This window comes from Natator depressus, chromosome 21 (assembly GCF_965152275.1).
Source record: "Natator depressus isolate rNatDep1 chromosome 21, rNatDep2.hap1, whole genome shotgun sequence".
Classification (NCBI taxonomy): Eukaryota; Metazoa; Chordata; order Testudines; family Cheloniidae; genus Natator; species Natator depressus.
Genome location: NC_134254.1, coordinates 14,726,470 through 14,848,365, shown reverse-complemented (window position 1 = coordinate 14,848,365; position 121,896 = coordinate 14,726,470). Strand labels below are relative to the sequence as shown.

At 53.6% G+C, this 121,896-nt stretch overlaps 3 protein-coding genes across 3 annotated transcripts; 1 reads left to right on the top strand and 2 right to left on the bottom strand.

The window, feature by feature from the left end:
• The first annotated feature begins 8,746 nt into the window (after nt 1-8,746).
• Nucleotides 8,747-24,032, top strand: GPR37L1 (G protein-coupled receptor 37 like 1). Its single transcript, XM_074936158.1, has 2 exons — nt 8,747-9,726; nt 22,700-24,032. The coding sequence occupies exons 1-2, from the start codon at nt 8,968-8,970 to the stop codon at nt 23,513-23,515; spliced, it is 1,575 nt and encodes a 524-aa protein (XP_074792259.1). The 5' UTR covers nt 8,747-8,967; the 3' UTR covers nt 23,516-24,032.
• An 8,170-nt stretch (nt 24,033-32,202) lies between these two features.
• ARL8A (ARF like GTPase 8A) lies at nt 32,203-69,831 on the bottom strand. Its single transcript, XM_074935855.1, has 7 exons — nt 69,650-69,831; nt 41,830-41,910; nt 40,730-40,803; nt 38,252-38,345; nt 35,474-35,541; nt 33,106-33,176; nt 32,203-32,692 (listed from the first exon to the last, which is right to left on the bottom strand). Exons 1-7 carry the CDS (start codon nt 69,770-69,772, stop codon nt 32,643-32,645), a joined length of 561 nt encoding a protein of 186 aa, XP_074791956.1. The 5' UTR covers nt 69,773-69,831; the 3' UTR covers nt 32,203-32,642.
• A 12,640-nt stretch (nt 69,832-82,471) lies between these two features.
• On the bottom strand, nt 82,472-99,909 carry PTPN7 (protein tyrosine phosphatase non-receptor type 7). The gene is made up of 10 exons (XM_074936001.1): nt 99,782-99,909; nt 95,739-95,973; nt 94,776-94,959; nt 93,972-94,056; nt 93,545-93,621; nt 88,381-88,518; nt 87,098-87,208; nt 85,913-86,070; nt 84,726-84,839; nt 82,472-83,113 (listed from the first exon to the last, which is right to left on the bottom strand). Exons 2-10 carry the CDS (start codon nt 95,867-95,869, stop codon nt 83,020-83,022), a joined length of 1,092 nt encoding a protein of 363 aa, XP_074792102.1. The 5' UTR covers nt 95,870-95,973; nt 99,782-99,909; the 3' UTR covers nt 82,472-83,019.
• Between the last annotated feature and the right edge of the window lie 21,987 nt (nt 99,910-121,896).

Here is a 121,896-nt window from a genome sequence, read left to right as displayed (position 1 = left end):
GGCGGCCAAGGCCAGAGAGGTGGGGGAATTAAAATACTACTTAACTCTCCTGCAAGATACAGCTGTAACCTGAATAACCAGAATTCGCCATGGAGCCACATGATACTATTTAAGGTTTAATTAAATTACGAACAAACGAAAAGCCAGACAACTTTAGTTCTAAACCTCAGAACTGCATTTTATTTTTGCATTTCGTGTATTGTCCTTCACTTGCATTTATCATTTTACTGCGTACGCTCCACGATGAATATGGACCTGTAACTTGCCATTCAGTAACCTTGCAATCAAATCGTCCTTGTTAATGGCTAATGCGTATTTTAACAATTGTCACCCTAAGCTGTATGGATCCTTGGGAAAAGGCATCAGCAAAATAAATAATAGTAACAAGAAACAACTTTGCAGGGAGGTAAATGTGTCCCCATGGAAGTGCTACCGTATAAAATGATTTTTTTTCTAATGTTTTATAAAAAATCAAAGTCTGGATATGTTTAGAAAACCTACCAAACCCCAGCACCAGGCTGTAGCAGATCGAAGCAATACGGTGTCAATTAAGGGAAAAAATGCAAATGTCACGCAATTTTGATCGCGCGATCATCTAGGGTCGCAGTGGAGATCGAGGCAGGCGTCCGACCTGATCTCACAGTGCGCCTAGTCCTTGAGCAGTATGAGCGTGTTTTCCCACCGTGCATATGCGCCTTTTGTTGAAAAGTGGGAGGGGGCCACGGTCCCCTGCTCCATCCCCGGGTTTTGGCACCTCTGTGGCTCATTTTGTGACTCATCGGCACCTGGCATATCTGCAGCCTGCCCGTTATCGGCCAGCCCCAGCGAAATAACCTGGCCCTGCGCCCTGGGTCTCAGAGGTTAGTGGGACCCACCTGAAGCAAGCACCTACAACCCTTGCCTGTGAGAGGCGATACCCCTGACCCACGGCTGGCACCTAGGGGCTTGGGGTGGGGAGGAACCCTGATAATCACACCAGGGTTTGTGAGACACGGCCCATGGCTGGCAGTTCTCAAGGCAGAGCTGCGAGGGGTCAAGCAGGACTGGGCTTTCTGTGAGCCTCGTGGGTCTGCTGGCAGGTGGGCACCGAGCTGGGCTCGGTGACTGTGCTGGGGTGGCAACGGCTGGACTGCCCGGGCGGTGGGGTGCGGCAGCTAAGTGGATGGTCATGTGGCAGCTGAGTCTGAATGGGAGGATGGCCCAGTGGTGAGGCCACTGACCTGGGAGAGCAGGTCCCTGCTCCGCCACAGGCTTCATTTGTGACCTTGGGCAAGTCCCCTACCTCTGTGCTTCATTTTCCCATCTGTACAATGTGGCTAACAGGACTATCCTGCCACCTGGTGCAAGCGATGAATGCTTCTTCTCCGTTAGCCCCAGCGCCTCCTGTTGGCAGAGCCTGGCCCTGCAGAGTCAACACTCAAATACAAAGAAGCACTGCATTTCTCGGAGTCCTGGATCGCAGGGGCACTGCCCCCCCCCCCCAGCGGGGTGGTACCTGGGCAGGACTGGGCTTGAATGTGTGCATGCGAGCGGCGCTTGGCCATGCCCTCGTTAGCTCGTATGTTTGGAACGGTCCCAGTTCAGGAAGAGTTCAGCCAATCCTTGGCTGTTCCTGCCGGGCAGGCGGCCCCCGCGGGCTGGTGAATGAACCGAGAGGCACAAAGGCCGTTCGGTAGCTTGCTTGCCAGAGGGGGCATTGTTCGGGAGAGAGGGCACAGCGACTCAGGGCTGTGCCCCCATGCACTCAAGGAACCCCAGTCCCTGCCAGGGGCCGTCTCCAGCTTCCACTCCGAGTTTCGTGGACCGTGTCCTTGAATCCAGCGGGTAACAAGCGAGGGGGCCACGGGTAGAAGCCCCTTCTGAGCTGGGAGCCTGCAGGCTCAGATTCGCCCCGAGCACATCAGCCGAAGGGCTTGCCTGCTCCATGGCTCCTCCCGGGGCGGGCTCACGACCACACTCAGGGTGGTAACCATGGTGTTAACCACAGGCCTGGCTGGCACAGGGCTCGTGTGGCAGGTTCAACCAGTCCTCCTGCCTCCCAGTTCTCTGGGCAGGAGGCCACCCCAGAGTGCATTGCTCCAGAGTGGAGCCTGTCCGGTGCTGAGGCAGTCTGGGATAGCTACCCGCTATTTCCCCAGCGTGCACTGGGCCGAACAAGGTTAGACAGCGGGGTGCACACCGTGGGGGCACAAGGGGGCAGGGCTGTGAGAAATGCAGCTGAGTGGCCACAGCTCCACCCCGCTTGCTGTAACAGGAGCAGATGAGCATCAGTCGGGTTACCGAAGCGTGGGCGTTTCGTGTAGGCAAGAGAGCGGCCTTCCACATGTGTGAGAAAGGCACAGGCCATTCTCAGCCCCTGCCCCGGGCAGCCACGCCATGCCATGAGCGGCTGCTCCAGCAAGAAGAGTGGCTCAGGACCAGCGGCTGGAGAGGAAAGCGTCCACAGGAGCGCAGCAGTCAGAGGAGAGGGAGAGCCAGTCTGACCCGCCATCTCTGCCTGGCCCGCCACCAGGTGTGTCAGAGGAAGGTGGTACAGCAGCAGGCTGGGAAATTGCATGCATGGCTCCCCCCGCCTCCGACACCGCTGAGCCAACGGGGGCTGCTCCCCTGGCTGAGCGTTCCCAGACTCAGTTCCTTTCTGAAGGCACCCCTTAGCCTTGGCCAGGCGCGCTACGGAGCCAGCTCTGATCTGAAGCCTCCTCTTCTGCAGGCCTTGGTGACCATCCCCGCCACCGGCGGACCATCCAGACAGCGAGCTGTGAAGCTGCAGTGCCGTATTGCAGTGGTTCTGTACGGGACTGAGCCAGGGCATGGGAGGATGGGATCATTTTCTACAGGGGCCCACGGCAGCAGCTGCCAGCTGTGGTCTCACGTTTCATGAGGAGCAGGTTACCATTGCCCCCTGGCCGAGAGAGAACACAGGCCAGCATGCTGAGAATGAACCAGACACCATGCTGAAACCCCGAGGGGGTGGCTCTAGAGCAGCACAAAGTGCCTTACCACGGTCAGCAAGTTAAATCTCCCAGCCCCAGGCCCCTTCCTCCCCCGGCCCTCGATGGTAAGTCTCATCATCCCCCGTTTATGGGGGGAAACTGAGGCACAGAGCGGGTCAGTGACTTGTCCTAAGAAGTCGGTGGCTGAGCCAAGAGTCAAATGCAAATCTTTGGCCTCTTCGGCCTGTGCTTTAACTCACCAGCCCCTTCCTCTCCCACATTACAGGCGGCTCAAGAAAATAATGTCAGGAGCACGTAGGTGAGGAGGTTTGATTTTGACCCGATGTGTGGCTCCACAGGAAAGGAGTTTTAGTGCCCAGCACCACGGAGCCTATATAGGGGGCTGCTCACATCCGGGGGCTGTGGAAGATTCAAACACAGGGGAATGTGATCCGCTGTGACCTACAGCAACTGCTCCAAAGAAGATCTAAGTAATAATGGGAGAGCGTATTGGGATTCAGGCAACCTGAGTTCTAGTCCCAGCGTGACCAATGGTCTGCTGGGTGACCTAGGGCACGTCGCTGCCTCGATCTGTGCCTCAGTTTCCCCATCTGTAAAAGCAGATAATGCTACTGGCTTCCCTTGTAAAGCGCTTTGCGATCTACTGATGCAGCATGCTATAGCAGAGCTAGGGCCCATTCAGTGACAGACCTGACGTCCCATCAAACATTGCAAGACCTGAGGGCAATACTGTAGCAAAAAAAACCCCAATATACCTGGGAACACATAAGGGCTCATTCTGAATAGGACAGGTGGGAACACAATAACCAAAAAGCCAGTGCTAGAAACTCACAAGGACCCCGGTGTGACTAGCTCATCTCTGACTTTATTACTGATCCCCTGATCAGTGACATCCATTGACGATGGAATTTCGGGCCGGAGCTGGGACCAGTAATGCTGAGCCACCGAAATGTCACCTGCCCCCAGCCAGCCCTGCCGTGCGGTGGGCTGTTGTTATTTTCAGAGAAATTCCATGACACGACAAGCTGTTGTGTAACCACGTGACATGAGGCTAAAAATAGCCCTCTCGCTTACAGGAAATTACCTTGGCAGAGTTACACAATTTCTGGGTCACAGTCCGGTGAGCTAGTCCCACGAGCAACGAGGGTCACTTGGAGCGGCTGGGAGAGCTCCCGGGGCCCCCTCAAAGTATTCGAGGTCACGGAGAGGCCGGCGTGGATTCTTGGGCTGTGACTCACCTCCGTCCCCAGCACCGATGCCCATGGCCCTGCTCCGCTGTGAATGCTGCCATGTATTTAACCCAGCCCCTCTCTGTGTCCTGCTGTGTTTGGCCTTTCGCAGGCAGCATCAGGATGCTCTCCAGCCGTGCTTGTGCCAAAGCCCCTCTTGTGCCACACCTCCCACGGGCACACCTGGGGCAGCCGGGCTCAGCACCGTGGCAGCTTCTGCCAGGGAATCCTTCCCCCTGGCAGAGCCAAGACAGGTGGGGAATACAGGATAGGGCAGTTGGCCCTCCTGGGACTGCTGTTCCTGGTTCAGTTTCAGCTCAGACAAGGGTCTGGCAGCTGGCACGTCTGCCCCTCACCCCACCCGGCGGGCAGGCCTGAGAGGAGGCAAAGGGGTTCTTGGTGCCGCCCCGCAACTTATTAAAGGCACCGAGTCCTGTTCAAAGGATACATTGGTTTCAATTTTCCTTCCCACAACGCAGCACTCTTGGAACAATGAGTCACCCGAACGCTTCACTGGACAGGAACTACAGCACTGAGCGCCCTTCAGCCACGGAGCCCAAAGCCCAACGCCAAGGGACGGCGGCATCCTGATCCCCCTTTCATGGGGAGAAGGGACTTTCCCTGGGGCACCCCAGGAGTCAACGGCAGAGCCAGGACTAGAACCCTGGTCTAGCTCCTAGGAGAGGAAGGATAGCCCAGTGGTGAGGACTTGCTCCTAAGGTCTGGGAGACCCACCTAGGATTCTCTGCCCCGCCCCAGACTCTGTGAGTGACTTTTTGCAAAGTGCTGTTGTACTAAGCGGGGCCCAGCAGGCCGACCAGTTGTGAGCCTAACTGGTGGTGCGTGGGTAAAGGTTCCTGAATTGTCGTGATGACCCGCTGTAGGACATGGCCTTGGGAGAGTTTTAAGCTGGAGCCAGGCTGAGTTAATCTAACCGGAGGGCTCACTGGTACCGCCCGAGGCCCAGCGGTAGGATGATGACAGGTGAACAAGAGGAATAGAGGACTCCTGTCAGTGGACCAAAATTGGTGCTTTGGAAATTAGCCCTAACTGGTGGACAGAATAATGAGGGGAGAGGCTCGTCTGCCCATCCCCCCTTTCGGGGGCTCTTACAAAGAGATGTGGGAGTGGGAGGAAGAGGAACTACCACCACCCCTGCGGTCGCCACAGAGACACCCAGACTGTCACACGCCAGCGGGGACGCCTGACCATCATGGCTGCACCAGCAAGGACCCCAGCCTGATTCATGGGAGATCCTGCTCTGTCATCCCCTCCCGCAGGGGTCCCTTTCCATCTTCTTCCTGTCCTCTCTCTCGTTTGGGGAGGGCAGAGAGTCTGGGGGTATGGGGTGGTGGAGTTGAGTGTAGAAAGGGGGTGGGATCAGTGGGGCAGAGAGAACAATGGGGTCTGGGAGGGGCGATGCCATGGAGAGCTTTGCAAGCCTAGCAGGTAGTTCTGAATGGCCTCTCAGATCATGACTCAATGGGGTGCAGTGAGGAAGCCGGTGCTGGTGCTGAAGGACGTGGGGTGCATCTGAGGTAGGGGGGATACAGACTGGTCCCGCGCAGCCCTGAGCGCAGTCAGCACCGAACCCCTCTGTTAGGTCGAAGGGCACATACAGAGCAGTGAGTCAAAACCAGAAATTGCCTGGCTGGAAGGTTGCAGCATCACACGACTTTATTTGCCAGACTCCAAATTGATAACACACAAGGACAGAAAACCAGAGAGCAACAAAGCAGGCTGCTCCCCAGGGCAGAGAGGCCCAGCTCGCCCACCCGGCTCCAGGCTGGCTCTGCAGCGCAGACTGATTCCAATCCCGCGGCGCCCCCTAGCTTGCATGCGGGAGAGCCCTGACATTTAAAGTGACAGCTTGTAATTGTAACACAGCGTTCAATACACCACACCCTACCAGCGCCGCCTGGCTGAGAGCGTGGGGCTGGGGGCTGGGTGGAGAGCTCAGACCTGGGTGTGGGGCAGGAGGAGGGAGGGTGTCGGGCTGGGTGCAGGGCAGTGGAGGGGGCGTGTGGGAGGCTGGATGGAGAGCAGTGGGGAGGAGTAGCTGGGGAGTGGGGCGGGGGGCTGGATGCAGGGCAGCAGCGGGTGGGCTCTGGGCCCCTCCTTAGGAAAATTCTGGTTCTGCTCCTGCCCTCCAGCCCGGGACAGTGTGTCCCTGAATCTCTGTGCAGCAGGCTCTGTGCCAGGCCCGGCTCCCTCTGCTGGGGAGGTTGCAGTGGTGCAGGGCAGTGGGCATTATAGAGCATCAGAGAGTCTGATGCCGGGGAGCCCACAAGCTGGCTGCACCCCAGCACTCTCCCTGCAGAAAAGGACCTGGGGGTTACAGTGGACGAGAAGCTGGATAGGAGTCAGCAGTGTGCCCTGGTTGCCAAGAAGGCCAGCGGCATATTGGGCTGCATCAGTTGGAGCATTGCCAGCAGATCGAGGGAAGTGATTCTTCCCCTCTATTCGGCACTGGTGAGGCCACATCTGGAGTGTTGCGTCAGATCCCCCCCACAGAAGGGATGTGGACAAATAGGAGAGAGTCCAGTGGAGGGCAACGAGAATGATCAGGGGTCTGGGGCACATGACTTATGAGGAGAGGCTGTGGGAACTGGGCCTCTTTAGTCTGCAGAAGAGAAGAGTGAGGGAGGATTTAATAGCAGCCTTCTACTACCTGAAGGGGGGTTCCAAAGAAGATGGAGCTGGGCTGGTCTCAGTGGTGGCAGATGACAGACCAAGGAGCAATGGTCTCAAGTTGCAGTGGCGGAGGTCTAGGTTGGATATTAGGAAACACTATTTCATTAGGAGGGTGATGAAGCACTGGAATGGGTTATCTAGGGAGGTGGTGGAATCTCCATCCTATGACGTTTTTAAGGCCTGGCTGGGATGATTTAGTTGGTGTTGGTCCTGCTTTGAGCAGGGGGTTGGACTAGATGACCTCCTGAGGTCCCTTCCAACCCTGATATTCTATGATTCTGTGACTTTCCAGACAGAAAGGCCCGCTCGCTTTGATATGCAAGCATGCGGTCGCTGGGAGGTGGGGCGGAGCACGCGGCCCATTCACACTGGCATGGGCAACCTGCAGGAACAAACTGCCCCTTCTCCTTGGATCCCTTGGACTTGCAGCCACTCAGCTTTGTCGGAGATTCAGGGTGTCACCGTAGCGTCTTCTGATCCAGTAGCTGCACTAGGCTGAGATCAGGGCCCCACTGCACCCACAGTAACGGCCAGGCCCTGACCCGAGGAGCAGACAAGCCAAGTGAATGAGGTATGGAGGGAGAACAGAAACAGAGAGGACCCGTGATGTGCCCAAGGTCACCCAGGGTGCCAGTGGCAGAGATGGGGATAGACCCCAGGTGTCCTGAGTCCCCATCCCGCATCTGTCAGGAATGAGGGCTTGCAGCTGCACCTTCCCCCGCTCCGGGCAGCCTTTGAGCACAGCAAAGCCACAGCAGGGCCGCCCGATTGGCCAAGGAAGTGCCCGAGTCTATCTGCAGCTGGGACCGTCTCTCCTGTGCCTGCCCTGCTCCTGCCTTGTTCCCAGCCTGGCTCCAGCCCTGCTCGGGTCCTGATTCCAGCTCCGCCCCATAGGCCGTGCTGCCAGTGACACCATCCACTGGAGCACACAGGTCTCCTTCCATCAGCTATCCGTTTTATTATTTAACATTTCTATTGTGGTAGCACCTAGACACCAACCAGGTCAAGGCCCTGTTGTGCCAGGAGCTGCACAACCCTGCGCTGGCAGTCCTGGCCCCCAAAAGCTGACAGCGTCAGAGGCAAACAAACAGCGAGGGGGAGGCGCCACCCTGTGGGCAGGCAGGAATAGGCCTGGGGCCAGGTAGCAGCATGCGCAGAACCAAAAACTACCCTCCCAAAACAAACGACGGCATGCACAGCGCTCCCCCTGGGAAGAGGATGAGAGAGACGCAGCCATGTGGGCCAGCCAGGAGCCATGTCACGTCACTGTCTGCAGGGGCTCAGATACCCCCGGGGATGAGGGTCGGAGAAGAACCGGGAGACACGAGACGAGAGCAGGGAGCTGGGAGAGCGACAGGCGCAGGGCGGTCGAGTCGCGTCTTAGCCTTGTCTGCACGGCCATGGGTGCCTCAGGGGTCTCGACATCCCTCGTGAGCCACTCTGGCACCCTGCTCTGCTTCGCCTCTGAATAGCAGCCCCGTCCCCTGGGCACCTGCCAGCTGTCCCAACCCTTGGGAGTGGGCCTTGGCCTTCTGCTCAGTTTTTTAGGTTTTTCCTTCTTCCTCCCCACGTCGCTCCCTTAGAGGGGCTGTAGCGTTACCTGCATTTTAATCCCGAGTGGGGCAACACTGCAGGCGGCTGGATGGCAGCTTGGCCCGGGACTCTGCACCTGCCTGGGCAATGGGCAGTGTTCTGGATGGAGAGCGCACTCGGCATGGGCCTGGCTCCCCCCGCCCCGGTCCCCACAGCTACAGCCCCCTGTGATCCCAGAGCCCCCCTCTCGGTGGGGCAGGTCGGGGGGTTGGTCGGTTGCTCTGGTGAGTTGCATTGCGGCCACCAGAGGGCCCGGGGCTCTGGCAAGGGCCGGTTTGGCTGCGGGAAACTCTTATTATTCTGGCCAGAGCTCTGCGGAGAACCCAGAGCGGCGGTCGGGGCTGGGAGAGCAGCCTGCAGCCTCTCTTGCCTCCCGGCTCACCCCACGCGGCTCCTCCACTCCTCCTTCAAGTTGGGGAATTTTCCGTCTCTCCGCAGCCCCGGGATTGGGGTCACCTCTGCTTTGCAGGCGTGGTGGAGCTGGTGCCAAGGGAGCGATGCCTTTGCCGTGGTCTCTCGTGCTTTCACTGCTAGTGCTGCAGACCTCAGGGGCCATGGCGAAGTTGGGCACTGCCCCGCTGATCCGGGGACGCCGTGCACATCCCAGGCAGGAGCACGGGGACGGAGGAGGTGGTCTGGGGCCTGACCTACCAGACGATGTTCTGTTGGGGTCACCTGGGAAGGTGTGGCACCCACGGGACGGTCACCGGGTCCCGCCAGCCTCAGAACGGCTGACGGGGGAGCGGCTGCGCAGAGGGACCAAGGACGAGGACTCCAAGTCAGTCCAGCAGTACATGCCGGGGATAAGGGTGGAGTTCCCCCGGCCCATCAACCCAGCCAGTCTACAGCCAACCAAGCCCCTGGTGCCGTCCAGCACAGACCCTGCTGAGCACCGAGACGGGACCCACACAGACCTGCAAGGCACAGACCCCCGTGGCAACCTCCCCACAGCGCCGGACAGGCGTCTGCAGATCCAGAACCCCCTGTACCCGGTGACGGAGAACTCTTACAGCGCCTACGCTGTGATGTTCCTCTCCCTCATCGTCTTCGCCGTGGGCATCATTGGCAACCTGTCGGTCATGTGCATCGTCTGGCACAGCTACTACCTGAAGAGTGCCTGGAACTCCATCCTGGCCAGCCTGGCTCTCTGGGACTTCCTCGTCCTCTTCTTCTGCCTCCCCATGGTCATCTTCAACGAGATCACCAAGAAGAGGCTTCTGGGGGACATCTCCTGCCGCATCGTGCCCTTCATGGAGGTAAGGGGCTGGCGGGGGCTCCGGCAGATGGTGTATGCCCGCTCCAGCAGTGCCATTCGCCCGGTGCAGGGACCCAGCACAACCCCTCTGAGTGCCACTTCACCCCTCCGGGCTTGTGCTGGTGTAGGTCCCCCGTATGGCCCAGCACTTTAAGCCTCGCCTGGGGCCCAGGCATCTGGGTTCAGACAGCGAGTGTGGGACAGGCCCTGTATGGAGCAACCACAACCCCAGTCCCCTTGTAGGGTGACCAGATGTCCTGATTTTATAGGGACAGTCCCAATATTCGGGGCTTTGTTTTATATAGACACTTATTACCCTCCACCCCCTGTCCCAATTTTTTACACTTGCTGTCTGGTCACCACACCCCCTCAGGCTGTAGTCTGGGGCTCCCAGAGCCACACGGGCTGTGTAGGGTGAGAAAAGGGACTGTAAAATCCTCCCTCATTCCCGCCCAGAGGTCTGCTTTTGCTAACGGACCAGAGACACAGCAGAGACCTCCTCGCTCTTGGGCCCCTAACAGTTGGCACCTAAATAAGTGGCCTGGTCCCCAGTGGTGCGGGGCATCCACACCAGCCCTCTGGAAATCAGGCACCCTGATCTGGGCACCCAAAGCGAGGGGCCTGGCTCTCAGCACCCCAGCTGCGGGATTGTAGGCAGTGGCTTGGACTGCTGCCAGCCCTGCCAGCTAGGGACGAGTGGACCCCCATTCTACCCCCCACGCTCGCAGCCTGCTAGTGCCAGGCCCTGTGTCGCGGCGGGTGTGCGGGTGGCTAGCCAGAGGGCAGGCGGAGTTGTCGCTCATGGAGGGCAGGCTGAGCCAGGGGTGTAGTACAGTGATGTGGGCCAGATCACTTGTGTTCAGAATAAACAGACACACTGAGGTGCCATTTTCACAGAGTCACGTCTCTCCCCGTCCGCGCTCGCCCAATACGCAGGAAAACGGGCTGGACTGAAAGAGCTGGAGCCGCAGCGCCTCTGTCCCAGCTTCCACGCGGTCAGGAGAGCTGGATTCAGGGCTGGGGTGGGGGCCGTGTCCTTGCTGGGGGAGACAGAAGCTGACGCAGGGTCGGGCCATAGACAGACCCGAGCTAGCATCGATCTAGCTAGAGAAATGACCCACGGCAGGGAAGCTGCAGCACCATGGGCTGCAGCCAGGGCTGCACAGAGGTTTTGGGGGGGCAGAGGCAAAATCTGAAACCCAGGCCTCCCCAACCCTTCCAAAAAACTTATGACTGGGGGGGGGTTGCAGCCTCACACTCACCCCACAGCAGCTGCTTGCATCCTGCGAGGCTGGGCCCAGCTCCCTGCTCCAGGTGTTACAACCTGGCAGCCTCAGGTGTGTCCCAGCCCAGCCATCCCGCCATCACCCCGGAGGGGCAGCCAGGCCAAACCTGAGTGGCCCTGTGACCCGGCACACTAGGTCACAATGCCACTCGGCCTAGGCGCCCTCTCAAACAGGGGGCCCAGGGCAACCTGCCCCTTCCCCAGCCTCCGGGGGCCTGGTACCAGCCCACCCAGGACCCTGGGAAATTATTCAGCCTGCAGCTGCCCTATTGACAGTACACAGCTAGGTCACCGCTGTGTCTGCACGTGCTGCAATCACGCCTCGGCAGTGCAGACCCCACAGCCTCAGGGTACCTGGTCCTGGTAGGGCTGCTCAAGGGCTGGGGGCTTGTGCCTCTGGCTAGTTCAAAGAGTCAAGCTGAGCCGCCGGTAGTGTCTTTCCTGGGCCACCCCAGGGACGAAGGCGGGAGGGTGGGGAGAGGGGCATTGTGAGGGAGGTTACCCTGGAGAACCCGTGCATGCGAGCCGAGGAAAACCCATCCCCGACTCAGCCTCTCCTTGCCCCTGCCAGCCGCACTGAGATCATGGGGGAGGGGGGGCTCGAAAGTGAGTCTGGGGGCCGGGAGCTTGGCGCTGGACCTGCCGCAGCCGGGGAGTCCGAGTCTCCCCTCCCTCACCCTGATAGCATCGCTGGCGTCACGCTAGCATAGAGCTGGTGCCAGTGAGAACAGAGAACCCCACTCCCTAGTGTCACAGGAGGGACCCTGCAGCCAGCCTGCATGCAGCTGCTGCACATGGGGGGCCAGATCCTTCCTGACTGCCCCCCTAGGGCCCCTGCCTCATGCCATCGGCCAGAGCTCCACTGGAGTCAACGGGCCGGATCCCCACCTGACGTGGGTCGATCGTCGCCGCCCTGGTGTCAGTGGAGCTCTGGTGCTGTGCACCAGCCGGAGATCTGTCCCGAGGAGTCAGTTCGGGACTGGCCGCAGGCTGCTGGATGTGCCTGGTGCATGGCAGGCCGGGAAGTTGGTCACATTCCCCAGAGCTCTCTGAAGCTCTTCGCTGTGAAATCCGCTGGTCTCAGCCTCACCGAAAGGCAGCCTCCAAAAACGTCCCTGTTCAGGAGAGTCCAGCACTTCGCTGCCATGGTGGGAGACATCTCAGCGCTGCCTCGGCAGTGCCAGAGGCACAGAAGGGTTAGACTGGAGTCAGGAAACGTCTGCAACCATCTGTTTCCTCTTCCATCGAAAACCAGTCTTTTCCTGTTCATCATCAGCGTTTACCGAGACGGCAAGTGAAGGCAGCCGGTAGGTAGCCACCCGACGCCCCCTCCTCCGGTCAGCCGGGCGAGGAAATTAATGCTCTGGTGTAGCATGCCTTCCCTCCTGAAGCCACCCGGCACCTGGATCTCCGCAACTGCTGCAGGTTGCCAATCCCTTCGACTGACCCGCACGTGGCAGGGCCTGGCGTCGGGCGCTGCGTCTGTCCAGCCCTCACAGTGCGGCCCTGGACACGCGCGGCTGGAACGCAGTAGAATTCATAATGGCTAACGAACCAGCAGCTATTCGGCTCCGCGGGGCCAAGGCGGGGGGTGGTCTTTGTAGTTTCTGCCTCGTGCAATAACGTGCTGCAAGGCAACGCGGGTGTCACGGAGTCCCCGGGCGACGCTCCGGGACTGCTCCCCATGAAGCCAGGCAGGACTCTGGAGAAGTCTCCTTCCTGTGAGCGGCCTGTCTGCAGGGCACAGCTCACCCAGCTTCCACCTTCCTGGGTCTGACCTCGGAGCATTCAGCATCCTCTGCCCCTCTGTGAGCTTCCCACAGCGAGTCCGCCCAGGCAGGGTCCTGGGGAAACCAGAGGGTCCTGCCCCCCAACTCCGCAGTCAGACGTGACTCTCAGCCAGCCAGTAACACAGAAGGTTTATTAGACGACAGGCACATGGTCTAAAACAGAGCTTGTATGTGCAGAGAACGGGACCCCTCAGCTGGGTCCATTCTGGGGGGCAGTGAGCCAGACAACCCCGTCTGCCCTTCACTCCATGTCCCAGCCAGCCCCAAACTGAAACTCCCTCCAGCCCCCCCTCCTCTGGGCTTTGTCCCTTTCCCGGGCCAGGAGGTCACCTGATTCCTTTGTTCTCCAACCCTTTAGCTCTCACCTTGCAGGGGGGAAGGGCCCAGGCCATCAGTTGCCAGGAAACAGGGTGTTGGCCATTCTCTGTGTCCAGACCCCTGCACACACCTGCCCTCTAGGGCTCTGCAATGATCATACACCCTTACCCCACCCCCTAGATACTTAAGAACTGCCTAGGGGAAACTGAGGCACCCCCACACTATTCAGACGAAACATTAAGAACAGTCCCACTTCGTCACAGCGGGAAATACCTGGAAATACACCCAGTGCAGGGGCCGGTGCGAGGCTCCCCCGGGGCTTGGGCGGGCCTGGGTGTTATGCTGGGCCCACTGCCCTGGGCGGACACCTCATACTGTACGTCCCGGGCTGAGGGCTGGAGGCTGCTCCAGGAGGGCGGGGAGCGGCCCTGGTGGTGCGCCCAGCTGCAAGTGATGCAGCCGGCACAGCCCCCTGCGGCCAGGCTGCTGTAAGGGCGCATTCAGTGGAGGAGGTAGCCGGGATAATGGGCCTCGGTGTTGGGCAGTGTCAGTCTGACGGGGGGCGTAGTATACGCTCAGCCAGGCGCTGCTGCGTTGGTCACCATTTGCTCTCTCTGGGGGGATCTAGGCTGGGCGCTGGGGCTGTGTCCATGGGCCATGTCTTAACAACGTACTGCTGGGGCTCCCCCGCCGCCGGCCCTCGAGAGCTGCAGCTGGCCAGGTTCACTGGTTGGCCTCCAGATTGCTCCTAGGTCATCCTAGCACCTGGGTGGGCAAACTTTTTGGCCCGAGAGCAGCACTGGGTTTCAGAAATTGTATGGAGGGCCGGTTAGGGCAGGCTGTGCCTCTCCAAACAGCCAGGCGAGGCCCGGCCCCCGCCTCCTATCCAACCCCCCCTTTTTCTCGCCCCCTGACAGCCACCCTGGGACTACTGCCCCATCCAACCACCACTGTTCCCTGACGGCGTCCCCGGGACCTCTGCCCCATCCACCCCCCCTTGCTCTCTGTCCCCTGACTGCCCCCGGACCTCCCACCCCTAACTGCTCCCCACCACCCTATCCAACCCCTCCCTCCTTCCTGACTGCCCCCCCTGGCCCATCCAACCACCCCTTCTCCCTGACCGACCCCAGAACCCCCACCCCTGACTGCCCCCTGCCACCCCATCCAACTCCTCCTCCCCTTCCTGACTGCCCCCCCCCCGGGACCCCTGCCCCATCCAACCACCCCTTCTCCCTGACTGCCCCCGGAACCCCTGCCCCCATTCAACCCCCCCATTCCCCGGCCCCTGCCCCACCCCCCGAACTTCCCTGCCCTCTATCCAACCCCCGTTCCCTGCTCCCTGCCCCCTTACTGTGCTGCCTGGAGCACCGGTGGCTGGGGGGCGGCTGCACCAGGACAGACAGCCGCGCCGCCCGGCTGGAGCCAGACACGCACCGCGCGGCACAGAGCACAGGGTCAGGCCGGGCTCTGCAGCTGCGTTGCCCGGCAAGAGCTCACAGTCCCCCCCCCCCGCCCAGATCTGAGGCTGCGGGGGAGGGGGAAGAGCGTGGAGGGGCCGGGGGCGAGCCTCCTGGGGCAGGAGCTCAGGGGCCGGGCAGAACGGTCCCACGGGCCGGATGTGGCCCGTGGGCCGTAGTTTGCCCACTTCTGTGCTAGAAGTTCAGAGGGGTGCAGGGTTCAGAGCCTGGGGAGGGGGGCGTAGCTCAGTCCCTGGCCAGTGTTGGTCCTTTCGGGGGTTGGGGGGGCCCGCAGGAGGCGCGGTGGTTGCTGGGTTTGGAAGCAAATGGCTCGGTAGTGTGCTAGGCTTAGTGAGGCAGCTAGAGCGGGCTCAACCCAGCTCCTCCTCTAGCCTTCAGAAGCCCAGAGCCCAGGAACGTGCTGCAGTGGGTCCCGCGCCGGGAGGCTGGGTCCTGGCTGCTGCATGTCCTGCCCCGCAGAGACTCTGGGTCCGTCCACGTTGCAGCCAGCGGAGTGACTGCACCACGGTTGGCATCCCCGAGCTAGCGCCAATAAGAGTAGCCGCGAGGCCACGGCAGCATGGGCTGGACGAGTCCGTCCGGACCCTGGGTCTGTACTCGGGTGGCTGGGTTACCGGCGCTAGCTAGCTCAAAGCCAGCTGGCGTCTGTCTACACAAGGTGCAGCCACCCTTGGACTGGAGTGCTGAATGGCCACCTTCAGGAGCTGCCCTCCTGCCTCCTGGCTTGAGGAAGGGTCAGGCCCTGGCAATGGGAGGGGTAGGGCATGTTGGGGGTGCAGGCCAGGCCAGGGGGGCTCCCACAGTCCCAGCAGCCACGAACCTCTTCCTCTCCCTAGCGTAGTGCTCCGTAGCGGGCTTTCTTGGGGCGAAGGCTTTGTCTGCAGAAGGAAGTGGCCCCGCTGTGACTACATCAGTTCTGATGCCGATACAGCCCCCCGGGGGTGGGTGCTCTTATTCCAGTTTAAGAATGTCCACATGGGGGGCTGCACTGATGTACCCTACTCCAGTTTCACACTGATTTAGCCCAGCTGGGGCCATTCTTTCCTGCAGCCGAGTTCCAAGAGCTGGGCTGCATCCCTGGAGATTGGTCCGGTCCCTAAAGGTACATCTGCCCAGCTCGGGTAAACGTCCAGATGCACCAGCTCCGCTTAAGCTAGCACCTAAAACTAGCCGCATGCCACTTGGTCAGCCATCCAAATCCAATCCTGCCTGACCCCCGGGGACGTACCTGGCAGCTACTGTGAGCTACCGTGGTTGCATGGCTCCACCTAGCACAGGTCTTTCTTCCCACACTGCGTAGCGCCCTCCCAGCTGCTGAATAGCGGGGCCCTTAATTTCTCGGTGCCCCATAGCTTAGAACCGCCCATCCTTTCTCTTGTCCAGTTAGACCAGAGGGGGCAGAACTGGGGGGGGGGTGGCAGGCTGAGGGGAAGCACCCGCAAGTGGAAATATTGTGATCTGTGTTCTGCCCCCATGCCCGGAGTGACTGGAGCATGTGGGATCAGGCCGGGCAGCAGGAAGGAATTGGGGTGGTGGAACCGGGGCTGGCAGCAGCTGTCCCCGGTGAGAAAGACACCCTGACCTCCCCTTCTGTACCACTGCCCCTGATGCTCCACCCCCCCCATTCAAAGTGAGCTCCCACGGCATCAGAGTTCAACTGCGATCTCTCCCTGTCTGTGTGTGTGCAGCGCCTGGTGCAACGGGGCCATGAGCTGGTGTGGACAGCACTGGAATACCGATAGCAACAGCTGAGGGACCCAGGCAGGGGTCCCAGGGGACGCGCTGGGATCAGGGTGAGGGGACGCTGATGTAAGCAGGCAGGGAGGCGGGCGGAGGTGAGAGCGCTGGGCAGGAAGGGACTGCTGCAGAAGGAACGTCCTTGTGTCTCTGCTGATGATGCAACAGCCAGTGCGGGGCTGGTGAGCACACCGGAGGCACTGCTTAGACGGATAGTGTGGACATGCTGGAGTGAGGGCTGAGTACAGGATGGCGGTGGGCAGCACCCTGCCATCCCCAGAAGGGCCTGTGCCAGCATCCCCAGGGGAGTAACTTTTTTTAAATGTTAAAAGTTGGTTTAAAAAAAAAAAGGGACCAATGTCAGATATTTGCTGAGCACTGAGAACTTCCCGTGCAGAGGTCAGAAAGGGCCACGTGTGCTTGCCAGGGGGTTGCCCACTGCTGGTTTACAGTGTCCAGTTCTGGTGTCTGCAGGATTTTGCTGTTGAAGGATGTTGATAAATTGGAGAGGGTTCAGAGAGAGCTATGAGAGGGATTAGAAAACCTGCCCTATAGGGAGAGACGCAAGGAGCTCCAGCTATTTAGCTTAACAAAGAGAAGGTTGAAGGGTGACTTGAGCTGTAAAAAGAAAAGGAGCACTTGTGGCACCTTATATGGGGAACAAGGAGTTGATCATGGGCTCTTTAGCCTAGCAGCTAAAGGTCTAACACAGTCCAATGGCTGGAGGTTGAAGCTAGACCTATGCAGCCTGGAAATAAAGACTGTAATTTTTTAACTGGGAGGATAATTAACCATTGGAACAAATTACCAAGGGCTGTGGTGGATTCTTCCCTGGCAAATTTTAAATCAAGACAGGACGCTGTTCGAAAAGATCTGTTCTAGCCCCACGAGCAGTTAGTTCGGGGACGGGCTCTGCGCTGTACAGGGGTCAGACTAGCTGCTCCCAGTGGTCCCTTGGGATCTAGGACTCTGGGGCCCGGTGGAGCCCAGCGAGCGCACGTGTGTGTGAACAGCTGTGCACGGACAGTGACCATTTCTTTAGCACAAGGGCTGTGGGATTGGGGTTGCGAGTGAGTGGGCAGTGCTGGCGCGGTGGCTGCAGAGTGGCTGATGGTGTTTATTTTCTCTCTGAACCCTCCCAGAACTTGGCATTTTTTCCAACCAATTGTGTCCTCTTCCTTTGGCAGAGGGAGACGTTTTTCCTGGGTTTCTCAATGCAGCGGAAATGCCAAAGGGCTGATTTTGGACAACAACAGCTTGGGCTTGTTCAGCACACGGGGGAGCGGATAACGAGGGACGGGAAGGCCTGCAAGGAGCCTGGTGGTGGTCCGAAGGCATGCGGCCACTCGTGAGCCTGGGTCTCCCCCTTGTTTTCAGCTGCTGCGTTGCCTTAATCATAGAATCATAGAATATCAGGGTTGGAAGGGACCTCAGTAGGTCATCAAATCCAACCCCCTGCTCAAAGCAGGACCGATCCCCAATTAAATCATCCCAGCCAGGGCTTTGTCAAGCCTGACCTTAAAAACTTCTAAGGAAGGAGATTCCACCACCTCCCTAGGTAACGCATTCCAGTGTTTCACCACCCTCATAGTGAAACAGTTTTTCCTAATATCCAACCTAAATCTCCCCCACTGCAACCTGAGACCATTACTCCTCGTTCTGTCATCTGCTACCACTGAGAACAGTCTAGAGCCATCCTCTTTGGAATCCCCTTTCAGGTAGTTGAAAGCAGCTATCAAATCCCCCTCCTTCTTCTCTTCGGTAGACTAAACATCCCCAGTTCCCTCAGCCTCTCCTCATAACTCATGTGTTCCAGTCCTCTAATCATTTTTGTTGCCCTCCGCTGGACTCTTTCCAATTTTTCCACATCCTTCTTGTACTGTGGGGCCCAAAACTGGACACAGTACTCCAGATAAGGCCTCACCAATGTCGAATAGAGGGGAACGATCACGTCCCTCGATCTGCTGGCAATGCCCCTACGTATACATCCCAAAATGCCATTGGCCTTCTTGGCAACAAGGGCACACTGTTGACTCATATCCAGCTTCTCGTCCACTGTAACCCCTAGGTCCTTCTCTGCAGAACTGCTGCCGAGCCATTCGGTCCCTAGTCTGTAGCGGTGCATGGGATTCTTCCATCCTAAGTGCAGGAGTCTGCACTTGTCCTTGTTGAACCTCATCAGATTTCTTTTGGCCCAATCCTCCAATTTGTCTAGGGCCCTCTGTATCCTATCCCTACCCTCCAGCGTATTTACCTCTCCTCCCAGTTTAGTGTCATCTGCAAACTTGCTGAGGGTGCAATCCACACCATCCTCCAGATCATTTATGAAGATATTGAACAAAACCGGCCCCAGGACCGACCCTTGGGGCACTCCACTTGATACCGGCTGCCAACTAGACATGGAGCCATTGAGCACTACTCGTTGAGCCCGACAATCTAGCCAACTTTCTCTCCACCTTATAGTCCATTCATCCAGCCCATACTTCTTTAACTTGCTGGCAAGAATACTGTGGGAGACGGTGTCAAAAACTTTGCAAAAGTCAAGAAACAACATGTCCACTGCTTTCCCTTCATCCACAGAATCAGTTATCTTGTCATAGAAGGCAATTAGATTAGTCAGGCATGACTTGCCCTTGGTGAATCCATGCTGACTGTTCCTGATCACTTTCCTCTCCTCCAAATGCTTCAGAATTGATTCCTTGAGGACCCGCTCCATGATTTTTCCAGGGACTGAGGTGAGGCTGACTGGCCTGTAGTTCTCAGGATCCTCCTTCTTCCCTTTTTTAAAGATGGGCACTACATTAGCCTTTTTCCAGTCATCCGGGACCTCCCCCGATCGCCATGAGTTTTCAAAGATAATGGCCAATGGCTCTGCAATCACATCCGCCAACTCCTTTAGCACTCCTGGATGCAACGCATCCAGCCCCATGGACTTGTGCACGTCCAGCTTTTCTAAATAGTCCCAAATCACTTCTTTCTCCACAGAGGGCTGGTCGCCTCCTCCCCATGCTGTGCTGCCCAGTGCAGTAGTCTGGGAGCTGAACTTGTTCGTGAAGACAGAGGCAAAAAAAGCATTGAGTACATTAGCTTTTTCCACATCCTCTGTCACTAGGTTGTCTCCCTCATTCAGTAAGGGGCCCACACTTTCCTTGACTTTCTTCTTGTTGCTAACATACCTGAAGAAACCCTTGTTGTTACTCTTAACATCTCTTGCTAGCTGCAACTCCAGGTGTGATTTGGCCTTCCTGATTTCACTCCTGCAAGCCCGAGCAATATTTTTATACTCTTCCCTGGTCATTTGTCCAATCTTCCACTTCTTGTAAGCTTCTTTTTTGTATTTAAGATCAGCAAGGATTTCACTGTTAAGCCAAGCCAGTCGCCTGCCATATTTACTATTCTTTCTACACATCGGGATGGTTTGTCCCTGTAACCTCAATAAGGATTCTTTAAAATACAGCCAGCTCTCCTGGACTCCTTTCCCCCTCATGTTATTCTCCTAGGGGATCTTGCCCATCAGCTCCCTGAGGGAGTCAAAGTCTGTTTTTCTGAAGTCCAAGGTCTGTATTCTGCTGCTTTCCTTTCTTCCTTGTGTCAGGATCCTGAACTTGACCATCTCATGGTCACTGCCTCCCAGGTTCCCATCCACTTTTGCTTCCCCTACTAATTCTTCCCGGTTTGTGAGCAGCAGGTCAAGAAGAGCTCTGCCCCTAGTTGGCTCCTCCAGCACTTGCACCGGGAAATTGTCCCCTACATTTTCCAAAAACTTCCTGGATTGTCTGTGCACCGCTGTATTGCTCTCCCAGCAGATATCAGGGTGATTGAAGTCTCCCATGAGAACCAGGGCCTGCGATCTAGTAACTTCTGCGAGTTGCCAGAAGAAAGCCTTGTCCACCTCATCCCCCTGCTCCGGTGGTCTATAGCAGACTCCCACCATGACATCACCCTTGTTGCTCGCACTTCTAAACTTAATCCTGAGACACTCAGGTTTTTCTGCAGTTTCATACCGGAGCTCTGAGCAGTCATACTGCTCTCTTACAAACAGTGCAACTCCCCCACCTTTTCCGCCCTGCCTGTCCTTCCTGAACAGTTTACATCCATCCATGACAGTACTCCAGTCATGTGAGTTATCCCACCAAGTCTCTGTTGTTCCAATCACATCATAATTCCTTGACTGTGCCAGGACTTCCAGTTCTCCCTGCTTGTTTCCCAGGCTTCGTGCATTTGTGTATAGGCACTTGAGATAACTCGCTGATCGCCCCTCTTTCTCAGTATGAGGCGGGAGCCCTCCCCTCTCACGCACTCCTGCTCATGCTTCCTCCTGGTATCCCACTTCCCCACTTACCTCAGGGCTTTGGTCTCCTTCCCTCGGTGAACCTAGTTTAAAGCCCTCCTCACTAGGTTAGCCAGCCTGCTTGTGAAGATGCTCTTCCCTATCTTCGTTAGGTGGAGCCCGTCTCTGCCTAGCACTCCTCCTTCTTGGAACACCATCCCATGGTCAAAGAATCCAAAGCCTTCTCTCCGACACCACCTGTGTAGCCATTCGTTGACTTCCACGATTCGACGGTCTCTACCCAGGCCTTTTCCTTCCACGGGGAGGATGGACGAGAACACCCTTGCACCTCAAACTCCTTTATCCTTCTTCCCAGAGCCATGTAGTCTGCAGTGATCTGCTCAAGGTCATTCTTGGCAGTATCATTGGTGCCCACGTGGAGAAGCAGGAAGGGGTAGCGATCCGAGGGCTTGATGAGTCTCGGCAGCCTCTCTGTCACATCGCGAATCTTAGCTCCTGGCAAGCAGCAGACTTCTCAGTTTTCCCGGTCGGGGCGGCAGATAGATGACTCAGTCCCCCTGAGGAGAGAGTCCCCGACCACCACCACCTGCCTCCTCCTCTTGAGAGTGGTGATCGTGGAACCCCCATCCCTAGGACAGTGCATCTCATGCCTTCCAATCGGTGGAGTCTCCTTCTGCTCCCTTCCCTCAGAGGTATCATCTGGTCCACTCTCCGCCTTAGTACCTGTGGAGAGAACATGAAAACGGTTACTTATCTGTACTGGCATTGCTGGTACATAGACATTCCCCTTTTTCTTCTGGAGGTCACAGGATGCGAAATTTCTTCACCGTCCTCCTGTCCCTGCTGTGCAGCCTGCTCTGAATCTTCAGAACTTGTGTCCGTAGAAGCATATTCTGATGTCCGTCCAGGAAATCTTCAGTTTCTCTTATGCAACGCAGGGTCGATACCTGTTGCTCCAGACCTTGAACCTTCTTTTCCAGTATGGAGACCGGCTTGCACTTTGTACAGACAAAGTCGCTTCTGTCCTGTGGAAGAAAGACAAACATGGCACATCCAGTGCAGGTCACAACAGCTGAACACCCCCCATCCATATTACCTTCCTTCTACGAGCTTCCTCAGGAGTTGTAGTAACTACTCAGAGAATCCGGCAAGGTGTAAGCCTAAGCAGGCTCTCCCGAGGCCAACTCCTTCTGTTAGCTGCTGTGCTGTTCGCTGCTCAGCTGGTTCGCAGCTGACTGGCTTTTTATACAGTCAGGCCCACTTAAGGCTCACCTGGAACAAAGCACTCCCAGTTCCCGCCCTTTTCAAACAACCAATCAAGCACACGCTTAAGTGAGCTTCCAACCCCTCATCCGCGCTCTTTGGAGCTGTTATGGGAGGGGCGCGCGGGACAGGCATTCTAGTCAAGCGGGTGAAAAAGGAGGAGAGCCCTGGCCTGGAGGGATGAGCACAGGGGCTCAAACCCTCCTGGCTCTGCCGCTGGACTCCCTGGGCAGCCTCAGGCAAGTCACGGAATCCCTCTGCCTCAGTTTACTTCCTGGGGGCAGCTCGAGCTCCCTCCCAGGTGCGGTGAGGCTCCATGTAATGTCCGTGCCGTGCGCTGAAGGTGCAGTTATGTCTCCGGCTGCAGGCACCTCTTAGGCACTTGCATTGCACAGTCACTCACAGGAATGTGTGTGTAAACTGGGTTTGTAGCTGTACTTTCACCTCCCCTGGAGCCCTTGATCCTGCCCTCAGAGTGCTCCCCACTGCTGCAGAAGAAGCAGGAAATGGTGTTCTTGGTCCCTTAACAAACAGGCGGGTGGCTGGGAACTGTTGTTAATTCCTCGGTGGCTGCTTTAGAAATGCAGGGCTTTGGAATCTGGGAAATGGTCAAACTTTGGCAGGTAGGTCAGATCTGGGGCACAAGCCCTGGGAACCTCCTTAAACTCTGGCTCAGCAGCGTTCTCACTGACCAGCAAAGAGCCGCCTTGCAAACTTCCATCTCACCAGCTGTAAAGGCCTGATGTGTCTCTGGCCAATGCAACCCTGTGCCACACAGTGACCCCAGCCTGTCTCTTCTTCCATGTCCCCAGGTGTCTTCCTTAGGTGTCACCACCTTCAGCCTTTGTGCCCTGGGCATCGACAGGTTCCACGCAGCGACCAGCCCTCAGCTCAAGATGCGGCCCATAGAGCAGTGCCAGTCTATCATTGCCAAGCTGGCGGTCATCTGGGTGGGCTCCATGACCCTCTCTGTGCCGGAGATTCTCCTCTGGCAGCTGACGCAGGACACGTCGCCAGTCTCCGGTGTGGTGACCGAGTACTGCACCATGAAGCCTTCACTGGAGCTGCCGGAGTCTGTCTACTCCCTGGTCCTCACCTACCAAAACGCCAGGATGTGGTGGTATTTTGGCTGCTACTTCTGCCTGCCCATCCTCTTCACCGTGAGCTGCCAGCTGGTGACCCGAAGGATCAGCAGCACCGAGAAGAAGGCGGAGTGCCGGGGGTCCAAACACAGCCAGTGCGAGAGGCAGCTCAACTGCACCGTCATAGGCCTGACGGTGATCTATGGCCTGTGCACCATCCCCGAGAACATCTGCAACGTCGTGGTGGCCTACCTGTCCCCGGATATGTCCAAGCAGACCTTGGACCTGCTCAGCCTCATCAACCAGTTCTTCTTGTTCTTCAAGTGCTCCGTCACCCCCGTGCTGCTTCTCTGCCTCTGCAAGCCGCTGGGGCAGGCCTTCATGGACTGCTGCTGCTGCTGCTGTGAGGAGTGTAGCCAGGACGCAGCCTCCAGCGAGGGCAGCAGCTCAGACAGCAAGCTGAAGACGGAGATGTCCTCCTCCATCTTCTTCGACAAGCCCAGGGAGTCGCCTCCCCCGATCGTGGCCCTGGGCACGCCTTGCTAAGCTCCACCAGCCCCGAGGGAAGCAGTAGAGATTGTTCCTTTGGCGTCTCCCAAGACCAAATGTTGTTACTTTAGTCTGTGTCTGCACATGAGATGGAGAGGGGCATCTTCATGCCTGCCATGGGCTTGTTTGATACCCAGCAAGGACGTTAGTGCTGTGGCCGGCCGATGTGGCTTCTTAGGGAGCTCTCCTGCCTTTGCTGGAGAGTCACCAAGGCCACGGGCACCTTCCAGTCGCAGTTCCCTGGCACGGCTCCAAGGAGTTGCTGGCCTGGGTGAGGGGATGTCTCGGAAAGGTCCCATCTGCAGCACTTCAAGGACTGAGAGTTGCCATAGTGTCTCCTAGAGGACGTAGTGACTATTAACCTGTCCGACGTACCCTGGGTTCTCACCATCCTCCTTCGCCCCCAGCCCGTCCTCCAAACCGGGAGGCAGCTGCAGTGAAAAGACTCCTGTAGGATCTAAACTCTCCCCTTGTACGAGTACCCTGTCCTCAATAAATCACTAACTAGACAGAACGAAGGGCCTCCAGCTAGGCGGGTTCTTTGATGCAGTATCACAGGGCAGCAGGCTGGGTTCGCTGAGCTGCCCATCGTGTATCCAACGGCCTGGGGCTGCCAGCCCAGCTCCTTCGGATTTAGATCAGTGTCTTCCCACGCAGTGCTTCCCTCCACTCCAGGCATGGGGAGGCGGCGGCCCATCCTGGGGGGCTGGACGCTGGGAAGGGCTGGTCATTTAGATCAGTGTCATCGCCCTGTATAACTGGAGACAATCCAACTGAGCCTGCTGGGCCGGGTGCTGGGGCCCAGGGGAGCCGTGCACAGGCAGGCAGGGGACAGGTAACGAAGTCGCCTGTCTGCTCCCACGTTCCTGGGGCTGCTCTAAGTTACGCTGGCAGGAATCAGCCCCTCGGGATAGTTCTCCCAGTGGTGGATGGCTGGAGTGCAAGGTGCTGCTCCTCCCTGGGCCTTCACCTTGACCCATCCCTGACACCAGAGGGGCAGGGAGCAGGTGGTGCCCTGCTGGCTATACCCCAGGCTGGCTCCACGCCAGCGGGAGATGCCCCTGTAGCTGAGGCACTGCATTGGTAGCGTTGCTTTCTGGCTGCGGGGCACAGCCCTGGTGGCACAAAGCAGCCCGAAGAGGCCCAAGGATCAGGCTCCCACCTTAGCAGAAACCATGTTAGCGTGGGGCATTTAGCTCCGGGCTGAGCGCCAGCTAATCCTGAGTCCTAATCCCAGCGCGCGGGCGAGTCCCTTACCCCTCCGAAGCCCAAGGACAAGAGCTGGCCTTCGGGGTGGGGCTGCTGGAGCAGTCTCGCCCCTGAAGATCCCCAGAGAGGCACAGTGAGCTTGGGGCAAAGCGCAGCCCCCCAGCCCAGCTCCTCCTCTGCAGCTGCAGGCTAGGCTGGAGTCCTGGAGAGCCCCGGCCTTACCCGGAAGGCTGCTGCCAGTGGGGGTGGGGAGGGGAGTAGGGCACAAGCTCAGGGTCTCAGCCTGTCGGGGAGCCTGGCACCGCTCCCCCCTCGGCACCGACACAGAGAGCCTGTTTCTGCTGGCTGCTGCCTTCACATGGCACCTGGGCCTTTTGTGAAGCAGAAAGGAGCCAACAGGAGCCGGGGCCCAGCGCATGTGCCCACAAAGCAGGCTTTCTGTGCACCCAGCAGCCGGAGGAGGAGGCAAACAACCCAGCTCTGGGTCCACCAGCTCCCTGGCAGCTTAGAAGAACCAATGTGCAAAGAAACTCCTCTGAATATCCCTAAATGGGCAAGAATCCATCTCCGTGCCCAGGCAGGGGAGAGAAACTGTGACCCCGAAAGTCATTCTTTGCTGGCATCCCCCTCATGCCCATGCTTTCTGATCCCGCTGGCCAGGCCCGGGCAAGCCCCCCCCAATGCACACCAGCAAGGTAATGCCCCCAGGTTAATAGTGACGCCCAGCTCAGCCCCGAGCAGCGTGGCACATGGCACAGGGCCACGGTTCCCTCGCCCCTGGTTCTGAATCCCTACGGCACCACCCTTTGCAGAACTGTCCCCAGGGCGGGGCTCCCAGGTTTGCACCACTGGCTTCCCAGGCGAGGAGAGTTTGGGCCTTTTACCCGGCACTGGCAGGGAAACCGGGTCAGCTGCACGGAGAACCAGCCTAAAACCTCACCCCCCGCTCACCCTGAGCTCAGGCGCTGGGAGCTCTGGAAGAGGGCAGCAAACTGCTGCGTCAACGTCATGCTGCCCAGCCCCACATGCCCCCCCTGGTTTCCAGCAGGACAGATATGGCCACATGGAGTGAGGCTGTTCTCTTGGCACTTCTGAACCAGGGTGTGTCAGAAATCAGCCCGTCCCAGGAGAAGTCCAGTGCAGAGCGGGTCGGGGGCTGGCATGATGGAGCCCCATCCGCCTTGCAGCTTACCCAGCGCTTTGAGATCTCAGGCCGAGAACGCGCCGAGTGCAAAGGGCTCATTACCCGACGGCTGCCCGAGTGTTTTACAGCCATCACCCCCGACCCTGCGGCGTCCCCAGCCCCGGCTTTGGGATGGGCCAGCGCCGTGAAGCTTGCGCCAGTCACTGGTAGCACGGGCCACTTCGCTGAGGCAGCTCGGGGAACACCTCCTCCACGGCCCCCGCTTTCGCTCTGCCCCAGGATCCTGTTGTGTGTGAGAGGCTGTCTCTGATCACACCCTTCAGCGGCCAGGAAAGCCTGCCAGGGCCGGGGCAGGCCGGAGAAATCTCAGCTCAGGTGGCGTGAACGAGAAACTGATGGGCTAGAAAACTGGCCTCTGTTGCCACATGGCACATCTGTGCCCAGGCCAGCTGACGGAGGCCGTGGTCCCGTGACCTGCTTGGCTCTAGACAGCAGCTGAGTCGCCGGGAGGCCCGGCTGAACCGGGGCAAGCAGCAGGTGAATGGGTCCAGCTGGTCTTTCCTGGTGGCTCGGCGGCAACGACTGGGGACGCAGGCCCATAGCCCGGGCCGAGCCGGCTGGCTCGGCTTTGCTGCCCACCCCCACCTCAGCCTGCTGGCCCCCGGTTGCTCAGGGATGTTAAAGCTCCTTGTTCTTGCGCTTCGGCAGCCACCCCCAGCCCGGTGAAATGCCACGGGGCGAGGGAGGCGGTTGCTAAGCACCAGGAGCTCAGCGAGGGCTTTGTCCAGGGAATGACACCCACCGGTTTCCCTTGGGCCTGTCGCCATGGAGACAAAAGCCCCTGTCTTTGTTTTGGGAGCATGAAGGCTGCCCCCCCAGCCCCCCACTCCGTAAAGGCACCAGGTCCCGCTGGCAGCCGTGCATGCCCGCTAGCTCCCAAGGAGACCAGCGCTCGCGGGCGGGCTGGGCCGCTCGCTCCTTTCGCTGTGCAGGCAGGGGGCAGCCCTGGCATTCGAGGGGCCATCAATCAGCCCAGCAACCCCTCATCGCCCCAAGGGTGTGCATGTGTGGGGGGGAGATGATGGAGGCTTCAGGCCCTGGCCTCTGCAACCAGCTCCAGCTCGGTATTAAAACGTGACTCTAGGGGAAGCAGCGGGAGTGGGGGCGGCCAGGGAAATGGGGGGCCACGGGGGTGTGATGAGCGCAGGGTAAATGCCTACATGGATAGATGGGGGGGCGGGGGGGGGAAGTGTCCACGTGCGGAGCCAAGCTGCAGCTGCCTGGACGTACATGCCGTACGCCCAGCGCCTCGCTAGCCAAGCATCCCAGCCCTTGCATGGCATGTGCTGGGAGGTGATGGAAGCCGGGGGGGGGGGGGGTAGGGGCGGGGGCCTGCCCTTCTGCAGCCCCCTCACTCCCTTCCAAGTGCCACCCTGCCCTGGTGGCGTGCTGGAGGAGTAGGTCCCACAGGGCTGGTGCCCGGGAGCGATGGTGCGGGAGAAGTGGAGCCGCTGGACCGGACAGTCCTTCCTGCACGCCATGGCCGGGTGCGTTCCCGGTGGGGGGGCGGGGGGCTGAGCCAGCTGGCTGGGGGCTGCTGTGACTCGCATGCAGGACGAGGGCTGCAGGGCGGGGGGGAGCTGCCTTCGTGTGGCTCATTCTGTGCTGGTTTGTCCTGAGCTGGGGCCAGGGGGAACAATGCAGGGCTTGTTCCAGAGCCTGGCAAGCTGGCTGGGGGGAGAGGCTGAGAAAAGCGAGCTGGGGAGGGGCAGCCGGAGGCGGGGATGGCTGCCAGTGTGCAAACAGGGTTGAAAGTAGCGTATGGGGCCTGCAGCGCAGGGGGGCACCTGCCCCAGCCCACCAACAGCCCCAGGGGTAGAACGGAGACCAGAAAGGGGCCAAAACCAGCGCGGCAGGAGGGGAGACAGGCTCCTTCACACTGCGGTAATGAGCTGCCAGGGGAAGTGCCCCTGCCCCTGAGCAAGGGGCCCCACACCCCACAGGGGACGGGATCTCTGGCCCTGGCTTTGCCTGTCTCTAGGAGGGGGCTGGAGTATGAAACTCAGCAGCATTGGCATCCCATGCCCATCCCGGGTAGGGCAGTCAGGGGTCACCCTATTAGGAGGAGGGGGAGTCTTATGCTCCACGTCCCCCCTTCGCTCCACCAGCCTCTCAGGCCCACGTCCACTCAACACGCTCGCTCTCTCCCATAGCAGGGAGGCCCTGGTCTTGCCTCATCGGAGGGTCTCCCTCCATGGCACAGTCTCAGTGCCCTTGGAGGGGGCCCCGGGTGCCAACCTCTCTGCATGCAAATGCCCAAGAACCTGTAGTACTCCCCCCCCCAGCAAAAAAGTGACACCCCCCCACACACACCCACATTAGCAGCAGGGGGAGCTGCCCTGTTTTGGTTACCAGGTAGGATGGGGGGCATTTGCCCCAGCAGGGCTTCTATCAGCAACCCCCCTCCCCGCCTAGGCCCTGAGCCCACACCTGAGAGCGGGGCATAAGGCTGCACCCGGCCCTGGCCAACTGGAAGGAGGCAACTGCGTGGAGAGGTGGGTACGAGTGGGGAGCAGCCAGGTGCCTGGAGAGGCCACAGCTCAGAGCAAGAGGGGGAAGGAGCCTGCAGCAGATACATTCCCAGCACAGTAGGCGGGGGCCATGCTGGCCCTGCACCCTCACAGCTCGGGGCAGCTCCCCCCCGGTGATCTGCCCCCCAGGCCAACACCTGCTGCTGAAATTCCAGGTGTGCAACAGGGCAGGTGCAGGAGGCCCTGCTGTCGTGCAGAGAGTCAGGTACATAAGGGCATGGGTGGGCTCTGGGCATGCACAGCAGAGGAGCACACAGCCCCAGCCCGGCCTTTCAACGGTGGGAAAAGCTTCCCCGAGTGCTGGCTGGGGCTTGAGTGCTGCGTTCGGCACCCCCCAAGACTTGCTGGCGTGGCTGGCACTGGCGCCCAGCCTGCTCTGCCCCTCGAGGTGCCTTCACTGTGCTAATCCAGGATGGGATATGCTGAAAGGGGGCCCGCCGGAGCTTGTTTGAGTTTCTCCCAGCAGCACTAGGCACCTCGCCAACACTTACTCAGAGCCCAGGAAGGCCAGCAGTGCAGGGAAAGGAGCACGGGAGGAGGGGCACGAGGGCACAGGCAGCCCGGGGCTGGTTGGCTGGCAGAGAGCCTGCTTTTAAGGGAGCATATCCCTCTCCCGCTGCTGGGGGCCAGGCCTGGCCTGGCCTGTAGGGCTTACCCTGAACAGACAGGGAAGACATAGTGCAAAGCAAGTGCTGGGTCCTCAGAAGTCTGCAAAGGGCAAGGAGTTGTCCTTTGTGCGGAGGGTGAGGAGAGCAGGGGGAGGGAGCTGGAGGTAGAGGTGTTCCACCCACCACAGCCCAGACCCATAGCAGGGCATGGCCCAGTGTCAACAAGGCTAAGGCAAGGGAGCCGCCCTAAGCTGAGGGCTTTGTGTCACCATCCCAGAAGCAGCCATCTAAATCTTCGACCCAGCTAAATGCCCTTTCCCAGGCACAAAAAGCAAGATTTGTGCCTGCTGCATCGACCGCCACGTTGACAGCCTGAGCCCCATGCAGCGAGACCAGGCTAGACTGAGGAGTATGGCGCGGAGCCGCTGGAGAGCAGCGTTGGGGGGTGACGAGCGCTACCCCCCTCCAGCTCCACCTTGCCGGTCAAGGACACGAGGCCCTGGGAGACTTCTCTCCCCCCCACCTTCTCCGTCATCTCTACCACAGCAGGAAGAGCTGACGCTGCTGCCCAGCTGATGCTTCGGCTGCCAACCTAGTTACGTGCCTGAAGGGGTTAAGTCGAGTGGGCTATGAGAGGGTGAACATGGGGGATGAGCCCCACTGCCAGCCTCTGCCCCTGCTCAGAATGACAAGCCCCAGCCCTGACAGCAAGCCCCAGCTGCTCTCGCCCTCGGGCAATAGGGCAGTGCCCAAGAGAGCCCTGGTTTAACTGTGCAAGGCTGCGAGTCGTCCCTGGCAGATGGACCATGTGCCAAGACCCCTGCCAGGCTGGTGACATGAGGAGAGGAAACAAGACCACAGCAAACACGCCCCCCAACACAAAACTGTTAATTTATTATGATTAGGAGGCCAAAAAAAATCGTACAGTTACAAGAATCGTTTCCCAACAGAGAAGGTCAATATGAGCCAAAAAATCTCTCCTAAAAAAGGAATAAATGACACCACTTTACAATTCATTAAATAAACCATGGAAATGGCTCCTTGTGCAATTCTGCGAAAACGAGAAAAGAGAAGAACAAAGCAGGCTGGACGCCTCCGCCCCCCGGAGCTGCTCTGTGCAGAGTGGGGGGCCGGGGAAGGAGCCCAGGGCTCTTGGCCGCCCCGAGCTGACACACTGGACGGGGGGGATGCGGCTGGGCCTGGATTACAGGCAGCTGCCCTCAGCCGGACAGAGGCAGGCTGTGCGCAGCAGCTGCCTCATGGCCCTTCCCCGGATCCTGCCGCTTCGCCCCCAGCCGGCTCTGGGCCACCTCCAGTGCACGGAGAGCAGGCTCCAGCACAGACAGAAGTCACATGGGCTGGAGCACACTGGTGCTCCTTTCCCCTCCTTCCAGGCCTGGCTGCCACTTCCCCTCCCTGCCGCTGGCTGGCTGGAGACCAGACCTACTAGCCGGGGCTGTAGAGGGCAAGGAATTCCACCTTGACATCACACAGGGCCCACCAGCCCCGCCGTTCCATGGAGACAGGCCTTTCCTCTGGCCCCTGCGTACTGGGAGAGAGGCCAACACGCCCTCGACGTGCCCTTGTGCCAGCACTCCCAGCTGTGCCCCCCTCTGGGGCTGCGACAGACCTGGGGGCAGCAGTGTGACACAGCCGGCCGGCTTGTTTCTAGTCCACGAGAGCCCTGAGTGAACAGCCCTGGGATGGGAACAGAGTCCCGGGGAGCTTTGCACAGCAGCCCTGGCACCTTCCAGAGCAGCTCTGCTGTGCTGGGACTGTGGGCAGCCAGACATGCCCCATCCTGCTGCAAACACCTTCCCCCCCCGCCCCCCCTCCAACAAGGGCCAGCCCTCCTCCCAACATGCACATCACTGGAATGGAAGGGAGCAGCTTAGAGGGGGAAGCACATCAAGCAAGGGGGAGCCCACACCCAGCACTGCAGGGGGTGGACGTAGGGCAGCCCCACTGCCAGAACTTGGAGCACAGGGAAGCCCGCCTCACTTCCGGGGGGGGGGGGGGGGTGGTTGGGAAGAGGGCAGAGATATCTAAAGCTCCTGGACTCATACGGTGTGGGGTGGGGTCTCTGGCTGCCAGCCTTCAACACACAGACCCTCCTGGGGAAGGGAGAGCCATGCCCCTAGACCCAGAAGCCAAGGTGGAGAGCCCCACCGCAGGGCACAATCTCTCTCCATGGGTCTAGGGCGGGACGAGGCCGGAAGGGGTTTTCCCATCTCTGGCTCACCAGAGCCTGAGCCCCTGATCTCCCAGGTATGAGGTGGGTACATGAGCTGGGGCAGACACCCCCTCCTGGGCTGCAGCATGAGGGGAACCCTGCTCCCAGAGGCTGGAGCATGGGGGGAGGGGAAAGGCCTTCCTCAGAGCTTTGTCCTTGACTTCAGTCCTACAGCAATTGCAACAGCGCTGAGCCCTCCCCTGAGCGAAGGGGGGCCTAGCCCCACGGCAGAGCCAATGACAGGTCACGAGAGCACAGGTGAGTGCGTGCTGCACACCACCCCTCTGCACGGGCCTCGGCAGGACCTGGGTCAGCAGGTGCCACGGCTCCCTCCACAGCTCTGGGCACAGAGAGCATTCCCAAGGCGCTGGTCGCTGGCCCGCAGGTACCAGCTCACCCTGACCCCCATGCTGCACAGCTCGCCCCACCCAGAGAGTGTCTAAGGAGCTGGAGACCTCCCCAAAGCAACCTGGGGGAATGGCAGAGTGCCTCCACCTTCCTCCACAGCCAGGGAAGGGGGCAGAAGTGAGTCACTTGCGGAGACTTTGGGGCCTGGGTTGCAGGAAGGGAAGCGGAGAGGGAGGGAGAGAGGGAGTTGCCCCTGCCAGCCAGTGCCCAATCCCTGCCTAAGCATGGGATCGAAAGGCCGAATGCCTGGGGAAGGGGCAGAGGTCTAGGAGCAGGAGGGGTGGCTCTGCAGACAGGCACTGACTCCCCACAGCCTGGTCAAGACTGCTGACCTCAAACGCCCCCATTGCCCTGCCCCCCAGGGCCATGTCCACATGCAGCACAGAGAGCGGGGGTGGGCATGGGGAGCTTGAAAGGCTTTTTTTGGGGGGGGGGGGGGGAGGAGGAGAGAGCCAGACCTAGTGAAGATACCAGAGGGGCCCACGGGCCTCAGGGTTGGAGGGATGCCCCCATGGGGGCCTGCATTCAGCATGGAATGGTCCAGCCAAGCCGCTCCGCTCCCACGACACCCTCCCAATACTGCCTTGGGGGCTCAACCACCTCCAGCACTTCTACAGGTCACAGAGCCCAGTTTAGTAACAGCGTAATTGCTTAAATTAAAATAGATATATACATATATATACTGTGTACACATCGACCACAACAGAACAGTGCCAAAACGAGGGGGGGGGGGGGAGAGAGAGAGAGAGAGAGAGAGGAGTCCGACAGCTTCTTTACAATAAAAACAGGAGCTCCGTCTCAGCAGGAGCAGAGCCTGGGGTCCCCTAAAAATACCCATCTAGAGAGAGAAAGGGACAGAGAGCAGGGGACAGAGAGAAGGGGGGCTTGGACAATGGCATCTTCCTCGCTCCGAGGCGTGGTCTCAGGGCTCTCAGCTTCTCCTGGACTTTGAGTGCTGAATAAGCCACTGTAGGGTGATGTCTGCAAAGGCAACGCACAGAGTTAGCGCCCGCAAAGGGCAGGGTGCCCCCTCCAGCACGGGGCTCATGGGAAGGGGTCGGCGGGGCATTAGAGACTGGCACCTTCTCTAACACAGCTGTTCACTGCTGCATTTCAGCCACTACTCTGAAGCAGTGTCCCCCACAGCCTGGAAACCGTGGGCCCAGCTCCTGGGGCACTGCCCACAGCCTGCCTTTGGGATGGGGAGTGTAGGCCACTCACAGCTGAGAAGTGACACTTCTGCCCCATTTTGCCTCGTCATGAGCTTGATGGGCTTAGGAGCCAGAATACCAGGGGCTGAATTCACTGCACAACCTGAAACTGCAGGTGTTTCCCAAAGGAGCCCAGACTGTCCCCTCCCTCCGGCTCCCTGCAGACCACGGCCTAGCACTCACCAATGTTGTCCTTTTCTTTGCAGGAGATGGAATAGCAACAAATCTCTCGATCTTGGATGGCAGACAGGTTCCTGTGAAGAGATGGAGCCGTGAAAGCACAGACTGCTTAGTGCAGACTCCAGCTGCTCTAGTCAACTTGTGTAAAGGGATCGGGGAGCAGAGTCCCTTCCGTTAGGGGGCACCCCACCCTCCCTCGGAGGTCCCTGCTATAACCTTCTGGTGCTGCTGGCTCAGGATGGGGCCAGTCAACAGTCTTTCAGCAATGAAAGAACTGAAAAGAAAAGCTTCCTGACAAATGGAACAAGGCCCCCAACCATGAGCACACAGGGCGAGCTGTGTATTACCCAGCTCGTTCCACAACCATACAGGAAACAAGAATCAGGGTCCTACCCGTGGCACCAAGCCAGACTCAGCCAGCACTTCCCCTCTCTGCCTTAGCTTCCCACTGGAAAAGGGACAAGAGCGACCCACTGTTATCAAATGCTTAAGATCCTCCAAAACCAAACCAGGACTAGAAGTATCACTGCCACGGCAGTGGGCCCAGGAGGGCTCTGTGCCATGGCCCGGGCTCCGTGCCATGGCCCGGGCTCCAGCCCCACCGACAGAGCAGCAGAGCCTTCGAAGGACTTTGTTGGCCATTTGCAAAGAGCTCCTTGGCTGTGCTGTGTCCCGAGGTGAGAGCCTGTGGAAACGCTCTCCTACCACTCGGGCTGCAGGACCCGGGCTCCAGCCAGATGCAGGAGTCTAAGGGTATGTCTTCACTTCAGTTAACCCAGGCTCTTAGCTGAATTTACAGGTAAGAGAAGATACATATTCTCTTACCTGTAAACTCCCCCCATTCACTCAAACACCTTGGACCCGGATTTGAATGTGCCTTAAGCCCAGGCTAGCTGACCCGGTTGGGGGGCAGGGTTAGAGCCCAGGATGCGCTTTACCTCGGGCTGGAACTTGCCCATTTTGCAGTGAGGATGCAGGCAAAAACCACTTACGTGCTGCGTGACCTCCAGTGTCCATCCCACAACTCCTCCTGCAATGGACTGGGAAGGAACCCTCGAGCAGCTCAGCACGGGGGAGTGCAGACACAGTGAAGTGGGTAGGGCTTTGCCCGGCTAACCTGGGGGCTCAGACCCAGGTGTCAATCACCCAGGCTTACTGTGCAGTGTAGACATACCCTTGAGATGAAGCACTGCAGTAAGAGCAAGCTGCGGCTCTGGCGCCACCATGTGGCCGAAGCTGAGAAAAGCTCAAGCAAAATGGCCATCTTCACCCTGATCTAGCAACTTTCAGCCAAGGGCCCCTCAGCTCCACACAGCCTGGAGACTAGCCCCATTCTACAGCTGAGGCCCTGCCCACGGTCACACAGCGACGGTGTGGCCAAGGCAGGACAGAACCCAGGGCCCGCGGCTCCCCTTTCCCACTGCTGGCACTGGGTAACGAGGCCTCCCCAGGTCTGTGGCGCGTGGAGAAGTGTAGATCCAAAAGAAAAACCAGTCTGATGTAATAGCAAAAAAGCTACTGTAGAGGAGCAAAGCAGAGCACCTAGAACATATTTCCCCAAACCAGCTGCCTCGCTGGTCACCGTCTGGGCTGCCAACTCCCCCCTCCCAGCCCCCGCAGCACGAGCCTTTGCACAGCCTGCCCCAATGCCTGGGGTGTCACAAATGGGATGTGAGGACTTCACAGCAGGACCCAGGCTGGGGAGGCTCGGCACAGCTCTGTTATCATGAAGGGATCGTGGAGATGAACAAACCTTCTCTGCTCAAAAGGCTTCCAGGCCCTGACCCATGTAAAGGGGCAGCACCCAGCACTGCTGGATTGCAGAAGCATCCCTGGGCAGCGCAGGAAACCCATGCTCCTTTTCACAATGGCGCCTCCTGCTGACAGGCCATCGCAGAGCAACTCCCCAGCGGTGAACTAGCAGGAAGGGACCAGGACTCTGCACATGCTAGAGAGGGTTACAGCAGTCGTCTCCCCTCCCCCGCCAATGGCCATGCTGTGGGGTGGGAGCTGGTGGAGGGGGAATGTCTTTAGGGAGTGGGACAGAGAAGCCGAGGGGCTGGGGGCATTTTGGGGAGCAAGGCTTGCTGCACTCCATGGTGGGGGATCCCTCTCCGCTGTTGCTCTGGGAAGGCCTCTCCAGCATCCTGGGAGAAGCTCCCGCAAACCCATGCACCAGGCACCTTCGTTAACCCCTTAGCAGCCACCTGGATCAGACCCCCGAGACCCCTATTCAGCAATACACAGAAACACGGCATCCCCAAAGCAACCTCTGCTACAGTCCCACCCCAACCTTTGCTGAGAGGTACAGGCAGCCGGAGTCAGACTGACAACGCCTGCCACCAGAATGGGGGAAGTGAGCCGTACTTACATCTTCTCAATAAGCTCTTTCTCATCCAAGGCACCAGCAAGATCTCGCTTGTTCCCGAGCACTAGAACCTGGAGAGGGGAAAAGACAGTGTCAGAACTCTCAGTCCCAGACCCACACCGAGCCAGCTTTGACTGTGCCCAGGCCGGGGGAGGGACGGGGAGTCCGGCAACCTAACTACAGTTTTGGCAACAGAAAATTCATTGGTGTGAAGGAATCAAAACTTCCCCGCCTCCTAGGGAATTCCTGACAGCCTGTGAATTCCAGCTCTACTCCACCTGCCCAAGCGCTCCTCTCCCAGGATATGCTGGGATGGAGGAGTTGCTGGGGAAACTGAGGCAAGGCCCACACATCCCTATACCCCATGGGGCTGCTGGACATAGTTTAGGGGAGTACTTTAATCTGCAACCAGGGCTGAATTGGCTGAGAAGCATCTGGGGGCTGCCAAGAGCTGAGGGTGTTCAGGAACAGCTTTGGTTTTGTTACGAATTACACCTGAGAGGACACGCACACAACTGCTGCGAATTATACCTTGTAGGACACGCACACAAATGCTACGAATTACACGTGGTAGGACACGCACACAAATGCTACGAATTATACCTGATAGGTCACGCACAGTTCGAATCTAGGCTGAGGCACATAAACAAAGTCCACAACTGCAGAGTTCCCAAAAGACACTAAGTTTATTACGCTCGAGTGTGGTGCCCCCCTGCTAGCCAGGAGGGGACCCTGAATACAGATTATACAAAGGTTATATACTTTTTAGCAAAGCATGTTGCCCTCGTGCATCGGAAACCTTAGCCAATAAACAAACCTTTGTCTTATCTACCACCTATCCCTGCTTAGTGCATTCCTCGTGCTATACCAGTATGTTAATTACACAGCATGGTCCTAAAGCCATGCATCAGTAAATGCTAACTTTTCCTTAACAGTTCGCAGGAGGAGACATCAGGGGCAGGGTGGGCACAAAGAAGAGTGGGTAATGGGAGCAGCGTGGGTCTGTTCTTCATTCCGCAGTCTCAGGTTATAGCTAGCTAAGGAATTAAGAAAACAATGAGGAGTCCGGTGGCACCTTAAAGACCAACAGATTTCTTTGGGCATAAGCTTTTGTGGGTAAAAAACCCATTAAGAAGTGGGTTTTTCACCCACAAAAGCTTATGCCCAAAGAAATCTGTTGGTCTTTAAGGTGCCAACGGACTGCTTGTTGTTTTTGTGGATACAGGTTAACATGGCTACCCCTCTGATAAGGAATTAAGAAAATTCAATCTAGAAACCATCACAAAGGTGGAGTTAGGGCTGAACCACTGATGTGTGCCTGCAAGGGCATATTCCCCTAGAATAAACCCCTCAGATGTCAGCAAGTCAGAAATGCTGAGGTCAGGTTGCATGTTTCAAGCAAAGCAATGACCTACACTTAAAGGAGCAGCACCACCTTAACTCTGCCCTCGGAGAGACCGAGACAAGGGGTCACAGGTGCAGACAGGTCTATCAGAATTCCACTCCACCTGCGGACTGGTCAGCAGCAGGCTCAAGTAGAGGAGCTGTAGCACAACCAAGGTGGGTGTCATATTCCTTCACTATGCAGCCTGTTTACCACACCCATATTGTCATTGTGGACAAAGGAAAATGGATGGTCCCTGCCCCAAAGAGATTATAAATTAAAAACATTCACACCCTTGACATACAGATCGGACTAAAACTAAAGAAAGGAAATATTTAATGGCAACTTTCATTTTTAAAGTCATTTTCTAGTCATTCATGGAGAAAGCAAGAGAGGATGGAGTCTTTCTTCTGCTCATGTCAACGACAGAAAATAATATTGGACAATATTTTCTGCTTCCTTTGGAGAATGCGTCATAGCTGTTGCTAGACAAGGGCAGAATTAGGGTTGTGGAGGTCCTCGGAGTGAGGCAGAGCCTTGTTTAACGGTAACCCTAACTCTGCACTTCCTGCTTTGCTAACTTGAGTGCTTTTTCTTCCTAAATTAATATTCTTGAAAGATTACGTGCACTCAAGGCCACTGATCAGTGGCTACAAGTGTTTTGTGTAGGAACAGACACTTGGTTTGGTTTAAACTAAAGCTCAGAATTTGCAGAAGGCAGCAAAAGTCACACAGATCCTCCAGAATAGCCGAATCTGTGATGTTCTCCTGCCCCAGCTAAGGCAGTTTTTGGGATGAGATCACGTGCTTTGTGTGCTGTGTGGAGCTGCACCCCCCTCTGCATTTCTGAAGCATCAATCCCCATGTCAGGGTGAAGATATTACAATTTGCTTCCTGCAGACTGCCCCAGCAGCACCCCTAAGTCCTACTGGCCAGTCAAAACCTTACTGCGAGCTCACAAACAAGACTTGCGTTCCAAATGGCAGCTCTCCCTCTTGAGCACGCTCAGTGGGTGCGTCAATCACTTATAATCCCCACTCAATCCCTCCGCCCCATAGGCCATGGACAGGTCATTATCTACACTCATCGCCTCCAGTCTAGCAACTTCGGAGCTTCTGGTGGGCCCACCAATGGGACCAGGGGGTTTGATGGCTTGTAGGGTTATGGGAAGCTGCGTCACGATCTTCCTCAAATTTTCCCAAAAAGTCACCTTCCAGCCCAGCCCCAGCCTGGAGATCATAACCTTACAAAGCTACTTCTACAGATGAACGAGTGAGACGCCATCACAGAACCTGCTTTGCACGTGTGACCAAGCAACCCTAATGACTGGGGACCAGCCAATGAGATCTGTCTGCTCCCCACTGTCTTCCACTGCCCCTGGACTGGAGAGTGCTTACAGGGATGCCCTGGAGCTGCGGCTTGTCAAGCAGGTTGTGAAGTTCGTTCTTTGAGGCCTCAATCTTCTCCTGGTCTGCAGCATCCACCATATACCTGGAATGGGGAGGGAACATTATCACTGAGCCTAGGCCACTGGAAGAGGAAGATCGAATGAATCCCACCTGAGGAGCGCGAAACAACCAGTGTCCCGACCACCGCTCTCCATTACCAAGTGCTCAGGCCTCCTTAGAGAGCTGCTACTCTCCACTGGGACAGCTTCCTGACCCATCAGTATAAATCTATGCTATGAAGCAAATCAGAGTCACCGCTCTCTCTCTGAAGCACTTCAGATTAGTCCACTGGTACTCGCCGCGTGTCAACGACCCACACCCTTCCCTTCCCACCTCTGGGCTCTTAGCACCCTTGGCAAAGCCCCGATGGGTCCTTGTAGGGGCCAAGCCACATCCATCCCTCAAGACTGCAAAGCCAGTCATTAACCCTTCCCCTGCTGAGAGCCAGGAGTCCTCATGGGCATAGCAACAACTTCAACCTCACCCGGCACCTTCTGCTCAGCCTTGCCAGTGGGCGTGGGAACAGCGCACTGCATTTGGGTGCCCTACAAAACGTGACTCTTGCTGTTTTAGATTCTTATCACCATTGCTACAGCATCTAACACCCTTGTGGCTGGGGGCACTTCACTGTGCTTTTCCCCAGAAAAGCAGCACACACCGTGTTCCATAACCGCATCCAGATAGCTGACTGCAGAGGTGGGGAAGCCCAGACAGTGGGCTGAATGCCAGAGAGTCTACAGCCAGGAGACATAAATGACAGCTGTCAAGTTCTAACCGTGGTCAGGCTGGGCTCAGTCATATCTCCAGAGGGAGAGCCTGCTGGGACAAACAACTGCTGTCCCGTTCCTGCCAAAACCCATCTGGGGTTGCAGAGCACAGGAAGGGTGGTGTCTGAGTGGCCTTCGATATTGGTCCCAGACAGCGCGTGCTGCAGTAATCCAGCCTAGAAGTAGCAATGCACTGATGATAGGTGGAGGTTCTATCAGAGAGGGAATGGCATAATCGCAGGCAGACGTAAATGACAGAGGGCATTTCTGACTCCAGCTGCAAACCAAGCAACAACTAACAAGACACTTTCAGTTAAGGGAAAAACTAAATTTCCTCAGATCCTCAAGGTACTTCTCTGTGCCAGTCAGTATCACCTCTGCCTTATCTGGTCTGAGTCTAAATCTGCTAAACTCTGGCTTTCATCCAGGCCTCAGTCTCAGCCAGACAGCAGAAGAACAAAGAGTCTATTCCATCCCTGTCTGATGAAACGAGGTGGAGCTGAACGTCATCCGCATATTTATGACACCATAGCTCACGTCACCAAACTCTTCAGAGCAGCCACACGTAAATGATGATACCGAACGCGGTAAGATTAGGGGACTTGAGTTGGGCAAATAATGGATGTCCTCGCATTTAGTGAACACCTCTTTCTGCTTACAGACATCTTACGTGGACTGAGATTCTCAACAGTATTTGTTACAGTCTGTGAATAGCTCCTGTTTGTAGCTTGCTGGTGTACAGTTTGCATGTATTGGATATGAAACATCTGTGTAGATTTGACTGGACACATTTTTCAGGAGTGCTCACCATGAATAGTCTGCGTGCCTGTTGTTTCCACAGACATTGCTACCAGTAAACTCAATCCCCAATATGTTCACAAGCAGGACCACAAAATGGGCGTAGACTCAGGCAAAGGGAATTTGTTTACAACCGTGAATGAAGATCGACTGAAGGCTGCTGCTTCTCATAAATACAGAATTTGCCAAGCAGTACAAGAGGCCTTGGGAAGGAAGAGCAACTGCCTATAGCTGTCCCCTGGGACCACCCTACAGAATGAGCTGAGCCACCCAAGGCTAGTCGATCCACCTTCAAATGAGCGAATAGCACCTCAGGAACAAAAGGATCCAGTAGCATCAGCAAAGACAACCACTCTTCAGTCAGGAGCACAAGAGCCTGTTATTCGGGACATCATCAAGCCGAAGAGTAATTCTGCTACCTAGGGCACCAGTCCGTGGTGGGTTGGGGAGACTGGTAAACCACCAGAACACTCGGATTCCTTCACTAAGCAGACACATTCACAGGACTTCCTGTCCCCAGGACGAGAACCTCTTACACCAGACGCTGGGTACCAAAAGCACAGCAACAGCGCTTCCCAGGGCTCCGGCTGCACTGGGTAAGCTGCTGGGAAGAGCTAATTCACTGCTAGGGGCCTGATTCCCAGCAGAGGATCTCTGCACCCTAGGATTACCAAATTACTCAACCTGGGAGAGCACAAAACCCACTGGACACAGCCCCAAAGGTCCTGCCAAACCTCAACCAAGAGACTCTGTTTGAGAGCCTACCCTCTAATACTTTCCCATGCTGTATTAAAGGATCTCCAGGGCTCAGCAGCCCTGGAACGTCCGTGATGGACAGCGCGCACAGCTGGGGGGTACTTACACAATGGCACTGACTCCGCGGCAGTATCGCTCCCACATGCTACGGAAACGAGGCTGACCGCCGATGTCCCAGAGCTGTGGGAAAGAGAGGCAGAGTCAGGAAGCACATCGACCAGGGAAGGCAGCATATCAAAAAGCAGAAGTGGATCTTGGAGCCAAGCTGAAAGAGAGACTTTGCACACTGCTACTGAAACTCTTACCCCTTCTCCCCTTGCTGTTGAGCCCTACAAAAAGGTGTCCCCTTGCTCCATGGCGGGCAGGTTTGTGGAATTCATAAGCACAGTTGGGTGCAGAGCTTTGTTCATTTGTACGCAGTTACCCAGAATGTTCTGCCCACTCACAGCTACTTCCTGCAAGGGCTGGAGTCTAAGACCCAGTGTCCCAGGGAGCCTGCAGGAGTTCTCTCTGTGCTCGCCATGCTAGGATGATGGAAGAATTTCCCCCTCACTGAAGAGTTCACATGTTTTGAGGACCATATTTTGTCCCCAAAACGCATGAGCGGCAACCAAAGGCACAACCTGGGCCAGAATCTTTATAGTGAAGGAGTGATGGGAAGTACTGACTAACTCAAGATTATTTTTCTGGTTTTCCATCCAGGTGGATCTGGAGGAGTGGAGGGCTAAAGCGTGTGCTATTTGTCTCACTGCCGAGACACACATGCTATGAATCATGGACTGTAGCCCCACAGCTCCAATGGGCTCCTACCCTCAGGACCTGCAGCCTCTCCCTTCCCTTCTCAGCAAACTACCTTTCCAGCCTCTGTCAGGGACAAAGTTAACCGCCCGTGCTAGCCTGGGGGAAAATACCAAGAGCAGGATGAATGCCATCAGGAAATCCCACATTACTGCAGCCTGGCCAGCAGCCCTTTCCTGCTGGAGCCTGGAATAACCTGCATCCCAATACACCTGACCCCCCCTTTAGGGGAGCTGCAGCAATCTAAAACCTTCCAGACTGAACTAGTGTGGAGGCAGGTCTATTTTTAAGTCTCCTGACTGAAGCATTAGTCAGTATTATTTGCAGCCCAATAACCTGCTGCACGAGAACATGTGAATCTCTAGATTTTCCCCACCCCATCTCCCCATCCAACAGCCTGCATCTTACCTTTATGGTGACATTTCCCTTGGTGATCTTCCTCATGTTGAAGCCCACCGTTGGGATCATGTCTTCATTGAACTGCCCCGACTGCAAGGAGCAAACCACACTGAATCAGCCATATCACGGGGCTGGGGACCTGCAAACCCTCAGGCCGGCACAAAGCATCTAAACTTCCCAGCCTGATGACACTGGGCAGACTGTGGTGGAACAAGACTTAACTGTAGCTATTATTAAGTCCTAGCTGGAGGTGAACCAAGATGCTCTGCAAAGACTGTCCTATAATATTCTACCCCCTCTGGTCACACCCCTGGTCATGGCTAATGCCAGCAGCAAAACCAGCGCAAATCAGAACCAGGTATCCTACAGGGAACAAATACTGCCCAACGGCTAGGAGTAGGATGCACACTTCTGGGCCCACATGAGGAACTCCACTCATAACAGGACAAGGCCATTACTGCCAATAAGCACTAGTTTATAGCTATAGAATCATAGAAATGTCGGGCTGGAAGGAACCTTGAGAGGTCATCAAGTCCAGCCCCATGTGCTGAGGCAGAACCAGGTAAACCTAGCCCACCCTGATAAGTGTGTGTCCAACCTTTCTGAAAAACCTCCAGTGATAGGGATTCTATAACCTCCCTTGGAAGCCTGTTCCAGAGCATAACTCCCCTCAGAGTTAGAAAGTTTTCCCTACTATTTAATCTAAATCTCCCTTGCTGCAGATTAAATGTATTACTTCTTGTCCTGCCTTCAGTGGACATGGAGAACAATTGATCACAGTCTGCTTTATAACAGCCCCTCACATGTTTGTAAACTGGTTACCTCTCAATTTTCTTTTCTCAAGACTAAACATGCCTGTTTTTTTAAACCTTTCCTCACAGGTCAAGTTTTCTAAAACTTTTATGATTTTTGATGGTCTCCTCTAGACTCTCTCCAATATGTCCACATCTTTCTTAACGTGTGACACCCAGAACTGGACATAGTTCTCCAGCTCAATGAGCTATTAACTCTGAAGCTTAGGGAAGAATATTCAGATGTAACCACTGTTAGACTATTTCACTTTTGACTAAAGCACATAAAAGGAGAAGTGCAGATCTTCATAACCTGATCTACTGTGAATGGCCACTGATTTTGGCATCAGAAGTGGGAGAATTGTGGGAGAATATCCTCATCTATTTTCCTCCAGTCTAACCCCTGGTGTTGGGGCTCCAACTGGGTTGAAAGGGTCTATAAAAATTCAAGATCTTCCTATAATTAAATCATGCCTACTTGTTATGTTTCCAGCAACACAGAAAAACAGAGGTTTCTGGCTTAAGTTATGCTGCGCTAACTCATTTTAGGGAGTTGCAGGGTGGATTAAAAATCAATATTTAAAAAAAACAAATACAATTTAAAAAAAACCCACCTACTTGAAACTATTACAACCGAAGTTAAGACCTAAATTTATTACAATCTATTCAAATAGTTTAAATAAAAAACATGCAAGCAGTATGCATTTCTGCTGAAGCTTTAAAGGAAGTTAAACCGCTCATCTAGGGGAAGTCACTGGGTAAGTCCTTGAAACCAGTTTGCGCTGAAGTGCTAAATCAGCTTTTGACAGCAGTAACCTCTTCTGCAGATGCCGAGAGAGTATCATCTTCATTTCAGTTTATTCAACTAGTTCAGTTCAATGACTAGTTTGTTCAAAGTTAAGAAACCAACTGAGAGTTGAAAAAGCAGGAAAGCATGTTTTCCTCTTCCAATCTAAGAATAAAATGAGGTGCAAGAGGACGAGATCTACTAGTTCTAAGGCTGAAAGATGCGATGACCAGAAACTTTCTGTTCAGTTCACTAGTACTTCCTTTGTTTAATAAATCAGTTAATTGTAAATACAAAACATGTTTTGATATGCATCCAGCACATTTAAGGTTGTTTTGCTGAACTACTGAAAACAATTTTAAAATGCTAGTTTTCTCAATTTTCAATTGAATTCCAATTTCCATCTAAGTACAGCTTGATGCAAATCATGAATAAAAAATTAATCTATTAAATAATAAATGCATCATTCACCAATTCCTAACATAAAACATGTAAAAATTAAGAATCTGAATAAATGTTATGTTAAGCTATACAATTACACTAAATCTATCTGTATTTAAGTATCTGCCTGGTTAGCAAAAAGAAGCACCAAATTTAGTGTAAAGGCTATATTTAATTGCCAATTGACATGTTTTAATGGCTGCCAAGCAATGAGAATCAACATCAACCATTCTTTAGGAAAAGAACTAAAAAAAAGATTAAAATAGAGTATTTAAATCAGGGTTTCCTGCTTGCTGACTAAATGGGTGAATTAAACCACTGCACCCGGGGGGGTGGGGGGGTGGGGAGGAGTTAGCCCTGCAATCCCAAACCTGGCAGCCTTGAAACCTTCCCGTTTGTAGGTCACTCTCTCCCCAAACAAAGGCTATTAATAGGCCTGGCATCAATGTTGCTTTTGTTGGCTGCAACCAAGCGTGTAAGATGGGCTGCAAGCTCCACCCAGCGGGTATCTGATCAATTTGAAATTCTTGCTCCTTTAGCGACTGGAAGCAGCTGTTGGTCTTTTCTGCTCCCACCAAAGCCTCCTGACTGCTGTGAGGATGGGATGGGGATGGGAACAGCCCTCTGCTACTCCCCTAACTCCTGGCTATTGCAAGGAGTGGGAGAGGGGAAGATTTTAAGCACAACTAATCCTAGATTTGCCAAACAGCAGCAGCATGAAACTGACATGGATTTCTGGCAGCATCAATGTTGTCCATAGATTCTGAATAGCAGCACTGAAATTGACTGGCCTTGTCAAACCTACCAGGAGCAAGTACCACAGGTCCTCTCTGCAGCCCCCTCCTTCACAGACTCAGAAAGGCATCATAGATTTGAAGGCCCCAGAAGGGACCATTGCAATCACCTAGTCTGATCTCCTGCATAAGATGTTCCTGAATTAATTCCTGTTTGAAATTGAGCAGATCTTTTAGAACAGACCACCATGATTTTAAAACTGCCAGTGATGGAGAATCTATCACAAACCCTGATGAATTATTCCAATGATTAATTACCCTCATTGTTAAAAATTTACCCCCACTGTTAAAAAAAATTATTTCCAGTCTGAATGTGTCTAGCTTCATGGCTTCAGGCCACATTTGGAAGGTTACTATCACAGAGGCTGTATTTTTTTTTAAAAATGAAAACTTATGTTCCACTGAAGTTTACTAGTTAGGCCCCACCCACTTGCAAGGTATTTACAGAGGCCAATCCCCTGCGACTTACAGATTTTCCATTCCCATACAGGGGGTGCTGTGGGTGGGAAATGGCACGCACCAGCAGCGCAGTATGGAAACCCAGGACTGGAATAGCAGAGAGTACTGCAGGTAGGGATTCAGGTCCATTAGTATCCTCCTTCCCCCTCCCCCCGCCATTGTGCTCTGGATGGGGGTAGACAGCACTGACCCTTCGCTTTAAAGGACGCTGATAGTTTAGGCCAGATTAGTGGCCACTGATTCTGGATGCCAAGTTGAGGTGGTCAGCAGCCAAAATGCCAAGTGAAGTCAGTGGGAACTACAGGTCCTGGACACCTCTCAAAATCAGTCCCAGCTTATCTTAATTTGGGCACCTCAAACTGAACAAACCAAAACCGCAGGCTAGGTTTAGAAATTTAGCTTTGACCTTTTTTGTATTGGGGGTGGATGGGTCCTTTCTATCTATGCCAGAAACCTGTGGATTTTCCATTTCCATTATATGAGAGTCCTTGTGACACAGCCCCCATCTTTAGAGCTGTAGGTATGACAGGATTCGGACGCCCCTTAGCCGGTACTCCTTCACTGGGCCCAAAGGTCTGAGCACTGTTAAGTTCCCTATTCTCCACTCCCTGCTGGTCCAAGGAGAAAGAGACTGGAGAGGACAGTCTGCCCACTGCTACGCAGAAGGTACATCCTACATCTGCAGCAGCCACATCTACATTGTTCGACTTGTAGGTGTAAGCAGGCACTGCACCTTCAGGTGCCATGGACCCTTTAAAGCTGGGAGCTACAGTTGTAAGTCATATGCCAGTTTCTATTCATAAGCCCTACAGGAACTTGCATGTAAGGTGTCCTGCCTCTTATGAGAGACTGTGGTCAGGGCTGGACCTTTGAGGCGGGAAGGCCTTGTGGGAGACGTACAGGATCAGGAGCTAGCTAGGGGTACTGGGAAGGCCTTGGGGAAAGGGATAAGAACCTGTAGAGCACTGCATGTTAGATTGCTTTGTTCTGGGTCTTTGTTTCTACGTTCCAGCCCTGAGAGAGGGAACTGAAATGGTGCAGTTGTTTGGAGCACTATTTCCCCTTATACAATTCGTGGACAGGTGCACCAGCTTTCAAGTAGGTTTTTAATTATACATGAAATTGAATGAGCAATACTGTAGCCCACCTGATGTATTTCAACGTTGGCCATCCCCACGCGTTCTACTTAGCATGCCATTCACATCTCAGACCTATTGTTTCAGGGTATCTGCAGGTTCAGGAAGACGGAACTGCACCAGAGGACACTTAGTTCACAAGGTTTTCTTTGCAACCATCAGTGCTAGAAACTTTTAAATTTTTTTTAAAATGAAGGATTTGATTCAGGAGTGCATTAGAGTGGCAAATTCCACACCTCTGGAATCCTGACTGTAGCCGGCCTCCATCCACAGCAGTGAGCACAAACCACCAGGCCAGTCAGTCCCTTGTCTGTTTTTCCCCCGTTACTTACGTGGCTGACCCAGCAGGAGGGGAAGGCAGCACACTCTCAAGGAAGCCACTGCCTACCCTGGCATTGCAGCAGAAACAAAGCAGAGGCTCCATCCCAATGCTGCTCCATACTTTGTATCCCTCCTCATTTATTTTTTAATCAACCTCATTTGCCCACTTGTCTTTCTGGGCTCTCCATGGTCTGGTTGCCAACCATGGCCTCCACAGTGCTCCAGTACCACAGACGAGTGAGGCACATTCAGATGGACAAACCGACAGACTTGTATCCCCCTGACCACTCCCCACTCTATTCCCTTCCTGCCACGTGCCTCAGCTGTGGGGCCACTCTCACTATTGCTGCCTCATTGGTCTCACTCTTCCCCCCTCTGGACATTCTCTCTTCTGATCACATTTTCTAAGCTTACCTTCCTCATTAGCTTTAGCTGAACTCTGAGGATGCTCTCTGGATGAGGGCACAGAAAAACAGGGCCCTGGTGAGAGAGTTCCTTTTTTTCTAATTAATGGGGGCATATTTTAGTGCTGAACTGACAGCCTGGAAGACTAGAGGCTCTCCATGGAACAGATACAGCACAAATAGCAGGAGCACAAGCACCCCCCCGCTGGCTCCCACACTCATGTGCTTAACCCCGAGACCGAGCCATTGCTTTGTGGGGGACGTATAGTTCAGTCTCCACGGCCCATTCAGTCTTCAGCCTCTGCTGAAACAGTCAGCGAGAGGACCAGTGAATGCCACGTCTGACAGACGCCCTGGGAACTTGCCTGAAACACCCACTCTTTATACACAGGCCATTAGAAAACTACACCTGTCAGTCGCGAGACGCCTGTGCGAGATTTAAACTGGTGGTCTAGAGGAAAGGGCCTCTGTAGCCCATTGCTACTCCCATGAGCTCTCCAGCTTCCTTCATTAGGATTCCGTAATTCCGCACACTCTTCCCCAAGCACAGAAAGCTGCAGAAAATGAAGGAATTGGGGTACACCTCCAAAGCTTCCCGTCACTACTGTGCATCTCAAATCATTCAAGGTGGACTGCAACAACAAAGGGCGTTCACATCCTGTTTTGCCTCTTAAGGTTGAACGAAGATGGTTGGCAAATACTGTTGTTTTTGTTCCTTATTTTCTGCATTAGAATCTAAGTCTTACTAGCCCAATTTCCCTCAAGACTCTACGGAAAATTAATGACATCACCACCACTCAGGTAATAAACAAGGGGAACCTAAACAATTGAAGAGGGAAAGGAGCTTGTCCAACTGATTAAAATCATTTTGTTTTCATTAGCACCTATTTAACTCAAACTAATGACAAGGGAGTCAGGCTCTCTTGAAGGAAGATTTTACATCCTACTGAGCTAGTTAAAGCACAGAGAAAACTCCTGCCACATTTTACTAGAAAGCAACACATACGCGCGCTCTCTCTCTCTCTCCCCCTCCCTGAGCAGGGATAGGGGCTCAATTGCTTGAGGTCCTTGTTTTAGAAAACATTGTACTGTTCAGCATTTGATTGCTGAATGTCTCAAGCCCTTCAAAATTAATATGTCCAGCAGAAGACCTCACCCACTGCTGTTATGTATTTCCAGTGATTGAGCATCTTAAAATTGTCACTATTCGAAAACTTTTTCTGGTTTTAATCTGGACTGAGGGAAGGGGGGGTTATGGGCTCATAGCCTCTAGCTACACCGCAAAATCCTACTGTCAGTGAAGACAATTTATGTAACTCTGCAATCAGAAGAATGTAGTGCTTTTAAAAAGCCATCGGCTTTTCTAGATATAGCATATTAGCAAACCTTGAGGATTTTCGAACCTCCTCACAAGGATTTTGCAATAGATGCAGTTTCTTTTTTATTTCCTCTTTTATATTTTTAAAGACAAATTCTGGCATTCATGAAAAGTGGGAAGTAATATCCCAGGCAAAAGCAACATTCCTACACCCTTTTACTACTGCAGCTCTGTTATAAGAAGCAATGCACCACGCTATTCTAGTCCAGATATAGGGTTAGTGGTATAAGTTTTGGGAACCACTAGATCAAGTGGTTCCCAGGATACAGCCCATTCAAAACTGGTTCACTGTTTTTTATTCAGAGCTGGGGGGTAACCCTTGGGGCAGAATCCACTTAAAGCTGCCATTAGTAACTTCCCCTGCTCTCTGCTAGTGTTCAACACACAGAAACAGCTTCAAAATCCAACACAGCAGAACCCCGTTTATCTGACCTCATGGGCACCAAGGCCAGATCAGATAATCAAAAAATTGGATAAACTGGAGAATGGGCAAAGAGTTATCGAGCCGTTATTTTAACATGCAGAGTTGCTTTTAAACTAGTGACCCCTCCCATAAAAGCATTCAAGCACACCATCCTTATTTACAGCGTACACACATTATTACTTCTAGTAAAGAGTACCAGTTTTTAAAAATGCAGAAATGATCCTTTTAAGTTGCAACCGCAGCCGTCCTGTACTATTTGGGAGTTGCCTGAGTTTATCATTTCTGCATTTTTAAAAACTGGCAGTACACGCTTTACTAGGAGTAACAGTTCGTGTACATGTACCGATCCTGTGTGTGCGCTGGTGGGGTTCCACTGATCCTGTGAGCTGGATAATGGAGGCTCGGATAAAGGGGGTTCTAGTGTAATTAAAGAGTGATTGGCAGTTGATTCTGGTTCTACAGAGAGGTGTGCAGAGCTGAGCCAGGAACAGGCCCCCATTGGGGTCCGGGGCCAGCCACAGTGAGTCTGCTGAGCTCTGGCCCTGCCTTCAGTACGTTCTAGGGGAACCTGTCCCCTAGAGGCAGCAATTCCCCATGATGGAGTGTTTTGCCATAGATAGTACAGATCCTCCCTCACTGAGACTTGCCTCATAGACCCAGAAATTCCCTTTTTGCAGATCTACAAATAAGAGAAGCCCTCTCATCTGAGGGCCCACCTAGGACCCAGCATGCAAAGATGTTCACTCTCATTTGGGGAAAGCAGTAACCCCCTAAAGCACAAAGATGAGAGGGGTGGCCCATCTGGGCATCCCCAGAAGCTGAGTGGAAGAGGAATGGCCACCAGGCACCCCTGTTCCATAGAAGACTGCATGGACAAGTCTTTGTGAGGAGTGACATGTGGGTCAGAGATGGTGTGTGTAGGGGATAAACTCAGCAGTGCAGGGGAGGGGCGTGAAAGGGCCCCACTGCCCAATTTCCCCACCCTTAGGGGCTGGCTCTGCTTTTTTGAAACTCCCAAGCTCCCAGACAGCAGAGGTGTCTTTGGCAATCCCTCACTCCTCCCAGGGATCCTCCAAACACTATTTGCAGTGAACCAGTAGTCCTTCAGTTAAAGCTTTGCCAAAGTGTCACGTTTTCAAAATGCAGCCTTGAGAAGTCCTTCGATGAATACATGAAATGGCTGTCAAAGACAACTACAGTAGAACCTCAGAGTTACGAACACCTTGGGAATGGAGGTTGTTCCTAACTCTGAATAAAACGTTATGGTTGTTCTTTCAAAGGTTTACAACTGAACCTTGACTTAATACAGCTTTGAAACTACTGTGCAGAAGAAAAATGCTGCTTTCCCTTCATTTTTGGAGTAGTTTAACACAGCACTGAACTGTATTTATTTATTTTGTCTCTGCTGCTGCCTGATTGTGTACTTCCGGTTCCAAAGGAGGTGTGTGGTTGACTGCTCAGTTCATAGCTCTGAGATTCTCCTGTAGTCTCTGTTCCCTTTGGGGGGTTGGGAGGTGCAGTGGGGCTGCAGGGGATCTGGACAGCTGTGCAGTGGAGTGAGACACGGGCTCTGTCAGAGTCCCCCTCCTCCTTCATCAAAAAGGAGCTCCTTCTTGAGCAGAAATAGAGGAAATTTCTGGGCCAGAGGCTGCCTCGCTCCCTGCCTTTGTATCCTCCCACCTCCCTGCAAGTCACTGGTACCCCACCCCACAGCGCTCCAGCGCCTTTTCTTTCTCACCCCTTCCTCCCCAACTCCATGCAAATGCCTGAGCAAAAGGCTGCTGCACCAAACTTAAAACAAGCTCCCACTCACTCGTGCTATCTACAGATGCCAGGGCACCATTAGCAAGAATGAACATTTGCTTTGGTGTCCTGGCTAAAGTCCAGCTGGGGTAATTACACAGAACCTTCCGCCAACCTAAGTTACCCATGTCATCTGAAGTGCAGATTATTTCCCTTTTTCCATTCTAAACTGTTGCTGCGTTTGTCAGACACACACTGCGTCTCACCCCAAAGATGGCTGGATTTTAAAACAGGATCAGGTATGGAGGGTGGCGGGAAGAGGGGGTACAAACTGTACGCTCAGAGGGGACAACAGTTCTCTGTACACGGCGTTGGTGCTCTGACCAATACTGGGAGGATGAACAGCATGCCCTGTAGTGAACATGGTCTTGCATGAACTGTGTGTAGAGGGAAAGTGTGAAATGATAGGCTCTCTGGCCCTTTTTATGAAAGCAAAGAGCATCTGGCCTCCAGTCTCTACTTCGTGGGCTTGTCTGCACTAGGGATGTAAAATAGTAAACTGTTAAATGGTTAACTGATAAGCATTAGTCTTATTGGTTGACCCACACTAACCGTTAACCCCAGTCACGCCGGGCCGGAGCAGCCCCAGCCATGCTGAATGGATGGTATCAAGGTACAGCTTCCACACATCATGTGTTTTGGCTGGGAATTTCCCTTTTTTTTTTTTTTAAAAAAAAGGATAACTAATCCTTGTAAAGAGATTTCTCCTTCTTCCTAACCCTTATAAGAATTGTTGCATTTTTAAAACTAACCACCTCTTACTGCCTTACACACTTCGTTATAAGCCAACACCCCTAGCTTGTCTTTAAATATCAAGGACTCTCAAATTTCGGGGGTGCACATACCCTACTGGCAAGCAGCAGCTAGCGTGACTACCTGCTTTGGGCATTTAATCCCAAAGCACGCAAAAATGAACAGTCTGGACTGGAGGGCATATGGAAGGCCATCAGGTGCTCCTCTGCTGCAGACCTTGGAAACTCTGCAAAGCAGCAGCTCTGACTACAACCCTGATCCTGGACATCTAATACATTCATCACAAGTCCTGGCACTGGTGGCTGGCTCTGCTTCCACAGAGTTTACAAACAGGCAGGGCAGACTCTTTGGGGACTCTATAAAAGTTTAGAAAGGAAAGATGGTCTTGTGGTTAAGGCCCTGGATTCGGACTCCGGATATCTGGATTCAATCCCTGCATCTGACAACTCCTTACGTAACCCGGGACAAGTCACTTTATTTCTCTGCCTTATTGGTAAAAGGGGGATGATATTTTTTTCCCTCTCTCCCGCCCTCTGTCTGTCTTGTCTATTTAGATTTTAAACTCCTCAGAGCAGGGACTATCTCTGACTATGCCCAGCTTCATCTCCGTTGGGGTCTCAACATGCTATTACCATAGCTAAGACTTTCTCTGCTTCTGCAGCCTATGTGACGAAGTGGGACTGTTCTTAATGTTTCCTCTGAATAGTGTGGGGGTGCCTCAGTTTCCCCTATGAAGTTCTTAAGTATCTAGGTGGTGCGATAAGGGTGTATGATCATTGCAGAGCCCTAGAGGGCAGGTGTGTGCAGGAGTCTGGACACAGAGAATGGCCGACACCCTGTTTCCTGGCAACTGATGGCCTGGGCCCTTCCCCCCTGCAAGGTGAGAGCTAAAGGGTTGGAGAACAAAGGAATCAGGTGACCTCCTGGCCCGGGAAAGGAACAAAGCCCAGAGGAGGAGGGGCTGGAGGGAGTTTCAGTTTGGAGGCTGGCTAGGACATGGAGTGAAGTGCAGACGTGGTTGTCTGGCTCACTGCCCTCCAAAATGGACCCAGCTGAGGGGTCCTGTTCTCTGCACCTGCAAGCTCTGTTTTAGACCATGTTCCTGTCGTCTAATAAACCTCTGTTTTACTGGCTGGCTGAGAGTCCCGTCTGACTGCGGAGTTGGGGTGCAGGACCCTCTGGCTTCCCCAGGAGCCCCGCCTGAGCGGTCTCGCTGTGGGAAGCACACGGAGGGGCAGAGGATGCTGAATGCTCCGAGGTCAGACCCAGGAAGGTGGAAGCCGTGTGAGCTGTTTGCCCTGCGGACAGGCTGCTCACCGGAAGGCGACTGCCCCAGAGTCCTGACTGGCTTCATAGGGAGCAGTTCCAGAGCATCGCCCGGGCACTCCGTGACAGCCTATTATTATTATAAATAATGCAGTGTGCAGAAGGAGTAATGGCCTTGGCTAAGGCAGTTCTCTGATCCTGAGGAATTTATAAAATCCACATGCTTCCCAGATCCATTAAGTCTCTGTGCTCCTAAAGAATTTAGAATCCCCACGTAATCTTAGCAAGGAACCCTGCAGACCTTATACACCCTGCAGTGCTCCAAGTTTTCATAAAATAAAGCTATAGTGAAAGGCTCCAAAGTTAATCCACCTTCTATGATTAAAGCTATAATTTCCATGGCCTATGCCATTCTTGGCATCCTAAGATTGCAAGCAAGGAATCCAATCAGTGACAGTTATGGGAATAGTTTCTGTGATCTGGGAACTGGACTAAGACCAAAGGCATTTCAGAGAGGGGCCACAGCATGGTAACTTTTAATCATGGCAGACCTAGCCTAGACTTGCTCAACTTAGAGGTGGTGAAGGAGTATGTATATCCCTTCGTCAGTCCCCCAAGTAATCCAGTCCTCACTGTGGATGTACTACTGACTCTCTGATCCCTTCCTGCCCTGCATCACACATTACAAAGAAGCAGAGGAAAGTTTCTGCAGAAATCCTGCTCTTACATTCTAGTACAAAGAAGTGTAGAGAGTTATAAACTCTCATCAATAACCCCAGCACTCTTCCTTCTTATGAAGGGTTGGTTTGTCTACACTGGCACTCTACAATGCTGCAACTTTCTCACTGAGGGGTGTGAAAAAATACACACACACACACCCCCACCCCCAAGCGCTGCAAGTTTTAGCGCTGTAAAGTGCCAGTGTAGACAGTGCTCCCAGCGCTGGTAGCTATTCCCCTCGGGGAGGTGGGTTTTTTATGCCGCAACTACACAAGCCACGGCAGCACTTTCATGTAACTAGTGAAGACGTGCCCTTAGCGTGCAAGCACGTGGGAGCAGGGACGATACGGTTCATCTGTCCAGCACTATGCATGTGGACAGCACGAGGTCACGCATCTTGGTTTTTTACAAATTATGGATCCAGTAGCGTGGAACAGTCCCCAAGATTTCAGAAATTCTCAGTAGGAACCTGATTCAGACCCTATTTTGTAGCACAGCAATAAAATGGGTACCGTTTTGGATATCCTCCAACCTTGAAGGGCAATCTGTAAACACTGGCGATGTTAAGATGGCGCTACCTTTTCCCCACAGATCTGCTCCCCATGAGTACTCCGCATTAGATCTGGGTTGAATTAATGGAGACCATTAGGCATTTTCCTCATTTAGGAAAATATAACTGAATTATGTTCATTCTGACCCTATTTCCTCTGCATTTATGTCCATATAATTCACTTGTCATTGTTGTGGGGTAAATGAGGTCAAGCCAGTCTTGCTAGATGTGCTGACTGCAGCTACCCAAGTCATACTCAGTTGAGGCGGATTTCTACAAATTGAGGGTTTAGCATCCCTGATGAAAGGAGAGCTTCTTTGTACAAATGGGAAACAATGATTCTTAGGACAGTATTGCTCTACTGTGCATGTTTACATTTTACTCAATGAAGTATCAAGACGGGAGGGAGGTAGGGGAGAGAAGAGAAGAACCCATATAAGATAAGAACAATTCCATTCTTAAAGGGAACTGCATGGCTGGTTGGGGGAGGGGGGAGAAATCAATTAACAATAGCCTCTAAAAAATGGCCTTGTGTCAAGGAGGTTGGAGGACTTTAGCTTTCCATCAACACCCTGGGGCTATTACTACAGCACAGAGCCAAGCCAACAGAGCCAGAAGAGACCTTTCTGGGTAGAACCTGAGGGAAGCCGGGGGGGGGGGGGGGGGGGAAGAGAAAGGAGAATCAACCCCAAACATGGGACATCTCTCTATTCTTTAGAAATGAGAAGTGCCTATTCGGGGAAGTGCAGGCTTTCATTTTGCTTTCACTGAGGATGTCCCCTATATACTCACCCAGGCTGGTGGGGGAGCAGAATCTGAAATCTGGGAAGAATCTAAATAAATCTCTCTCTCCTGCCACCCCCACTTAATCTCTACTATGTGCCCATTCATACACCCTGTCTACACTTAAAAAATTACATCTGCACAGCCATCCTGATGTAGTTACACCAATTTCAATATCCTTAATGCAGACAGGCTCCTAAAACAAATAAAGTGACACATCATCATGAGGTTTATAGGCAGACACCAGTCTCTCTTCTGGTGTTCACCACGTTGCCAGGCTGCTGCATGAAATTAAGAAGATTCTTGTCGGTCTCTCTACTCCTATTCAAAACCCTTTGCTCAAAAGTGAAATTGTCAAAAATAATGTCAGTTTCGTACTAGCGGTTGTGAACTCCCCAATCGGGGCAGAGGCAGAGCACCGGAGATAAAGGATGGAAAAACAGACATGGAGAGGACAGAAAGGGATGGAGACCTTTTCCCTCCCACTTCACAAACATTCAGGCAGCAGAGTGAGGCTATTGGATGGCGTTTCAAATTTATAAGACACTGACTAACCAGAGAACGATATGAAAGATGAAGTGAAGTCCTGAAGCAGCATCCAATGATACGTTTCCTGCAGCTGGAAGACTGGACGGGAATTCTCAATATGACATTGCACACGGATCTCATTGGCAGAGACAACCCCTCCCTTCTTCTTTTATATCAATCTCGATCTAGGACAGGGGTTCTCAGAACAATTTTTTTTGGTGTCCTCAGAGAGAGTGTGGCCACCAACCCTCACTTGCAGCCACTCTGAAAATTTTCCAAACCCAAGCCCAGAGCCAGAGCCCAGGGGCTGAAGCCTGCTGAGCACACACACTGGCCCCATGTGTCTCCAGAGGTGCTGCCCGGAGCCCCCAGGAGGGTGTGTGGTGCAGGCTGCTGATCCCCTGCTGGCAATGCCAGCAAACACCAAGGCAGCCAGGAGCAACAGCTGGGTGCTTTTGCCCCCCCCCCCCCCCTCACAATCCCATCTCCACCCAGGAGGCTGTCCTGGCTGCAGAAAAATCCCTTGGTGGCTGCATTTGAGAAAAGCTGGTGTCTGAAAACTAAGGACTTGCCTACACTGGCAATTTACAGCGCTGCAACTTTCTCGCTCAGGGGTGTGAAAAAACACCCCCCCAAGCACAGCAAATTTCAGTGCTGTAAAGCACCAGTGTAGACAGTGCACCAGCGGTGATCGCTGCGCCCCCAGCGCGGGTAGCTACGCCCCTGGTGGAAGTGGGTTTTTAGAGCGCTGGGACAGCTCTCCCCCAGCACTGCTCCGCAACCACACAAGGCATGCTGAAGTGCTGCCGCAGCAGTGCTTTAGCATTGCCAGTGTAGACTAGCCCTTACTGAGTCTTAACTAAGCTATTACTTTGCGGGCGCTTGTGCTTACATTTTTACATTAAAAAAAATTAAAAAGAATGGGAGGAGTTTGGGGAAGGTAAGTGAGCAGTCAGGGCTGAGTATGTGTAGCCAAAAGGTATACCTGTTCGAGACCGTACCCAAGGCATCCAGACAATGTCACGCCCAGCACCTAGCTGGTGCAAAAGGCTGGGAATCAAGACCTTGAGAAGGTGGGAGTGATGGCTATTGAGACTCAGCTCTTCAGGATCGAGACCCTCTATTATTAGTCTGCAGATTTCTAACATTATGTACAATAGTGCCCAAAGTGCCTCACTTCTTTAAGAAAAGGAGTACTTGTGGCACCTTAGAGACGAACCAATTTATTTGAGCATAAGCTTCCGATGAAGTGAGCTGTAGCTCACGAAAGCTCATGCTCAAATAAATTGGTTCGTCTCTAAGGTGCCTCAAGTCTTCCTTTTCTTTTTGCGAATACAGACTAACACGGCTGCTACTCTGAAACTTCTTTAAGACTATTTCTTTCAAATAAGACCACATATACGAAAGAGGAAAGCCCCTCCAGCTGACACCCATGAGGCAAACACAGCCAAAGATCAAAACCACTCCAATTAAAAAACAACACTCCACCAGCAGAATTCTACAAAAACAATTATTCAAACCACCACGTGAACAATAGCACTACAGCGGCATTTGGCACCATTACTACAGTACCCTCCTCAAACGGGCTGAATGTGAGGAGCAAATGGAAGCCAGGCGTTTTCTTAAATAATTTAGAACTTCTTTCAAATCATCTGTCAGTATAAACTTTGTGTGTAACAATGGTCAGTGACTATCAGTTTTAACCTTCAATGCTGCAGGCCTGTAAGAAACAAGAACTCTCACACATGGCTATTGCAGCGAGGATACAACCGCCCACCATCACAGATGGTCTTGTGTAACTTAACTATTTTAGTTGTGAAAGCCACAGTTAATGCTGTAACAAAACTCTTACACATACGCACGTGTGCATGCCTCACTCACTCTTAACATTTCAGCTTCAGCCCAAAGGTGAAGTCTGGGGATGATCCATTCAGCTGATGAGTTATCCAAGTAGGGAAATATGGATTCGGTGTGGGGAAAAAGGTAAAGCCAAGGGTTTTTTTGTTTTGTTTTGTTTTACAAATAGACCAATTTTAGTCTCCCGTGCCAAGATATGGGCTTGGGAGACTAAAGAGACTTGATTTTTAAAACTGCTGAGCACCCAGCCATTCCCAGACAATTCCCACCAATAGGAGTTGGTCCAATAAAATATCCCCTCACACACCTTGTCATTCCTAGAAGAGCAAGTTGCGAGAGCACCCTAGTAAGACAGATAAGGAGGGAGCAAACATTATTGCCTGTTACAGACATCACTAACCAGCTATGAATTTACTATCATTTGCCTCCCCTTAGGGAGTTTCAGCTTAGACAGCTGAGCCCCATTTCCAGGGAGCTGCCTGAGCTTCTCTCCTGCTGAGGTGACAGATGCAGTGGTCAAATGATTCACCTGAGGCTGCAGTGAATTACTGACTCAGACAGCATCCTCCTGGCTTCTGTTTCTGTGCTCACACAGTGCCTTTGAAGGTCACCACCTGTGTGAAGCTTAGTCAGTTGTGGTCTGATTTTCAACAGATGTTAAACACCTGCAGCTCCTAGTGGAGCTCTGAGTGCTCAGCACTTTGGAAAAATCAGGACTTCTGCAGACAGCTGAGTTTCATAGCTATTTCTGAAGAGAACAAAAGCATCTATGCAACACACTTGGTATGTGGTGGGTTAAATCTGAAGCAGGATTGAAAACACGCTACTAACATTCTCTAGTCTAGGGAACTACACTATAGAAGATCACACTGGAGCCACTGCCCTTACATAGTGATCCCACATGACAAGTCCTGGTCAGCTTCACTTTGCTGATCCTGCTGAGGAGGGACAAGAACAATGTGTAGCTGAAGCAAAAGCAGGCTGGGGAGCTCCAATACTACAAGACATATCTGGAGTCAAAGAAAGAGGTGTGGATCAGAGTCCCCTTTCCCTTGCTCTGGCTGAAAACTGGGCCCTTTGTAGCTCATCACATTTCTCCAGTGAATGAAACTGACCCAGATGACGTCAGTTACATGGCCCTACTGTGCTCAGGAAATAATCTGGAAAGAAGTGGCCTTTAAGGAAGGGAAGGATCACAGGGTGGAGAAAGGAGACCAAGTGAGGAAAAAAATAGGTGAATTACTTTGGCACCAACTGCATCTGAATTTCATTCAGTTATAGATTTAATGGAGCAAGTTGTCTTCAAAAGAAAAACAAGCCTCTTCGAGTGTTAGAATCATCATTTGAAAAGGGTTAGGAGGACGGAGAACATAACATAAGAACGGCCAGACTGGATCTGACCAATGTCCATCTACCCCACTATCCTGTCTGACAGTGGCCAAAAATGAAATCACTAACGCTCCCAACTAGAAACGATTTTATTAATCCCTCACCACAAGTTACTGCAGCTTTCCAGGGAGCTTCCATTTTTTGGCCAGCCAGCCTTCTCAACAGTAACAAGAGCCTTTCAGTGCAGTATTTCAGCCAGGTACACACAGACACCCTGCCACACATCTCATACAGTGGTCAAACATGGCTCTACTAAAACAAGGTTTTGTAACTGGGTTCCAATATGGCTGAGTATAGCACACTTCTCTCTGTACTGGGTGAACAGATTAAAAAAACCCAAACATGCTAGTAAAAACCTGAGATTTACTACAAGGAAGTTTATACAGCACTGTTTCTAAAAGCAACCACTTGGGACTGTGGTAAGGCTCTGTTTAAAATGGGTACAGAGAGACACCGTGGGTCAGGTAATATCTTTTACTGGCCCAACTTCTGCTGGCAAGAGACGTATGCTTTTGAGCATCTCTCTAGCCAGCAGAAGTTGATCGAATAAAAGATACTCTCTCACCCACCCTGTGTCTCACACCCTGGGACCAACACAGCTACAGCACCACTGCATACATAAAATGGTTTCAGACAGTTACAAGCTCTGATAGCAGCACTATGCAACAATGTCATGGCCTGAGCAGGGTCTCCCTGGATCTTGGTTCGAGGGGAGGCATGGAAGATGTGTATTATCTGCAAGTATTGACTCCAGTTTAGTCACTAGCTGGTGTGCAGGGACCATTGAGACCAATGAATTTACTTTTGTACTTTTACTTCTCTCTCCATTCTGGAGACACTGGGGAGCCTGGGGGTCGGTGGGAAGCAAGAGGTGGGTTGCATTAGGTGTGAAATTGATAATCAGTGAATTCCCCTTTAGTTTAAAGGCTGTAAAGATAAATAAAATTAAAGCAGATATTAAGAAATACCTGTAGAAGCTTTAACATTTCTACTTAATGCCATTTCTAGTAAGTGAGGGCAATTAGGAGAGAGAAACATGTTCTGGATACAAGTTGAAAGAGAAAGCCAGCAGATTTAAACCTTACATTAAGGTAAATTTCAACATGTACGTGTCATTTTACAAAGAATGGAGTTCTGCTTTAAGTTAACTGGTATTTTTTCCCCCCACCGTGCTCCACAGAATGAGGAAAAATGAACAAACAAGAATGAGAGACTGGACTGATGGGAGGATGGTTGGGTCTTGAGAGAATCTGACAAAGTTAGAGAAGCAGTGGGTTACTTTACAAGCAAGCAGTGTTCGTTTTCTCAAGTGTCTCACACTTCTTTATATGCCGGCCACAGGCCTTGTCTCCACGCTGAAGAGCTCCATTGTTTGTTTAAATGAGACTTCAAATTTCATTCATTTTCAAGTCTCCCTAATTCAAGGCTTTTCAACCCGGGTGAAGGGCGGGAAACCAGTCTAGTCCAGCAGGGGACAGAGGAGCAGACAATGCAAGGAAAAGGAAAGAAGGGGAAAAAACTGAGGGGACAGCAGGAAAAGCTCCGATACAGCCCTGCGACCAGTACAAATTCACTGTTGAGGCTATGAGTAAATGGCAGGTTGCTCCTGGACAAGTCACTTGCCTACCTTCCTCCCTGCTCTTTGCAACTTTCAGCATGCCCACAGGAGCACCTAGAGCCTGGCTGCAGAAAGCAGCCAATGGCACGCCATCCTCACCCACCTACCCTAGCAGCACATACTCTCTGATGGAGAGCCAGAAGACAGTAAGGATCAGACACAGCAGAAAGGAGAGGGGCAGCAAGTGTGTAACTGAAGCATCAAGCAAGGGACACTGGGAGAGACAAGGACAGGGGCGGCGAGTTATATCTCCAAGTGGTGCCTTAGCACCAGCAATATTCAGAGCCCAGGGGCCCAGCTCCATCAATATTTGGGTCCGTGTGTCCCCCCCAGCCCCACCTGCCTCCTCCCTGCGCCTCCCCCAAGTGTCCCCCAGCCCCTACTCGCTGCCCCCAGCCCCCGCCGCACGCCTCCCTGGGCCCTGGAGCAGAGGTCCCTGCCTCTTCTGTGAAGCTCCATGCTGCCTCCCTGCAGCAACTGCTGCCACAGGGTCCTAGTGCCTAGTGCCCCCCCTCCAAAGCTCGACTGCCAGGGCAGACTGACTGAGCCTGCCCTTCCACCTCAGACCCTTCCCTTTTCCAGTGGGACCCTCCACCAGCACAGAGCCCCACCCCGCCGTCACCGCTCCTGCCCCATGTTGGGCAAGGAGACAACCCCATCCCTCACGCCCAGTGAAGCTACAGTCAGGGGCAACAACAGGGGATGGGGCGCACGCAGCACCCCCCAGGAGGTGAGGGAGATTCTTAGACCTGAGGGGGGCCCTAGGAGCACATGCAGTGACAGTGGTGGGGGTGAGTGTGCTGCTTGGGGGGGGGGGGGGGCGGGGAGGGGAAAGGAGGGCTCCTCCCCCAGAGCTCGCTGCTGCCAGCAGAGAAAGAGCTGTGGGGAGTCCTACTCTCTGGCCCCTGTCCCGGAGCAGCCTGACTGCACCCTAAACTCATCTCCAGCCCTGCCCCACCCCAGAGCCCACACCCCCAGCCAGAGCTTTCACCCCCCCACCGCACCCTCAACCCTCTGCCCGAGCCCTGAGCCTCTCCAGCCCGACAGAGCCCTCACCCCCTACACCTGCCCTGAGCCCCTCCCACACCCCAAACCCCTCATCTGCAGCCACAGCCCTCACCCCTGCACTCCCTCCCATCCCCAAACTCCCTCCCAGAGCCTGCATCCCAGACCTCCTCCCCCAGCCTAGGGCCTGCACCTCAGACCGCCTCCCCCAGCCAAACTCCCTCCCAGAGCCTTGGGCAGGTGGGGGGCGGAGTTTGGGCACCACCAAAATTTCTACAAGCCTGCCACCCCTGGACGAGGAGGCACAAATGCACTGCAAGGAAGATTCCAGGAGGTAGAGGTAGAGACCCATGCCCCAAATTCAGCTTGTCACATCCTTATGGCCCTCTTCTGAATCCTTAGTTCAAAATGCAGCACTAATTTCACTGGCCAAGATTACAGCTATTGATGTTTGCACTTTTCTGGGATTTCACAAACAAGTTAGAACTTTGTTTAATTAAGGAAAGCTGACACTGTTAAAATATCTATATTATTTGTTATTAGTGGGAGAGACTGGGGACCGCCCTCTCAGGGTGTCTCCAGAACAGGATAAAAGGGTTTTTTCCTCAGCTAACGTATAAAAAAACCCTTTTATCCTACTTCATAGATACCTTTGGATATCAGTGCAGGGAGCTTCCCCCTTTATCCACGAAAAACACAACATCGACAGAATAGTTCGAGCAAAATGCATTATTTGGGTTCAATTCAAGATCTCGTCTAGACTGCTTACACTTGCCTATTCCTGCCATTATCCCTGTGCAGGGCTGCGCCAAGGCATACAAATGAGAATCTGAAAACTTCAGATTTAGGTGCATTGCACATTATTAACCCGCCTCAGAACATGGAGGGTGCATGACTCAGCAATTAGAGAAGGGAGACTTGGACTCAGGAATTCTGGCTTCTAGCTGAACTCTGCCACTGATCCATGTAGTGACCGGGTCATTTGAACTCCCTGCTAAAAATTTCTTTTTGCATAACAAGATTATTATTTATGGGCATTGCAACTAATGTATGTAATTAGCTGACATCAAATTGGGTGGGCTCACTGCAGCAAGGCAAGACAGTGAATTCAAGTTTCATTTTAAAATATCACTAGCCACCTGATTGCAAAGATAAGACTTCAAAATGGGGGCCGATGCAGTTGTCTGATGTCCGCTGATGACCTGAAACAGCAGCTCACAGGTGCAAACTTCTCTTATTCAAATCAAATAACTGGGGTGTTAATCCTGATGCCTAATGATATTAAACATCACTGTTACCTATTCACCCCTTATTGGAAACACAAGAAAGAGGGACACAATTTGTACAGCAGCTCGTTTTGTTGTCTGGAACGGTCTGGGGTGCAGTTTGCAAAAAAATCCCCCAATCTAAAATCTCAAACTTTTAAGGTATTTTGAGATCTCCAGATACAGCTGAGCAACACTGTTCTTCAAGTGTGGGATCGGGGAAGTCCAGATATAGGCCTCAACCCACCAGTAATTTACGAAAAGAAAACATTACACATGATGGTCAACCTTACCGTAGTCTAAGGTGGCTCTACACAGGGTTTCCAGCAACAAGAGAAGGTCATGAACAGCCATTCAAGCGGCCCACACATGAGCCCATTTTAATGAGAAGAGACTGTTCAAATGTGGGGAAGTTCTCTGGCCTGTGTTATGCAGGTGGTCAGACTAGACTGGTCCCTGTCTTGCCGTGGAATCTATGACACTGAGCCCTGTGGTAAAAATACCAAGCTCCAGATGCTGAAATCCCATCGTTCCATGTTGCGTCAATGCTTCCAGCAGTTGAAGAAGAAGAAGAGTTTGCGCTAGAGATCTCCCTTGGAGGGCACATTAACGTAAACTGGAAAATTTCTCAGCCCTTAATTGAAAGAAGGGTTGAAGCTTTAACAAAAAACCTAACCGTTTTTCTTCCAAGTGTGTCTTATGCATTTGAGCATCTTTTAAGGTCTGAAGACAAGTTAAATCCCCCTCAATCAAATTTTACTTGTGTATCTATTGCCAAGTCTGCTAGTTTTCCAATTGTCCACAGTCTCTCCAAGGAAAACAGGGTAGGCAAGACTTGAATTTCTTATGAAAGCCAATCAGAATTTGTTTTGCAAAACCTTTCAGACCTTCTTTACACATACTTCTTTGAACCTCAACTCCCCCCAGCTAGGCAAGGAAAGACAGTTGGTGTGGCAAAGAATAGGCTATATTTGGAGGTGGAATGCACCCTTTCCACTCCAGCCAGGCTAGAACAGGCCTTCTTAACATCACAGGAGCTGCCAGCAAACCTTCCACCTGCTGGACACAGAAGACAGCTGAGGAGTACCTGCCTTCTGTCTCCACCTGCTGGAAGGGAAGACAGCTCCACCCGTCTGAGCTGCCACAAAAGACCAACTATGGCCTTGAAATCGGATAAGATGCAACTGTTCACTAATGGCTTCCATTGGTGCAGCTGTGCCCCGGACTAAAATCCTAAAGAATGACTCTGGTCTATCCCCCACAGTTGCCAGTTTGGGAAAATTCTTCATGGCCTATTCTCCAGTTCTTATCCCAAGAAGCTCCATATTCAAGAGCCATTTTGTCATAATCCCTTCTTTACACAGAATTATAACCTTCCAGTATTATGGAATCACAGTACTGACCACGTAATTAAAAGTTGGGAGTAGTTTTCCACTGTAAATCTGATTTGGGTCCTTACTCCATCAGAGAGCTTTACATTTCAAACTTCACTTGTGTGGTCTGGGTCAGAAGAGATTTTTGGCAATATAGAAGGTGAATAAGACAAGCCATTTCTGAAGTACAGAGCTCAGAATCATTTTCAAAGTCTGAATTACAGCTACCTTCCCACAGCTTGTGTGTCACCATGTCAAACACAGCATGTCCCAGAAATTTCAAATGTGGTTTATTTAATAGTCCTTGACAAGACCTCGTGCCCAGGACTCTAAAAAGGTCAGGTGCTTATTTTTAAGAGATACTTGCCATGGAATTTGGAACGTCCAAACCACCATTCAGGCCACTTTATTGATTTTGTCAAATGTACAGTGGACTTTAAAAACTCAGCTGGTACACACCTGTAGTGGATAAGCCTGAGTTCAAACAGCTGATCTACTCCACTGTAAGGATGTTATAAGCTCCCCTAGCATACATGACTGTTTGTAAAACTGTTCACCAGCAGAGCGCGTAACGACCTAAATCAGAGTGTAGAGTATATGATTTGAACGCTACTACAGTAGAACCTCAGAGTTACAAACACCTCGGGAAGGGAGGTTGTTCTTCAAAAGTTTACAACTGAACACTGACTTAATGCAGCTTTGGAACTTTACTGTGCAGGAAAAAATGCTGCTTTTAACCATCTTAATTTAAATGGAAAACAGTTTCCTTATCTTGTCAATTTTTTTTTTAGTAGTTTATGTTTAACACAGTATTGCACCGTATTTGTTGTGTGTGTCTGTCTGTCTCTGCTGCTGCCTGATTGCATACCTCTGGTTCCAAATGAGGTGTGTGGTTGACTGGTGTGTTCATAACTCTTCAGGTTCTACTGGATAACACTTTTAATGGTGTAAGTTCCCATATGTTTACTTTATTATATATTATAACAAGCTGCAACATGTGAAAAAAAACCAGACAAATCAGGGGGTGGGGGACTGGACATAACAGAAAATCAGCACCTTGTGCATAATTGATGATCTCAGCTCATCACTCATGATATACCTGAAATGTCCTGATAGCACCTGGAAAGAGCTCTTCAAGACGGAGGGTAGGAATACAAGGGTCATATAAGGAAACAGAGTTAAGGTTGTTTATGTAAAGCGGTTTTTGAATTTCTACTTTAATTCACAAAATTTAACAGCATCAAAGAGTCTGATCTGAAAAGGACATTGTTTTCCCTCCCAAAAAACTCTGTGCCTTTGTCACCACACTGCTGTCCCTTCTTTCAGCATTTCTACTCTAACAGCCATTGTTGCTGAGCAAGTTTTTCACCTGTTGGGAGACAAAACCAATCAAAAAATCTTGCCGGCCTCAGGTCTCTACTGCCTTCCCAACCCACACACTTTAGATGTAACTTGAACAATTAAGGATTTAATTACAATGACTATTCTGGAGCTGCCTGCTTGCTGGCAGCCATCTTGCAGACAAGATCTCATTTGATAGTTGCAGTCCCAGGTACATATACACTTAAAACACTGCAGCTGCACCGCTGTCACGCTTCAATGTAGACACTACTTTCGCCGACAGGAGGGGTTCTTTCATCGCCCTTGCACTGTCTACACTGGGGGCTAAGTCAGCATAGTTACATCTCTCAGGGCTGTGAATTTTTCACACCCCCCAGAGAGATGTAGCGACTCTAAATTCCCAGTGCAGACTGCTTCACTGAGGTACTTTCCATCTGGCCCTAAAGGTTTAAATAGTTCTTTAAAAAGATGTTTAGACTTCACTTATAAATATACACATTATAAAACAAAAGCAAGAAATTGTTTCCTCCTTTACTTATCTGGCAAGACACAACCAAGCTCAGCAGCATGGGTTTCCCATGCCATAACTAAGGCCATCACAAACCCCCAAAACAGAGCTGGAAGCGTGGGGGGGGGGGGGGATAAAAGCTGTACAGTCATCTTACAGCTCTTGCTTCCTGCTTTGCCATGGTCTAGTGCTTAACTAGCTATTGTATATAAAGACAGCCTAAAAGGTTTTTTCCAGAGGTTCTGCTTGTTTGAAATTCATGTCTTGTCTAGACTGTTTTTCCTGGAAGCCCATGAACAACTTGTTGGATAACATCAGATACCAAAACAGAAACCTGACTAACTACTGAAATGTGAAGAAGTTATTATATTTGGACTGGTTAAAATTGTTTGTTTATACCTAGTTAAAAAGGGACATTTCAACTTACACAGGTCTGAAATTTCTCTTTACTTGCTATTGTTAAAAGTAACTTCTAAGAATCCCATAACAGGGCATAGAAAGGCTCCCTATTTGACAGCACCATAGGTAGTCTGTTTTCTTGATTGTGCGGGTAAATATTTTATAGTTAAACAGGACACTTTCAGACCACAAACATTAGCAGAGGGACTCAAGAACAAGAGTAGCCTCAAATTATTTCTAATTCATGTTTTTTTAAAAACAAGCCTGAGTAGATTTCAAGTTGACAGTGTCCCTTTAACTCTAATGCCTGAATAATAATTTGTAGAATGGGTAATTGAGAGCGCTCCGAAAGCGGAGGTGACTGCCACCAAAACAAAGACTAGACTTGACATTCCTGATATTTCTAAAATTAAACATTTAGATGTTAAGCCTTCTTTATGCCTCACAACCTCAACTCCTTTTCAGTTCACCTTTAGCACCAGACAAATAATCTGATTCATTTTCAGAATGAGAAGTATTTGGTGCTTACAGCGTAAGGTAGCTTTGATGTGGACATCACCACAATACTGGGCAGGAACTGGTCTCAGTCACAGTATTCTGTTTCTGCATTGCCAGTGTCAAGGGAGACCCCCCCCCCATATGATGGTTGCTAAGGGCAAGGGGGCTCGGAAAAGAGCTATAACATCTAAACAAACGTTTGTGATTGTTACAGAAGCTTTCTGAACTATGTACTGGGCAGAACAAGCATGCTGGTGCTGTGACTGTCTTTTGGGAATAAACAATGTCTATATTGAATGCTTTACAGATTAAAGATAACTGACTCAGAAAAAACACATGGCACAGACCATACAGGAAGTAGTAAGCAGACATACCCCAGAGGTACTGCTGCACTTGCAAGAGATCTAAGTCTATCGGCCACCTCTCAGCCTAGGACAATGAAGTTCTCAGACATTGTGGCAGCAATAAACTAAGCCTCATCAAGGAGGCAAGACCCTGTAGTGCTGCTGCCTTTTTAATTCTGACCCCTGACAACTGATCCATGGACTAGTGTTGACTCTGAAAGAAGCCACCGACTCCCCAAACACAGCACCACATCCACTCACCATCAAGAAAAGATGGAGGAAGAATAAGGGAAACCAAACTGTCCTCTCCAAAATAAAGCACTGGGGGAATCAAACATAGCAAGGACAAAGCCTAGAGGCAGATGGGGATGCCTTCTTACCAAAAGACTTTATCCACAAGTGTGTGCTTGTGAGGACAATTCCATATGAGCAGCATTCCCACCACTGACCTTTTCTTCAGCCAAGACTTCCAAAACTTGCTGGTTTGTCTTTGCTCCCAGACGAGTTTTGCTGTTGTACCAGGGTTCGTGGAGCTGCATGGTGCATCCCTGCAGATGAACTGGCACCGTTCGGGTGCTATTACTCAGAGGAGCTAGCAGTGCATCCCTCTGGCCACATGTCTGCAGCTGCCCTGCACAAGCTGCCTCAGGTAGGACAGCCTGAGTGTTACAGTATGTAAGAACCTCGTCTAATTAATATTACATTACAAGCAAACAGAATAGATAATTTCACTCAAGCTGGTTGTTTACAAAGCCTAACGTAGCTCAGGGGCATGGGACCCTAACAGAAAGGGTCACCATATGCTGTAATGCCCAGGAGGGAAGATGCCAGATGGCCACCTTGGAGACCAAAGCCTTCTGTTTATCCAGTGCAGTGAAAGCTCTTCCTCCTTACTCCAGTGAGTCATCCCAGGCATAGAAAGGACCGTTTCTACACAAAAAAGGAGCCGAAGCCCTCTAGCCAATCAGTCTTTGGCTACGTTGGCTGCCAACAAGAGTGCCAATTTTAAGAATGTCTGCTAGGAAGTGAACACAGACCACCACCACACACCAGATAACTGAAACTTTAAATTGCTACCACTGATTTGGGAGAGGACTGAACCAACAAGAAGTGAAAGCTTCCACATCCTTTATCCCACCCAGACCTTGGCATTTCCAGTCATTTCAGCTAATGTTACATCATGAACAACTACAAGGTAGTTCAACTACATTACTACAAGGCATTTCCCTCCAGCCACAATTCATATCACAAGGCCCTGGACGGCATGATACACAGTCAGCAAAAATAGGGAGTGGGTTGTGAACCCTGATGGCAGACTATCAAGAGGGTGCACGGATCGAGACCTGCAGTGGGTATCATGCATCAGGCCAACAGCTCTGTCCAGCACACACTGCTGAACCAGTTGCCAATGACAGAGCAGCTCTTCCAAAAAGAAGCCTACATCTTGCCATATTGCCAGCTCGTGTTGCTATGGCTGTATACAGAAACAAACAGAATATGTTACCCCACCCTTAGCCACCAACAAAAGGCTATGAAGGACCCCTAAATACCTTGCTCAGGATTGCATTATAAACCTGCAGTTCCTCTGTGCGGCACCCCATCAAACCATACTGAAATTGCCATGTCTTATTTCAACTGGCTAAAAAAACCTCTTTGAAGTAGGGCACGACTAGTGTTATTTAGAATATTTCCTGGTGCAGATAGATTTATATAGTGTGAATCCACTTTGAAAATGAAAACAGGCAGCCACAACAAAGCAAGCTTCCAGCCAAGTAAACTCAGATTCTGGTTCTGCCCCTAGCTATCCCCATCTCCAGCCAGGCAGGAGGAAAGGCTTTTGAGAGAGGATGGGTCAGACTTCTGAAAGACATGGGGAGGGGAATAAGCTGGCCCAGCCACTTCAGTCCCTTCTGTCTCTCTCTGCTGACAAACTACTTAGCATTCTGAGGAGGCGCCTTGTGATTCTGGCCTGTGTCAGGCTGCAACCCTCTTTCCAGGAAGGAAGAAAATGGGACAGGCTCCAGTTTAACAAAACAATCAAACCCTACAGATTATTTCCTACTAAATCAACTGCATAACCCGCTATACGCTCTAAGTTCCATCCTGACAGTTTAAATAGGCACAGACTGGATATCCATATTCCCTATCCATTTAGTTACCCACGTGCTGTCAAAGGCTTTATTCTCCTTCCTAAAATGCACGCTCTGAAGCCATTACTGCAGACTACACAGAAAACCACCACCCAGGCTGGAATAAATCATATCTTTCCAGCTGGGAAATTCTCTGTTACGAGGATTTTGCTTCTTTCCTCGGACTCTGGATTGAAAAATTAGTCACAGAAAACCCCACTAATTACCAAAAAAAACAACAACAAAAAACCCACCACCCCCCACAGCAAAACTACACCCACCCTGCAGAGAGCCGGCAGAGCTTTCCAAGGGCGGCACTGATCGGAGGGGATGGAGATGAAATTACCATCCCGCACAGGGGGTGAGACAGTCTCCCCCCCCTCCGGTCTGTATCTCCGGGTAGGCTGTCACCCCCCCACCCCCCCAAAAAGCAACACCCGCCCGGGTGACACCCCGCGATGCCCCCACACAGCCCAGGGGCACCAGCCCAGCAGAGGCTGTTCCCCTCCCGCCCCCCAAGCGCGCACACACGTTGCAGAAATGCACAAACCCCGCTCCCCCCAGGCGGGCCCCCCCGCCCCGGCAAACCCCCTCCCCCCAGGCGGGCCGCCCCCCCCAGGCAGGCGGGCCGGCCGCCCCCGGCAGCCCCGCCCGGGCCGGCCGCCCCCTCAGAGACACGACCCCCCGCCCCGCCCCGGCGGGCTGTCGGCCAGAGCCAGCCGGGCGGCCCCCGGGCCGGGCCGGGCCGGGCCGGGGCCCGCTCACCGCGATGACGTTGACGAAGGTGGTCTTGCCCGAGTACTGCAGCCCCACCAGCGTGAGCTCCATCTCCTCCTTCCAGAACAGCGCCCGGAACCAGTCCAGCAGCTTGGTGAACAGCGCCAGCATCCTGCCCGCCCGCCCGGCTCGGCTCGGCTCGCGCTGGGTGGGGCCGCTCCGCGCGCCGCCGGCCCGGCCCGGCCCCGGGAGGAGACTCCGCGCCCCGCCGCTAGCGCCGCCTGCCGGCCGGGAGGCCCCGCCGCGCGCGGCCGGGCTGGGCTGGGCCGGGCCTGACTGACCCCGCAGCCACAGCCCGGGCCGGGCCTGCCCCACCCGCCCCCTAGCGCGGGCCTGTCCCCGGAGCCATGCCTAACCGCCCCCCCACACACACACTCAGGGGTCTACCCCGCCCCTCCCACACACACACGGGCCCACCCCTCCCATCCCATCCCATCCCAGGGCCTAACAACCCCCCACACACACACTCACGGGTCCACCCCACCCCTCCCATCCCATCCCAGGGCCTAACAACCCCCCCCCACACACACACACACACACTCACTCACGGGTCCACCCCACCCCCCCTCCCATCCCGGGGTCTAACCCCCCCCACACACACACACGGGCCCACCCCACCCCTCCCATCCCAGGGCCTAACAACCCCCCCCACACACACACACACTCACTCACGGGTCCACCCCACCCCCCCCACACACACACACGGGTCCACCCCCCCCACACACACACACGGGCCCACCCCGCCCCTCCCATCCCATTCCAGGGCCTAACAACCCCCCCACACACACACACACACACTCACGGGTCCACCCCGCCCCCCCTCCCAGGGTCTAACCCCCCACACACACACACACGGGTCCACCCCTCCCATCCCAGAGTCTAACCCCCCCGCCCCCACACACAAGGGTCTAACGCCCCCCCCCACACACATTCAGGGGTCCACCCTGCCCATTCCATCCCAGGGTCTTAACCCCTCCCCCCCCCCCCCACACACACACTCACTCACTCAAGGGTCTAACCCCCCCGCCAGGCCTGTCCCCCTAGACACTTAGGGCCCCCCCAAACATACAGTGTGACCCAAGGTCTAACCCCTCCCCCTGCCCCCCCACCTCCCCCTCCAGATAACCAAGCTTTGCTTACACAAGATTTCACTGTATCGCCTTTAGTGAAAGTGCCCAGTGTCCTCCAGGGCTTGGGCTCGGATACATTGCAGCCTAGCTGCCTTCTTACAGGAGAGACTCTGCACCGGTACCCGAAGAGGCAAGTTGGCTGTTGAATATTAGCTATTACCCCCCCACACCTAAGACAAGCTCCTTGAGGAAATAAAAGGAGAAAGCGTTTAAAGGGGCTGGGGACTGAGTTAGTAACTTCAGCTCTCCTCAGTCTCAGTGTGTCAATTTCTGCAGAGGGATCAGACCTGTCTGACACGGATTTCCAGTTTAGTTTTAGTTTTATTAGCTGCCATGTCAGGCAGCAGTAAGATGTGATCCATGTGTTTCCCCAGTGCCTCTAATGACTAAGGCAAAGGGACTGGGAGTCAGACTTGGCTTGTATTCCCACTGTCTGCCTGTGGGACCTGGGGCAAGTCACTCCCCTCTGCCTCATTTTCCCCCATCTGTAAAGTGTTTTGAGATCTGTGGATGAAAAACTAGAACCATCTAGAACTATAAGAGCTAAGACCAAGGTGTCTAGAAGTGGCAGGTGATTTGAGACACTTCAAATGGGCCTGGTTTTCAGAGAGTGGGTGCTCAAGACCCCAACCCTTGTAACACTGAAACGGAGGCACCCAAATCTCAAGTCACTTTTGGGAAATTGAGCCAGGTATTTATTATTGCCCTACAGGGTCATGGGATGTTAAACTACTTCTGCAATCCATATCCGTGCAGAGTGATCTCAGTAATCTCTCTTCTGTACTTCATAAGGGTGTTGTGACTCTGAGCGCCTTGCAAACATTCAGTGAACCTCAATGCAAGGTGCTAGAGAAGTGCAGACTTGGTCACTTAGATTTCATATAGTAACAATGTTGGCTCACACTTAGTCTCTCAGGGATCAGCTCAAACCCAGCAATAGCTCAGTGGTTTGAGCATTGGCCTGCTAAACCCAGGGTTGTGAGTTCAATCCTTGAGGGGGCTGTTTGGGGAGTGGTCCTGCTTTGAGCAGGGGGTGGGACTAGATGACCTCCTGAGGTTCCTTCCAACCCTGATATTCTATCTCCTTCCACGATTCTGAGCCCACAAGGGGCACGTAAAATGAACAGGAATCATTTGAGCAGAAGCTCATTTACTACTTCAGTAAATAAATGCTAGAGCAACTGGAATTTCTGGTCAAATTGGTACTGAGGCTGTTTTGTAAATTGATGGCTGCAAAAAGCGTTTTCACTTGTATTCGTTCTTTTGTCAGATCATGACAACTCCGAACCAAACCTAACATCTCAGTCCACAACAGGATTTCTGCCCTTTGGCCTCACACGAGAGAAAATCCTGTTGTCCATCAGCCTTGTGGCAACCCAAAGCCAGTCCAAACAAGTGAAACTTACTAGATAAGTGTAACCCTTCTGCCAGGCCAAGTTGATAGCAGCAAGGGCCGGGTTCAGTACACAGGGGTTCCCTCTCATCAAAGCAAATGCAAAACTGGCTCGAGCCCCCACCCAGTGACCTGGGAAAATCTTACACACCCCCTGGGCGCCTCAAAGAGGCAATACTTCCCCTCTCGCAAGCACAGAGTCTCGGTGTAGCAGAGAATCTTTAACAACATGAGGTGAACGACATCAGCATTAAATTGGGAAACCACCACAACTAGTGTTCATTAACCAAACCATGAGCAAAGACCCACCCCAGCAAATTGGGCCTCATCCTTTCCCTTGGGTTCTTGAGTCCCAGAACCCAAACATCTCTTGAGTCCAGCAATCCACAAATCACCCAAAGTTCAAAAAGTCCAGCCCCAGAGTTCAAAAGTTCATCTGCAGAGTGTTACTCCCCAGTCTGGCTAAAATGTGCCTGTGTGTGGGGGAAAGAGGTAAGGAGCACCTTACGTGTCCTGAAGCTGACTGCCCCACAGGGCTCTGCTCCGCTGTCTCATAAATGGCTCTGCTCCACCACGACCGGCTCTGCTCAGCTCGCCGTCTCACGAACAGCTCTGCTCAGCTCGCCATCTCAAGAACACTCCACTGTCTCACGAATGGCTCCGCTCTGCACAGCTCACCTCACCATCTCACAAACACTCCGCCAGCCTATCCACAAACAGCACCACTGCACTCTAGTTGTTCCGGCTCCCCACTACTTGACACAGTGCTCAGTGATTCCAGCTCTCAGTGATTTCAGCTCATAGTAGTGGGGGCCTTAGTGCTGGTGCACCATAAGGCCAAAGTGAATTCAGCACAGTACCTGTAGCAAGACTCTTAATAGACCCAAAATTAGCTCTGCCATTCCACAGTGGAGAGTGACAGAGGTGCAATTGGTGTTTCAGGCCCTCACAAAGGGGCCCACACCACCAGGTACAAATACCTGTCTCAAGCCTCTCTCCATTCACAGAGTTTTGGAACCCATGTCCCTTGCCTAGCGAGTGCTACTTAGTTGATGGTGAGTCCCTCCATCATAACAAAAGGCCAAGTACAGTTCCAAGCACAGTTCCCATAATCAGGGTAATAACAATTTATTCTTCCCGCCCCAATAACAGAGACACTGGGGATCCCACAACAGCCAAAGTGACCATTTGGGCAGTTATGGCCTCATTCTAGGCGGGGTGGGTGTGCCTATGCAAATGAGATCAGCCCCTGAAGTTCTTTTCCACAACTTGCCACACCTCACCACCAGATGTCAGGGTGGAGTTCATCCTGACTCTGCTTACATAAGTTATTGCCCTACACTTAAATGTGGGTGTGTTTATAATTCAGGCTGGATGACCAAGAGGAACTACCTGAAGAAGATGTGGCTGCAAACCCATATCCCCAGACTATGGTGCATTCCTCGCCATTAGACTACAGAATCCTGAATTCATTTATGCCATAACAGAGCCAGCTAGCTGTCTGAACAACAGGTGTGTACTCACTGAAGGTAAAGAAACTGAATTGTCAGTATTTGCATCAGAGTGCGGATTCTACAGTGCCTGCTATAGTTAAGGTTAAAAAAAACAACATTTCCATTATGTGGCATCAGTCACTATGAAGCTGCCTTGGTTTTCTGAGACAACAGCCATTTTGTTTTCAGAATTGCTGCAACCAGTGAGAGGAGGAAATTCCTGCTCTCTCATATGGAGACTTTAAATACGTAATTTTGGGCTGAAAGCATAGGGTTGTTTATTTGACTACACCACTGTAGCTCCTTTGCATGCTAGAGAAAAAGCCACACACTTTGGCTACAGTTTCCCAGTGTGAGTTTCTGCCTGAAGAGGAACTTATTTTTGGAAGGAGTTAGAAAAGATTTTGCTCACCTCTTAAATGAGCATGTGCAGCACAGGGACCATCTCTACCAAATTTCAGATTCCATACCCCAAATCATGACGACACTAGGGCTGTTTTAAAAAAAAAATATTACCAGGATTGTTACAATGGCAAAGCGTATCACATTCTTCACACCCACAGGTGGTCCATAAGTTACATTACACATTTTTGGGTGATTTTTGAGACCAACCCACCCCTTTTAACACCGAAGCAAACATGCAAAATTAAGGATCTCCTCCCAGCCCCAATACATTATGTAATTTGTGCACAGCCCTCCACCCCATTGCTTTGTACTTTAAGCCAGCTGGACAGTTTTGCTCAAATAAAAACAAATCCCCAGCCAGAGACCAGTCCTGGAATATTTCATCCTATAAAGGTGAAACTAACAGTTACAAGAAATGAAAGAGACCCTTTGAAATGAAAACACTTGTGCAACCTTAACTGCTAGGGTTGCTAGACACATCAGTTATAGACTACCTCTCTGCTTTTTCTTTCTGGTTGTGATGGTTAATTCTTTTGTCCCATCCCCATTTCTCTATTCGGCTCACTCTCCGGTCCCTGGTGATGTTCTTATCGCATGCTGTGCCCTGCCCCCTCTAAGCTCCCCATCTCACTCTCTACCCCCCAAAATGGAAGTTCACACAGACACTGGACTCCAGTTCTCAGTCTCGTTTCCAACCGACAGAATTTTTTGGGTTCCAACCTTCCATCCCTTTCCTTGCTAAATACGTGTGGCCCAGAACATCCCAGTCACCAGACCCAGCTGGTAGAAGTTTTCATTACAAATTTAGCTCATCTTCTGGGTACTGAATTGTTTGTGAACTGGTCCCGATTTCTGCATATATTCAGTGTTTGCAGCACAGTTTAAAGGTTTTTTCAACCTATTACTTGATTCCCTTGTCTATGATGGGGACATATATTGCCTTTTGGCTAGAAGACCCATTCCCCATCTCTCCACTCCTTGAATTTAGACTAGATTAGTTTTGTTAAGATTTAAAAAAAGCAGCAAACAGATTCTTCCATTATTCCTGACGAAATCCATTAGGCATGTAACCCACATGAATCGGCACACTGTACTAACCCACAACTGCATATGATACCACACTGATTACACCCAGGGTGAGCAAAGATTAGAACTCAGGCTTCACATATTCAGATTTTTACCCAGTAAATGCATGGGGCATTATCACTCAGCCAGCCAGTATACAGAGGTTGAAATTAACCCCATACAGAAGGCCAGACCAAGGATTATCAACCATTTAAGTCCCAATTAAGCTCTCAAAATACTGTAGACCTTACATGGAACTTAAGTATAGCCTAAGCCTTGTGCTGACCCTCTGCCAAGTAGTGAATTTTGCCCTCCAGGTGCAGACATCTATACAAGCAGCATTGCATGGGTGTGGCTGTGAGCATGAGGGTTCTTTGCCTCACTCCTTTTCTCATTGCTAGCCAGCCATCTCAACCATGAGACTACTCACGCCAGTTCGCTTGCAGGTTCCATTGTTAGTTCAATCGTCTGTCTCCTCCCCAGCCCCTCCTGCTCCTCCGTGGTCAGTTAAACAGAATGTACATCACATGCACAATAGAAGGAAGCCTATAATTAAAGTGACCTTCAAAGGGAAAAAATTGTATTCTCTTAAATCTTTACAATGGATTAGAAAAGCCTTGAGTGAAATCTTGTCCCCACTGAATTCAATAGGGATCTGGCCATTGATGTGAGACCAGGATTTCACCCTCTTTTTATTTAAAGATTGGGGTGGGTTTAATTCTGTTTTTTTACATTACAAATTCAAGTTCTGTGACCCCTGATTTTCCTATGGCAGAGGGAAGAAAGAGGCAGAATGGCCCAGTGGTTAGGGCCTAGGTTTAATTCTCTGCTCCAGACTTCCTGTATGACCTTGGGCAAGTCACTTAGGCACTCTGGCTCAGATCCTTATAGGTACTTAGGCATTAGGGACCTAAAATGATGGATTTCAAGATCAGGGCCTCTGTCCCTTCTGCACTATCCTACCACACAGAGGGGTGCTTTTAACCCAAACAGCTACCCAAATTTGGGGTCCTGTGGGTTGTTCCAGCTAGAAGGAAAAAATGAAGATGAAGTCTAGTATTTTTGATGCAATTTTATTTGTTTACTAGGGTTGCTAGGGCAGCTCTCACCTTGGGACCCTTCAGGGCAAAACTCACCCCACTGCAAGTCTCCCCTGGTCTGTTTCTGAGGTCAGGGTAGCAGCACTGGAGCCCTCCAGCCAAAGCCCCCCTTTCAGGGCATTGACATTCAAAGGTATTAAGGAACAAGTACAAACCACTCAAAGCCAGGGTCATCCCACAGACCTTCACTGGGACCTCACCCTTCTGTTCAGGGCTCATTTCCAAAACAGTCTGTGCTTCTGCCAATTTCCTTCCCATGATCTGGTCATCCCCTCCAGGAGGATTGATCCAGCTGACAAACAAATGCCATCTCAGGGCTAGAACTGGGCTTTTCTGCCCAAGAAACAGAACTCCACCTGCCTTCTTAGTCAGCACTCAAACTGCTGGGCCCATTCTTTTTATCTCCCCTCTCCAGGCCTGACACTGGCTGCAGGTGTAGTGGGGCGGGGCCACTTGCGTGACAGGTCCACAAGTTTTCCCTAACCCTTTGATTGCCAGTGGGGAACCAGTCAGCCTCCTTAACCCCCTCATGGCCAGCGTGGGGCCTCTCTGCCCCACCACAACAAAGAATAGCCAAAGTCCTGTTTCCACAAACACAGGAGGAACCAAACAATAGTCTCATTAGCCAGTTAGTCCAGCCCCAGCCCCCTCTGTGGGCTTCTCCCAGGATCAGGGTCCCACACTGTGCTTGTCCAGGCTGACCTGCAGCTGGCCTGTGTCAGCTGACTCAGGCTGGTGGGATTCGGGCTACAGATTGTTTAACTGCGGTGTAGACGTCCAGGCTTGGGCTGGAGCTTGGGCTCTGTGACCCCATGAGAGGACAGGGTTCCGGGACCCAGCCCAAGCCCAGACACCTACACCGCAGTTACACCGCCCCGTAGCCCAAGCCCCACAAGCTGGAGTCAGCTAACAAAGGCAGTCAGAGGTGTTTGGTTGCAGTACAGACATACACTTACAGCTGCACACCCTAGTGAATGCCTTCAGAACTTTCCCTCATTATCCCTTCTACGTATATGTTGAATAGTTGCAGAGACAGGATACAACGTGGGTGTATGCCTTCCTTGATGCTGCAATATGCCAATACTTTGTCTGGCTGGCTGCTTTCTGTCCCCAGTACATAATTGTATTTCATAATGACGGCTGTTGGCACAGTCTGTAGATATTGCTTTATTAGTGGCCGTATTCCAGTAGCACCTCTAGGCTCCATTGTATTTGCTGCTGAACATACACAGAGGGCAGCTCGACACGACAAAGTTTTGTTGGCAGAGCTATGTCAGTCAAAGATGTGAAAAAAACACCCCCCTAGCCAACAGAGCTATGCCAGCAAACCCCCTGGCGTGGACACCAACATCAGCCTGCCTCTGTTAACATAGTTGGGCAGGGTCTGCACCTAAAACTTAGATCGACCTAGCTACATCATTCCGGGCTGTGAGCTCAACCTAACCCTTACTGTAGACCCAGCTACATTGCCAGAAGAATTCTTCTGTCGCCCTAGCCCTGTAGTGTGTAGACATACCCCTAGAGTCATTCGGGGAGGTTGTGTTATGCCAGCAGAATAACGCCCTCTGGCAATATAAGCTGTGTTTACATTAGAGGGCTCCGCCAGTACAGCCATACCAGCTAAGCATTTGTAGTGTAGACAAGGCCCCAGTAAGAGAGTCCCCATCCCAAAGAGCTTGCAGTGTAAACAGAGGAGACAGCAAGGACGGGTGTGTGAACAGAGGCACACAGCAGGTTATTGGCAGAACTGGGCATAGAACCCTGATCTCCAATGCCCAAGTCACCACCCATTCTGCCGCTAGTTATGGCAGAACCCACAAGCAGGGCAGAAAATAAGACTCTAATCAGTAATAACATGGGCCCTTCTCAGGGCATAGGTGCAGCTCTGCGGCTGTCACACCGACCCTTAGGATAGCAATGGAAGGGGGTTGCCACTGGTGTAGTTAGTTCATCTCTCTAAGAGGTGGTAGCGAGGCCGACTGAAGAATTCCTCCATGGACCTCGCTGCATCTACACTGGGGATTAAGTCGCCCTAACTACACAGGGCTTGTCTATGCTTGAAAATAAACGCTACAGCTGCATAGCTGCACTGCTGTAGCACTTCAGTGGGAGGGGTTTTCCTTTAGGTGGATTTAATCGACCAGCTAGGTCGACAGAAGAATTCTTCCAGCAGGCTAGCTCCCGTCTCTTGGAGAGGTGGGTTAATGGATGGGGAAAAGCCCTCCTGTCAATGCAGGAAGCATCTACATTCCAGCTGGAGCTCCATAGCTGTGCCTTGTAGCAGCCATAATGTAGGCTGAGTCTTCTTTACGGATGAAGGGGCTTGTCCGCTGTCAAGGTGGGTCAGCAGCAGAACCAAGTGGCAATGGAAGGTTTTTGCATGGTTGCTCTCACCGGATCTTACAGTCCCTCCTCAGAGAAAGGAGATGGCTTGGAAGGGACCCTGCTTCCTCAACCATTAAGTGATAACTCTTAGTGAATGAAACCTGCACTTCTGGTTTCAGAGACTTTCACTCTGGCAGAAACATGGGAAAAAAAATAAATTAAAAAGCACCAATGCAAGGGATAGAGTCCAGAGTGACCTAGACAAATTGGAGGATTGGGCCAAAAGAAATCTGATGAGGTTCAACAAGGACAAGTGCAGAGTCCTGCACTTAGGACGGAAGAATCCCATGCACCGCTACAGACTAGGGACCAAATGGCTAAGCAGCAGTTCTGCAGAAAAGGACCTGAGGATTACAGTGGACGAGAAGCTGGATACGAGTCAGCAGTGTGCCCTGGTTGCCAAGAAGGCTAATGGCATATGGGGCTACATTAGTAGGAGCATTGCCAGCAGATTGAGGGAAGTGATTATTCCCCTCTATTTGGCACTGGTGAGGCCACATCTGGAGTATTGCGTCCAGTTTTGGTCCCCCCACTGCAGAAGGGATGTGGACAAATTGGAGAGAGTCCAGCGGAGGGCAACGAAAATGATCAGGGGGCTGCGGCACATGACTTACAAGGAGAGGCTGAGGGAACTGGGCTTGTTTAGTCTGCAGAAGAGAAGAATGAGGCAGGATTTGATAGCAGCCTTCAACTACCTGAAGGGGGGTTCCAAAGAGGATGGAGCTCGGCTGTTCTCAGTGGTGGCAGATGACAGAACAAGAAGCAATGGTCTCAAGTTGCAGTGGGGGAGGTCTAGGTTGGATATTAGGAAACACTATTTCAGTAGGAGGGTGGTGAAGCACTGGAATGCGTTATCTAGGGAGGTGGTGGAATCTCCATCCTTAGAGGTTTTTAAGGCCCATCTTGACAAAGCCCTGGCTGGGATGATTTAGTTGGGGTTGGTCCTGCTTTAAGCAGGGGGTTGGACTAGATGACCTCCTGAGGTCCCTTCCAACCCTAATCTTCCATGATTCTATGATTGGACTTGGCCTGTATTTTGCTGTGTCCTCTGCTTTTATTTCTGATATTTGTGCTCTTGCTCCAGCCCTGTGGTGAAATCACATGCCATGACACTGCCATGGAAAGATCACATTCTTTTCATGGCCACGGACAGTCAGTTGGATATGGGTACAGTGAGTGTTGTCCTTAACCTCTGAACCAGACTCAACGTCCACCCCACGCTCAACCTGCCTTCAAACAAGTATACCTCTAGTTTCACGTCCCTCTGCAGAGCCTGGAACCAGAAGCAGAACCATCCCAAGAGCACAGCAGGGCTGTTTTTACAGTATTTCTGGCCTGACTCAAAAGAAAAATGACTCAGGATCTCCGGGGAACTCCTGTTCCCGAGCCATTTCCACTCCCAAACCAACCAGATGAAGAAGAGGTTTGTGTGAGATTTATCTCTCACACTGAAGGAAATGGTCCATTACAGAGACAACCCTTGTTAAACACATCTTAAGTGAAAGGTACATTAAACCAAGGCTGTTTCATCTCTCTTCCAGTCACAGAGCGCAGTTGTTAGGACACATAGCAAGCGGAGAGTAATATTCTGGGCTTTCATGAGGTTGTGTTTGTGTAGAGGGTGTTAATATTAGAATCCACACCAGGAACAAACAAACACACAGAAGAAACCATTTAAATTCACCATCCAACTTCTGGTATTGGCTTAGCTCACAGATCAGCCCGACACTTCTTCTGAGTCCATAACAACAGTTACAGACAACTGTCATCTCTTGCAACAGTCCACATGACAATATCCGTTCTGTGCGAGGTGTAGCCTGCTACGGGATAGGAAATAACCCGGATCCAGCAGCGCTGATGGCACTTTCGATTTTAATAGCTACGCAGAGCCGTTTAACCAGAGAGGCTCAAATGGCTGACTATCCTCTCCGGGGCTGAAGTGACTGGCTGCCTCTCTCTTTCGTTCAAAAACTGTTTACAAAGAACTGATACGGTTTTTACTCCTCTCTGCCTCCAAGGACGTGATGATACAAACCGAGAAATTGACATAATATTATATCAGGGAGACAAGGAGGGTGAGCTAATATCTCTTATTGGACCAACTTCTGCTGGTGAAAGAAAAAGACAAGCTCTGGAGCTACACCGAGCTCGTTGTCAGGTCTGTGACCGGAAGAAGCTCAAAAGTTGGTCTCTTTCACCAACAGAAGTTAGTCCAATAAAAGATATTACCCCATCCGCCTTGTCTCTCTAATATCCTGGGACCAACACAGCTACAGAAACACTGCAAATAATATTATATCCTCTGTTATTGTAATTTCCCTGGCAAACACTCTAGCAAGAGCATCGGCACGCACATGTGGGACGAGCTAATGAGGAATGACAGGGTTCAGTGATACGTGAAAATTTCTGTAGTACTGGCTATTTTTATGACCAAAATGCTCCCTGAGCTGTCCTTGAAGACCCATTGAATTTGCTGCTTAGAACCAGCAAGATTAAGCAGAAATAAACAACTTCTATGCTCATGCAAGCCATGAAAGCCGTTCCAAAGCCTTCCCCCATGCACGCCTGGAAACTGCTCTGGAGGCAGCTCCTTGGCTCAGCACAAGGTGTGCTGGGCAAGCAGGATAGTGCTGCCGGGGAGGATGAGGCTACACAACACGGAGGTCGGGATCAGGGGTGTAGAAGGCCTGCAGGGCTGTATCAGCAGGGTCAGGGACCCCACACACATCCTCATTCCCCAGGAACACGTACTGCAGGAAGCGAGCCTTGCTTTATTAAACCCAAATATGACCTGCACCCACACAGCCCCGGAGCGAGATCTTCTTTCCTTTTGAGGATTTAATGCTGATGAATGTATTATTATTTTTGTTGTCGTAGTGCCTAGGAACTCTAGTCATGGACCAGACCACATTGTGCTAGGCGCTGTACATTATTAGGTGTATTACGGTAGCACCGAGGCTCCCTCATCATGGACCAGCACCCCAGTGTGCTGCGTGCCATGCAAACAATTAAAAATGCTGTTTTGACAGCCCAGGGCGCTGGAGATCTGCTTATTCCCAGGGCAGGTACGGCATGGGCAGCAGCAGGGCACTCTTCCAGTGTACCTCCCCCTGTCCACAGGCGGCCTCTAGAGTTGAGAAGGGAGTTTGATCTCCACTGCCATTCACTTCTTGGAGCCTCTTTTCAGACGGTCAGTGACGCTTGTGGTTTTGGGCTGTGGAGAGAGACTCCCCACCTGAGTTCACATCAGCCGTTGAATAGGCATCAAGTTTTAGTCTCTGACAGTTTGGTCTGGGTCAGGACCTGTGTCCCCAGGAGCATGCCCCAGGTTGCTTCTCTCCTGGCATAAACTCTCCGGCAGGCCCCCTGAGATGAACACCGCCAGAGGCGTGGCAATTTGGGGGTGTGGAAGGCACTCTGCAAAAGCCCTGGGGCACCCCATGGGAGTGGGAGTCTCTGGGAGGAACCTGCACAGTCCCTTGCCTACGGGAATTTGCAAGGGAGGTGGTGAGAGATAACTTGAGTGCCCAAGCACTGTATTGGTGAATCCCTTCCTTTCTAGCTCTCCTACTATGTGGCATCCATTTCCCTAGTACCTTGCTGCAAATTCCCCAGGTTCGAACACATGAAGCAGAGACCAGGTGAGCTCAGCAATGCTCACTATCCCCCCTTACCCCCCCCAGGTGACTGGCCACACACTGTGAACAGTAAATCGTCAAAGTGAGCAATTAGCAAGGACCCTGGCACTCAAATTTGTTCACATCAACTCTCCAGGCCGTTCCAAAGAGCGAAGTCACTCCTGTGAATCAACATTTACTCACAAAGGAATCAAGGGTGCTATTTATTTGCAATGTAATGTAACCAGCTCCAGTCCGCACTTGATGTAACTAGTTGGAGGGTTCAAATGCACACCATGCTCCAGCTCCTAGTGTATATCCAGTTCCTTAGCACAGTTTGCTGGTCGATTCAGGGCTAGAATGCCACAGGTTTAGAAAGCAAAAGCCCTTTTCCATCAGTGAAATTGGCCTCACGCTCATAGCAAATGGCACCAACAAAAACCCGCTGGGAGCCCTCTCATTGTTCAAACCTGCCCACAGCCCAACCTGTGCTAGCAATGCATTGCTGTTTGTTGGGACGCTTCTAAGCAGCTCTAATTAATTACCCCAATTACAAGATGCCGTGAGGTAATTAGCGTGATTCAGGGCGGGTTTGCCACGGCCGTTCAAGGGTGCCGCAGTTCCTCCCATGCTGCCATGGTGGCATGATGTAAGCAGAAAGGAGCCAGGGCTAGCTGGAGCCCTCTCCTGGTAGCTCTACTGTCGGCTCAGACGCTGGAGACTTCAGAGCTCCCCGGGGCAAGTCAGAGCCCAGCAGACGGCTGGGATTATTATGGGCCTGTCGTCTCAGGGAGCTGCGACGCATACACAGCCAGCGTGTGATGGAGGAATTGGTACTGTTCACTGGTCTGAATCATTCCACCTCTGGAAGAAGAAAAGATGGTCAGTTGTACGGTTTAATTAAACTGCAGCCGCCTGATCGATTAATTCCTTGGAGAACTCTCAGCTGCGTGGGCATTCCAGCCCTGCCTGCTGTTCCCAAATAACGACAGTGAAACGCGACCTTGCTGACCTGGAATTCTCTAAGCAGCATTGGGGATTTGGAAGCCTTAGCAGGCGGTTCTCGGCCCGGATTAAAGGACAGATTCTGCTGATTTTCCATTGGTACAAATGTGGAGTAACTCCACTGAAGTCAGGATCCCCCTGCTGTAACCGGGCTCAGTATCTGGCCCTAGATTCTTACTGGAACAAGTAAATGCTGCTTTTCAGCATCCAAGCGCAGACAGCAGTGTTCAGACATGGGATCTGAATGCTCTGTTTTGTGGCCACATGAAAAATAAACTCACAGCCTTAAACCCTTGATACCTAGAACTGGACCATAATGACCAGACCTTCCAGGCGGGGTGGTGGAGTGCAGCAAGTCAGAATTCAAGCGAAATTCATTCAGGTTGCAGGGAGCTAGAGCAGACTGAGTCTCGGCTATCCCTGGATGCAATGTGTCCTGGGAAAGCTGGCAGGGGACGTGGGGCCCTCCCAATGGACAAGCCCTGAGAGGATGGTGAAAGGGATTGCACTAGACCCTCCTGAAAGGGGATCTTCTTCGGTTTTGTGTAAATAAGTGAGCATCTCTTTGTGGAGCTCTAAAGCAGTCACTCGACGACAACCTCGCACCTTGAAGTCCCTAAGGTCCGTTGTCCCTGACTGTGATAGCCCAAATAGCTTCTTGTCTGGCCTGGTGGCAAGGGCTGCCCTGAGCTCTGTCTCACAGAGGCCATCCCATGTATAGAACGCCCAGGTGGGTGGGGTGAAATGCCAAGGATCTGCTGACACGTCCGGGGCTGTGCTTTGGAGACAATTCCCGGTGCTTTGAGGATGATTATATGGCTAGAGGCAGGTCAGATCCATTAGTGGAACATCCTGCTTAATGCAGGATAGGCAGTTTGGGTGAGTTTTTGCTCTGTGCTCACAGTTAGAGTCAGGTTTTCTATAGCCCCGGCGGGTTGTTCTGCAAACCTGGCCACGTATTTTGATGCCCCAAAGTGTGCTGGGTTCTTTTAAAAGCCTGGCCAGTAATGTGGTCCCAATGACACTGGGTCTAGCTACCTCAGTAGGGAAGTCAATGGAAAGTGGTTTTCATTTGAGGAGACCAGGCTTGCCACTAGCAGGACCCAGCGAGACACCAACCGGAATGAATTGCTCTGTTTTCAAACCCGTCGCTTCCTTCCTGGCCAGTAGGGCAGCTGATCCAAAGACAGCTTTGCTGTGCAGGAGGGAGAGCATCATTTCCTTGGAGTTCTCTTCCTGTTCTCCTGCAGTGTTTGTATAAAACCATCCCATCCCACTTCCCTGCTCTGAATCCTTCTCTGCTTCTCTCACCGACCCCCTTAATGCGAGGGCAATCCCCCCACCTGCACTTGCTTCTCTACATCTAGAGCTAGCTCCCAAGTGCTTTGGGACCACCAAGCGCTTCCTCCCAGCTGTGCCCCACTGCTCATGCCTAGGTGGCCCAGGCCCCTTGCTGTCACTCTGTACGTACCTGTCTATGCGGAGCTGGCACACTATCCCCAGGATATCCACCTCTCCTTTGGCCTTCAGCTGTTGGCATCCAATCCTGGTAGCAATAAAGCAGCCCGTCCGACCAATCCCTGCACTGAATGGGACACAGAAGGCAGATCAAACTGAAGCTGGGTGGATGATACGGGACACTGGAAAGCTCAATGGACGGCGCACAAACCCTTTTGTCTCCAGCTCCCTCCTGACCCGGGTCGGTCATGTCTGTGGATTGATCAGCTGCCTGAGGCTAGTTCCTTATGGTCCTTGCTTTTGTCCACATCACAGCTGGGTCCCTTGTCTCCAGGATCAGCTACCTGTCTCGCTTAGGTCTAGGGCCCCCCATCACTGCAGTATTTGAGCCCCTCACAATCTCAGACTCCTGGGAGGCAGGGCAGTGCTTTTACCCTCAAGGTACTGGTGGGGAACCGAGACACAGGGAGGCTCTGGCCCAGATTTCCATTGATGTCAACGGAAGTTAGGTGCTGAGCTAAAGTGGCTGACCCAAGGTCACACCAGGAGTCTGTAGCAGAGCCAGGACTCAAACCTGGGTCTCCCAATTCCCAGGCCATCCTCCCACCCAGAGAGGTCAGCTGATGAATTGGTCATGGAGCTTGAAGGGCCAAAGGCTGACTAGGCTGTGGCGACTTCCCTGAAGGCTCTGGAAGAAGGGGGTGGAAGCCTATCCAGCCTAGGCTGTCCCTCTTCTGGGGGTGACGAGAACCTCATTCTCCAGGGCTGGCAGCATGACACCTTCCACTGGCCCAGGATTCGCTCGGCAGTAACGTGGTGACTTAGTGAGTGGGCGTGGAAGCTCTGCAGGGAGGTCACCCGCCTAGGGAGGGATCCATGGGGAAACCAGCAGGATAGCTCATGGCCCTCAGCCCATTGCATGTGTCTCGGTTCCCAGAGTCCTGCCGTGAAGCCAACCCGCTGCACCCAGAACCGAAGGGAGCAGAAGAGACTCCCAACCAACGTTCACACCCGCGGGTGCAGCAAAGAGAGCAATGGGAAAGAGGGCAGGTTCCTGCCACATGCTCCTCCCCTACAAGTGGCTCGGCCGGGTGGCCAAAGCTCCCCTCGCCACCTCTGCCAGCCCATCCCACTGTTCATTCAGGCGGAAGCAGACTCCACACCCCTCCTCCCACCCTGGGGTTCAGGGAAGGCTCTCACCTGCAGTGAACGACCACGGGGCCCATGCTGGCTGCAGCCTGCAGGATCTGCTCCACCTCTGACACTAGGTGCAGCAGGGGCTTGGCCGACTCGGGGGCCTGCTGGTCGGGCCAGGAGGGGAAGAAGACGTGCTTCACTGGGCGACATTCACCTTCGAGCTTCCCAGCCACCGGAGTTGAAGAGAAACAAGAACATAGGAACATGGCCTGGCCAGGCTGGGTCAGACCCCAGGCCCATCCGGGCCAGTGTCCGGGCTCCAACAGTGGCCAGCAACTGCTGCTTCAGAGGAAGGGGCAAGAACCCCAGAGCAGGCAGATGTGGGATAACCTGCCCCCATGAAGTTCTCCTCCTGATCTCTAATAGCTAGAGCCTGGATGAAGCCTGGGCACCAGGGTTTCTCTCGGTTTCAATACTCTTTGTCTGCATTAACTCACACTCTGGATAGTCTTGCTAGCCATGTAAATGTCCAATCCCTCTTTGACTCTAAGTTCTTGATCTCAATGGCATGCGGATGGATACAGTGTGAGCACTGCCCTTCCAGACCCGGGGGACTCCTGTTCCCAAAGACAGGGACCCAGACACTGGAGCTAAGGACAGCAAGGTCTGACTATGGCAGAGACAGTGGGTCAGGGCTAATGGGGACATCGCCAACAATGCACACAGGCAGGTCTTTCCTGAGGCTTCACCCGGCGGGATCCTCAGCCCCTGCCCCCCTCCCTCTGCCCTGACAGACTATGCACTTGCCAAAGGAAATTCAACCCCAAAGTGCTATGGCCCAAACTCTCCTCTCCATTACACCAGGGTAAATCTGGACTCACTCCACTGACTTCAGATTTACACCAATTCCATTTGATTCAGTGGCGGAAGCCCGGATTGCACCAGCGTCACTGAGAGCAGGGAGTGGGTAGGGGCTGGGGATCCGGAGCTCTCCCCTTAACTCTGGCCACTTGTGGGGAGAGGGCTGGTGCTGGGCTGGGAATTAAGGCCAAAGAGGAGCTCTGCCGGTGAACTCCTTCTCCAGACAGGGAGAGGAGAGACCCCCTCAAAACCCCTCCCCCTCCCTTCTGGGACAGATTCTTTTACCCACTTATACATTACATATGTCACTGCTCCTCAATCCCCAGATCCCCACCGCCACACTCCCCATTCCCCCCTCCGTCTTGGGCTCGGGGGGCTCCGACTCACTTGGAGGGTGAGATCCCGGACTGTGTACTCCGCACACTCGCTCACCCCCTGAAGGCGGATGGTGAACGGGCCGTAGGTGGCTTCCTTTTCAGGCCAGTAATGGACGCATTTCTGGAAGTGGAAGGCAGGGATTCACGGTGAGGGAGGGTCCAAGGGCACCCGCGGCTGGCACCATGGCTCACGGGGGCAGCAGGGGGCACTGCTGAGCATGGGGACACATGATGAACAGGGTCATATTGCCGTCCCTGCCCCCATCTTCCAGCCTCCTGCGTGTCCCTTCCTGCCCTCCACTCGGGCTCCCCCGACCTCATCGGTATCAGGCCCAGCAGCAGCCTCTGTGCAGGGCCCCCCCTGCCTGGCAGTGCTCCCCCCAGGCGGCCACGACTGTGCCATGCCACCTCCTGCCCAACGAGGCAATGGCTGGGAGAGAAGCCGCAGGGCAGGGAGGCAGAGGACACCTGGAAATCAGCAGCAGCGGCTGGAGTGGGGCAGGGGCAGAAGTTGGCGAGATGGCTGGATGGCATCTAGGCTGGTTCAGCCGGAACAGGGCCAAGGCGCTGGAATCAGCAGAACCAGCCAGGACCCGGGGCCGGCTAGGACGAACAGGCCACTGTCCCCTAGTCGGCATTCATGGTGCCAGCTGCCTCGGACCGTGGCTGTGCCGCCCACCCCATCTTTGGGGCTGGCTAAGAGTCTTCCCAGAGCCAGGCCCGGGGAATGCTAGCGGCTCAGCTTGCTGCCAGCCCTGCTCCCTCTCCCGCCAGCTGCCCTAAGCCTCCTTATCCCACTAGCTCACCAGCAAGCCGGCTTCCCAGAGAGCCCTTTGTGGAGAGCCTGCGTGACCGGAGATGCAGGGTAGGGTCGGTAAGTGCAGCTCAAAGTGTACGGTCACAGGGCTCGAGTCCCCTCTCACGAACCCCAGTGTGAGTCAGGAGTAACCCCACTGGGCCCAAGTCCGTCCCCCACACTTACCCCGGTGTGAGCCAGGAGTAACCCCACTGGGCCCGATCCCCTCTCACTCACCCCGGTGTAAATCAGGAGTGACTCACTGCGGCCAAAGGTGTTATTCCAGTGTACAGCTGGTGTACGTGAGAGGATAGTCAGGCCCCATGTGTGAAAAGCTCCAATTTCACAGCCGTTTTGATTCATCCTCACTCTGTGTACGGCCTCCCGCGTCAGGCATTAGCTGTAGCCCCCACTGCCATCGGCTCTGGGCTGTGGCTAAATGCCACCCGCCTCCCATACCGTACAGCCAGCAGGGGCGAAGCCAGCCCGGACCGTACCTCTTTGCCTTCCTTGAGCTTGGTGATCATGACGATAAGCGGCGCGCCCTCCTGCCACACCATCTGCCAGAAATCCACCACCGTGTTCAGCATGGGCCCCTGCGTGGCGATGTACTCTCGTGCATGCCCTGCATAGCCCTAGGAGGGACAGAAAGGGGAGAGGGGCTAGGTACGAGCTGCATTGGCAGGGACAACAGCCAGGAATCTCTGTGTCCCTCGGCCCATAAACCACAGGGGGTTGTGGTGGATATGGAAGATTGGTAGTTTTGCTAATCATGATAACTTAAGCTCTGTAGAAACACCGTCCTAACCAGCCTCTGCACTGGAGCAGAGAGCTGGCAAAATCGTAAGTCCATTGAATACAATGCAAACAGCGTGCAATGCAGGTGTCTGCGTGGAGTCTGCAAAGTCCAATGGACGGAGAGAATAAGCAACGAGGAGGCCCTCGAATAGGCACAGCTACCTACAACAGTGTAAGTAGTAAGGCAAAGAGAGGGACATATTTGGGGTGTCTTTTAAGAATGCCCAATATTAGGCTTGGGCACCCAGAGCAAGAGATGGAGGGGCCCACCTAAGGCACACTCTGTAGCATGACAATGACTGAAGCTGCATTATTACATATAGAAGACCTGGATAAAGGGGCCCAGGCTAGGGATGACTGGCGCTGTTTGACCTCTGCCTTATGCACCTGATAGAGCGGGAAGAATGATCATGATGATGATAGAAGCAAATGGCTTGTGCCTGTCTCCTCCCTTTATTTTAGAATGAACTCCTGAAGAGCTGATTGTGTTTTGGGGCTCTCCCTGCAGGACCCCCCATCCCTTCCCTTAGCCTTGTTTTGTTTTAGAGACATTTCCAGACTTTTATAATCCTGCACTGAGACTTCCCTGATCTGGCTGTCAGGGTGAGTCGGTCGAATAGCTCTGCACCTCCACACTAGAACCTGGCCCCCATCGCAGGGCATTTAATAGTTCATAAGTTAGCAATATTAATAGTGCAGTGGGGCTTCACACAGGAGTGAGCTCAGCAGCCCAACACACTGGGCTGGCAGAGGTCACATGGGACAGAGGCCTGACGGGCACTTGGAAGATGCCCCACCAATAATAACCCCTCATTCTTCTCAGCTTCAGATCCGATAGGAAATGAGAGTCATGATCCTGACGTCTCAGGTGGGAAAAGTGAAGCACTGAGATTTGCCCAAGGTCACCCAGCAAGCCAAGGAAAAATACCCAGATCTCCTGAGACCAATGTCAGTGCTCTACCCACTGGGCTGCACTGCCCCCTGAGCTAGACTGAACACCGGCTGAGGCAGGGGAGGAAGCTGCCTTTTCCTCACATCCCAGCGAGAAGAATGTGCTCCGTCAGGCGCTGGCTGGGGAAAGTCTTTCATCCACTCAGCAAACTATGAGCTATGTCATTGGACCCTGAGCTTTGGGAGCAGGGAGATGCTGGTAGTGAGCAGGGTAAGGGGCTCTCTTTGCTGTAGGCTAAGTGGCTGCAGAGGACACTTGGCATGGTGCAGCAGGCCCAGGAGAGATGTTGGCTCCAGCCCTGACACTACCGCAGTTTCCTGGTGTGACCCGGGCCTGCAGCAGGTTTGAGGATCTCCATTTCAGGGACCCCAGGTTCACTTTTCAGAGACGCTGAGCACCCACAGCTCCTGGATGCCACTGTGTGCACTCAGCACCTCTGCCTGATGGGGATGCAGGCTGCAAAAGAGACTCTGCCCCAGATTTACTACCCCTAGGACCTATGTCCATCCACTGCCTCTCGCCCTCACAGCTGCCGGCTAGGGTGAGGGGTTCTCTGCTAGGATTTGCCCTTTCTGACCAGCTGACAGTGCTGAGTTGCAGGGCGCTGTTCTGTCAGAGAAGTGTAGAGAATTCATCCTTTAGGGGACAGAGGTTGGCAGCTCACAGGAGACAACCAGCGAAGGTCCTGGGGGTCTGGCCAAGGTGAGTTCTTATCCCCACCAGCTACTTGCTGCAGAAAGAGTTTTCACCATGAAATCTCATCTGGAAATAGGCTCATTTCCATGTGGGGGTTGATGTGTCATCAAATGTGTTGGAGAGATCTTTAAAAAAGATCGTGCCCTGCCAGATATTCAAATATGAGACAACTTAGCCAGTTCCCTGCTAGGTTACAGCTATTTTTATATAGTGGCATAAGCTGAAATGATGTACAGTGGGTTTTGTGAAACACCGAAATCAGATACGGAAACGTGTGTGTGTGTCCATTTGTGTGTGCAGAATCCAGATATGGAAATATGTGTAAGTGTGCAAGGAGAGGGTATGCACAAGGGCAGCGTGTGTGTGTGTGTGCGTGTGCACACGTGTGCACCCACATAGGCAGGGCAGGGATCTCACACTCGGATGGCATGACCGCTATGTACCTGTGACGTGATGCATTTTCACACAGCAGTGCAGCATTACGCTGGGTCAAGCTCTGACATAAACGCAGCCAACTCTCTGTCTCGCAGACAGTTGGACTGCCCCATCAAACGCCTTTTGAGGCCTTACCAGCTGCGGCCTGTGTTCAGACAGCTGCATCAATGAGGCTTGCAACCTTACAAGAGACTCAGGCTTGGTGCCTGTGGCCTAACCACAAGACTGGGAGTCAGGAGTCCTCTAAGCTAAGCTCGACTCTGGCACTGATGTGCTCTATGACCCTTGGGCAAGTCACCTAACTGCTCTGTGCCTCAGTTTACCCATCTGGCCCACACGGGTGATGACGCTGAATTAGTATTTGTGAAGCTCTGGGAAGAGGAGACCTGCTAAGTGTTATTATTCCAATCCCTCTCTCACTCGGTAGCAAATCCATTCAGATTCACCCAAGGGATGAGTTCCTGAAGTGCTCTGTGTGGGGTTGGGGCTGCTGTGAACTGAGCACTCACCTCGTTGAGGTGCTAATTAAACCTTTACCCTCCTCTCTTTTGGCCCCCCAAGTTAACTGATCCTGGTGTGTTTCAGTGGGGATCACAAACTGACCCTTATTCTCCCACCCCACCCCACCCCATAAGTCTCTGTTCGTTGCTTTCAAATGTTGGCTCCTATGGGAAACGTTTCACAACCCTGTCAACGCTGGTGTGTGGAGGGTGTAATGCCTCCTCTGACCACCAGAGGGCACAGCCACCAAATCAGTATGAAATCGCACTGCACAGAGGGTGTTTCTGCTTTAGTGTTTCCTCCTGTAAAGTTCTGACGTGTTTTTCCCCGTTTATGTTCCCCAGGTTACAGTAATGTGCTGTGTGTCTGCCGGGTCGGAAACTCCATCTGCTGAACCTCCCTTTGGGAGCAGAGTGCTAGAGAGAGACACTGCTCCCAACCAGCAAACACACCTCCCTACTTCCCGGATCCTATCGCTGACACCAATTAGCATTGGCTTAGCTGGTAGTTCTGGGGACCTAATCCCAGGGCAGCGGGTGGAGATCCATCAACTCATGTCACTCAGGCCAATGAGCACATCAGTCACTGCCTAGCTGGGCTGGATCAAACAGGTGGAATAAAAGAATTCCTACTTGACACCCACTTCTCTGAGTCCTCCCCCCACACCCAATGGAGATTCCCCACCTCATTCCTGGAGCAGGCCAGACCATGCCAGAGTCCGCCCCAAGGGGTCACCACCTCAAAAGAGCTGGGATTCCCCCATTAATAATAATAAACAGCTCTTCTCTTGCACTTATCATCAGCAAATCTCAAAGCACTTTACAAAGGAGGTCAGTACCATGATCTCCATTTTACAAATGGGGAAACTGAGGCACAGAGCCAGAGGAAGGTTAGCTTCACAAAGGTGCATTGCAATGCCTTAACTCCTAGCTGCCTGCCGCCCAGGGGAAGTCTCAGCCCCAAGCCAGGCGTCCAGGCCAGCCCTTTTCTGCCCAACTGCAAAGAGAGAGCCTCCCTTCACCCCACTGTAGGTAAAAGCCTGGTAGATGGGGCCGTCACCTGGGATGTGGGAGAGCTGGGGTGGGATGGAGCCTTGCTGGCAAGCTAGGCAGGGGAATGCTTCGCTTGAGAGTCCTGTCTCAGTGCTCTGAGCTGCTCGCAGCATCAGGACAGAGCCATGCCTGTGTCACCTGGGGGAAGCATGGGCCTGCAAGGTTAGGCAGCAGCATCACCTGAATGTTGGACTTAGGTGCCTAAATCCCTTTGTGAACCTAACCCAAAGCGACCAGCCCCAGCAGCACCGCCTGGAATAGAATCCAGGGTCTCCTGAGTGCCAGTCCCGTGCTCTATCCATTACGTCACGCTACCTCTTTGGGGCACAGGCTGCTGTGAGCCAGAGTGGTGAAGCGGTGTCAGGCTAAGCCAGTGTGCCTTTGTAGACTCAGGGCAGCCAACTGCTCCGTGTCATAGTGTCCCCATGGGACAGGGGCGGGGCCCCGTTCACTCCTCCCGGGATCCAACATCACCAGCCCCTATCTTCTAAAAATCATGAGTCAGGTGCCCAACCCCATGAGACTGGCTTGCAGAGGAAAACAGCAAGCACAGGGCAGGTTCTTTGGCTCTCCTCCTGGGTTAGCAACCTCTCGGGTCACCTTTTCTAGCTCTGCTCTGCAACCACGGAGGCTAGGAAGTGTTTTTAAGTGAACACTGAGATTGCCACACAATCCCAGGCTCCCGGGAGCTGGGGCTTTCTGACACCTCGAACGTCGTGAGAGTTGGCAGCCCTGCAGGCAGACTCTGGCTGGCTGCCTGTAGCCGCCTGGAGGCCGTGCAGCTGCCTCAGGGTCCGATGCGAGGGGCGTGCATGATCCCGCGGGGCATGTGGCACTGGCCTGGGGGCTGGTCTCTTCACCCGGGTGATCTACAGCAAAGGGCCCTGTGCATCGGCTTGCAGCAGGGATTGGGGGTGAGCCAGCCGGGGCAGGACACTGGAAGGAACGGGAGTGAAATGGCTGCAGCTCTAGCCCCAGGTCTGCCGCTGTGTGACAGTGGATGCAAAGCACCCATCAGAGGTTTCATGCCGGCAGCCAACACTCCCTGGCACGCAGCTCCAAACTGACTCAGGGGACACCACGTCGTGCCCGCCCAAATGCTCTGCCAGGTCTCCTAGCCCAGCCCTGCAGATCAGATCAGCTGGGTTCCCAGCCCCGGAGTTGTGGGCTCATGGAGCGCTCCGGCTCCTGTGGCTCTGCGGGTCTCAGGATGGGCAGATCACTCACCTGGATGTAGTTGGCATTGATGTAGTCCTGCTCCTCCTGGCTGCCAGCTCTCCTGAGGCAGACGCGGCTGTGGGGATCTAGGAGACAGAGCTGGGATTAGCCCCAGAGCGGTGGAGCCCGCAGGGCAGTACTGACCTCGGCCCGGCCTCCCGTCCCTTGCAAACATGCTCAGTCCCAAGCCCTCACGCCAAGGGGCAAAATCCATCGAGGAACCCGCAGGTATGCACAGAGCTCAGTGACCATGGGCTGAACATCGCTCGTCGGGTGTCTAGGAGAAACAGGGGGCAGCTGGGCTGAAACCCAGGGGATGCTCTTTAGGTTGCACCCCCCACTGTCTTAGGATGCGCACTCCCAAGCAGAACCTTCTCCGGACGCCCCTGGGCTCTAGCTTACCCACACACACACAGCGGGAGGGAGCAGCACGTACTGGGGAGGATGGTTTTGTATCTGTCCTTGGCGGCCCGTCCGGGGATGTCCAGCTCCTCTGGGTTGACAAAGTTGGGGGGGATTTTCTGCGAAGGGGAAGGAGATGGCGGCTGAAATCCCTTCACTGCTGCTCTGGCTGTGCCAGGCTTGGAGAGACACCTGCTGCCCCCAGGAAACTGCCCGCAGGACTGGGTTCTGGTGGGACCCGTTTTCCGGCCCCTCCTGAGAAGGGCTTGTTGGCAGAGTTCGTTCCTGACCAGGCTATGGAAGGGCCCTTCCTAGCCAATGCCCGGGGCACCTGAGCATAAGCCTTGGGCACCATGCCTGCTCCCACTGCCCCAGTGATGGAGACCCCCGGCACAACCTGCATGGCATGGACAGGTAATGAGAACAGAGACAAACACCCCAGGGGACAGAGAACGCTTCCCACACATACTAATGATCCAGATTCACAGCTGAGGAGAGCACTGTACCTGCTTCCCCCATATTGCCCTGCCTCCATGGGGTAGGAGAACAGCTCTGCCAGCAGGGCCCACTCTGCTGAGGCTGCCAGGAAGCTGGTGATGGCCATGCCCCGGAGAATCCCACGCTCAGTCCCCTAGATCATTCTGCAGAGGCGGGGATGCCCAGTCACTCCCGGCCTCGGGCAGGGTAGAACTTGTGCCCTCCCCTGTGTGGGTACTGAACACCAGGCTGCCAGGGTGCCCTCGGGAGGGCTGGTGGGAGGGGAGCAGCCTGACCGTGGGCAGGGGGGCACCCTGATGAGACTGGGAGGGGCGGGCGAAGGGCGGCGCCAGCATCTCACCGAGAACTCCTCCTGGAGCTGTGCCAGGTTCTTGGCTTGCTGCTGCAGCTCCACGCTGGTCAGGACGTGGCTGGACGTCCTGAGGAACCGCAGCGTGATGTCCCGGGGGGTGCAGACGGAGCAGATCGGCTCCACACTCGCCAGCGAGCTCATGTCCAGCACCAGAGACACATTGGACCCTCTCCTGCAAGGCAGAGCGGCTTGTCAAGATGAAGCTGTGGCCCCCCGCCCACCTGGCCCCCAGGCTGAGTCAATAGGCATGGGGGTGCCAGTCTGCGGTGGGCAGAGCTCTGCAGAGGACACTGTGCCGGGCGGGGCTATGGGGCTCTAATGGGAGGATGCCATGGGGGCAGAGCCGGGGTCCCCAAGGATATGTGAGGGGAGGTGCTGCCCAGGCTCTGGGGCGGGGGGCGGGAGGAGTTGGGACCCACGTGTGACTCTCCAAGGCCCTGGATTAGAGTCAGGCAATTCACCTGCAACCCAGCCTGGAGCAGGCCCCAGCCCTACTGGCCCCCAGCAGCTCCTGCTCCGGGCCCCGCAGCCCCCTAGCAGCTGACTGGGCACCCGCACATAAGAGCCAGGCTGCTGTTGCTTTGGGTATAAAACGGGCACAAACCATGGCCAGGCAGGAGCTGTGGTGGGTGCAGACGGCAGCACCCCACCCTTCCTGCAGGCCGGCACCAGCGCCCCGCAGCCCTGGGGCTTGGGCGTTGGCTCCCCAGGGATGCCACTTCTCTCCCCATGCTGAGCCCAGCTGGGACGCATTTGCTGGGGGTCCCTAGGCCTGACTGGGGACTAAATCCAGGGCCTTTCTCCCTCTGGGGCCGGCTGGCAGCTCAGAGCAGCAAGAGGCTCTCTCCCTCCCCGAGGCTGCCTGCTGACGACCTGTGCGCTGTGCAGTGCTCAGAGCCCCCTGCCCCGGACGTGGCCCGGGAGGCCCATCGGGGCCTGGCTGCTGCTCACCTCTCCTGCAGCCGTACATGTCTCCTAGCAGAGGGGCCGGGCGTGCCGACCTTGTCCATCGCTCCCCGGGCTGCCTGGCCTGGCAGACTGGCGCTATGAACTCCAGAGCATGCCGCGCAGTCCTGGACCATGCTGTGCCAGCAGCAGAGCCCTCACCCTGGGGCGCGGAGGGTGCAAACGGATCCCGGCGGGCCAAGGCTCAGAGCGGATCAATGAGCCATGGGGGGAAAGGCGTCTGGAAAATACAAAGCACGGCACCCGCTCAGCTGCCAGCAGGGGCGCAGCAAGGCCCCCTGCTCCTCTCTGGGGCCAGCCAGTGCAGCCTGGATAGCCAGCGGGCAAGTGGCCCAGCGTCAGCCCAGTCCATAGAGCAGAGCATCTCAGCCCACAGCGCTCCTGGCAATCAGGCCCAGGGGGTGGAGCTGGACTCCCAGGAACAGGTCCCAGACTCAGCTGAAAACTCTGGCCTAAGTCCTTTGGCTGGTTCCTGCTAGAGCAGATCTGTAGAGCCCAGAGCATGGGGTGCACATGGTGCCGGCACAGCCCAGCTGCAGCCTCTGACCTGGCGGGCACGGTGCCGGCATGGCCCCGCTGCAGCCTCCGCCCCCGGGGTCACAGCTTCCGCAAGGTGGTGCAGCAGCCTTTCCGCCCCCATGCTCCCGATGCCCCTCGCAGTTGCCCCTCCAGGCGGAGCCATGCGTCGCTCCTGCCCCTGCCTACCATCCCCAAACCCTGCCCCAGAGCTAGCCAGAGAGTGACACTCCTCACTGCCCTACGCCGTCACCCCCCAGTGCCCCACGGCCATATCCCCTCACAGACCCCTGCCCCTTCCTACGGCCAGGCCTTCTCTCCTCCCGCTGCAGTCGCTTACGGCTCGGGCTAGTCCCACACTCCCCCACTCAGCTTCTGGCAATGATTTGTCTGCCCCTTTGTATTACTAGCCTAGTGACCTCCCCACCCCACGCCCCCACCGGGCCAGCTCCTCCGGTGGGGTAAGTCGCAGTCGCTCCAGCCAGGCCAACAGAGCTGAACGAGCGACCCCAGCCAGGGATCGGGGCTCTCTGTGAAGCTGCAGGCGGGACTATGCTAGCGGGAGCCAGGGCAGTGCCAGCTTCCCTGCCCCCTGCCATCAGGAGGGCGGGGAAGGAGAAGGATAGAGGGGTAGGAACGGACTGGGGTGGGGAGAAGAGGGGTAAAGACAATGGGGAGGAATAAGGCTCTAAGCAAGCAGCGGGAGCAACCGTTCCCTGGCACTCTGCTTCCTGAGCAATGGGCAGGGCTGGCGCGGCTTCTCTGCCTTGGGCAGCACAGCCCTATGGGCCAGGCTCTCCAGCGCCACGGGGATCCGTCCTCCGTGCTGACACGGGAGCTCTGAGGAGAGAGGGCACCGGCTCAGAGAGATCCCCCGCCCCCTCCCCGCCACTGCCCCCTCACCAACCGTTGGAGGAAGCTGGCTTAACCATGCAGTTGAGCAAGACGGCAGGCCGCCGAGGCTGATTGGCTGGGGCAGCGGGGTGCAACTGGCATGGCCGCCAGCTGCAGAGGGTCCAGCCTTGGAGGGCCTGGGCTCACCCCTGCTGCCCAGCTTCTGGGAGGGTTGAGACTTGCAGGGGCTGGCACCAGAGGCCAAACACAGGGAAAGCAGGCAGGGAGCGGGGACGTGCCAGCAGGCTGGAAAGGGCCAAGGAGATGGATCCTCCCCTGCTTCCTTGCCTTGGTGCCTGGGAAATTGCACTGGTTTAACTCAGGCCTTCTCTGCACCCAGGTTTTACATTGGTATAGCCATGTCGGCTGTGTCGGGAGGGATTTGTTAGCTACACCGATCTCACCAGACACCATTACACTGGTATAAAGGCGCCTTATTCCCCTTCTTGTATGGGATAAGCAATCTCGGTGTAAACCCCTTTACACCAGGACAAACCCCTTTGTACCGGCACAGCTGCCCCCACCCTTTCATTAGCCTGGGAGAGCGACAGCAGGACGTTTGTGTGTGTGGACAAAGTCACAGATCGGCTTTTAAACCGAGACACTTCAGCTAATGCAACCCCCTGCGTGGGCTCCAATTTCAGTTTAAAAGCAGCTTGTTTGGTTTTAGATTAAACCTGCGTGCAGCTGACCTAAGCTCGACCGAAATCAGCCTAGTGGAAACCCGACATTTGAGCATCTGCGCAGTCTTTGACACAGGTTTCACTATTGGCTCTAAAGCCACACCTATAATTAAGCAAAAACAACGAGGAGTCCTTGTGGCACCTCAGAGACTAACAAATTTATTTGGGCACAAGCTTTCGTGGGCTTTTTGCTGATACAGACTAACACGGCTACCACTCCGAAACCTATAATTAAGGTGTCAGTGGAGTAACTTCTATGGCCCCAAAAGAGACACTCCAGGCTTCCCCTAAGGGGAGCGAGAGGGGAAACTTGTATGAAACCAGAGTGACGTTCTCATGTGGACAACCTTCCTTCTTTCCGCCATTTTGACGGAGCGAATGAAGCGGGCTCTGGCGCGTGCTCTCGGGCCCTGGCTAAGGGAAAGCTGCACCAGCTGAACTTAAATCAGGTTTTAGGCCGGTTTTGTCAGAGCGGTGCGCTAGGCTGTGTGGACAGGCTTATTCCACTTTAACTAGGCTTAGGTCAATGTAGGTTCTGCCGAGTGGGAAGCTGTTGAAACCAAACTGCAAGCCGCTGCTTTTAGCCTGAAATCTGAGCGTCCACACAGGGGTTACACTAACCTGGTTGGAAAGAGCCCTAAGCTAGCCTGGTGCAGCTCTCCTGTGCAGACAAGAACGTGTCGCTCTGCTACTTCCCCAGTCTGCTGGGTTTGGGACTAGCCAGCCCAAGGCTGGGGGCTGCCTATCAACCTCACGTGATCCGAAATACTGAGGAGCCAGCAATGGGGAATCGGGAGGGAGACAGATGGAGTCTGGAACAGAGGTTGGGGGGCTAGGATCAGAGGTGGGGGGGCTGCAGCCCCTTCTGGCTCTCACGGGGCGGGGTCCAGAGGCCCCACTTGGCTGGGCCTGGGTAAAGCCTCTTCATGGGCTCAGATCCTCCTTTGGAGCCAGTTTCAGAATAACTAGCAAGCTAGTCTAGATCTGACCCACCGTCTCCAGGCCTCACTATGAGCCTCTCCCCCGGGCACCCTGCTCTTGGTATTAAAGACAAAGTCAAGGCCAGGCTGGCGGGACTAAACCTTGGCACATCCCCACAGCAAGGGGGCCTAGAGGGCAGGACAGCCCAGAGGGATGGGGTTTGGAGCAGGCTGTGTCCCAAAGTGTGGGGATGAGGCTCTGCACATGGGCAGCTGGGGACCACGCACCAAGCCGAACCCAGATCCTAACAGTGCCCAGGCCTCATGGGGCGATGGCTGGGACCCATCTGTTGTGGAGGGGGCCAGCGTGGCTCACCATGCTGTGGAGGAATGTGGCACCCAGCCCTGCCAGGTTTATACCCGGCCCCATGCCAGGGGGTCCATGCCTGGCTGAACGGCCCCAGGGAGACAGGAGGAGTTCCCCTGCGTGACATACCCCAGGTGCACCTGTTTTGGCTAAGGGAGGGAGGGGCTGAGTTCTGGCATCCCAGCCACTCCTGCCTTCCCCACTCCTCCCGCCCAGGCCTGTGTGAGGAACCCCACTGGCAGGCCGGGGTGGGTGCCCCCAGAGGAGTCCAGCCTTGGAGTGTGATCACTGGGTAAAGGGCACCAGCCTCCTAATGCCAATGCAGCCCCTCAGCCATCTCCAGACACACCAAGCTAGGAGCACCCGGCTGGTGCCATGCACGGCGAACCCGGGCGCCATGTCGGGACAGGCCCCACCATAGCCTCCGCCTGGCGCTGCAGTCCAGGTCCTAATCCTGTGCCCATCCCCATGGTATCTGTGCTGCCCTGCTCCCCGGGAAGCCACCAAGGCACAGACCCGTCCCACACATCATCTCTGCACACAGCTGCAGCCCAGAGGTGCCCGGGACCTGCTGCCCACCCATCCCCAGCTCGGGGCCCTGGCTGCCCCATCTCCGCAGGCGAGTCCAGGATCACTCCGGGCGCTTACCTGGGGCCCCGAGCGGGCCGGCCCCGCGGCTCCTCAGCACTAGGGCTGCGAGTGGTGCACCAATGGGTCGGGCGCCAGGGTTTGAAAGTGTTCAGGAAACTGCTTATCAAGGAGACTCTGTTGCCTCTGCAGCTTCCTCTCCCCGCTTCTCCCCCCACCCTGCCTGCCGCCCACGCACATACCGGCCACACGCTCCGCAGCTCCACTCCATCCGGCCTCTGCGAGGCAGGCACACCCCCACCCCTACCCAGCGAGCTCCCCACGGGGCTCAGGTGGGGCCAGGCCCTGCCCACCCCCCTGCTGCCCCTGCGGAGCAGGGGTCTGCCTGCCAGGGCAGGACATGCTGCCAGAGCGCGGGGGGCAGCGGAGCTGGCCCATGGGGGGGCCGTCATCCTGCCCAGCATGGGGGTGCACCAGCACATGGCCGCCCCAACAGACTCGCTGCAGCTGTGGCCGGCCTGGGTAACAGAACAAACAGGCAGGGATCCCCAAGGGGACATGAGGCAGGGGGCGGGGGGGCATGGGCAATAAGCAGAAAGAGACTTTGGGTCTAGAGAAGTTTCCTGCTCCCCATGCTGTGGCACTGCCCCCTCCCCGGTGGGTGGGAGGGGGGTTCACCTGGCCAATACCTGCTGCACTATGATCTGTCTGGCCCTACACAACCCCCCCACTGTGCTCCAGAGTCCCCGCAGAGCTGTTTCCAGCCAGTGCTCCCCGGCCTGGTCTGCAGGGGATCCCCCTTCCCCATCTGCCTCTGACTCCCACTGAGTTCTGCCCATGGCCATCATTTCTGGGGGGAAAAGGGGGAACATGCCATGCCCCCGCTCCAGGCACTGCTCTCCTGCCCCCAGGGAGAGTCTGCAGCCAGCGAGGGTCTTTGCATTCCCTGAGGAGGATTCCCGAGTGCTCAGTTCCATCAGCGCCCGGCCTGCCCAGGCTAAACACGGCAGCAAAATGTCTCCAAGCCCGGTGCCCGGGTATGGGGCAATGTTCCCTCTAATTTTTGACAGGCCCTGTGCATGAAAAATTTCTTCTGTGCACATTTTTGTGCTTCTGTGCAAATTTTGTGCGCGCAGTGTTTCACCGTGTGCGCGGGGTTTAGGATCTGTGTGCACGCGCACAGCTTAGAGGGAACAGTGGTCTGGGGTGAGGAGATCACTCGAGCCCAGCCTCATCTCCTCCTTGCCACGCATCTTCCCTCTAACCAGGAGCTTTCCGTCTCCTCCCAGCTCTGAATCCCCAGTCGTGTTCACAGCCCCCCCGGCCCCCTTCCAATTCTGCCTCCACGGAAACCCTCCTGCAAGCTCCCACTCCTCTCCCCTCCCCTGACCTCTTAATGGCCGCCCCAAGAGCCCCCTCTCCAGCCCCTTGCCCGCGCTGCTCCTCCACGAGAGTGAGCCCCTTGCGGTCCCTGCCCCGGGAGGGGTGGCACTGGAATCCCTTAGGACTGCCAGGTTTGCCCCCTTCTCTGCCCGTTTGGCCAGTGTCAGATCTCACAGTGCTTCCGTCCAATGGCATGCCACCCCCCAGCCAGGCAGGAAGTCATCCCTAGGCCATATCCGGAGGCCACTGGCCATTAAACAGGGAGGGGAGGAGAACGCCCATGAGATCAGTGCTTAACTTCCAGTGAGAGGTGCTGGGGCTCAAGCAATTTTTTTACATTCATAACTGATGCGCCAAGCCCAGAGGCTCCGGGGCTCTGACCTACCAGGCCCAGAGGCGCCGGAGCTCTGAACTGCCAGGCCCAGAGGTGCCAGGGCTTTGAACCGCCGGGCCCAGAGGTTCCAGGGCTCTGAACCGCCGGGCGCAGAGGCGCCGGGGCTCTGACCTGCTGGGCCCAGAGTCTCCAGGGCTCTGAACCGCCAGGCCCAGAGGCTCCGGGGCCATGAACTGCCAGGCCCAGAGGTGCCAGGGCTTTGAACCGCCGGGCCCAGAGGTGACGGGGCTCTGAACCGCCAGGCCCAGAGTCTCCAGGGCTCTGAACCGCCAGGCCCAGAGGCTCCGGGGCCATGAACTGCCAGGCCCAGAGGTGCCAGGGCTTTGAACCGCCGGGCCCAGAGGCGCCGGGGCTCTGAACCGCCGGGCGCAGAGGCGCCGGGGCTCTGACCTGCTGGGCCCAGAGTCTCCAGGGCTCTGAACTGCCAGGCCCAGAGGTGCCAGGGCTTTGAACCGCCGGGCCCAGAGGTGACGGGGCTCTGAACCGCCAGGCCCAGAGTTGCCAGGGCTCTGAACCGCCAGGCCCAGAGTCTCCGGGGCCATGAACTGCCAGGCCCAGAGGTGCCAGGTCTCAGCCCGAGCAAGCCCTGGCACAAATTAAGCACAGCATGAGACGCAGGCCCTGGGGCTTCCCCGCTGGAGGCTTGCTCCAGGAGCCCTGGCCCTGCCTGGTCCCCACAGCACACCCCCTCCCCGACTCCTCTGTCCCCAGCCTCTCTAACCCAGAGGCTGTCAGAGCTTCACCGTCAGGAGAGCCGTTCTCCCTCGGCCAGGCAGTAGCCACCGTTCCCCCTCCTGCCTGTGACCTCCTTGGCTTCCCATGGAGATGGCCATGGCTGGGGGGTGAACTGAGGACAGAGCTCTGCCGACCTAGCCCCCAGGGTAGGTGCGCCTAGGTCAATGGGAGAAAGCTTCCACCGCTCGGGGAGGTGCAGGAGCTCCGACCGACGGAGCTACCGCTGCGGGCTATCGGCTGCGCTACAGGGCTACGCTGGCATAGCTGTGGCATCGTAGCCATGCCGCTGGCCTCCCCTTGGTGTAGACAAGCCTGGACTCCCCTGCCCTGGGTCCTCTCCCACCAGCCCCATGCACATCCTCCTTCTCTTCCTGGCCCAGCCCCTCCAGCTCTTCCTGTTTGTCATGGCCCAGGCTCTCGAGAGACACCCTTCGCTGCTCGCTTCCTTCCTTTCTTCCGCCCCCACCTTGCTGTGCCCGAACATTTGCCTCGGGGCCCTGCTCCTCACCTGCGAGGTGCTTGGGCCATGCTCTGCAGGAACACTTCCTGGCTCTGGGCCCTTCCTCCTGGGGAGGCCGGCTCCCCGTGTGCCTCAGCAGGGGTGCTCTGGCCAGCAGTCACCTCAGGGATCCCAGACACCCCCTTTTGCACCTTCTCCGCAGCCTGCTTCCAGGATCAGCCATGCTGGAAGAGGCACCAGGGTTGGTGATCTCCCATGTGGCTCAGCCTTCCCCCCCCCCCCCCCCCGTGTGGCTACCCATGTCACTGGACTCATAGCGGGAGTGCGTGCGTGGAAGGCCTAGGCAGGGGGTTATATATTCGTTCCTCTCACAGCTTTACAAAGATTCCCGTCTCCATTGATCCTGGGAGCTGGGATGAACCCTGCAAATCGCACAAGCCATGAAGTAATATTAACCCAGTGCAGAGGTGTGCTGGGAACAGAGCTCCATCACCCGGGCCAAGTGCTGAGCTGGCCTGGCCAGGGTGATAGGTCGGGTGCAGTCAGACTAAGCAAGGACGTGATCCTAGAGCCAAGGGTCTCCAGTGGAACAGCCCCATCTGCAGCTCCCGCTGTTCCTGCCCAGGCTTGGCCAGCAGGAGGGCATCAGCTGATTCCATTCATCGCTAGTGGAAGAAGTGGATCTCCTCGGCAGCCAGGACTGAAATCATACAGGGCTTTGCACATCAGTTTCAAGCCCTTGACTTTCAGCCAGAGCTGAAGAGGAAGTATGGGCAGGTCCATGGATTACCCTTGGCCAAGCAGCCTGCTCCCTTCTGCACCAGCTGTGGGCTTCAGGGAAAGCTCCATGTGGAGGTCACGAGAGCAATCCACTGTAGGAATCACAGAGTCATGGCTAATGGAGATGGGGTGGGGGAAGAGAAGGGCAAACCCCACCCCAATGCTAAACCCCGCACAAAAACTCAGAATGGTTGCTAACATGAGCAGCAGGAAAATAGTTAAAAATGTGGCTATTTACACAACCTTTGTTAGGGTTCAGAGTCAACACCCTAGTGAGGTATATGGAGTAGTCCACCCTTATTCTGAGCTTCAGGACCCCATCAGTAAAACACCACTGCACCGAATCACACCCAGAAAGTTTTCTTTACAACTGTGCGGGCTAGAACTGCATTTGTTTTTCTTTAGGTGAGATGACAGGGAGCTAACCTCCGGCACTCTGGCTACTGTGGGCACTCCCAGCGCAGGGAACCACACCAGTGCTGCAGCACCAGTGAAAACCCAGTCATGGGCAGAAATGATCTGTGGACGCCTCCCTCAATTATCCCCAGCTTCTCTGTACTGAGCCTCCGCCAGCTCACTCCCATGCAGCTCCTGAGCTCAGCCAGGTGCTGGGAAAGCAAGGACGCCTCTCCCTGCAGCGGGGCTGAAGCAGAAATGCAGAGTGGAGCGTCACCTACAGGCTGCTGGCATTGCAGCCCAGGCTACAGCTAGCCCCCGCACTGGCCTCATGTATGTGACCAAATGCAACCTGAGGCACTCAACGTGAGAGAGTCACTGGGTGGATGAACAAATATATTTACCCGCTCCTTCATCCGCATCCCCATCCCTATTCCCCTCCATTCCCAGACACATCCCATCCATCTCCATATGCATCCACCCACCCATCCATCCCCAGACATGTCCCATCCATCTCCATACGCACCCACCCATCCATCCCCAGACACCTCCCATCCATCTCCATATGCATCCACCCACGCATCCATCCCCAGACACCTCCCATCCATCCCCAGACACCTCCCATCCATCTCCATACGTATCCACCCACCCATCCATGCCCAGACACATCCCATCCATCTCCATATGCACCTACCCATCCATCCCCAGACACCTCCCATCCATCCCCAGACACATCCCATCCATCTCCATATGCATCCACTCACCCATCCGTCCCCAGACACATCCAATCCATCCCCAGACATGTCCCAGCCATCTCCATATGCATCCATCCACCCATCCATCCCCAGACATGTCCCATCCAACCCCAGATCCATCCACCCAGTCATCCATTCCCAGACACATCCCATCCATCTCCATATGCATCCACCCATCCTTTGCACTAAATGCTCCAATAACAACTATGTGGGTGAAACTGGACAATCACTACACTCTCGAATGAACTCGCACTGGAAAATGGTAAAAGACAAAAACATCCTGTCTTCTGCGTAGGGTTGTGAACTCTCCAGGATTATCCTGGAGTTTCCAGGAATTAAAGATCAATCTTTAATTAAAGATTATGTCATGTGATGAAACTTCCAGGGATACCACCAACCCTACACCTGTGGGTGAACACTTTTCAGAAAGCGATCGCTCCATAGCTGACCTCTCAGTCCTCATCCTCAAAGGAAACCTGCACAACACTTTCAAAAGCCAAGCCTGGGAGCTGAAATTCATAACTTTGCTAGACACTAAAAATCTTGGTCTTAATAAGGACACTGGATTTATGATTTATTACAACAATCTGCAACCCATTTACTCCCCTTTTTGTCCAATGCTGCAGAGATGCTAATGGGCCACTTCACCTTGAATGTTCCCTTAGAACATGTGCTAACTATGTATGCTAAACTATCTGTTTGTTCTTGTGTTTAGCCATGCACGGAGTACCTTTCCCAGACCTAAGGAAGAGCTCTGGCTAGCTCCAAATATTGTCACTGTCACCATTATAAGTTGGTCCAATAAAAGATATTACCTCACCCACTTTATCTCTCTGAGTTATTCAACACAGAGGAACTCCAGGAAGTCCTACCAATGCAAGGTGATTGGCCAGCACACAACCAGTTGCAATCTCCTGTAGACATTTGCAAATGTAGATAATGATCATTGGCAGGAACAATTTGAACTACACCACACATTGCTGGCTTCTACATGAGCTGTAACAGATCAGGAGAAAGCTCTGGGTGTCATTATGTCCACAGGGAGTGACAAAAGCAAGCAAAATGGTAGGTTGTATCTAAAAAGGAGTATTATTATTTATTAGATGTATTACAGTAGTGCCTAGGAGGCCTAGCTATGAGCCAGGGCTCCCTTGTGCGAGGCACTCTACAAGCACAGAATATAAAGACAGACAGGGTTAGAAGGAACCTTGAGAGATCATCAAGTCCAACCCTCCGCACTAAGGCAGGATCAAGTAACCTAGACCAGCCCTGAGAGATGTTTGCCCAACCTGGTCTTAAAGACCTCCAGTGATGGAGATTCCGCATCCTCCCCTGGAAGTCTGTTCCAGACCATAACTATCCTTAGCCCTGGTCTACACTATGAGTTTAGGTCGAATTTAGCAGCGTTCGATTGATTTAACCCTGCACCCGTCCACACGACGAAGCCATTTTTGTCAACTTAAAGGGATCTGAAAATCGATTTCTGTACTCCTCCCCGACGAGGGGATTAGCACTGAAATCGACATCGCCAGGTCAAATTTGGGGTAGTGTGGATGCAATTCAACAGTATTGGCCTCCGAGAGCTATCCCAGAGTGCTCCATTGTGACCGCTCTGGACAGCACTTTCAACTCAGATGCACTAGCCAGGTACACAGGAAAAGCCCCGGGGACTTTTGAATTTCATTTCCCGTTTGGCCAGCGTGGCAAGCTCATCAGCACAGGTGACTATGCAGTCCCAGAATCGCAAAAGAGCTCCAGAATGGACTGAATGGGAGGTACGGGATCCAATCGCTGTATGGGGGGACGAATCCGTGCTATCACCACTCCGTTCCAAAAGATGAAATGCCAAAATATTTGCAAAAATTTCCAAGGGCATGATGGACAGAGGCTACAACAGGGACCCACAGCAGTGCCACGTGAAAATTAAGGAGCTCGGGCAAGCCTACCAAAAAAACAAAGAGGCAAACAGCCGCTCCAGGTCAGAGCCCCAGACATACTGCTTCTATGATGAACTGCATGCAATTCTAGGGGGGGGCCCTACCACTACCCCACCCCTGTCCGTGGACACCTGCAAGGGGGGAGTCTCATGCAACAGGGATGAGGATTTTGGGGACAAGGAAGATGATGAGGAGGAGGAGGATAGCACACACCAGGCAGGCAGAGAAACCGTTCTCCCTGACAGCCAGGAACTGTTTATCACCCTGGAGCCAATACCCTCCCAACCCTCCCAAGGCGGGCTCCCTGACCATGAAGCCGGAGAAGACACTTCTGGTGAGTGTACCTTTGTAAATATAATACATGGTTTAAAAGCAAGCGTGTTTAATGATTAATTTTCCCTGAAGACTTGGGATGCATTCGTGGCCAGTATAGCTACTGGAAAAGTCTGTTAACATGTCTGGGGATGGAGCGGAAATCCTCCAGGGACATCTCCATGAAGCTCTCCTGGAGGTACTCCCAAAGCCTTTGCAAAAGGTTTCTGGGGAGGGCAGCCTTATTCCTTCCTCCATGGTAGGACACTTTACCACACCAGGCCAGTAGCACGTAGTCTGGAATCATTGCATAACAAAGCATGGCAGCGTATGGTCCCGGTGTTTGCTGGCATTCAAGCAACATCTGTTCTTTATCTCTCTGTGTTATCCTCAGGAGAGTGATCATCCCAGAGAATTGGATGGGGCTGGGGAGTTTAGCTGGGTTTGTGTTGCACGTTAACCCGAAAACCACAGCCCCTCCTTTTAAATGGCCAACCCAACGGGTGCTTGGTATGGGAAAGGAGGGTGCTGCTGTTTGAAACCATTCCCACATGTTATGAAGGTTGAAGAAGCTGAAAGACTGTGGCTTATCATGGCTGCCTGCAAGCCAGATTCTGTTGCCCAGCCCTGCATGTGTGATCTCTCACACCAAACCAGCAGGCCCTCAATATAAGAGGCAAAATACGACTTTGTACCGAAAGCACATGTACTATGTAATGTTAACAGCTTGGTTCACTGTGAAAGAGTATACCCATTGTTCTCTAAAATGTGCCTTTTAAAATATTACTCTCCCTTTTTTCCCTCCCACAGCTGCAAATGTTTCAACATTCCCCCCATCATCTCCATCCCAGAGGCTAGCGCAGCTAAGAAGGCGAAAAAAAAACACTCACGATGAAACGTTCTCTGAGCTCATGCAGGCCTCCCGCATTGAAAGAGCTCAGCAGAATGCGTGGAGGCAAACAATGTCAGAGTCCAGGAAAGCAGAAAATGAATGTGAGGATAGGAGGGACGAGCGAGATGAGAGGTGGCGGCAGCAAGATGAGAGGAGGCAGGATGCAATGCTGAGGCTACTGGGGGATCAAACCGATATGCTCTGGCATCTGGTGGAGCTGCAGGAAAGGCAGCAGGAGCACAGACCATTGCTGCAGCCCCTGTGTAACCAACCACCCTGCTCCCATAGCCTCCTCACCTAGACGCCCAAGAATGCGGGGGAGGCCTCCGGGCACCCAACCTCTCCACCCCAGAGGACTGCCCAAGCAGCAGAAGGCTGGCATTCAATAAGTTTTGAAGTGCAGTGTGGCCTTTTCCTTCCCTCCTCCCCTTATCCACCACCCCACCCAGTGCTTCCCTCCTCCCCCACCCCTCCCAGGCTACCTTGGCAGTTATCCCCCTATTTGAGTGATGAATTAATAAAGAATGAATGATTTTGAAACAATGACTTTATTGCCTCTGCAAGCGGTGATCGAAGGGGGGAGGGCGGTTGGCTTACAGGGAAGTAGAGTGAACCAAAGGGCTGGGTTTTCATCAAGGAGAAACAAACAGAACTGTCACACAGTAGCCTGGCCAGTCATGAAACTGCTTTTCAAAGCTTCTCTGATGCACAGTGCGCCCTGCTATGCTCTTCTAATCACCTTGGTGTCTGGCTGTGCGTAATCAGTGGCCAGGTGATTTGCCTCAACCTCCCACCCTGCCATAAATGTCTCCCCCTTACTCTCACAGATATTGTGGAGCACACAGCAAGCAGCAATAACAATGGGAATACTGGTTGCGCTGAGGTCTAACCGAGTCAGTAAACTGCGCCAGCGCGCTTTTAAATGTCCAAATGCACATTCTACCACCATTCTGCACTTGCTCAACCTATAGTTGAACAGCTCCTGACTACTGTCCAGGGTGCCTGTGTATGGCTTCATGAGCCATGGCATTAAGGGATAGGCTGGGTCCCCAAGGATAACTGTAGGCATTTCAACATCCCCAACAGCTATTTTCTGGTCTGGGAAGTAAGTCCCTTCCTGCAGCTGTTCAAACAGATCAGAGTTCCTGAAGATGCGAGCATCATGTACCTTTCCAGGCCATCCCACGTTGATGTCGGTGAAACATCCCTTGTGACCCACCAGTGCTTGCAGCACCACTGAAAGGTACCCCTTGCGGTTTATGTACCGGCTGCCAAGGTGGTCCGGTCCCAAGAGATATGCGTTCTGTCTATCGCCCCACGACAGTTAGGGAATCTCATTGCAGCAAAGCCATCCACTATGATCTGCACATTTCCCAGAGTCACTACCCCGATAGCAACGGCTCAGTGATTGCGTTAGCTACTTGTATCACAGCAGCCCCCACAGTAGATTTGCCCACTCCAAACTGATTTCCGACTGACTGGTAGCTGTCTGGCATTGCAAGCTTCCAGAGGGCTATCGCCACTCACTTGTGAACTGTGAGGGCTGCTCTCATCTTGGTATTCTTGTGCTTCAGGGCAGGGGAAAGCAAGTCACAAAGTTCCATGAAAGTGCCCTTACGTATGCGAAAGTTTCGAAGCCACTGGGAATCATCCCAGACCTGCAACACTATGCGGTCCCACCAGTCTGCACTTGTTTCCCGGGCCCAGAATCAGTGTTCCACGGCATGAGCCTGCCCATTAATACCATGATGTCCAAATTGCCAGGGCCCGGGCTTTGAGAGAAGTCTGTGTCCATGTCCTCATCACTCTCGGCACTGCGCTGCCGTCGCCTCCTCGCCTGCTTTTGCAGGTTCTGGTTCTGCACATACTGCAGGATAACGCGCGAGGTGTTTACAATGCTCATAACTGCCACAGTGACCTGAGCGGGCTCCATGCTTGCCGTGGTATGGCGTCTGCAGGAGAGCAGAGTTGCAGCGGAAGCGGTGGCTGACGACGGATGCCATGAGAATAGATATTTATAGAGAACCACGAGAGGACCTGCGAGGTGGATTCATGCGAGCAGGAGAGCAGAGTTGCAGCGGAAGCGGTGGAGGATGACGGTTAGCACCGTGCACATTTCCCGAGGAAGAACACACGTCCCCGGGAGCCCATGACAGACAACATGGAGCAATTCGCTATTGAGACAATAGCAGCAGAGCAGTTTCGCAGCAGCAACGGTGTATGACGATGGTCAGCAGTCCTACTGCACCGTCTGCTGCCCGCAGCACCCAGGACACAACAGCGGCGGTGTCGGTGAGCTGAGCTGAGCTGAGCGGGCTGCGGTATGGCATCTGCGCGGAAAAAAGGCACGAAACGATTGTCTGCTGTGGCTTTCACGGAGGTAGGGGCGACTGACGACATATACCCCAAACCACCCATGACAATGTTTTTGCCCCATCAGGCATTGGGAGCTTAACCCAGAATTCCAATGGGCGGCGGAGACTGCGGGAACTGTGGGATAGCTACCCACAGTGCACCGCTCCGTAAGTCGATGCTAGTCACGGTAGTGAGGACTCACTCCGCCAACTTAATGCGCTTAGTGTGGACATACGCACTTGACTGTATAAAATCGATTTCTAAAAATCGACTTCTATAATATCGACCTAATTTCATAGTGTAGACGTACCCTTAGAGTTAGAAAGTTTTTCCTAATATCGAACCTAAGACTCTCTTGCCACAGATGAAGCCCATTACTTCTTGTCCTACCTTCAGTGAACATGGAGTATAACTGATCTTCATCCTCTTTATAACAGCCCTTCACATATTTGAAGACTTATCAGTTCCCCCCTCAGTTGTCTTTTCTCCAGACTAAATACGCCCAGTTTTTCTAACCTTTCCTCACAGGTCAGGGTTTCTAAACCTTCTTTTAGTATTTTGGTTGCTTTCCTCTGGACTCTCTCCAATTTGTCCACATACTTCTTAAAGTGTGGGACCTAGAACTGAACACAGTACCCCAGATGGAACTCACCAGTGCCAAATAGAGCCATGCAATTACCTCCCATGTCTTATGTACAACTCTCCGGTTAATACACCCCAGAATGGTAGTAGCTTTTTTCACAACTGCATCACATTGTTGACTCACTATTTTTGTGATCCACTGTACCCCCGTCGCGGAGTCCCCGGGCGATGCTCTGGAACTGCTCCCCATGAAGCCAGTCAGGACTCTGGGGAAGTCTCCTTTCTGTGAGCAGCCTGTCTTCAGGACACACAGCTCACACAGCTTCCACCTTCCGGGGTCTGACCTCGAAGCATTCAGCATCCTCTGCCCCTCCGTGCGCTTCCCACAGCGAGTCCGCTCAGGCAGGGTCCTGGGGAAGCCAGAGGGTCCTGCCCCCCAACTCCACAGTCAGACGGGACTCTCAGCCAGCCAGTAAAACAGAGGTTTATTAGATGACAGGAACATGGTCTAAAACAGAGCTTGTAGGTGCAGAGAACGGGACCCCACAGCTGGGTCCATTCTGGGGGGCAGTGAGCCAGACAACCACGTCTGCCCTTCACTCCATGTCCCAGCCAGCCCCAAACTGAAACTCCCTCCAGCCCCTCCTCCTCTGGGCTTTGTCCCTTTCCCGGGCCAGGAGGTCACCTGATTCCTTTGTTCTCCAACCCTTTAGCTCTCACCTTGCAGGGGGGAAGGGCCAGGCCATCATTTGCCAGGAAACAGGGTGTTGGCCATTCTCTGTGTCCAGACCTCTGCACACACTTGCCCTCTAGGGCTTTGCAATGATCATACACCCTTATCCCACCACCTAGATACTTAAGAACTGCCTAGGGGAAACTGAGGCACCCCCACACTATTCAGAGGAAACATTAAGAACAGTCCCACTTCGTCACAACCCTCCCAGGTCCTTTTCAGCAGTACTATTGCCTAGCCAATTATTCCCCATTTTGTAATTGTGCATTTGATTTTTCCTTCCCAGATGTAGTATTTTGCACTTGTCTTAATTGAATTTCATCTTGTTGATCTCAAGCCAGTTCTCCACTTTGTCATGGTTGCTTTGAATTCTAATCCTGTCCTCCAAAGCGCTTGCTCTCACGTGACCGAGATGTGGTGGTCATGTCTAGTGGTCAAAGCAGGAGTCAAAGGCCAGATGCCAGAGCTAAAGTCAGAGGTCAGGAATTGGAGCTGAGGGTCAGAACTGGGTTACCTGGGAAGAGGCAAGACAGCACCAAGGCAGGGGCAGGGCTGGAAGCAAGCAGGAGCCAGAGCTATCACAGCCATGGGCAAATGGTTTGAGCAGCCACCGAATTGCTGCTGCTGGCTCTTCACACCAAACAGGTCATGTAGCCAGTCAGGCACTTGTCTTAAGCCTGTTACAGGCCACCTGCACTCATTAGGTTATCCAGAGACTGGCTCCGCTGCAGGCCCTGATTCCTGACACTTGCAGCGGCCTCCCTGCTTGGTGTCAGCTGTAAACTGTATAAGCACGTTCTCCACTCCATTATCCAGATCACTAATGAAAGTATTGATTAATGCCAGACTCAGGACTGAGCCCTGTGGGACCTCACTAGATACATCCTCCCATTTGGGCAGAAAACCATTGATAACTACCCTTTGAGGATGGTCCTTCAACCAGTTGTGTATCCACCTTATAGTAATTTGATCAAGACCACATTTCCATAATTTGCTTATGAGACTCTCCTGTGGGACTGTGTCAAGAGCCTTACTAAAATCAAGATATATCACGTCTACTGCTTCCCCCCAATCCATTAGGCCAGTAACCCTGTCAAAGAAGGAAATTAGGTTGGTTTGGCATGATGTGTTGTAGACAAATCCATGCTGGCTATTCCTTCTAACTCTATTATTCTCGAGGTCCTTACAAACTGATTGTTTAGTTATTTGTTCCAGTATCTTTCCAGGTATCCAAGTTAGGCTGACTGGTCTATAATTTCCCAGATCCTCTTTTTTCCCCTTTTTAAAGTTCTCTGGGACCTCACCCGTCCTCCGTGAGTTCTCAAAGATAATTGCTAACGGTTCTGAGATTGCTTCAGCTGGTTCCTTAAGTACCCTAGGATGAAAGTCATCAGGCTTTGCCCCACTGATTTGAATACATCTAACTTATCTAAATATTCTTTAAGCTGTTCTTTCCCTGTTTTGACTTGTGTTCCTTCCTTTTCTTGTGAATATTAATTTTGCGTTGAGTATCCGGTCATCGTTAACCTTTATAGAGAAGACTGAAGCAAAATTGGCATTCAACACCTCAGACTTTTTGATGTTGTCTGTTATTAGCACTCCTTCCCCACTAAGTAGAGGACCTACACTTCCCTTCATTTTTCTCTTGCTCCTAATGTATTTTAAGAACCTCTTCTTATTGCCTTTTGAGTCCTTTGCTGGGATAACTCTTTTTGTGCCTTAGCCTTTCTGAATTTGTCTCTACATGCAGGTGCTATTCTTTTGTACTCCTCCTTAGCAATTTGTTCATGTTTCCCCTTCTTGTAAGATTCTTTTTTGATTTTCAGGTCATTAAAGAGCTACTGATGGAGCCATATTGGCCTCTTGCTATTCTTCCAACCTTCGTATCAGGATAGTTTGCTGTTCTGCCTTAATATTATCTCCTTGAGAGACTGCTAGCTGTCCTGAACTCCTTTGTTCCTTAGATTTTCTTCCCACAGGACCTTACCTACCAGTTCTCTGAGTTTGGTAAACTTGGCTTTTTTGAAGTCCATTGTCCTTATTCTACTGCTCTCGCTCCTTCCTTTCTTTAGAGTCATGAAATCGATCATTTCATGTTCACTTTCACCCAAACTGCTGTCCACATTCAGATGCATGACTAATCCCTCCCTGCTGGTCAGAATCTAGTCTAAAACGGCCACCCCCCTGGTTACTTCCTCCACTTTCTGAAACACCACAGGAACTCTGTGGCCGAGGCAGGGAGAGAATCCAATTCTCCAGTGCAGCATTCAACTGATTTATCCTTCCTCTTCATTTAGACCCTTGCCTCCTTCGCTCTGTGCTTTCCAACTTCTGCAACAAATGAATCTGGGTCCCAGTCTTTCTTCCACCCAGTCCCCTTCCCCCATCTCTGCATCCCTGTCTCCTCTGCAGGGTCCTTGCCCAGCCAGTCCCAGTCTCCTCCTAGCCCTCATGTGGCTCCTTCCTCAATCACAATCCTTTCCATGCCCCCAATCCCTGGCTCCTGGTCCCTCCCACCAGCTCCAGTCTCCCTCCAAAGGGTCTTGTTGCAATCTAATCCCCTGCGCCCCACCCAGGTCTGGCTTTTCCCCTTACCCACTGTGGGGGTTTTGCACATGACTCTGAAGAACCTGGTGCTGGCCCCAGTCAGAGACTGGTTATGGGACTAGACGGGCCAGCTCCAAGTTGGAATCTGGCCAGGGCCTTGGACCGCTGTTCTTGTGGAAAGTGCCATGTGATATTTCAGAGCCCAAAGTGCATGGAAGATCAGTGTGCAGCTCATATCAAGGGCAGCCCCACCCCAGGCATGCAAGATCATGAGTCAGGACGCCAATATTATGAGATTTTTAACATAAATTTGGGGTGCTTTTTCCCCCTTCTGAGCCTTCAGGGGGCATTCACTTCACGTTCTCAGGCAAGCACAAGGGTCAAAGCCGGGCTTTTTGTGGTTTGTTTCAAATGAAAGCTGAGAGGCGCAGGCGCTCTCCTGACTCTGGCAGCTGGGGCTGTTGGGAAAAAACCACCACATATAACAAGAGTTGAATGCTCTGGAGCTATGGGCTCATCTCTGAAACTGGGCCACCGTCTGCCATCCCTCGCTTGCGGTGAGGAGCTCCATTGCAGTTAATGGAGTGAGGTTGGTAGAATCAGCCCATCAGAGAGAAGACAGCTTCCTGCTAACTCCATCTGTGGTTCCCACCTGGCCCATTACCCTGGTATCTGAACACCTCACTCTTTACTGTATGTATTCGTACATGGCAGGGCGGTGCTATTACCCCCGCGGCCCAGCTGAGGAAAATGAGGCACAGAGTGACTTGTTCAAGATCACACAGGGCACTAAACCCAAGTCTCCAAACGTCCAGGCTAGTGACCATCCTCCCGAAATGACCACACCTCTCCCTTCCCTGGACTGACCAGGCCCAGCCCTGCTGAGCTGGCAGCTCTAATGGGCAAAGGGCCCACAATGGTACTGTTGTAGGACAACAACGCAAGTGTGGCCTCCGCGGTGCTTCCTGCCCTAGGTGGTCAGGGCTGCTGTGTTTGCTACGCAATTGCTTCCAGAGCAACCCAAGGAGGACCGTCCCTGCCCTCTGGGATCCAGAGCTCTTCACGTGGCACCAGCCCTTTGTCACAGGTTGCATTGTAACGCCGAGAAGCCCCAGCTGAGAGCCGGGGCCCATTGTACATCGTGAGAGGCAGTCCCTGCCCCATGCGGCTCACAGTCTAAAGAGCCACGGCAGACAAAAGCAGCATTGCCAACCTCAAGAGAGCAAAAATGAGTCAGACCCAAAGAGATCAAGAGATTGGCCCCCAAAACTTTCCTACCTGACTACACTGTGTTTCGGGGGGGCTGGCTTTTGCCCATCCCCAGTGTGCAGGCGACAGCGTTGTCCCCTCTCCCAGATTTCTTGGGTACAGTGATTTGGGATCCTGCTGCAGGAGCTCTCACCCCATCAGTTCATCCCCTGGTCACAGTTAATTCTGCCTCTCAACCTCCAAATCAACCCTGTTCCCCACAAGTCCCACATCAGTTCAGCCGCCTCCTCTGTGGGATTCTTCAACCTCTATCCCAGGCCTGGGGCGGGGAGGGGGCTGCAGCAAGGTCCCCTCCCCCCATCCAGGCTAGGGAGGTGGCTCCAGGGACTGTTCCCACTCGCACCCCTTCCTGGGGGTGCTGCAGGGAGGAGAACTGTCCTGTCCGGTCCCTGCTGCTCACAGGAGGGGGCGGGCAGAGCTGCCCTGAGCTGCTGGAGCTCTGCCTGCAGCAGCTGTGACTGGTTGCTCAGCCCCAGGAGGCCGGCAAGTGGAGCAGGCAGCCAATCGGGGAGGCAGGGGGGATCCCCAGGTAGGGCTGAAATTCACCAGAGGAGCTTCCCCTGTCACGGCAGGTTTGGCTCCAGCCCTGGCCTAAATCCCATCACCCACAGAGAAATCACGAGAGTTGGCAACACTGCAAACGGTGGGAGGGCAAGGTGAGGCACAGAGCCTGGATGTGACTGCCCCTGGTGACCCAGCAGGGATCAAACCCAGGTCTCCTGGTTCCCAGTCTGGTGCATGCTCTCTGCCTAGACAGCCACATCTCCCTGCTGATGGTGGTCCTCCCCACCGCCCCAGGGGATGACTTGGTCACATCCCCTTCCCCCCACATGCCGCCGGGATGACAGTTCTGAGCACAAACCCCGAGCCAGCGCCTCACCTGCCCTGGGCCTGTCCTGCTGCAGGCCGGCAGGGCCCAGGCCAGCCGACTGGGTGCGATCTCCGCCCGCTGCAGGCCCTGCCTTCCCGGCACGTGGCTCTCCGTGAGCACAAGCCTTTGCAGCGAGTTTCTGGTGCGGTTCTTCCCTCCCGATATTGCAGACACGACTCGTCAATTCTGCCTGTGCTTATTGTTCCTCCCACTCCGCTGATTCACCGGAGAGCGGAGACAGTGACAAACAAGTTGGTACCAGAGGTGCTGTGTGGGTGGGCGCAGGCGGGGCGCACAGAGGGGGTGTGCGTGTGGGGTAAATAGAGGCATTGGCCCAACGGGGCACAAAGGAACAGGGACTGGTGGGAAGAGGAGAGTCACCCACAAGCTGGGTAGGAGATGGGGAGATGGAAGGGAAGGGACGGGCCAAAGAGGGCATGGAATAGCAGGGGAGGAAGCGAGGGAGGTGATGGAGGTGAGGGATCCCAATGGCAGGTGGGGTCCAAAGCGGGAGGGGAGGGAGAAGGGGCTGGGGAAGCTACTGATGAGAGGTGGGGGAGGTTAGCAGGGGAAGGGGCCCACAATACAGATGGTGAGCCTGGGGCAAGTGGGCCCATGGTAACGCCAGGGGGATCGTGCCAGCTTAGCCCAGCTGTGCCTTTTCCAGCTTGACTTGGACAGTCCAGCCCCGGCCTGCCAGGGGGCCAGGGTGGGGCCTGGGGCAGTTCTGTGGGGCAGAAGGCCCCTGACAAGGCTAACCTGGCCCAGAGTCTAGCACAGGCTGAGGGGGCAGGCCCAAGGGGATTAACCCACATGTTGGAGCCCTTGGGGTCTGGAGCGTGAAGCACCTGTGAGTTTGGGGGCCTGGGTTGACTGCCAGGTGCCTGTGGCGGTGGGGAGGCCAGCTCGGACCCGGGGCTGCTCACCAGGTGGGAGTGGCACACAGAGGATGTGCCAGTGGGGAGAGATGAGCAGGGAAAGGGCTGGCTTCTGTGCGGCGCGTGAGACTGCCCGGAGAATGCCAGGGCTCTTTTCATCTCACTCTGCCGTTCACGTCACTGCAGAGGCAGGCACCCCGCACACATATGCACACCCATTGCACAGCACGCACCCCATTTGCACACCTGTGTGCACACACCCATGCATGCATGCATATGTGCACACCCTCCTGGGCACGCCCGCTCCCCTGCACCGCTGAGGTGGGAAGGCTGCTGCTCCCCATGCCCCCGCGGGAGGGGAGAGGGGGGGAATCCTGCGGGAACTGGGTGTAGTCCTTCACCCCAGCCTGCACACGGCGACACAAAGGAGACGAGAGTCAGAGAACTGGGGTAGTGCGGTGAACCTGTGCACTGCCCGGGCCACTGGGAAAGCAGTGCTGGGCCATGCACAGCCGGGCCATGGAGGTGCCCCGGGCCCAAACAAGGTCAGGGAATATCTTTTTGGGGTGACGAGGTCAAGTAAGGATCCTGGGGAGGTCAGGCACTCCCGGAGAGAAACGGGAGGGGAGCCCTCAAGGAGAGCTCATCCGTAGGCTTCAGAACTCTATTCCCTCGAGGTGCAGCCAGCCCGCCTGGCACGACCCTCCCGCTGACGAACGCCTGACCTGCCCAGCGTACAAAGCTCAGTGCAAACAGGCCTGCGCCGAGTGCTACTTACACCACCTCCACTCTCCCTGTCACGCTTCCTAGCCGCAGGCCGCACCATGCTCCCAGCTCCGCCAGTGCAAATGCTGAACCCCTCCCGGGGGCTCTTCCCATTCACAGAGAGCAGTCGGAAGGGGTTAAACAGGGAACTGGAGCTTACTGGAATTGGGTAACAGCTCTTTAAATCGTTTGCGAGTCCTCCAGTGGTGCTCACCGGGTTCTATGTGTTAGAAGCCGACAGCCCAGCCGGTGCAGCCGCGGGTGCGTAGCTAGGCCTGGCACATCGGGGGCAATTTCTGGATTAGTTCTGGATGCATGCGATGGCACGAACAACAAAACAAGGAGAATCAGAATCCACGTCTCAGGCGGGAGAGCAGGGCATGTGTCCCCCTGGCCGGCTCCATGGCGCTGGACACGAAGCGGCTGCTTGTCTCTCCAGCCTGCGGAGTCCAGGACTCCGCAGTCCTTAAAGGAGCTGGACCCCTAGAGTCACAGCTGTCCCGGCTGGATTTCCAAGGGGAGTTGTTCACTTCCGTGGACACTGGATGGCTGCTTCCCTTTGGCTCATTTGGAAACCCCAGCCTCTGTAGCTGTGCACGGGTTTAGCCTAGTCTGCTTTGAGGTCACGGCCTAAGGTGTCTGGCTGCAGGGGCGTTGGGTGCTTCAGCGCTGGTTCCTCATTTGCATTTCGAGGTTCCTCTTCTGCAGTATCGCTTCCACCCACTGCATCCTCCAGCCATGCTAAAGAACCATCATTTCCCTTCACCGGAACGACATCGCCGCCAGCGTCACGTTCAGGGCACTCTCACCCCTTACGGGCCCTTGTCATGGAACAGCTGGTCTAGATGGGCCCCCCAACTCTGCTGGGCACGATCCTGAGCCCAGTCCTGCAACGTCCTCCCCCGGCCCCTGCTTTATGTTCTTTATGCTGCTACTTTCCGTGAGCAGCGCAAGGATGGCCCAGGGGTTAGGGCAAGCGTCTGTGACGTCACTCACCCAGCTGCAGGTCCCTGCCGTGCCCCAGATTCCCTGTATGATTTAAGTCACTTAGCCTCTGGGCCTCAGTTCTCCAGCTGTAAAATGGGGATAATAGCCCCAGCCTAGCTCACGGGGGTGTGAGACGCACGGCTACTGCAGTAACAGGAGCCAGAGAAGGACCTGAGCTAGGGAGATGAGGCCCTGAAATAAGTGGGGCTTCCTGCTTGCTCTGGGTGCTCAGCACCAGCGTGGAAAAGCACGCTGCTTTTACTTAGCTACCTAAATATGGTCGGGGAAGGGCTGAACTTTGGACCCCCCTCGCCGAACACTTCAAACCCCTCCCCCCCCCGGCCTTTGCTACCACTCTAAAGCAAATCCACTGAGCTTCGGGAAGGATGTTTCAGAATTAGCTGGGTGGGCATCTGGTTTTGTAGATAATCGCAGAAAAGGAGCCACACAGCACTGCAGGAATCTGTGTTCTCCTCCCCCCGCCATGCTCTGGTGAGTGGCTGCCCGGGAGGCTCTGCCGGTCCCACTGATGCTGGGTCAGAAGCAGCCGATCTAGAGGCTTCCTGGGATTTCACCCAAGGGATATTTAAACACCAGACCTTGATCCTACTGCTTTCTCCAGGTAGGTGCAAGTTCCCCCTTGGCTTCCAAGTGCCACCATGGTGTCACCAGGATTCAGTCACACTGCAGGTGAGTCATATGCCCCAAAAGCCTCCCACAGCACCTGCCAGCAACTTCCGAGCACAACTGTGATCTGTGAAACTTGCTTAAACTGTGCTGTTTGGATGAACCTTCTGACCAGAGAATGACTCTACCAGCCTATTCCTTGGGCATGAATTTGCTCCAGAACCCCAGTGACTGTCCGGATAATTTGCTATTGTCTCTGCTCGGCAATCCTTAGAAGCACTTTTGCCCTCGCTTTTAACGTGAGCATGTCTGAATTAGCGAACAGTCTCTTGCTCTTGGGGCAGGAGGGCTCTCCGAGGAGCTGCTGTACATCAGCTCCCTCCGTCAGCCAGCCCAGCACAACTGCTACCCCCAGCGGAGACAGGTGAAGGTGAGTTGGGAGAAGGGAAAGGTAGCTCTGCACAAAGGGAGAGTTCAGGGCCGATGTCACGGGGAGATCAGAGCAATGACGCAGCGCAGGTCAGCCAGACGCTAACAGAAACTTTGTTTTCCTCCTGGGGGCATTGGCTGGTGCAAGTAACCATTCAAGAAACACAGTGAAATGGAAGAAGTGCAAGGAAGTGGCTGGAGCTGAACGAACCTCATTACAGCCCCGACTGCGAAGAGCACAGGCCAGAACGTTCAGAAGAGCCCAGTTCCCATTTGGACAAGTGGCCAGGTGCTCAAAGCAGCTCAGCGCCTTGGGGCTTCGCTCTTTGGAAAACCTGCCTCCAGCTCTGGGTGCTGGGCCCTGGCAAATCTGGCCCGAGGGGTTTGGAAGCGGTGCCTCGGGCTCATGTCTGGGGAAGCATTTCACAAAGTCGGAGCTGTTTCCTACAGCCCCGGCGCGGTCTCTTTGCAGAAATGCCTCAAGTTACTTTGTTGTAGATTTAAACACAGTGACCTCTGCTGTTGGTGCGGCGGGGGTGGTGATCAATAACAGGATGTGAAATTGACAAGGGGGATGAGAGAGAGAGAAAGAGACAGAGAGGGAAAGGAAGTGGTGAGAAACCATTCACTTCCATTTCTGCTGCAACAGATCCTGCACCCACGCACTGCAGTCCTAGCGTGAAGCGCCATGGGCGTTCTGGCTGCTTATCTGGCCTGGGATCACCCGTGAGTCCTTATCGAAACACACAAGGCCTCCCCTAGTTTGCGATAAGAAGGAGGGGATTGGCTGCGGAGATGGGCTTTTTAAAAAATCTCCTTGTTTGTTCTTTCTCCCTGTGCAGAGATGGGCCTGTTGGGGAAAACAGAGAAAAATAGGCAGAACAGTCACCGAATCGGCCTCGTTCCATGGGGCACAGTCTGGTCCGATCTGTATTGCTCAATCCCATGGGAAAAGATCAACCATTAACAGGTGTAACATGATGGCTGAATGTCTCGTGCCCCCCCCTCTGATCCACACAGAGGATGAACACTTACTATGTTCGGGCAAGAAGAGCCGATTAGGATCCTGGAGTGACGTAGCAGAGGCCACAGAATCTCACCCAGTGACTCGTGTATTCAGTCCAGGACTTCTGGGGGAGGCAGAGCTATTGGCGAGATCCAGTCTTGTCGATTGTTAATTTTTCGTCTTCCCATGGTACCGAGATGCCCCGGTGCAGGACCAGGGCCCACTTGTGCTAGACATTGTACAAACACAAAACTAACAGTGAATTTACAATGGCCCTGCGTCAGCTGGTCAATTATGCTCATTATAACTCGCACCTTATTTCCTGTTTGAATTTGTCTAGCTTCTATTTCCAGCCATTGGCTCTTGCTCTGCCTTTCTCTGCTAGTTTGACGAGACCTCTACAATCAGAAACCTTTGCATCATGTAGGGGCTTCTGTATCATGATCAACTGTCCTCTAAATCTTTTCTTGGATAAACTAAGTGGTTTGAACTTCGCAAGTAGGGCTGGCCAGACAATAAGAATCCCTTTGCATAAGAGGTTTTCCCATTTGGGTTAGTGAGAGCTTTAGAAATTTTTCATGAAAAAACAGAGCGCGCCCCTTGTAATTTGGGGAATCTGTCTATGTACAATGTATGAATTCTGGCTGATTTTATGAAATTGCTGCATCATTAAATACATCAGCAGCTAGTGAGTCAACCATGAGCTGACAGGATCCTTGCTGTGTATCAGCCATCCTGTCTGGAAGAAGCTACAGAACAACCAAAAGAAGTTGTTAACCTCATCGACTGGGCTCCGGCCAAACCAAGGGTATGCTAAGAAGGGTGCCTGAGTCAGAAGACACTGATCTGTACGGAGGGGGGTTTGGAGCACTGGAAAAAGAAAGTGAGAGGAAGGATGGTGGCATGGTTAGGGCACTAGGCTAAGACTCAGAACCCAAGTTCACTTCCTGTGTGACCTGGGGAAAGTCACTTAGCCGCTCCGTGCCTCAGTTTCCCCATCTGTAAAGATGGGGATGATAATTTTTCCCTACCTCATAGGGGTGTTGTGAGGATAGCTGATCTAAACAAAATAGAACACCTGC

Bases quoted from the DNA above. Each gene is read 5' to 3' on its own strand.
- GPR37L1 (XM_074936158.1), top strand. From the start codon at position 8,968: ATGCCTTTGCCGTGGTCTCTCGTGCTTTCACTGCTAGTGCTGCAGACC. The intron at 9,727-22,699 runs GTAAGGGGCTGG...CCATGTCCCCAG, and splicing joins GCATCGTGCCCTTCATGGAG to GTGTCTTCCTTAGGTGTCAC.
- ARL8A (XM_074935855.1), bottom strand. From the start codon at position 69,772: ATGCTGGCGCTGTTCACCAAGCTGCTGGACTGGTTCCGGGCGCTGTTC. The intron at 41,911-69,649 runs GTGAGCGGGCCC...TGCTCCTTGCAG, and splicing joins CCTTCGTCAACGTCATCGCG to TCGGGGCAGTTCAATGAAGA. The intron at 40,804-41,829 runs GTAAGATGCAGG...TCTTTCCCACAG, and splicing joins AGGGAAATGTCACCATAAAG to CTCTGGGACATCGGCGGTCA.
- PTPN7 (XM_074936001.1), bottom strand. From the start codon at position 95,869: ATGGTCCAGGACTGCGCGGCATGCTCTGGAGTTCATAGCGCCAGTCTG. The intron at 87,209-88,380 runs GTACGGTCCGGG...TTCCACTTCCAG, and splicing joins AGCTCAAGGAAGGCAAAGAG to AAATGCGTCCATTACTGGCC. The intron at 83,114-84,725 runs GTACGTACAGAG...TTCTTCTTCCAG, and splicing joins TGCCAGCTCCGCATAGACAG to AGGTGGAATGATTCAGACCA.